Raw genomic sequence first — 106196 nt, 5'->3', positions numbered from 1 at the left:
TGAGAGCACCACCATCCTTCTAGTCATACAAGTTCCAAATTTAGAGTCATCCTCAAAATTTCATTTTCTCTTGTCACTACCCCATTTCTAGTCATTTGCCAAGTTTTCTGATTCTATCTCTAGAACATCACTTAGAGTTGTAAGTCCCCTTTTTTCTACTCACATAGTCATCACCCTAGTTTTGTTCTGATTATGTCTAGCTTAAACTATTATAATGATAGTCTCCTAATTAAATTTCTTACTTCCAGTCTTCCTATTACAATCCATTTGAATCACAATTGCCAAAATAACCTTCCAAAATACATATCTGACCAGGTCACTCCACTGATAGGAATCTTTAATAGATCCCTATTGCCTCTAGGATAAAAATACAAATTCTTCAATTTGAAATTTAGAGTTGGGGGCAGCTAGGTGGCGCAGTAGATAAAGCACTGGTCCTGGATTCAGGAGGACCTGAGTTCAAATCCAGTATCAGACACTTGACACTTACTAGCTGTGTGACCCTGGGCAAGTCACTTAACCCTCATTGCCCCGCCAAAAAAAGAAAAAAAAGAAATTTAGAGTCCTTCACGATCTTACCTACCTTTTACAAGTTTATCACACGTAAATATTTTATATCCTCTATGTTTCTTTTTTAAAATTTCATTTTTATTTTTTCCCCAATTACATGTGAAAACAATTTTTAAAATATTTTTTTAAATTTTGAGTTCCTATGCCCAAAGGGCTACAAAATTATACATACCCTTTGACCAACCAATGTCACTACAAAGAGATTAAAAAAAGGAAAAGGACCTATATGTACAGAAAGATTTATAGTAGTTCTTTTAGTGGTGGCAAAGAATTGGACATTGAGGGGATGTCCATCAATTGGGGAGTGGCTGAATAAGTCATATATGATTGTGATGGAATACTATTGTGATATAAGAAATGATAAGCAGAGTTGTTTCAGAAAAACCTGGAAAAACTTGCATGAACTCATGCAAAGTGAAATGAGCAGAACCTGGAGAACACTGTATATGGTAAAAGCAATATTGTGTGATGATAAACTATGAATGATTTAGCTATTCCCAGGAATACAATGATCCAAGACAATTATGAGGGACTTATGATGAAAAATGTCATCCATGTCCAGAGAAAGAACCGATGGAATCTGAATGCAGATCAAAGTATGCTTTTTCTTTCCTTTTTAATTTTTTTGTCTGTTTTCTTTCACAACATGACTTTACATGGAAATTTTTTGCATGACTGCACATACATAACCTATATCAAATTGCTTGACTTATTGATGATGTGGGGAGGGAAGAGGGAAAGGGAGAGAATTTAGAACTCAGAATTAAAAAAAAAAAGAATGGCAAAATTGTTTTTACATGAAATTGAGGGAAATATAAAATATAAAATTAATTTTAAAAAAATTAAATTTTATTCATGTAAGTCTTTCCAGGCTCTTCAGGGCACATCCTGCTTGTCATTTCTTACAGAACAATCATATTCCATCACAATTACATAACACATTTTGTTCAGCTATTGTTCAGTTGATGGGCATATCCTCAATTTCCAATTCTTTGCCACAACAAAAATAACTGCTGTAAATATTTTTATACATATAGGTCCTTCTCTTTCTCTCTTTTTAAAAAAATCTCTTTGGGATAAAGACCTAGTAGTGGTATGGCTTGGTAAAAGGGTATGCAAGGTCTTATAGCCCTTTGGACATAGTTCCGAATTGCTTTATAGAGTGGTTGAATTAGTTCAGAACTCTACCAACAGTTCATTAATATTCCTATTTTTCTGAATCCCCTCCAACATTTGTCATTTTCATTTTCTATCATATCAGCCAATTAGGTATGAAGTGGTACCTCAGAATTATTTTAATTTGCATTTCTCTACTCAATAGTGATTTAGAGCATTTTTGCATATGGCTATGGATAGCTTTAATTACTTCATCTGTTCATATACTTTGATATCAATTGGAGAATGGCTCTTATTTTTATAATTTTGACTTAGTTCTCTATCCATTGTGAGATAGACTTTTCCTGCTAACCTTTTAAGTTGTTTTGGGCTGGAAAATAATTTCACCCTGTCCTTTTGTGGGTTTGGTTGCATCAGAATTTATTTTGAAGTGTTATGTCAAGATCTTTGAAGGGGAATGTGGGAGAACTCAAACAAGTCCCTGCCTTTTCTCCTCCATCTTGGCTTCACCCCCATGCTTTATGTTTCAGAGAAACTGGCCTACTTGCTATTCACAGAGTTCAGCATTCCTTTTCCTCTTACCCATTTAACCATGCGTAGGTTATGCCAAGGCTGCACTCTCTTGTGCCCTCACTCTTAGAATTAATTCTAAGCTTTTTGTCAAGAATCATGTGCATGTGCCATTTCTTATGGAAAAATGTTTCTATCCTATTTTTTCATGTTGCTCTAACTTATACTTACATGAATAAATCTTGTAACTCTCTAAGAAAATATAAACTTCCTGAGTCCAGTAACTATTTTTCATTTATAAAAAATCTCTAGCACTTACTACTGTGCTTATTTGTTGGATTAGATTGCCTGCCTCAATGCTGTACCACAAAGCTATTGTCATCTTTGCTACAACAGTTAGTTATGATGCTGAGAAAATATAAGAATCCCTTCCAAGAATATTTTTCATTGTCTTCTCTGTAAGGAATTAATTGTGATTTGGGGTTTTCATAACCCTATCTTTGCTTCATTATGGTCAGACTGAAAAAAAAATGTAATCTTGAAAAGCCTAAAAGAAGATGGGTGTGTGCTTTGGGAGATAATTGAACAAACAAGAGGAACTCTGACCACAGGGAACATTTATTGAAACTAAGTAACTAAGCCTTCCTCTAATAGCTTCTCCACGCCCACATGGGTCTGGCCAGATTATAATGGGGACAGCCCATGTGGGTGTGCTGAGTCAATCAGAGACTCAGCATGGCTAAGAACTTCCCCTCCCCTTCCTGTGGGAGAGACAGTTAAATAGTTACAGGCAGTTAGAGGAAGAGGGAGAGGGAAGTTGGTCAGAGGGGAGTTTTTGGGGTTTTTGGAGAGGCAGTTAGAGAGGGTTCTGAGAGAAGGGGAAGGAAGGGACAGTTAGAGGAGCTGTTGGTGTCTGACCTTCAGACAAAAACAGAAGAGACTATACAGCTAATTCTCCTTAGAGCTACAGATTTCAGGTGTTGGTGAGTTTGGTTTTTTGAGACAAAGCTAGTTCTTTGGAGCTGGCTGGGCTGGAGGCAGGTTTGGGGTGACTGGGGCCTTTTTACCCCAGAGATTTATGTATTGTTTCTAGTTCTATTAATCTCACTTGTGTGATTCAGATATTGTTTTAAATTTGTTCCCATTAATAAACCTGTTTTGTTTTTGAAAGAGGCTGTTTCTTTTCTTACCCCAATACTATGGCGAGCTGCCCAATTAACTCTTCCCATACTAAATTTGGCCCTTACATCCCCATTAATGCAAGTGACTCTATTATCCTGTAAAGCAGTGGTGTCAAACTCAAATAAAAACAGGTGTCACTTATGTCATATACATAAGGATTCTTGAAGGCCACATGTTGATTTAGTTTTAAAATGTAATATCTATGTTTTGTAGTATTTTTATTTCTTTTGTTAAATATTTCCCAATTATATTTTAATTTGTTTGGTTCAGGCTCCACTTGAAAGTGTTGTGGGCTGTATGTAACCTGCAAGAAGCATATTGGACATTTATGCTCTAAAGCACCCTAGCCTAAAATATTGAAGTCTTCTTTGACTGCTTCATATCAACTAATAGAGAACATAGAAATTGTTCAATCATAGTAAAAATCAAGATGGTATAAGATATTTGTGTTAGGATAGCAGAGGGCTTGGCTATCTTCTAATAGCAATTGAACTCAATTCTAAATATAAATCTATGGCTTGTAAAAATGATATAATTGATTAGACATAATCATAATTATATATAAATAAAAATAAATATAATTAATTAAATAGTTGGTTATTTCTGCATGTATCAAGTAGAGAACATGGGACAATTATCAGTATTTACTCAAAATATATAGATAGTTGACCAAAAGCATTTTAAAAGATTTAATTATCAAGACATTCCCCTCAATTCCCCCAAACAAATATCTGTGTCTAGAAAAACTCTAAATCTTATGGGAATCCAAATAGAAGAATAAGTTATTTTCATTCATATACTCTGTCTAAAGTTCAAAACTTTTATAAGTACCTGGGATTTGATATGCCACCATCAACTGGTGAGTCTCCAATCAAAATTAAAGCTCCATTTATCTCTTCATGGCAACAATCTTCCCGATTAGTGATAATAACAAACCACACAAGAGACTTTGATCCTAAATCCACCATCCACCAAGGATTAGTCTCTTTTAGTGTCTGAGTGCAAGAGCCTTTATTGAAGTCACTTTTCAAAGACCCATCAACAGCATGATCAGCTGATCCTAATGGACTGATGGTGCTGGATTGGAAGGTTCTTTTTCTCACTGATAATATGTCTGAAATGATAAGAGAGTAAAGATTGAATTGAATTACCACCCAAGGGAGAAAAATAGTCACTCCTTTTTTTTTTGGTAGGGCAATGAGGGTTAAGTGACTTGTCCAGGGTCACACAGCTAGTGTCAAATGTCTGAGGCCAGATTTAAACTCAGGTCCTCCTGAATCCAGGACTGGTGCTTTATCCACTGTGCCACCTAGCTGCCCCATCATTCCTTCTTAAGACAATTGAAGGCGGGGCCAAGATGGTGGAGAAAAGGCAGTGACTTCCTGGAACTCTCCCCACAATCCCTCCAAATCCCTTCAAATAATGCCATAAGACAATTCTTGGAGCAGCAGAACCCACAAAAGGATGGTTAAAAAAGAGCTTAGACATCATCCTCCAAGAAATAGTCAGGGAAAATTGCCCTGATATTCTAGAAGCAGAAGGTAAAATAGAAATTGAAAGAATTCATTGATCACTTCCTGAAAGAGATCCCAAAATGAAAACTTCCAGGAATATTATATCCAAATTCCAGAGCTCCCAGGTCAAGGAGAAAATATTGCAAGCAGCCAGAAAGACAATTGAAGAAGTACTCTTTAATGAAGGAAGAAATGATTACTCATTTTTTAAAAAATGCATCTTATTTTTATTGATGTGAATTAATATCCTCTTCATTTCTGAATGTATTCCTTTTCCCCATCCCCAGGAAGCAATAGCTTATAACAAAGATGTAAAAGGAAAGAGGAAGAAATCACTGGCTAAATCACATTTGAGACAGCTAGGTGGCGCAGTAAATAGAGTGCTGGGCCTGGAATCAAGAGGACCTGAGTTCAAATCTGGCCTCAACATGTAAGGGGCTAAAATTCTAGTTAGTCTGTCTACAATATCTCATGAGTAGTCACCAATAAATTATAAGCTTTAGCAAGAGTTAGACTTTTAAGCATTTATTAAGGAGAACAAGAATTTGGTGAAGAGAGAGAGAAAGACCTAGATTCATCTATCTATTAAAGGAGAGCGCATTTCTCCTGCTCTGCTCTCCACGAGGGTCCTAGCAAAAGAGACTGAGAGTGCCAGCCTCACCCCCTCTTCCTCCCACCTGATGCCAAAGAAAAGCCACATGTCTTGCCCTCAGGGGCCTTGTGTTCATGGTAGAGCTTTCCTACAGTAAGTCTCTAGCAGGTGGTGTCATTTCAATGGTTATAAACACTTACTAGTTGTGTGACTCTGGGCAAGTCACTTAACCCTGTTTGCCTCAACTTCCTCATCTGTAAAATGAGTTGGAAAAGGAAATAGCACACCACTACAGTAGCTCCACCAAGAAAACCCCCAAATGGTATCATAAAGTTGGATGTGACTGAAAAAACCACATTAAGCTAATCACATTAAATCATGTCTGACAGCACATGTTTAACTCTACACCAAAAGCCCCCCATTTCTACAATGGGATGGAAGGAGGAAGGAAACTTTTTCAATTCTCTTCAAACCCAATACCAATAATTATAATTGCAAGGTATAATATGTTCGTTCAGATTTAGAGTTATTTTTCTTAGGACCAATGACTCATAATCTACCTTCCTTCTTAGACTTCATTCTTCCTTCTCATCTTTCTCTCCTGTTTCCATAATGAGTGAAATGTGTTTCTGTAACCAACTGTATGTGTATTTTGCCCTCCACTGACCAGTTCAAATGAGAATGAAGTTCACATCACCCTCTCCCCCTACTCTTTCATCTTTCTTTGTCTAGACTTATACCTGTTCAACTCCTCTCCTTTCTCCCTTTCTATCTCTCTTTCTTCCCTTTTTCATTATTCTTTTAAGAGCATCAAAACACACAAAAAAATTAATACCAGGTCATCTAATACTATATGATCCCTGGTGATGAGAGATTTCTCTCTCTCTTTTTTTTTGGTGAGGCATTTGGGGTTAAGTGACTTGCCCAGGGTCACACAGCTAGTAATTGTTAAGTGTCTGGGGCCAGATTTGAACCCAGGTCCTCCTGGATCCAGGGCCAGTGCTCTATCCAGTGCACCACCTAGCTGCCCCAATGATAGATTTTTGAAGGGACATCTATATCATCTCCCTATGATGAATTGTAAATATTTTATTCCTTTTTTTTACTCCTTTATGATTGCTCACTCATATTTTCTATTTTGTTTTTCTCTTGATTCCTGTGTTTACACTTTGATATTTTTATGCAGCTCTGGTGTTTTCATCAGGAATGCTTAGAAGTATGCTCTTTCATTAAAGATTCATTTTTTTCTTTTTTGTTCTGTGAATTATACTCACTTTTGCTGGGTAAGTTATTATTCATTGTAAACCTGTATCTTTTACCTTCTGGAACACCACATTATAAGCTTGCCTCTTCTGTAAAAGTGGCAGCTTTTAGATCTTGTATGATTTTGACCATGTCTCCTCAGTACTTGAATTTCTTTATTTCTGTCTGCCTATAGCATTTTTTCTCTGACCTAGAAGTTCTAGATTTGGACTATAGTGTTGCTGGGAGTTTTCATTTTGGGTTTGCTTTTAGGAGGTGATAAGACTGCATCTATTTTTTCAATTTTTGAGCTAGATTTCTACCTAAGCTTTTCCCCCTTGGACTTTTGGTCTTTCAGCCTTCTCCTATATTTCCAGTCACATTTCTTATTTACCTCTCCAGTCTTTGGTTTCTCAGTTGACTCAGTCAGTGAACTAACACTTATTAAGTACCTACTATGTGCCAGGTACTGTGCTAAACAATAGGCATATGTTAAGCAGTGTTCCTCCCTTCCCCTGCTACATGTATTCATGAGGTTGGATGTCCTTAGTCTTATAAAGTTGTGGGATAGGTGGACCTGGTCATGGTCTCTGGAGTTTACTTCGGAGGTTGAGTACTAGCCATAGCTAAGTTTCAAATCACCTTTTACCTTGGGCATAAGCTCTTTCCATTCTGTTCTATCACTCAAGAATACAAACTACTTGTCTAAAGGGCTCTATATTCAATGGAAACTGCGAGGAAAAAATACAATATAGTATGGCTGAAATTTGGTTTAGAAACAGCTTACATTATTTATCACAATAAACTTCAAATAAGTATGACCCAAATATAAAAACATCACTTAAAAAAAAAAGGAAAATGGAAGGAGATACATTTAAAAATTATTGTTAGGAGTCTTAAACAGAGGCAGCTAGGTGGCGTAGTGGATAAAGCACCGGCCCTGGATTCAGGAGGACCTAACTTCAAATCCGGCCTCAGACACAACACTTACTAGCTGTGTGAACCTGGGCAAGTCACTTAACCCCCTTTGCCCCTCCCCCCCCAAGAAGTCTTAAACAGAAATGATAGAATCAAGCAAATAAAAAGCATCAAAAGCAGTTAACTGCTCAGGACTTAGAATGAAGGAAACAAGCATTTGTTTATTTATTTATTTTAAAATAAATTTTTATTTTATTTTATTTTATTATTTTATTTTTTGGTGAGGCAATTGGGGTTAAGTGACTTGCTCAGGGTCATACAGCCAGTAAGTTTTAAGTGTCTGAGGCTGGATTTGAACTCAGGTCCTCCTGGTGCTTTATCCACTGCGCCACCTAGCTGCCCCCAAACAAGCATTTATTAAATACCTACTGTGTACCAGAAAGTGTACTAAAGGCTTTACAAGCATCTCAGAAGGCCACCTCCGTAGGCACCCGGGAACAGGGGGTGGCTCCACAGAGAAGATGTTCCTACATGTCACGAAGAGTGATGAAGTCTGCCAGTATAATCATGCAAGACAGTGAAGGTGGACCCTGTCTCCAGAAAATGGTCCGGAATGCACTTTGATGAAGGCTACATTGCAGTCAAAGTCCTGTCTCGAGGTTCAGTGAACCACGAGGGTTTCCTCTCCCCCTCCTATCTCTACAGCCCCATGTGCCAGTGTGACAGGAAGGGGGACAGGAGCAAGTGAAGCTCATTTGGACTAGTACCAACCCCTCATCCTGAAGGAGCTGGGAGACTTTTTGCTATGCTCTGATCTGGTTGCACTTTACCGTTTTTTACAATTAGCTGCTTTAGCTCCTGAGTGGCCATATTACACCATTAGCATGGTGCCATGTAGTGCCCCTGCCTTCAAACTACCTCTGTACCACATAATCTAGGACAATTGGTGGTCATTTCCAAATCCTTTTCAATATGTTCCATACAAATATGATAACATTTACATGGTTGGGCAGGTCATTCATAATTATTTTGTTTTATTATTCATTTCATTTTATCTTAATAATCTTGTGCAAACAAAAATTAAATAATTTAATGATTATTAAAATTTTAATAATTAATATTTTGTGCCTTCTGACAGGAGGGCAATAAAAATGGGAGAAAGGAATTTATCTTTGTTTTTTTTGTTGTTGTTTTTGCAGGGCAATGAGGGTTAAGTGACTTGCCTAGGGTCACACAGCTAGTAAGTGTCAAGTATCTGAGACCAGATTTGAACTCAGGTCCTCCTGAATCCAGGGCTGGTACTTTATCCACCGTGCCACCTATCTGCCCCCAAAAGGAATTTATCTTAAGGAAACCTTCACAGAAAAACCATCAGAGATCCAAAAATGACATAACAAAGAATGACATAACAAAAAAGTTGCTCCAATGAAATGAAGAAATATTATAGGGTAAAAGGACATGAGTTGAAAAATCCAATATTACAAAAACTGTTTGTAAAAATAGCAAAACAAGGGATCCTACCAAATTCTTCCTATGACTCAGATATGGTCTGGATACATAAACCAGGGAGAATCAAAACAGAAAACTGTAGAACAATATCTATAATAAATATATGTGCAAAATTTGAATAAAATATTAAATAATCCCAAACAACACACTATAAAGATTATATGCTTTATATATACTTTTCATGTTGGATTTATACCAAGAATGTAACAATGAATAGCAAGAAAACTATAAACTTAATTTATCATATTAATAAAAATATGCTTATGTCAAGATACAGAAAAAAACTTTTAACAAAATACAATACCTATTTTTGTTAAAAACACTAGAAAACAAAAACCCCCAAACCATTAGAAAATATAAGAATAAATGGGGGGCAGCTAGATGGCGCAGTGGATAGAGCACTGGCCCTGTATTCAGGAGTACCTGAGTTCAAATCCGGCCTCAGACACTTAACACTTACTGGCTGTGTGACCCTGGGCAAGTCACTTAATCCCAATTGCCTTACTAAAAAACAAAAACAAAAAAAGAATAAATGGACTAGTTCCTTAAATGATAAATATTATATATCTAAAACCTAGATCTACCATTATATATAACAGAAATACAGTAAAATCCTTTCCATTAAATTTAGGAGTGAAATAAGGATGGCCGTTGTCATCACTCCTATTTGACATAGTGCTAGAAAAGCTGGCTATCACAATGAGACAAGAAAAATTGAGGCAATAAATATAGATAAAAAGAAAAAAAATTATCAGTTTTTGCAGATGATATGATCTTATACTTAAAGAATCCTAGAGTCAACTAATATTAATTGAAATAATAACTTTAGCAAACTTGCAGTTAATAAAAATAAATTTACACAAGTCATCCAAATTTCGATATAATACAATAAAAGCCAGTAGGAAGCAATAGAAAGAGAAATTGCATTTAAAATAACTACAGAATGCACAAAATACTTGGGAGTCTACTTTCCAAGATGCATACAAGAACCATATAGATAAACTACAAACCACTGTTTGTAGAAATGAAGACACACCTAAATAATTGGGGAAATATTCATTGCTTATGGGTAGGACAAGAAGATAAAACAAAAATGACTATACTACATAAATTAATTTACTGGTTCCATGACATACCAAACCACCAAAAGATTGTTATTGAACTAGAAAATATAATACAACTCATATGGTGACATAAAAGATCAAGAATCTCAATGAAAATAAGGAAGTGGGAGTTAAGGAGAACTACAAGTGCCAGATCTCAAACTACAGGATCTCAAAACAATTTGGTACTGGTTAACATTAGCTACACAACATACAGAAGCAAATGTACTCAATATCATAGTATTTACTAAGCATAAAGATCCCAGCTACTGGAATTAGGACTACTGTTTGACAACTGCTAGAGAAATTGGACAGTAGTCAGGAAGAGATTAGATGTAGACCAATATCTCACACCTTATACAAAGATAAGTTCCAAAAGGATGTGTCACCTAGATATAAAAAAATCACATCATAAACAAATTAGAGGAATGTGGAAACAATTATCTATCAGATCTATGGACAGAAAAATTCATGAATGAACAAGGGATAGAAGAGTATCAGAGAAGACAAAATGGATACTTTTATTTCATAAACCTAAAATGATTTTTCACACTAACAAGTCTAAAACTAAGATTAAAAAAGGAAATAACTGGGAAAAATTCTTTAGACAAGTTTTTCTGATAAAGATACATAGGGAACTAATTTAAAAAAAATTTTTTAAAGGAGCTCTTCTCAAATGAGAAATGATTTAACTTTATGAGTAGACAAAGAAGAAATCAGGCTATCTATAGCCATTAAGAAAAAAAAATCCAAATCACTAATAATTAAAGAAGTATAAGTTAAAGCAATCCTGAGGTTCTTCTATCTCATACCCCTCTGAGTGGCAAAGAAGACAGGAAAGGAAAATGACAAACCCTGTAGGACTTGCTTCTGGAAAAAGGCATGTTTATATTCTGTCAGTCAACCTGTGACTAAGTACAATCATTCTGAAAAGCAATTTGGAATTACACACAATAATTCACTAAAAAATCACCCTAGGGGCAGCTAGGTGGCACAGTGGATAGAGCGCTGGCCCTGGAGTCAGGAGGACCTGAGTTCAAATCTGGCCTCAGACACTTTCTAGCTGTGTGACCCTGGGCAAGTCACTTAACCCCAATTGCCTCACTTTAAAAAAATCACCCTAAAAATCAAAGAAGGGAAAAAGTACTACATGCACAAAAATATTTATAGCATCTATGTATGGCTGTGAGAGTTGGACTCTAAGGAAAGTTGAGGGCTACAGAATCAATGCTTTCTACTTACGGTGCCAGAGAAGACTGTTCCTTGGACAGCAAGGAAATCAATCAATACTTAAAGAAATTAACTCTAGCTTTTCATAGGTAGGACAAATACTGAAGCTGACAAGTACTTCGGCCACATAAATGAGAGGACAGGACTCAATGGAAATGACTCTGATCCTAGGAAACACTAAAGGCAAAAGGAGAAAGGGATAGCAGAGAATGAGACATTAAATAGTGTCATAGTAGCAGTGAACATGGGCTTGGACAGAAATCAGGAGCTAGTAAAAGACAGAAAGGCTGGGCATGGGATCACGAAGAGTAAAATACTACTGAATGGATGAACACATTTATTGCAACTCTGTGTGTGTGTGTGTGTGTGTGTGTGTGTGTGTGTGTGTGTGTGTGTTGGCAAAGAATTAGAACTGAGAGGATGCCCATCAATTGAGAAATTGCTGAATAAATTGTGGTATATGAATGTGATGTAATATGATAACACAATAGTAAGATAGTGCTATAATAAACGAAAAAAACAGATGATTTCCCAGAGACATGGAAAGAGTTATATGAACTGCAGCAGAATAAAGTAAATAAAACCTGAAAAACATTCTTACTATGTATAGTTTAAATATGTATAATAGGTATGTGTATACACACACATATATCTCCATACCTATATATTATATAGATTTTGAGGCAATTTATTTTACTTGAAATATTCAGTAAAAGGAATGTGTTTATCTTTCCCTTTGACTAATTATATAAGAGAGAGAGAAAATAGATTTTTGTTAAGTTTTTAAAAAATAGATGGGGGAGCACTACAGATGTAGAATGTTGCACATGACCTCAATTTCAGATGAGGTTATTGTATTATTAGTTGTTTTGTTTGTTTGTTTTTGCAGGGCAATGAGGGTTCAGTGATTTGCCCAAGCTGATATAGGTAGTAAATATCCGAAGCTAGATTTGAACTCAGGTCCTCCCAAATCCTGGGCCTGTGCTTTATCCACTGTACCACCCAGCTGCCTCCTGTATTATTAGTTTTACTTAATTATTTTCCTTTGTCACAAAAGATCCCCTCACAGAGTAGGAGGTAATCTGTAAATGTAATATAAAAACTAACACATCAATTCAACTTTTAAAACTGTGAATATTGTTGAATATTTAAAGAGTAATTTATCCTTATGTCATATGTATTTTCTCAAAACTAGTAAAAAATGTGTTTTGTCAAGCTCCTTTTATAAAACAATTATGGTTCTGATACCCTAAGCAGAAAAGGATGAAACAGAGAAAGAGAAAAATAAATGTGACTAATAAATATTGATGCAAAAAATAGAAATGAAAAGACTGCAGAAATATAACAATGGATTAATCATTAAGACTAAGTTGTAGTAATATAATGGAGTCACGGATTAGAAAAATAATTAATGAAAAATAGAATTAAAATGCAAGATTATGTTTTTCATAACTGTAGTTAAGCATAAAATTCATAAACAAGTGGAGATTAGAAGATATATGAAATTTTAAAATAGATCATTATTATTAATTAAATTTTTTTTCACATGGGTTTGGACAGAAATTAGAAATCACAAAAAAATCAATAAAACCTTAATACAAAAAAGGAGATACACACTGGGGAGTAGGGAAATCTTTCCATTAAACATCTCAAAAAATTTGACATCCGAAATCTACAATGAATGTACAAAAACATCATATCCAAATAAAGTGGTCAAAAGAGATGAAGCAGCTTCTTCTTTTTTTTTTTTTTTTTAGTGAGGCAATTGGGGTTAAGTGACTTGCCCAGGGTCACACAGCTAGTAAGTGTTAAGTGTCTAAGGCCAGATTTGAACTCAGGTCCTCCTGACTCCAGGGCCGGTGCTCTATCCACTGTGCCATCTAGCTGCCCCAGCAGCTTTTTTAAAAAAGCAAGTATTATAAACTATTAATCACATCATGTCAAACATATTCAAAATCACTAATAATAAGAAAATTGCAAATTAAACCAACTCGCAAGTATCAGATTACACCCATTAAATAGCAAAGATGTTAAAAGATAGAAAGAGTAAGTATTGGAGAGGGGCACTATGAAAAGATAGGGACATCAATAAGCTGCTAGTTAGGCTGTGAATTGTCTTAAGTGTTCTGTAAAATTAATTTGAAATTATCAAGACGAGTTACTAAATTGTTCATATTCTTTGATTCAGAAATTCTCCTACTAGGTTATTCCCTCAGTGAGGTAAAAGCTAGAAAGAAGGGGCAAATATCGCAGAGTATTCATAATAATACTGTATGTACTAGCGACATTTGGAAATATTTGTGACCTGCAAGTAGGGGAAGGATGAAAAAAAATTTGATGGATAGGTAGGTAGATAGATAGAATGGACAGAAGGAAGAAGCAATATGAAAAACTCATAGAACCATAGGAAGATGTGAACTTTTGAAGAACAAAGAAAGGAAACTAAAAGAACAAGATAGATAATTATATAAATGAAGACAACCCCAGAAACCAGAAAAATTCAGGTAAAATATAATTGTAGTGTTAATTCAAAATTACTAAAGTAAAAACACAAATGTTTTCTGTCTTTCAATAATTAGCATGCTCACCTCAATATAGAAAATTATGTGTATTATAGGTACTTTTTCTTAGCTGGTTTTTGTTTTGTTTGTTTTCTGGTGAGAAAGTATCATAGGAAGGAAGGTTGTTGGAAAATGCCTGATGTTCAAGACAAAAAGTATTGGAAAGAAAGAAGAAAGGAAGTAGAGAAAGAGGATGGAAAGAAAAGAGGGAGGGAGGAAGGTAATAATCATGGTGACAGAGTGGAAGAAAACAGAGGGCACAGCATGCTGATAAACAGTTTTTATACTATTAGATCAATCAAGTCATAATCATTCTACTGTTGATTCTTTCTTTCTTTCTTTCTTTGGGAGAGGCAATGAGGGTTAAGTGACTTGCCCAGGGTCACACAGCTAGTAAGTATCAAGTGTCTGAGGCTGGATTTAAACTCAGGTCCTCCTGAATCCTAGGCCAGTCAGTGCTTTATCTACTGTGCCACCTAGCTGCCCCTACTGTTGATACTTTAAATATTAATTTCTTTTCTAGCAAGAAATAGATGGCTATATTATGGAACAAATTAGTTGTATTGATACTGACATTTTCACTATAAATGAAACCAGAAAAGAAAGTTGCTATTAATTGGATGAATGGTTCTCTTAGGAGAGGCAAGTATAGGAACTAGCAGATTTAATTTTGTGTGTGTGCCCAGAGGCAATAAGAAACTTTATTTCATGGAATGTCTGGCTATCTCATATTTGCGTCCCTACAGCTATTGTAAATGCTGAACACAGGAAAACTGAATAACTTGATAACAATCTTACAAATTAAATCAACACAAACTTTATCTCATGGCTCTTTTACAAAGATTATTATAGAAAAGGACAACAAAGTAAGTTGAGAAATATAGTCCAAGAGTTAAGAAATGAAAATCTAAAAGTTCTCAGCCTACTCAGAAGATATGCCTACGGATCATGAGGAAAATAATAGACATAATGAGTATAAAATAACATGACAAAAATGAATTTGGTTACATTTGAACAGGCAGGAAGTAACATTGCTTATCACATCCTTGCCCTAATCTTTTGTTTATTTGCTTTGGTTTTTTTTGTTTGTGGGGCCATGAGGGTTAAGTGACTTGCCCAAGGTCACACAGCTAGTGTCAAGTGTCTGAGGCCGGATCTGAACTCAGGTCCTCCTGAATTCAGGGCCAGTGCTTTATCCACTGCACCACCTAGTTGCCCCTCCTTGCCCTAATCTATATTTCCAGTATTATTATATATTATTCCCCTTCTCACACTATGTGGTTCAGCCTTCCTCTTGTTTCCCACAAATGACATTCCATTTCCCATCTATATGCCTTTGCCCTAATTGTCCCCCATGTCTGGAATGCATGCCACCTCATTTCTACTCACTGATATGTTTTTTTTTCTTAAAAAACTAAGCTCTTGGGGGGCAGTTAGGTGGCGCAGTGGATAAAGCCCTGGCCCTGGATTCAGGAGGACCTGCGTTCAAATCTGGCCTCAGACACTTGACATTTACTATCTGTGTGACCCTGGTCAAGTCACTTCACCCTCATTGCCCTGCAAAATCAAACCAAGCCAAAACAAAAAAAAACAACTAATCTCTTATTACCCTCCATTACCTTGCATTTATTTTACACATATCTCTGTTTCTAACCCTATGTGTATACTTGGTACATGGTACCATTTTTGTATTTGTATCCATGATACCAACAGTGCTTGGCACATAGTATTTACTTTAAAATGTTTGTTGACTGAATGATTGATGTGGGAGTCATTCCTAAATCAACTTTGTTTGTATATAATTAGAAAACTTGTTAGGGCAAAGATCAACATTAATGCAAAGCTATGAGAAAGAATGAAATGAGGAAAAGATTGGATTATAATTCTTGAATGATTTAAAAAGCATCTTTTGGTACCAAAGATTGGGAAATGGATGGAGAAATTTACATTTCCTAAAGAAGTTTAAGCAATATAAATTAATTACCTGAACAGAAAGGTAAAGTAATCCAAGGCAACACTAGTTTAGAACATAAATTCATTTGCAAAATCTTACCAAGGGGGATAGCTGAAATCTATGCTTAGGTAAGAGTGAGAAGCAGGACAGAGAAAAGCAAGTTTAAAGAAAACTTGGCAAGAGAGTTAGCTAAGTATAGTCCTGGGTTGCTGAGATATAGGATCCCAGAGACTTTAGATATTAGTACTCTACTTAGATTTACAGAGATGGTTGGTTACCTTACATTCTGAAAAGAAATAAACTATAAATGGATATTGTGAAAGGAGTTTTCCTTTGTTCAGTAGAACCCACTTTGTTTTCAAGTTCCAGCAGCCTTGAGGAAGGAGCAACCTCTGAAGTTGGGGAGCACCACATGCAGAATGGAGTGCAAGAAAAGATAGGTATGTGGCAGAGTAAAGTTGAGACCTGAACAAAACAGCAGTTGGTGATAGTTATAGTGAAAGTGAAATCTAAGCAACAGATCTTGATCCAGAGGATTCTCTGACTACAGTTCCTACTGCAGTCTTTACTTTGTTTAATTATTTTTTATGTTTCTTTACTGCTTGATTGTGCTCTATACTTTAATGCTTTTGCTAGAAATAAAGATGAAAGGAGCCTGGTGGAAGACAACAGGGAATAGCAGAGATCTCATAGAAGGAAGATCTAGGTTCATTTTCCACCTCTGATATGTTGGCTATCTGACCCTGGGCAAGCTGTTTAACTTCTTGGTACACTGGGCAACTCTCTGACCATAAGTTGCAGAGAAGGTGGCACAGAGGTTTCCTCACAGGAGGTTTTCTATATCAATGAACCATAGATCTAGTCCCTATCCTTTTCCCTATCCCTATGTCCTTGCTGATACTGTTAAGATGCATTAAGAAGTGGCCATTAATGGTGATGTTGTCTAAGCCTATAAACTCAGAATTTGAAATTGAGCCAAGAGAATATGACCCATGGGAAAAGAGATTTCCCAAAGGTTACTTTGTAAAGGCTCCGAGATGATTAGAGGAAGTTTTCTGTAATTTTGATAATTAATGAGATATTCCAGAGCACATACACCAGACTGCCTTTGAGCCTAGTAGAAGAAAATTTATAAGAAGATGAGGTAGTGGCACACAGAAGAGTATTGTGTTTTCTCCTGAGTGTACCTGAGAGATGATTCACATCATAGCATCATATATTCATACCCAACAGTTTTCAACATCCTGTTGGCATTTCAGGATAAAACTGGAAAGAGAACAATAAACAGATAAAAGGGGAAAAGATCTGTAAATATTTCTTATTTTTTTCACCATCAAAGAAGATGGCACTCTCATATTTGTACTCTAACATCAAAATCCTGGTTATGCTAGATGAGGAAGTAGAAATGATCCTGGAAAAAAGCACAATGGCAAGAATATAAAGAGACTAAGGATCCTGAGAAATCTTTGCTGGTGGCAACAAATATTGAGGACATTGAGGGATTAATTTTCAAGGTATCTGACTAGGGCAAAAATACCAAAGTTTTAGAAGCCTTGGTACCAAAAAAAAGCCAACCGAGAGAATAGCAATAACTATTGACTCATATGCCTTTTCCCCAAATCTATAAATTTTGTGAAAGATAATCTCTATCATTGGTGTCAAACTCAAATATAAATGGGGGCCACTAATTCATGCATAGATATCTCTGCAGGCTACATATTGACTTAGTTTTAAGATGTAAAGTTTTGATGGTTTATCATTTTTTAAAAATTTGTTTCCCCAAATATTACCTAATTATATTTGGGGGTGGGCAGAGCAATGAGGGTTAAGTGACTTGCTTAGGGTTCCACAGCTAGTAAGTGTTAAGTGTCTGAGGTCAGATTTAAACTCAGGTCCTCCTGAATCCAGGGCTGGTGCTTTATCCATTGCATCACCTAGCTGCCCCCCAATTGCATTTTAATCTGGTTCTATTTGCACTTGGACACTGTGGATTGTGGGCTATGGGCTGCTTGTTTGACACCTCTGATACACACACACACACACACACACACACACAGAGTAAAGACAGGAATTTCATTAGGTGGGTGGAGAATCTTGCCTCTTTAGCCTATCTTTTTCGGATTCTAATTAATTTGCAGCTAAACCAGAAAAGATCTTTCTGTTTCAACAGATTTTTTTTTTGTCTCAACACTAAACCAGGTAGTTATTTATAATAGACGACTTTGATTCCTTTTCCAGATAAGGAGGATGTAAAGGGAAGAAATAATCTTTGCCTGTGGGCTCTCTGCCTGACTTTCCTTAGCTGGGTGGGATGGTTATGACTTACTGCCTGCCCTTATTAGGGAAAGGTTCTAGCCACTTTACCCCAGCAGTCTGAAGCTGAGCTAGCTTTGAAGAGCCGTGTTTCCACTGAAATTGATCCCATCAGAGCAATGCACCTGGGAAGGAATAAGCCCAGTGACTCCAAAGGAGTGATGTGCCAAACAGAAACACTCTTCCCAGTGGAAAGCAGATCAAGTCAACCCCTCAGAGCAATGCCCCCAGCATTTACAGATGCAACACTTAGCAAGGGGCTGACTAAGTGGGAGCGGTGTGATGATATCACTAGAAGAGATCAGGTGTTTTACAATGTTGGAGGTGTAAGTTTCTCCACCAAATGTATTCCCCAAGTGTGGGCTCCTGTTATATGATCCCTATGAATGTTCACTCTCCCCGCAGTGGTATTCCTTTTCATGGGAGAGTGTGCTCAACTGTTCCTAGGAGATTTCTTTAAATTTCTTTGTTTTGAACTAATTTAGGCCTGTGTTTGACTAGAAAAAAAGTTAGGAAAGAGAGGGCTCACTAGCTATCATTTTGAAGGGATATGAAGCCACAGAGAACCTAGAACCTGAAGTACGTTGATCTGAGCAAAGTATTTGATAAAATATCTCATACTTTTCTTATGGAAATTTCTCCATCAATATAATAAGATGAATTCACAATTGATTGAAAAGGCAAGTTTCAAGATCAACCCTTAATAATTCAAAGTCAGTTCGATAGGAGGGACCCAGTGGAATGTTACTAGGACTTGTGCTGTTTAACTTTTTTATTAATGACTTGAAAAAAATAGCACATTGGCATGCTCATTAGATTTGCAGACAGTAATTAATAACAATAATAGCTAACAATTATATAGCATTTATCATGTGCCAGGTACTATGCTAAGTGCTTTACAATTGTTACCTAAATATATCCTCACAACAACAACATACTATTATTATCCCCATTTTACAGATGAGAAAACCAAGGCAAAGAGAGGTTAAGTGATTTGCTCAGTAAAGTGTCAGAAGCTGGATGGGTCTTGACTCTAGGCCTCATGCTCTAATCACTGTGCCCTGTAGCACAGTAAATCACAGAGTCAAGATCTAAAAATATCTTGAAGGTATTGGACTGAACATAATAAGATAAAATCCAATAGGGATAAATATAAATTCTTATTTTGGGGCAAAAAACCATCAGTTTTGTATGTATAGGATAGGGGAGGTATGGTTAGGCAGCAATTTTTGTTTTGTTTTGTTTAAAAAAAAGATTTGGGGGTTTATGTAGAGTACAAACTCAATATGAGTCAAAAAAATTCATGCTGGGGCAGCTAGGTGGCACAGTGGGTAGAGCACCGGCCCTGGAGTCAGGAGGACCTGAGTTCAAATCCGGCCTCAGACACTTAACACTTACTAGCTGTGTGACCCTGGGCAAGTCACTTAACCCCAATTGCCTCACTAAAAAAAAAAAGTTCATGCAATCTCTTATGTTGAAAGGCATCACTTCTAGGAATAAGCAGGTAATAATCCCATTATACTATGGCCTGTTTGTGTAACATTCAGAGCATTTTTTTTCCAATTCTGAGCATCACAGTTTAAGGACATTAATGAGCTGGAAAGTGTCCAGAGGAGGATAATGAGGATATGAAGGGCATTGAGTCTATGTAATTTGAAAAAGGAACTAGGCTTATTTAGCCCAGAGAAGGAAAAACTTGGGGACCAGATAAATACAGTTAGGTATTCAAAGCGGATATGCACACATATATTATAAATATAACTCTATATAACAGAAATATAAAATAACATATTGATGTAATATAATAAAATATCATAAAAATACATATTTAAATAAATATTTAAAATATGTGTGTCTATATGTCTTTGTGCATGTATACATGTATATATATTTTATATGTGTATATATATATATATATACACACACACACACACACACGTGTGTGTATTGTCGAGCTCAAAGAAAATAATGGATGCAAAGCACACTGTAAACCTTAAAGCACTATATAAATGTCAGTTGTTGTTATTGTGATTATAATCATCACCATCTGCAGTCACCAGTCCTCTAATCTAGTGATGACTTTATTTCCTAAGTCTTCTACGGCACTCCTATTTATAAAGCAATACGGGAGTATGCTAGTGCTATGTTAGTAAATATTTAACAACTGGACTCTTCAGGAAAAAATGTACACACACAGTTTTAAGTTTAATCTGCAACTACTAATACTTTCTCCATCAATTTCTCAGTTCTAGATAATTGACAAAACAATAAATCAAGCCATGATTTCTAGCATGTACTGATTGATGTCTGAGCTATAAATGCTCACACTGAAAATTTAACAATGGATTTTCACCCACCAGCATCCAACCCTCAAATCTTTTGATTCCGTGATCTATCAGAAAAAGTATGATCAGAAAAAAGATAGGCCAGTCACATAGGAAGACTGATGAATAACCGATGGGTAGGACTCATTGGTAGCCAAACAATGTCTAGAGACCTAGAGGAGTATTCCCAGGACAATGGGTGGGCTCCCTTTGTTGGATTTCTAAAAGGATATGATTAAGAGTTTCAGAGGGTAAAGAGGCACTGGGATTAGCATCATATATGTTTATGAATTATTGGAGAGAATACCAATGTCAGTCAAAGCTCTATCCAAATATTAAATAGCAAAAGATAATAAAATTAAGCCAAATCAATAAGTATTTGTTGAGATCCACTGTGAAAAAATAGAAATCTATTTCTAGGATGATAAGTTTCTAGCAGAGATGATAGTCTTTTGCTTTTATTTCTCTCAGGAAAAACAAAACAAAACAAAACAACTTTATGATTTCTTCTATAATTGTTAAGAATGAAGTTTAATAAAGTTCCCAAAGGGGGGCAGCTAGGTGGCGCAATGGATAAGGTACTAGCCTTGGATTCAGGAGGACCTGAGTTCAAACCCAGACACTTACTAGCTGTGTGACCCTGGGCAAGTCACTTAAACCCCATTGCCCTGCCAAAATAAATAAACAAACAAACAAACAAACAAATAAATAAAATAAAGTTCCCAAGGTTTTCTGGTTCCTTGTTTGCTGCTTTTCCCCAGGAATATGATGTGGAAACTTGCAATGGGCCTCCACAATTCCACTAACCTGAGCAGGGAAGCTCTAACCACTTTAGTAAAATCTCTCTTTATGGCAAGGGCATCTCTAAGACCATCCTAGATGCCTGCAATTTCTGTGTCCTCTGAGCCCAAACTAATACCATTGAGGGCCTAAACGTCCCAGCCCCCCCACCACCCTTAAACCAATCCAAAGACAAGGAGAACTACCAGGGGAAGATTGGAAGATAGATTTTATTCACCTACCACATTGCAAATGGTATAGGGTCCTTTTAGTAAGAAGACCCTTACCAAACTCTGCGAGGAAGCAAGGATTGTTTGGATCCTTGCACTCCCCATTGCACTTATCCAAATTAGAATGGCTCCTCGAGACAATGTGGGACTAAGTCCCTTTGAACTCCGTTATGGAAGACCTTTTCTTACCACAGATCCTCTCTTAGACCCAGAAACACATTCCCTTACTCAGTTTTCTAAACAACTCGAACCCATTCACCAAGCCCTCAGAGATTATGCCAATCAAATCCTTCCTAAGCTTTTACAGGGGTTTTGTCAGGAACCTCAACACCCAGCCCAGCCAGGGGACCTAGTGTTTCTGAAAACTTGGAAATTAGAGGGACAGAACCAACTAGTGCCTTGATGGGAGGGTCTCCATTGAATCATCCTATCAACACCCACAGTTGTGATGCTTGAGGGGAGAATAAATGGACTCATGTTTCTCCAATTAAACCCTTTGTCCCCTCAGAATCAAACAGTGGGGGAAAAGGACATATATTCCTGTGAACCAGTGAAGGATCTCAAGTTTCTCTTTTGCTGACAGACACCCTTGAATGAGTATTCCTTCTATCTTCTTTGTATCCTCCTTATTTTCACTTTTGACCCTTCTGCTTCTTGCCCCTGTTCCCACACTGCCTGCTGCTTTAGGGACTGAACCATCCCACCTATGGCCACTCCCCTCTCCATCCTCTTGGCTCTCCCATACCTTTTGAATTCCCTGCTACCAGGAGTGCACTACTTTCTTCTTCCACACCTATAATTTAAATTTGTAATATTGTCACTTCTCTGGTTGCTTCCAGGATTAAAGTTTTCCCTGAAGCCACAGTGATGCCTTTGTGACCCTTGGACCACATCCAAAGCACATTTCGCTCCAACTCTCCTAAATCGACAGGGACATCTTGAAGCCCCATTTTTCAGCCTTGAAGAAGCTACAGAATATGGACCTTTGCTCCCTTCTCCCCAGAAATAAGAGAGGGGGGAATGTTGTGGGATGAGGGGCCCCAAGAAACCCAAAGACCTCATCCTCAAGGAATCCTTAAACTTTCCCAAGGAAAAAGCAGCTCTGTCTCTCACTTCAGTAATACAGTGTGGTCAAGCACGAAGGCCCCGGTTTGTAAGGAACAAAGATATATTGATATGGATGAGAGCCATTCATACCCAGGCATTCCTTCCTGGTTGTTTCCCCTCTGGTTGTTTTGCCCTTCCCAGTTGCTTTGCACACAACTTTTGTTTGTAAACATACAAAAGACCAGCTCTTCTTTTACTCAGTGGGACAGTTTCCATAGTGATTCTGTCTCCCAGTCATATATTCCTCTCTCCTAATAAATCTTTTTATTTTACATGATTCGTGATAAGCTTCCAGTTCTTTGGATGAGCTAGTCCCCCAATCCAGGTCTCAAGTCCCCCCAACATCATGATTATAAGATTTTATTAATCCTCTAGCTACAAAAGTCAGGTGAACATTACTCTTTTCTTGTCAGAAGGTGTGCTGCTCAGAAACTTCTCTATAAGATCAGATTTATGAACTTTTGGACTTAATATTAGACTTAAGAAAAACCTAGAGACTGGTAAGTCCCCCAGGAAATCTCTTTTCACACACTAGACAGCCAGAAAATTCTCCTTTTAGGGTTCTGGAATGCCATTGTCCACGGACACCCCTCAGTTATGTTGGTGAACATATGCAGCTCCCAGGCATCTTTCCAGGGTACTCCATCATTATGCTAGATAAAGTCATCTCTTGGGTTGGAAAGCCTACTCTCTGGTCTCTGACCTGTGATCAGAAAGCTGTGACCAAGGTGAAGAAAGTAGAAAAGCCAGAGGGTCTGAGTGTATATGTCAGCTCACTTTTATGGACTAGCACAAATGAGTGGCTTCTCCCTGGAAAGAATCCAAGCTAACTTGAAGCAGCCTCAGCCACTGAAATTTAATCAGTTTTTGTTAAGAAGGTACTTCTATGCAAGTACATTCCCTATAGGGAGAGGTATGGGCAATCAAAAATTCTAATTAAGTGAGCTTTTCACCTTGATCTCATCCACTTGATCAGAGAACTCTACCCTTCTGTGCAATCTTAATTTCAGGAATAAATATGGGATATCAGTTGTCACATCATAAACATATACATAATTCTTATTGTTTAAAATAAGAAAGCTAGAGAAGCAGTTGGTGACCTACAAAGTGTCTCAGTTGGTGACCTACAAAGGGACCAGAGCTTTTTACCCCCAGATTCTTATCAGAAAACTCTGGGTTCGAGTGAAAAATTTGTCCATAAGGAGAAACTTTCTGTTAGGGATTCTAGCTGTAGATTGATTCTCTCCCTATTAACAGCAGTTAGATCTTCGCTGGGTGAGAATAGATGTTCTGTGTCTGTTTTGAGTGTTTTCTTTGCGTTGCAGCTTCTATTAAACTTTCACTCTCACAGTGGGGGCATCAATAAAACACATTCTAATTGAAAGAGATCTACTGAAGTAGACCAGGGAGATAAACTGTATATACAATTGTTGGCCACCTCAGGATTTGGTGTATTATGGAGTTCTGTCTGTGAGCCACAAGCTGTGTCACGGTATACCCCAAATCTTTGCAGGAGTTGGGATTTCTACAGGTGAAGTCTGGGCCATAGATCTGTGAGAGAATAAACTTTAAAAGTACTTTCACTAAGTCCAAGTCAGATAGCCGGTCTCTGTGTGGAGACATATCAGCAGATTAAGTGCTTCAGCATAGATCCTAAAAGCAAAACAGTTACCAGCTAGGCTTCTGTGTGGAAAAGATGTCCTTGAGTAGAGGAAGTATTTAGGTATTTTTATTTTGAGTGAAAAAAATTGCCTTAAGCAGAGGAATGAATGAGGAAAAGTAATTTTTATTTCTAGTCATATTTATTTCTAGTCACTAAGTTATTTCATGGGTGTGTTCTTGTCTCTGTGTGCCTATAGTTTGACTTGAAGATCAGCCCTTATTTACCTGTAATATGCTTCTGTGTGAGTTCAATTTTGCCAAGCTGGGAGCCAAGAAAAGGGCAGGGTCTTAATCAACTAGACCAGTAATATTTTGCCAAGAGGCACTTCTGCTGCCTCTTTTGTTGTGTTATCTATGATTAAATGGCAAGAGAGAAAAAGAAGACTTTAAAAAAATCTTTCTGTATTTTGATTGTGGCCAAAATTAAAAGATAGAGAAGGGAATCTTTTCCCCAATTTATAGTAATTTTTGACATCATAAACTAATTGGAAATTAGTGGGGATTTCTCTAAATTGTGGGTTATATGCTAATTTTATCATAGTGGGGCTCAAAGTAGCATTCTTTTGAAATTTTTTTAAGGTTAAAAACATATAGGCATATTTGAAAATAGTACCAGTAGGGTGCAGCTAGGTGGTGCAGTGGATAAAGCACTGGCCCTGGATTCAGGAGGACCTGAGTTCAAATCGAACCTCAGACACTTGACACTTACTAGCTATGTGACCCTGGGCAAGTCACTTAACCCTCATTGCCCCGTCCCCCTGCCCTCCCCCCCCAAATAGTACCAGTAAAATGTCAAGGGTTTTTTTTTTTGGCTACAGTTTCATGAGTCAAAACCAAGCCACTTCCCAACAACCTTCCCCCACCCCACCTTTGTGGCAAATGTTGCTGTTATCACACCTTCCCATACCTTGCTCATATACTACATGGAAAATGATCTTGAATACTAAAAGTCTGCAAATTCAGATTTAATTGGATCCCCAAACTAAAATTGGTAGATTATATTCAATTTAAATCTTGGGAATTGTCTTTACCCACCCAATATCTGACATGGGGAAACATTTTTACAACTGCAAAATAAGTTTTTGTTCTTTAAGACACACTTTGATCTACGTTTCTTTATAGTGGATTTAAATGAAATCATTCAGAATTTCAGTAATTTATGTTTAAAATGTATGTCACTATTGTAAAAGCTGTTTACATAAGAAATGTTAGTAAGATTTGAAAAACACAACTCTCTTGACTTATGAATTACAAAGTATTAACTCTCTCCAGATTCTGAAAAGTCAAGAGTAAGTAAGCAAAAAAGAGAAGAGAGTAAGTATTATTTAATTTGGAAAACTGCTTTGAGTCGATCTCTGTAGAAAACTTAACAGATCAGCTGTTAACAGGATTGGAAGAAGGCAGCACCATACTCTTGTACTTCAACGAGCTTCTTACAAGTTTTTAAAATGTATTTTTAAACGTATTTGTCCCACAAACATCTTCTGGGACTTGTAATAGGCAGGACAGGTTCTAACTCCTTTCTGGAAGAATGAGAGAGATTTCGAGCTCTTTGATCTCCTAGAGAACACTTGAATTGTAAACATCAAGCAACAGTATAATCGTGATGAGTAAATTAATGAAGAAAATCATCTGGGTTAAAATTAACTAACAGCTAGAGAAGTAAGGTTATAAGACATTGGATTTAACAACAATATGTGCTAAAATTATGAAGGAAACATTCAGTAGAATGAATACAGTCTGAGATAAGGTTGAAAAGTACAATTTGACCCAAGTAGATTTGTCTAGGTGGAGTAATAGGTTTTGAGATTTGGAAAGAGAAATAAGAGCTTTAGGGAAAATATGGAAGGAAAATATGGGTTTTCAAATCATAGGAGAGATATATAAAAAATGAAAAAAAGGTTTAAGCATGTTGAGAGGGTTTGAGGACGTTTGACTTTGTTCAAGTGGAAAGGCTGAGAGCTGTAGTAGTAGTGAAAAGAAAATTCCAGCTTGCTTTGAAAGCTAGTGGAGAAATTTATAGAGAGATAAAAGAAAGTTGGTAAGCAATGGGTTCCTATGTGTGATAATTGGGGTAGATTGCTGTCACTTTTGAAATCTTTGACAATGGATAAACTGGAAATAGTGAACCCCTATATCAATACAACAATTTACTAACTTACATTGTAAGACAATTATAGATGATCAACTAAAGTTCATTCCCTTTCTGGGACTTGAATCCAGGGTAAAAAGAAATAGATGAACATCAGAGGTTAAATGGTGGTAGAGTCAACACCAATTTAAAATGTGCTTTTTAGGTTTCATAACTACATTGGAAAATATCAAATTTGGAACCAAAAGGATTTATCGTACAAGTCAGATCCTCAAAGATTCTTTTAGATTCTCCCTTCAGCCTGTTGCTGGTAGGTTGAGGTAAGGATGGAAGCAGCAAGAAATATGGGAAATGTAAATCCTCTGGGTTAGAGGTTCCTAATTTGATGTTCTTATTAGAGCTCTAAGGTTGGAGCTAGCTCTCGCTCCCTGATGTGGTTATTGGCAAAGAAAGCTCAAATTGTATTAAGATGTATTTTGCAAGAGGTTTGAGCAGAAAATGGGATTTCTGCAAGTGACCAGAACCAGAGAAGCAAATCTACTAGAAGTTGTCCTGAAACCCCACCCATTCCTGAATGTCTAAGAGGAGAGAGAGCTTCCAAAGTCTAAAGGACTACATCAGGAGATGTTTCAGAAACCAGACCCCTGGGTCAGATGGGATGTCTGAGCCTTAAGGTGGGATGGATAATGGGAATGGATTAATAAGAAATAGATTTTGCCATTAAAGGATGCTGGCTAAAGGGGCCTGCTCCCCATGGCTTCTGTCAATGCATTGGTCACTCTCTCTTCCCCTCATATTATTTCCCATCATAAGCCCCATGGTTAAAATGATGAAGCATTTGTCATACCAGTTAGGGATTCACTGAGGAGACTGTGTCCCTCAAGTGAATCAAAGGGGGAATAAGAGAAATAACTATTAGTTGCGATCCACCTACTTTTCTTCTATTTTCTGTAAAGGCCCAACTCCTGTTAAGATAAGTCAGTCTGTCTCTGAAGGGCATGGCTGATTGATGAGATTACTCCTTCCTCAATTTGGGACCCAACTAGAAGACCTAATTTGGGTTTAGAGTATAAATGTAATCCAGTCTGAGCCAGCTCTTACCTGGAGGGAAGGAACCCCTGTCCTTGATCTCCTCCATTAGAGTTTAGGGTGATCTGACTTGTAAAGGCAAAAACCAGTCAGAGAGGTCTGGATAGAAATACCTTCTCCTGGCTGCTGTTGGAGGCTGCTGAGTCTCATGATCAAGCCACATTCTCCACAGGAAGAGCTGAAGACCCTTAGCCCACCTCCTTATTAAATGTCCACCCATCAAGGTTGAGTTTCACTTGTCAGGGGAATTCCTTTTCAGAAGGGATTTAAGGCATTTCAGGGTCTCCCTTGCTATCTTTGGTTATCAAAACTACAGAAGATGAATTTATTGATTATTGGCTAAAATAATCAAAAAATTTATTATTAATTACTCAGAAACACGGCCTCTTGGTGTTTTCACTCATCTCAGTTGTAAACAATTATTTTATTTTTGGAACACATACAATTAGAAAAATACATTCTCCAATCTTTCAATATCAACTTGAATGCAAAAAAAAAAATGTACTCACTCATCTTTCCATGTTCAAAAATGTTGGGCAAACTAAGTGTCTCTCGATGGTCAGAATTTATGGATTCAATTCCCCTAGGAGGTCCCATTTGAATGAAGTTGGTGTTTTCCTTCATTAATGGTTCTTCATCTAAAAATACATGATGATTAAGATTAGTCTTCAAACCCTTTCTCTGATACAGTCAATGCTACTATAACACTTGTTTCGAAAATACAAACTTCTTCCAATGCAATTGATTTCTTAGGAAACAATTTGAGTATTACCTGAATTTTGGTTTTCTTATGTGAGATTTTGTCAGGGAAAAAAGAAAACTGCATCCAGCTGAACTGAGCACAAAACAGACACACTTCAAACATCTACCAGCGACTTCAGTTCACTTTATGTGTCATCCTGCAAAGCCGGATAACTACACTTCACAATAATTCATCACTTTGCCATAACCATCTCCACAAGCAAACTTCAAGTCATTTTCAAGATAAAGTACCATACTTATTGTGTACCATAATGTGCAATAGGAGTTGGGGTTGGAGAAGGACTGTTCATACCTGTGATCTACTTCTTGTCCCCACTTTTCACTCAGGATCCCACTCTCTGAGTTGATGCTGATCAATTCTGCCCTGTCACCTGCAATCATCAATTCTGTGAGCATGGCCCTATCCAAGTAGCAGCCAGAGGCTGGGGATACTGCCACTAGTTGTTGTGGTTTTTATATATATTTTAAACCATTTACTATATATAAAATCATTTGACTGTTTTTATTAGGTCCCAGTCCTTTTTGTATGTGTCACTAACTATTGTCATTTGACTATTGTACCCCTGACTCCATTTCCCTCATAAAGCCTGTGGCTTTTATTGCATGATTTTTTGCATAGTACAGTGCTTTTAGGGGATGACTGTATTGTGTTTTGGCAGAACTGACTGTATTAGCTATGTGTCTCTCAAAAAGTAATTTAATTCCTCGGGTATTCCGGGCATCTCTCTAAGACTTTAATCTATCGATGTATTGTTGATTTTCATTAGTGGAGGGAGGAAGAGTTTCCATACCAAGAGTAGTTATTCTGATGAATGAAAGATTGAATGAATAAATCATTTATTAAGAGCTTACTAGGTGTCAAGCATTGTGCTTGGGATGCTAATAAAAAAGGTCCTCAAGGAACTCCATTCTAGTAAGAGAGACAACCCATAAATAATATTTCAGCTGCATGTCAAATGGAAAGGTCCCATGATTCTTGGAGTTTAGTGTCAAAGCAGATGATAATGTCTCTTCTTTAAAGTCATTGTCGGTTTCTGACACTGAATGTTCTTTTCTGGATTATAGTATCCATGGAGCAGTTACTAGTTTGCATCTCCATAGATGGAGAAACAATGAAAACATGTCCCAAACAAGAAAAGAGGCAGGTAGGTGGTGTAGTACTGGGGCTGGGACCAGGAAGATCTGAGTTCATATACAGAAACAGACATTTACCAGCTGAGTGACTATGTACAAGTCAACTAACCTCTTTGCCTCTTTGGGATGATAGTAGTATCTACTTCCCAAGGTTGATGTGATACAGACAGATATTGTCTGGACAGTGCTTTGCAAAAGCTATTGTGATTAAGGGAAAAAACCATCGCAGTGCTGTTCTAGGCAATAGAAGTACAAAAATGCAAACACAATTTTCCTTGAAGAGTTTTTTATTCTATTGGGTAGAATTTCTCTATTTCTCTTGTCAGGACTAATGCAACAGCTTCAGAAACCAGACCACTGTGTCAGATGAGACATCTGAGCCCTAAGGTATGATGGACTAATGAAATGGACAGTGGGAATGGGTTACTAAGAAAGAGAGTTTGCCATTAAGGAATGCTCCCAAAGGAGACTGCCCCCAGTGGCTCTTGTCAATGCATTGGTCAGTCTCTCTCTTCTCCTCACATTATTTCCCATCATAAGCCCCATGGTTAAGATGATGAAGTATTTGTTAGTGATTCACTGAGAGGACTGTGTCTCCCAAGTGAATCAAAGGGGGAATAAGAGAAATAAATATTATACTATTAAATGAATAACTATTAGTTGTGATCCACCCACTTTTCTTCTATTTTCTGTAAAGGCCCAACTCCTGTTAAGATTAGTCAGTCAGTCTCTGAAGGGCACGGCTGATTGATGAGATTGCTCCTAGCTCTCAAGGAACCTGTTCCTCAATTTGGGGCAGGACCCCACCCAACTAGAAGACCTAATTTTAATTTAGAATATAAACATAATCCATATACACCTCCTGTCTCTCCCCTCTCCAATGTTCCTCAAGTGATTATTCCCCTCCTTCTTTCCATTAGATTGTAGGTGAGGTCCTTGACTCTTTTTGTATCCCCTGGTACTTAATAAATGTTTACTGATTGATTAATGAACCCTACTGGCTTCCTATTACAAATTCTTTTTGGCATTTGAAGCCCCATACTACCTCAATTTATCCTACCTTTTGAGCTTTATTAAACTTCATTCCCCTTCACACACTCCACAGTGAAACAGAGTGACCTTTATTCATGGTCTTCATACATTTCAGGCCATCTCCCTACTCCCTGTACTGGCTTTTCCCCTCTCAGAATCTCTACTTTCCTTCAAAGTGTACTTCAGGCACCACATTTTATATCAGTTTTTTTCCTGCTTCCTCCACTTGCTCATTCCTGCTCTCCCAAATGACATTATAGGTATGTGTATATATGTATGCATATGTATGATGTGCATATATGTACATCTGTGCACACAAACATATGCAGCTTGGTGGCATAGTGGATAGAGGGCTGGGCCTGGAATCAGGAACTCATCTTCATGAGTTCAAATCTGGCCTCAGACACTTACTAGCTGTATTTCCCTAGGCAAGTCATTTAACTGTTTGCCTCAGTTTTCTCATCTGTAAAATGAGTTGGAGAAGTAAATGGGCAAAACTCCAGCATCTTTGGCAAGAAAACCCCAAATGGGGTCACAGAGAGTCAGATAGGATTAAAACAACTGAACAACAACAACTACATATGTATATGTATATATAGTTGTATACATAGTACTATATATGCTATGGATGTGTTATATATATATATAGTATATATTATATATGCTAGCTATATATTATACATCCATATATGTGTGTATACACACACACATATATATATGAACACACACTTCAAACCTCTCCTAGCTAATGTCTACCAGCGAACCTTTGCCAGTTCACTGAATGTATTGTAAACCCAAGTCATTATCTAAAATCATTATGATTATCCCCATTTTATAAATGAGGAAACTGAGGCAAGCAGAGGTTAGGTGACTTGCCTATGGTCACACAGCTAATTTAAATTCAGGTCTACCAGATTGCTACATATAGATGTATGTATATATATATATATATATAGCAATAATGAAAACACATGCTTGCAATTATCTGTCTGTCTACACACATATACATATATACACATATGCATATATATCATATGCCAGGCACTATACCAAAGCACTTTAGAATTATTATTATCTCATTTAATTCTCACAAGAACCCTGGGAGGTAGGTGTTATTATTATTAGAGGGAAGTGATTTGCCAAGATCATATAACTAGTAAGAGTCTGATGTCACATTTGAACTCCAGTCCCAGCACTCTGTTCACTGTGCTACCTAGCTACCTCCCTCTATGTGCATACATATCAAAATTTTATACACACATGCACACACATACATAAACACACACACATGTCACTTCCACTGATATAAGGTAATCTCTTCATGGGCAGGGACTCTCACTTTTGTCTTTGTAGCCCTGACCTCTTATGAGAGGTTGGTACATAGTTAGTATGTAATCAGTGCTTGTTCAATTAACTGATTGAGTTTTTGTGAAAAGAATGATTTGTCATCTTGTACAATATAATGTACCTTGTCGTTGACTGGTAATTAGCACTTTATTAAAAAAAATGCAACATAGTTGCAGAAATTCATTGACAGGTACTAACTGGTAGTAAGTATGAGCTAGTGAAAAGTGTATTGGCCAGGAGATGTAGGTTCGAGATCTAGCAGTTTCTAGCTATGTGACCTTGGGTCATACACTTAAGTTCCCTTGGTCTCAGTTTCCTCACTTGTTACATAAGAGATTTGGAATAGATGACCCCAATGTCTCTCTCAGGTCTAAGAATCTCAATTCTATTATTATTATTATTATTATTATTATACTATAGAAAGGTTAAGCCATTAGCTGACTTTGATAATCGGTCTTTTTTTTCTTGTGATGAACATTTTTATTTATAGTTTTGAGTTCCAATTTTTATCTCTTTTTCTCTCCCTCACCTCTCCCCTCCCTGAGTCTGTAAGCAATCAGATATGGGTTATACATGTGTCATTATGTAAAGCATTACTATATTAATAATTTTGTACAAGAAAACTTGAATAAAAGAAAAAATGAAAGGAAGTGAAAAATAGCATGCTTCAGTTTGTGTTCAATCAATATCAGTTCTTTCTTTGGAGGTGAATAGTATGTTTCATCAATAGTCCTTTGGGATTGTCTTGGATCATTGCATTGTTGAGAATAGTTGTCATTCATAATTGCTTTGTTTTGTTTTGTTTTTTTGCAGGGCAATTAGGGTTAAGTGACTTGCCTAAGGCCACACAGCTAGTAAGTGCGTCAAATGTCTGAGGACGGATTTGAACTCAGATCCTCTTGAATCCAGGGCTGGTGCTTTATCTACTGTGCCACCTAGCTGCCCCACATTCACAGTTATTAATCAAAAAATATTGCTGTCTCTGTGCACACTGTTTTTGTGGTTCTGCTCACTTCACTATATATCAGTTCATACAAATCTTTCCAGGCCTTTCTGAAATTGTCTTGTTTGTCATTTCTTGTAAGACAGTAATATTCCATCACCATCATTTACCACAGTTTGTTCAGTCATTCCCCAGTTGATGGGCATCCCTTTGATTTCCAATTCTTAGCCACCACAAAGAGCTGCTATAAATATTTTTGTACAAATATTTCTTTTTCTCTTTTTGGGGATGTCTTTGGGATATAAACCTAGCAGTTATATTGCTATATCAAAGGGTATGCACAGTTCTGTAGCCCTTTGGGCAGAGTTCCAAATTGCTCTCCTGCTTGGATCTTTTCACAATTCCACAAACAGTAGATTACCATCCCAGATTTCCCACATCCCCTCTAAATCCAATATTTTCTATTTTTGTTATATTTGCCATTCTGACAGGTGTGAAGTGATACCTCAGAGTTGTTTTAGATAATTGGCCTTCTACCTTAGAAATACACCTAGTTGAGGGAAAATTGGAACATTAATACATATTTGGTGGAGTTGTGAACTGATCCAACCATTCCTGAGAGCAATTTGGAACTATGCCCAAAGGGCTGTAAAACTATGCATACCCTTTAGGTCTGTATCCCAAAGAGATCATAAAAAAGGGAAAAGGACCCACATGTACAAAAATGTTTCTAGCAGCTCTCTTTGTGGTGTCAAAGAATTAGAAATTGAGGGGATGGCCATCAATTAGTAAATGGCTGAACAAGTTTTGGTATATAAATGTAATGGAATACTATTATACTGTAAGAAATGATGAGCAGGCAGATTTCAGAAAAACCTGGAAAGACTTAAGTGGACTGATGCTGAGTGAAGTGGGTAGAACCAGGAGAACATTGTACACAGTAACAGCAACATTGTGTGATGTTCAGCTATGAAAGACTTAGCTCTTCTCAGCAATACAATGATCCAAGGCAATTCCAAAAGACTTATGATGGAAAATGCTCTCCACATCCAGAAAAAGGACTATGAACTCTGAATGCAGATCAAAGTATACTATTTTCACTTTATTTGTTGTTGGCTTTTTTTCTTTCTTGTGTTTTTTCCCTTTTATTCTGATTCCTCTTTTACTAATATGAAAATATGTATAACATGATTGTGTGTATGTATGTGAGTGTGTGTGTGTGAAAACCAGTACCTGATTGGTTGTTGTTTTGGGGGAGGGAGGGAAGGGAAGGAGGGATAAAAATTTGGAACTCAAAATCTTACAAAAATGAATGTTGAAAATAATCTTTACATGTAATTGGAAAATAAAATAAATACCACCAAGTGTAATGATTGGAATGACGCCACCTGCTGGAGACTTACTATAGGAAAGCTCCAACATGAGGAGAGGGCCTCTGAGGGCAGGACCATGTGTCTTTTCTTTGGTGTCAGGAAGTGACATTTGCTTGTGGGAGGAAGAAGGGAGAGGCTGGCACGCTGGCTCACTCTTTCTCTGGTGTGGACTCTGTCGGAGAGAGGAGCTGGGAATGCTCTCTCCCTTTAATAGATAGATGAATCAGGCCTTTCTCTCTCTCTTTACCAAATTCTTATTCTCCTTAATAAATGCTTAAAAGTCTAACTCTTGCTAAAGCTTATAATTTATTGGTGACCACTCATTAGATATTTTAGACAGTATAGCTAGAATTTTAGCCCTTACACAAGAAAAAATAGAAAAAATAAAGTATTAAAATATAGAGAGGGGGCAGCCAGGTGGCGCAGTGGATAAAGCACCGGCCCTGAATTCAGGAGTTCCTGAGTTAAAATCTGGCCTCAGACACTTGACACTTACTAGCTGTGTGACCCTGGGCAAGTCACTTAACCCCCATTGCCCCGCAAAAAAAAAAAAAAAAAGTATAGAGAAATACACTTAGTTTGCATACCATAAGTATCCTGTAGCAAAACTCCCCAGTCCACCATTATTCTCTTCCCATGACACTATATGGTTGCAATTCATAGATCACCATGTTCACAAAAGAATAAAAATTTTAGGGAACCTAAAGGATAATGCTGGAAAAGGCTAAGATTGGTGTAAGTACGCTATAGCAAAGCTATTAAACACCAACAAGCAGCAATGTAATGGATAAATATTTAACAAAAGATATAATATATATATATTTATATAATACAATGGAACCTACATAACATTAATATGTGGTTCTCTTAGTCAATATGCAACTTCAGGGATCCTTATGCATGGTTTAGTTGCCCCCATTTCTATTTGAGAGATATAGCACACTCCTATTGATGACTTGTACACAGGAGGTTGCATAACAATTTTCATCAAAGATATATATGTATTGGGAATGGGTTGGTCATGTAGTTAGTCATGACAGTCCAATATTGTGTCTTTTAGCACATGAATAGATCCTGAATGAAAAATTGATTACATGGACAAAAAACATAATTGGGTTATGATCTACAGTGATGGAGAGAGCTGCCATGGTGAACTCTTGGGTTCACCAAAGTATCAAAGGAAAGATGGGGGAGGGGCTTCCTAGGGGGCAGCCTGGACATTTGTATTTTCTGAGTCAAGTAATGTAGAAAAATGATACCTGGGAGTGGTATTGAGAAGAGCTAAGGAAAGACCCAAAAGGGATCAAGAAAGGATAGAAAAATAATGTTGAAACTGACAGTAATGACTAAATGAAAGAAGATCAAGATTCAGAAAATTCAGGGTACGTTAATCTAGGGTTTAGGCTCTGGTAAAAAAAATCTGCAAGAAGGACCCAGAAGCAAATGAGTAAGAAAGGAGACAGGGAGAACCATGGATTCCTGGAGGACAGTGCCAAGGAAATTTACGGCGAGTTGGTGAAGAAGATGAAAAAATTCTTTCAAAACCAAAAGCCCTCTTTTTTTTTTTTTTTTGCAAGGCAATGGGGGTTAAGTGACTTACCCAGGGTCACACAGCTAGTAAGTGTCAAGTGTCTGAGGCCGGATTTGTACTCAGGTACTCCTGAATCCAGGGCTGGTGCTTTATCCACTGCGCCACCTAGCTGCCCCTAGTGCCTTACCATGTATTTGGATTTGAGAATGGGGTGAGTGTGAAAGATGCATGAAGGGAAGAGAGAATGGACACTCACCCCATTCTCAAATCCAAATACATGGTTCTTGATGGTGTGCCAACCTTAAAGAAGGTAAGGCAAATTTTGATGCATAAAATTGCATAAAACCAGATGCAAAGTAAAATGGAAACATATGGCTTGAGAGATTCTTTTTCTTATACCTGAGTTCAAAGAATCAACTTCACAACTCTAGGATGGAGTAGGTTATGGCTAAGTATAAGAATAATATTACCTAACACTTACTTAGTGCCTGCTACTGCTTTACTCCGTGGATTAGGGGAAAACATTCATTTATCTAAATGTTCTATTTAACAATTTAAGAAGAATCTGGTCTGGTCAACATATTATTACTTTTTTAAATTCACAAAATTATCTAAGCTGAAGTTCAGGTTACCAAATAAAGTCTCCATTACATCGTACTTACCAGCCTCTGTGGGCTGCCAGCACAGGGTGACCAGAAGCAGGAGAAAGAAGTCACAGTGCATAGTTGGCTCGTTGTCTGATGACACCAAAGACCTTCCTCTCTGTTTGCTATGTTGAACTAAAGGTTTTTAAATACAACTGAAGTGAACACCGGGGATTTTGAGGAGCACTTTAGCCAGTCGTGGAATAAGAACTTCCAATCAGAATTATTGGAAGAACAATGTCTGACCATTTGATCTTATCACTATTTTTTGAATGCTTTTTTTCCCCCATCTACAAACTATTTTACTAGAACATGTACTTCTGCCAAAAATTCCTGGGTAGAATTAATGAGGGGAAGGGTTCTGTTTTGGATGAGACTTTACTGAGGAGTATCACAAATAACTTACTGCCAGAAATAGAAGATAGATCGTTAATATGGGTAGGGTAAAACAGTGGTGTCAAACTCAAATAGAAATGTACATAAGGGTCCTGGTTATTGACTTAAAATACATACTAAAGTTATATTCTATTGTATTTTTACATTGTAATCGGGTTCAGGTTACGCTGCACCGTGGGAGAGGTATTTGAGACTCTTGTGTAAGACACTAAATGTTTACAGACTATCAGAGTACCCAGACCTACAGTTTGGGAAACACAGCTATACAACATATTGTTTATACCTCTTGGGCATTTTTTTTTGGCAGGGCAATGAGGGTTAAGTGACTTGCCCAGGGTCACACAGCTAGTAAGTGTGATGTGTCTGAGGCTGGATTTGAACTCAGATACTCCTGAATCCAGGGCCGGCACTTTATCCACTGCGCCACCTAGCTGCCCCCACCTCTTGGGCATTTTAAGTTAGCAAGTTGAACTTTATACAACTTGGGCCACCTATTTTCTATATTGATCAGTGGAAATAGTATTGCTGTAACATTCACTTATAGGTAAAACTACCTTACCATGATGTCTTTTTGGTGCTAAGTAAATAAAAGGGTCTGATAAGGACAGATCACAAACTAAATTGATCTCTTTGAGCACATGTAATGGGGATCTGATTTATACCGGGATTAAGAATGCAGCCTGGTATTATGCACTAATTTTCCGTTTCCTCCTTTTAAGAAGAAAAGATAGTTCTCTTTTAATGATTTGGAGTACCTTAAAACATTTTTTTCTCAGCAAAAGAAGGGAAAGAAGACAATCCCACAGAGTGGCTTTGGACTATTTTTCATCTTACTCTGGGGGCAGATTTTCAAGATGATATCTTAATGATTCTTGAAAATCAGATATTGATATGATCAAGTTGCCAAGGGACCTCCTTATTTATTTTTATACAAATTGTAAAGTTAACAATTCTGGATTTTCTGCCAAATGGTGTGAATACATATGAACCAAAGTGAATAAGATGAATTGGTTTTTAGAATCCTGTCTGATTCATTTGTATTCATGTACATAAACCATGTCTCTTCAATGGAACATCATTATCATTGTAAATGAAATATGCTGATATAGTTATGGCCTTTTCTACATAAAAAATAGAATTCACATCAAATTACATTATGAACCAATTAATTTTCATGAGCATCAGTTGTTCTCGGTGTTCTGGGTGTTCTACACGTAAAAACCATTCTGTTCTCAGATGTACTTTGAGGAGAGACCGATTAAGAAACATGATTGTATCAACATTATTTGAAGCAACTTACCCCAGTTAAACATTGATAATTCTGACATTCCAGCAACCTCAAAGGTCACACAATGTCATTGAAAAGATTAATTTTTCTTCTCCTTATAAGTCTAGTTTCTTTTTGTGAGTAACAAATACCACTCTTCAAAAGTTTTCATATAAGATTTCTTTAGAATAGAGTAAGTACAAAGAAAATTAAACCCAGGACAATTCTGATAGACCAAACATCTCCAAACCTTCCCAAGACTCTTCAAGTCCTAAGGATATAATCATGCACTTTGCAGGGATGTAAAGGGGAGAAATCCCTCCATTTCCTTCTGTGCCCTATATTGCTATTTTGAAAACTACTGAAAAAACTAACTTGGTTTATTATAGTTATGTAAGGGAAAAGAGAACTTTATACCCCTGTGCCCGTACTTATGGTGGCTGTTAGCCTATGGGTCCCAACCTGGGTTCAACCCAAGATCCTAACATATGCCCCACAGTGGAATCCTTATCAGTTTTAGCCTGACACAACTCCAGCCACACAACATCATCATTTACTGCTCTCACACTATAAATGAAAATTTAAAAATAATTAATCTTTTGAATGGTTTGGGACTGAAGGCCATTCCATAAACATAGATTTTTCTAATAAATATAAATTGGCAAACCATACTAAGAATTTTAGTCAATAATAGATGCCCTTTAAATTGATTAATAGTTTTGTGTGTGAAAACATACTAATTTCTATATTTTACAATTAATAATCAGTTAGCAGGTAGAAAACATTCATTTAAAATCATGTAGATGATGAATAAGCATTATTCAAACCTTTGTCAACCAGTTTGATCAAATTAGTATTTCTGTTAAAATTGTATATTAAATTTCTTAAAGCAATATTTTACTGTAGCATTTATGGATTGACACCTTCACTTCCAGTTGTAAGGTTAACTTTAATCCTAGCCTTCTCCACAATGCATCTTCCTTATTCTTTGATATTCTGTGTATTGTTATTTCTTTTGAAATTTTGACTTCTGAATAGTCTTCGCTCTAATGCATACTCTTGCTGACCCTCATGGTCCTCTATGGAATGCTGGTGATGATCACCAGAATTATTGTTCAGATAAGGCTAACATTTCAAAGAAAGTTGTTAAGTGGTTGAACTTCAAGGAAATCCTATTAAAATACCCAGTAATTTTCCATGGAATTCAAGTTTATCCTCATCATGATATAAAGCCTATACATAAAGAGGGGTTTTTAAGCCAGGGTCCACGAATTTTTAAACAAATATCTTGATAACTATTTCAATATTATTGATTTCATTTTTAATCCTTTGCATTTTATTTCATGATTTAAAAATAATATTCTAAGAAGAGGTGTATGGGTTTCACTAGTTTACCAAAGGAGTACTTGATTTGGTTTTCTTGGAATAGTTTGCCACTTCCTTCTCCAGCTCATTTTTTACAGATGAGGGTTAAGCGTCTTACACAGGGTCACATACTTAGTGTGTGGTGCCAGATTTGAATTCGGAAAGATGGGTCTTTCTGACATCAGGCCTGGCACTCTATCTACCATGCTACTTAGCTTCCCCATGTATTTATATACATGTACATATATTTTATCTATAGGTGCATATGTATGGGTATATATGTATGCAAGTATGTATGTGTGTGTAAATATACACATATATACATATATATAAGTATATATGTGTATATATGAGAGAGAGAGATTCCTTAAATCAAAACAGGTAGGTGGCTATCTTTTCTGTCTATGTCCAAATTCAGTTTTGAAAGCAAGTATGGAATAACAAAACAAAAGTAATCACATTCTCTAATCCTTCCAGTTTCTGAGGAACATACAGAAAACCTTTATTTTTAATTTGGTCTAATTGGGAAAAAGTATATTCTACAATTTCAGATGAAGCCAAGTATAATATAATCAGGTAATGCATGTGTTCTACTGTAGATCTTTATCTGTACATGAAATACTCTTTGTCCTTTCCATCTATACTGATTTTCTATCAAAGACTGGTAAGCATGCTAAGTTACAGAACATACTAATTCAGATTTGTAGACATCAGTTGTTCATACTGTTCTAGAAGTAGAAGATGTTTTCAGAGCAATTTCACATACTTGGCAAACATAATTCACCATAGATGATAGGAAATTTATGTATTTGCAAATGACAGCCTTTTCATGATATCACATAGAAGTTCCCTAAAGATGGAATTTAAATAGCATGAAGCATTTTTAAAAGTGGTCTTTTTAGGGGTCCTATTCTGATTTTTGAATATGCAACAGATTTAAGCTCATAACTGAAGAGAGTATACACCAGAGAAACAAAAGTTGGGAGAACAGCAACTTTTATGCAAAACAAATATGTCCATCAAGTATAGCAACTGCAAAACCACATAGTTCCAAATGTTAACATATGCTGTGGGCACAATGTGGTCAAGTTGTGAGCATAGTTACCTTCCAACTAGTTGATGAGCCAGATGACACATAGATGTTGGGTTGGGTTGTGGTCTAGGGGATGGAAAGGATGGAGTTCATTTAGAGAAAACAATATAAACTAAGCCTGGTGAATTAAAAAAAATGGACAATAATTTAAGCTTTGAAGGAGCTAATTATCTGGTTGGAGCTATAAGACAAACAAAACAATCTGAGAATAATGCCAATTTCTTTTATTTTGCTTTTTGAACAAGTTTTTTCTTGTTTTTTTTTTTTTTTTGAATCCTGGTCATATCACCTAAGTTGGTTCTGTGCTCATTTCACCTTCAAGGTTCTGTAATTTCATCAGGGTGGATATAGTCCCATCACTCTTTAGTAAGAGAGTCTTCACTAGTTTCTAATCCATTCATTTTATACACACACACACGTATGTATGAATGCATGTATATGTGTATAATGTGTATACATACACACACATATATACATACGCACATATGTATATTCATTCAGGCCAATTTTCTCCTGAACTGTTTTCTCCAAGCTTAGCTCCAGAGGTAGCCTGTTGTCTGCTGATGGCTTATGGAGGGACCTGAGAGAACAAAGCAGATATAAGGATGCAAACCCAAAAATTCCAGGAAAAATGAATGATAGCGTGGATCATGCTCCACTCTGGTCCCAATTCCATGTCATATCATGGCCCTGAGTCTTCTAAATAAACTCCACTATCCCAGCCAACTGATATACGGGGTCCCAAGCATCCAGAGAGATGCCCTCATTTCTGCTTTCACACAGCAAGACATTAGTAGAGTGTATTTCTTACTTTTTTTTTTATGAGGCAATTGGGGTTAAGTGACTTGCCCAGGGTCACACAGCTAGTAAGTGTTAAGTGTCTGAGGCCAGATTTGAACTCAGGTACTCCTGACTCCAGGGCCGGTGCTCTATCCACTACGCCACCTAGCTGCCCCTGAGTGTATTTCTTATTGACATGGAAATGGGGATGGAAGGAGAGAGGACCCAGGTTTAGACACAAGTGATACACACAAAAAGCTCAACGTACAACAATCAAGGGAGGACAAAGGTTGGGAATATAACTAGAAGGGGCTTTGGAGTGTGACTACTTAATTGTCATATCATAAAGGAGAAGGGGATCTAGGAGTTAAATGGCATAAAAGTTCTCTGGCCAACCCTTAACTGTCCTTTGTCACAACTTTACCTTTATCTCAGCCAGTTCAAGAACTCCAGGCACTTGTATTGATGGTTCAGACCAGGGAAATCCAAGAGAGTGGGAAGATTGGTCATGCATGTGGGTTATTACTTCTACTCTTTCCCTCCCTGGGAAGGATTTGAGGCTCTTTACAAATGTAACACATTTAGGAATGGACTATGATAAAATTTTCAAGGACTATTATTACACACTTCCTCTAATCTCCAGCATGTCTAGGAAAACTTGAGGAGTCTCCTGTACATATTGGAGCACATAGGACAAAGTAATCACACGAATCCTGGCTCTAATCTGTGGGCCCCATAGGCAACCAGCCCCACTCACTCCATTTCAACAGCTCTAGCCCCTGATAACATCTTAAGAATGGATATAAATCCTTATGGAGACTCCCTGGTCAGAGGGGATGGTGTCATCCTTATGATAAGGGTTAAAAGGGAAGGTCCCTATAACTTCCTCTTTTAGAAATGAAAACTGCTATATAAGACCTATGGAAAGTTAAAATACCATGGGACCTTCCCCTTTTATTCCCCAGCCTGGCTTGAAAAGAAGACTAATGGGTCTTGAAGATTGATAATATATTGTAAATGTTGAAATGGAGTTGTAACTATAGCTGTCCCTAATGTTCCTCATGTAATAACTATCAGAACCATGAATAAACCATGAAAAATGAACCATGCACCCGGTGAGTGTTTGTTGTTTAGATTTAGATTTAGATCTTGCTAATGCTGCTTCCCCCATATCGGGGCATCCTGGCCATTAGATTAATTTTGTCTTTACTTGTCATGGCTGTCAAAATACTTTTTTCATCCTGCTTCAAAGATATGTGATTTCTATGGCTCTTTGACATACCCCGATTCACTAGGACCTGGAGAGTTACCTCATCATTCTTTGTATCATTGCCACATTATATTACATTCTGTTAATTGGGCCCAACAAAGACACAATAACTGAGGTCTTAACTGAGCTCATTAGCCACCTTTGGGAGAGGGGATAGAAAATGAAACCTTCAAAGGGGTAAGGCCCAAGTCTATCTATTGTCTCAGTGGTTTTTTTGTTGTTGTTGTTGCTGTTTTTGTTTTTGTTTTTTTTTAGTGAGGCAATTGGGGTTAAGTGACTTGCCCAGGATCACACAGCTAGTAAGTGTTAAGTGTTTGAGGCCGGATTTGAACCCAGGTACCCCTGACTCCAGGGCCAGTGCTCTATCTACTGTGCCACCTAGCTGCCCCTATTGTCTCAGTCTTTTTACTTTGTTTTAAATATTTTTTTGTTTCATGGAGTCAATAACTTCTGTTTTGTTCATTCTAATTTTCAAAGAATCTGTTGCTTGGGTAAGGTTTTGTCCTTTTAAACTTTGACGTGTAAAATTTAATGTATGATCACCTTATTTCTGTCCCAAGTTTGGGAAAAATTAGCTGGGGTTTCTAATATATTTGTTACTTATAAATTAGAAGCTTTAGCACCAGTTTTGGACATTAAGAATTTATTAAAGCATACCGAGTATTAGTAAAAAGAGAACACCTCACTCAGAAAGTTAAGAAAAGGCCTATCTAGCCTAGAGTTCCAGCCTGCTTCTTCCTCCAAGTCCTCCACCACAAGCCTATCTGAGAGACAAAATCCAAGTTGAAGCTCCCTCTGAGTCAGGAGGAGAAGCAGTCCTTACACCCTGCTTCAAGCTAATTGGCTAACATCGCCCAAATCCATTGGTTCACTGGACTTGAGAGCAGTCCATGAGCAGAATGTGGTGAGGTCAGAGAACCCACCCCCTGAGAGCCAGGTTCTTAGGTAGATGTGGTTTCAACCAAGTCAACTTCAAGTGAGTCAATCAGCAAAGTCAATCCAATCAGGCCCATGGGTGTCCCTAAACCCATTATTTTCTCACAGTATCAAGCTATTAATTTTCTTTCTTTCTTCCATAGCTCTCATTTTATTAATTTTTTTTACCCTAACACTCTAGTTCCTTTTCCAATAGTTTCCTCTAGCACTCTCATTTCATTTGTAAAAAATCATTTTTAGCTCTTTAAAAAAAAAAAATTCTTGCTTCATCTCTTCCAGGAATTCTAATTAAACTTGTAACCAAACCATTTTTTCTTTGAGGTTTTGCTTGTAGATATTTTGGGATCATCTTCTTTGAGGTTTGTCCTTAAATGTACTGGTCACTGTAATAATTTTTAATAATAGGGATTTTTCTTTTTTCATTCTTTCAGCCTTACTTTTCATCTTCAGACATTATATTAGGGCCAACTTCTGTGCACTTCTGAAGGGAGTGTCTGGGTTGAGCGTGTGTCCTCATGGGTACTTCAGCTGCTCTATGGGGTATTGAGTGTTATGTTATTCCAGGATCTAAGGGACAGCTCATGCTGGGGACTTGCAAGCTTTTCAATGCTCCTAATATGGTCGAATCTAGAAAAAAGTCTGAGAGTACCTTCTCCATCTGAGGTTCCTCACAAACTCTGCAAATTTCTCACCTGGGTCTGGATCTGAGCAATATGACTGTAAGCTTTCCCCTGGCTGAAGTTCTAGTAGACTCAGCCACTACTAGCTTAATAGAAAGCTCTGCTGGATCAATGTGACAGAACTATAGGTTCCTCTTTGGTCTGAACTTCCTCCTCTGGTTATGCCATTGCAGGCTTCAGACTGGGCTCCCTAGTCTGTGACCCAGATTCTCCTTTGATTCTTGTTGATGCTTGCTTCTGTATCTGCCCCTTGCTTAGTATACAGCCCAAGGACCCTGGTTCACTCCTTGTCTGGATCACCAAATCTAGGTTCAAGTTCCTTCCTTAGTCTGCACTGGATCTGTGACTCATCAATGGGTAGTGGCACTTGTGATACTCACTGCACAAGATCAGGCCCCTCTGTGCTATGTCTGGGACCTCTTCTTGTCCTGGTCCTCAGCCACATTCAGGACGCCTTTTAGTCCCTGCACTAGAAGTCTCCACGCATGGTCCTGGATACACTCTTGTACCCAGTGTCTATAGACCTCTTTCTTTCTATCCCTTTGTCAGTTTCCCTGTGTTAACTTGCTCTGGAACAATGATTCATTGTGATTTTTTCCCCCTTAAATTACTGACCAAGACTCCATCTGGTGAGTTTTCTAGTTTTTTGTGAAATGGTTGTGAAGGAGAGCTTGATAGTATCACTTCCTTTTGGCTGGTCTTCTCAATGATCTCTTAAGTACTGAATCCAGTGACCTTTTCTTAGTCCTGATTATACTTGATGCCTCTGCAACTGTTGATACTGTCTACCCTCTTGTTCAGGACACTCTTTGCTTTTCTGACTTTGTGATACTACTGTCCCTAAATTCTCCTTGTACCTGTCTGACCACTCCTCAGTCTCCTGTTATTCATTTCCTTTCCTTTAAGTGTGGGCATCCTTCACATAAGACTCTGTCTTAGCTCCTCTTTTTTCTTTCTAATAATTTCTATCCTCATGATCTCTTCAACACTGATGGATTTATTTTTTAGTTTTTATTCAAATAACTCCCAAATTTATGTAACCAGGCTGTATCTTTCTTCAGAACTACAGTCCTGAACTGCCAACTGACTACTGGTCAGCTCTAACTCAACTATCTAAACTCAGCTGTCCAAAACAGAATTCATTATATTTCCATCATTATCCTTCCTTCCTCCAAACTTCTTTTTCTTAAGGGAACCATCATTTTTAGTAACCTATGTCAGAAAATTCAGTCATTTCTGACTCTTCTTCTTCATCCTTTCTCTTAACCAGTTATTTGTCAAGTACTATCAAATTTATTTCTATGACTTCTTTTTTATTCATCCTCTTCACTTTATTCATGTGGCTCATATTTCGCCCCTCATCAGATGTCTCCTGGACTATTGAAATAGCCACCTATTTGCCATCTCTACTTCTAGTCTTTTCTTCCCTTGATCCATCCTCAACACAACTACTAAATTATTATTCTTAAGATTCTGGTCTCACAATGCCCCTGTCTTTGTAAAAAGTATTCACCATCTTCTTAGGCATAAGACACAAAGACAAAAGGACAAAAGAAAATTCTTCATCCTGATATTTAAAAGCCAAGTCTCCCCCTATACCCTCATTTCCCAAATAAGGAACTGAAGTCCTCAAGAAGCAAAGTGACTTGTTCCAAGTCACACAGGTACTAAGTAGGAGAGCCAGTATTCAAAACCAAGGTCTTTAACTCTATAGCCAGTTTTTTTTCTTGGTACTATGCTGTGGTCACTTTTCCTGACAACTCACTACTGTAGAAGCTACAGAGGACAGTAATACACTGAAAGTCATGTTGTATTTTTATAAATTTTGCGTGTTGTTATGGGCAATGATTTATAGTTCTCATACCACAGTTGCCTGGACTGTACATTTGAAGCCTTTCTGGCTTTATGGAACATGCCAAAGATTGTGATCCACTGGTACGGCCTCTTCAGAACTTAATATAAGCAGAGACATGGTTTTGTGTTTTAAACTCTGTCCTGTTTGACATTTTTTATCAATGGTTTAAGTAAAGATAAAAATAGAATGCATTACAAATATGTGGATGATACAAAACTGTTAGGAGTATTTAATGCATTATTAAAATGGGGATCCCAAAAGATTTCAATGGGATAAAATAAGGAACATAATCCATCAAGAAGAAATTTAATAGAAATAAATTTAAGTTCTTGTACTGGGGTAAAAAAAAATCAAATTACAAGTGCAATCCTAGGAAGGCATTACACATGAATAATAATTAGGGGCTTTAGTTGATTCAGGTTCAATATGAATCAACAGAAAGTGCCTAATAGGAACTTAAGCATCATTTATACATGTATAGTATTCAGAATAAGGGAGGTCCCATTGTACTCTGTGTTGCTCACTCCACATTTGGAATTTCATGTTTAATTCTCTGTAATTTAAAATTCTAAATATGAGTTCTAATCTGTCCCCCCAGTTTTTTTTTTTGGAAACTGACTAAAATCACTGATAAATTAGTTCAGGTTTTTTAAGGGTTTATTGAAAGATAGTAAAAGAAAAAGAAAGATTGAGAACAGATTTCCTATAACCTGGCGATCCTAAACTTCCCTAGCTTCCACTTCTGAAGTCCTCTGCCACCACGCTGATCTCTCACAGCCAAAGAGGCCAAGCTCTCTCAACAGCGTCCACTTCCGCCTTCCTGTTCCCCTCCCAGAAATGGGAGATTCTTCAAGCTGATTGGTTCACTGGGCCTGAAGGTGGTCAAAGTTCAGAGTTGTTAGCTTCTGAGAACAATTGCTTTCTTAAGTACCCTTAAGTACCAGCCAGATGTGCTTACAATCTAGTAAGTGGTCAACAGTCAGTCCCTTATCTAATTCAATCAGTTTAAATCTCTAGGTAGGTCCCTGAGTATCTGCTAAATCCATTATCTTAACACATTCCCCCCTTTGTTTCTTCAAGGCACAGGGTGTTCCTTGATGAAACACACCCTATGCTAACAAACAATATATATAAATAACAATATAGAAAAGGGAGAGAGAAAAGTTTTGTCCAGAGGGACAGTCCCTTATGAACGTGACACTTTGACATTGGTCTTGCAAAGGGAGGGCCTCTGCAGAGAGTACATGTTACAGATGGTGTATATAATAACAGAAGGAGAAAAAAACCCAACAAAACAAAACTGTTCATATAAAGTCTCTGAGCTCTTGTCTTCTTGGAGTGGTAAGATGTCACCAGGAGAAAACCGGACACTGGTCTAGAAAGCTGGATTCACTTCTTTAGCTGTTGAACTGATGGATTTTTACTAAACCTTAGCATAGCATTGTCAATGATCAAATTAATACATTCCATTACATTCCCCCTGGTGCTCTATCCACTACTCCACCTAGCTGCCCCCACAATTATATTTTAAACATCACAATTCTAGGCATCAGTTAGGAGGGACATTGACATGGTAAAGTGTATTCAGATAAAGGCAACAAAATTTAGGACCTTTCATAAGTGTCAATATATTCTAGCCCTTTTGGAGCCCATTGATATGTCAGTGCTGACCTTTGATGTCAAAGGTTAATGACTTGAAAAAATCCAATTATTTACTGGCTTTGCAGTGGCTCTTCAGCCATTTACAGTATCCTAGAAACAAAGCATATAGTGTAATCGGTATCATATCAAGCTGACCTAGAACATTGTTGATCATGAAGAACTAATTAAATACTTTCCTTTACATAAAACAAAAGGGATAGGTTTGTTGGGGAGTCATACAACAAAAGTGAAAAACAAAACAGGGCCCTGGGAAAATTGGAACCCACCTTTCCTATAATGGTTTTTTAAAAAGCACTGAAAGAGACCTAAGGATACCCTTTTATTCATCTTTTTACCTACAGTTAACCTTAGAGCAAAACCAAGATGAGTAATTTTTATCCTACTCTTATGAAAGAGGAAATAGTTACTTTAATATTTCAATTGGCAAAGCATTTGCCCTGCATCTAGTAGAAGGTACTTCCCTCCCTCAAAGCTATCACTGTCACAAGCCACCACTTCTATCATCTCACAGTAGTTAAAGGAAAGTAACTCATGATGATCTTTGGAGAATGTAGGACACCTGGAGAAATCACAAAAAAATCAGGACCATAGATTGTGTTGGGAAAGAATAATTGCTTTTCATTTATTCAACTGTAAGTAAAGCAGCTAAGAATGATGAATGGGAAAAAGGGCATGTGAATGACAGTCTTTCCCCCACCTCCCCCAACCTGATCTATTAGTGTCTAGGCCTAGGATTTGTTTTACCAGAATGTAGATCATGGGATCATAAACTCTGGAGCAGAAAATACCTCAGAGATCACCTAGTGATATACTACCTTCCTCAATATCATTTCGTCAGTTAATACAAATTAGCTTTTACAAAGGGATATTTACTAAGAAAACCTCTGAAACTTTAAGTGGGTTAGTAGTTACTCATTCACACCCAATTCAAACACTACTAAGTCAATCAAATCGGACCCCTGGACGTCTACCAAATTCCATTATCTTAACACAGAAGCTTTGGATGTAGGGGCCCTATGGTTGATTTCCTCATCTAAGGTTGCACCTTGATCTTCCTTGTCGCTGAAAAAGCTTTCTATAATTCTGAACTTTCTTTGCTTGCTCATCTTTTACTTGATTTTAAACTCTTCACTGGAGGGTGGGGTGGGTGGGGTCTGCTTCTCAGCTTCACTCCTGTTCCCAGCTTCAGAGGGTCCCAGGTGTTTTGGTTTGAGGGAGGGCAGGTTTTACTCTCGCCTGGCCTATTCTCTGGTCTGGAGATAACCTCAAGTCTACTTACTAAACAACCAACCAGCAAAGCTTTCTGTGGTGTGGTTCTTAGCTTCGCACTCCTCCCCCACCTGGGCCTCCCCACCACTCAGGATTTCTTCCTGGTTCCCTGCTGGGGTTTCCTGCTTGGGGGGAATTTCTCCCCCATCCTGCTGGTACCCCTGCACTCCCCCCCCCACCTGCCCTACCAGCCAATCAGCCCTCTCACCTGATCACACATGCAGTTCTAGACGCTGGTGCTGTAGCTGATTTAGAGGCTCTGGGGTAAATTCCTCTGGCAGTGTGTCTGGTGTGTCTGTCAGCATGATCTCATGGTTAGACTTTACTCATGGTCTAGCACAGACCCCTGAAATCTATCTATAGCTGGAGAATAATCTCAGCCTGTATTTTTATGTGTTTTTCTGCTCCAGGGGTTCTTTTATTGCTGTTTTGGGGGTGATTGTATCAGGATGTGATGTTTAAAATCTAAATTGTGGTCACCTTAAATCATAAGATTTAGCACCAGTCCTTGGGCATTAAACATTTATTAAAGCATACAGATATTCCCATGGAGTTCAGAAAGTTAAGAAAAAAAGCCTATTTAGCCAAGAGTTCCAGCCTGATTGGGTTCTTCCTCAAGTCCTCCTCCACGAGCCTGCTTTAATCAGGAACTCTCCAGCAAGCTGATTGTGGAAGCTTTTTATAGGTCTGAAACAGAGGCGGTCCTTACACACTGCTTCAAGCTGATTGGTTGTTGTCATCCAAATCCATTGGTTCTGAAGGTGTTCTCAAGGTGTGATTACAATCCAGCTAACTTGAAGTAGGCTAATCAGCAGTTAATCACTCTCACTTGATTCAATCAGTCTAGATTAATCTCCAGGTGGGTGTTTGAGTATCTGCTAAATCTCATTATTTCATCACAAGGAGCTCTGTGCATTTAATGTCTTTCCTCCACCATCTTGGCTCCACCCTCCTTTCTCCTCACTTGAAAGCCACCAAGGATACCAAGCTTTTATCTCTTGATGTCTTTGTATACACATTCACTTCCAGCTCACCAAATGATTAAAGTGTTTGTCATCATTACAGCAAGCTGGCAAGAAATAGAGGATATCTTCACATGCTCTGAGTGTGTAGGTAAAGGGCTGCTCTTCTATCATGCACTTTCAGAAGTAGGCTCTCAATGCCTCCCCATGGGTTGATACCAGGTAGATATCAGTCAGTCAGTCAACAACTGTGTACAAGCAAAATACACAATGTAAATGGGAAGTAATCTCAGACTGGGAATCTTTGGGAAAGTCCCTTCCTCTTTTATATTAGTTTCCTCTCTTCACACTCCTTAGGACTTTAGCTATTGGGGAAATATTCGAGGGAAATATCCCTCTTGCACAAGAGACCATGGAGAAGGGTAGTTTCACCCAAAGGAACCAATCATTAGCTCTATATTTTCAAAATATCCTCTCGCCTATTTTATTTAAAAGTTATTTCAAAACAAAATTCTCATTTAAATGTACACACAAATGGAATTAGAAAATAAAATTTTTTGGGCATTTTTTTGGCAATAGTAACTGATGATCTTATCAAAAACATAAGTGGAGTTTTGAAATTCCAGGGTGGCACAGTGGAATGAGTACTGACTTTCCAGCCAGGGGACCTGGGTTTAAATCCCACCTCTAATATTTTCACCTGTGTGATCTTGGGCAAGTTAGTCTTCCTTGGCCTCAGTCCTTCCTCTATATGTCATGATCTCTAAAATCTGACTTTATGATGCTTTGGAAGGTATAAAGTACTCTAGAAATAATGAAATATACTGGAAAGAACACTAGATTGGGAGTTTGGAAACCAAGGATCTAATCCAATTTGTATTACAAGCTGTACAATACTGTTCCATACTGTATAATACTGAGTAAGTACATGTACAATACTATACAATACTGAATAAGTCATGGACTTTCTCTGAACCTCAAGTTTCCTTATCTGTAAAGTGAACAGCTTGGATTAGTTGATTTCCAAAGGCTCTTCCAACTCTAAAATTGTTTGCTTATAAAGCTCTAGGGTTGTCAGCCTGATATAGAATTTGGGATCAAATTATAACTCTACCATTTACTAGCTGGGTGATTCTGAGCAACATCCTTCATCTGTTTGAGTCTTGGTTTTGAAATCTATAAAATGGAAGTGCTATTATTTTCATTACCTACCTAATAGTTTTGCTGTGAGGCAATTACTTTGTAAACTAGAAAGTACAATCAAAATGAACTTCCTACTACAAATGTAAGGTATAATGGTGGTGATACTGGTGGTAATGATAATAGCTAAGTTTATGCAGAGAGAAATAAAAGGGACCAAAGATGATGTTATTGAGGGCAACACACATTTTTAAAGAAATGTAATTTTCATAGAGAAAACAATTTTTAAAAATTTGTTTTGATATTGGTAATTTAATTATTTTTCTGGGTAGTGATTCTTGGTGAAGTAAGTGACAAAGTTATAACTACTACTGGACAGCTAGATGGTGCAGTGGAAAGCATTCAGGATTTGTAGTCAGGACAGGCCTGAGTTGAAATTTTACCTCAGACACTAGCTGTGTGCCTTGTCCAGGATTATCCTTTCTGTACCTCAGTTTCCTCATCTGCAAAATGGGGACAATAATGACATCTTTCTCATAGGGTTGTTTTGAGGGTGAAATGAGTTAATATATGTAAAATGCTTGCCAAACCTTAAAGCATTATATAAATGTTAACATTATTACTAAATCACATTTGGTACAGTTTTTTTAATCTTATCTAAAAATTTGATTAAAAAAATACCTGAGCTTATCAAAAAAATGTTTTTCCCTTCTAAGCTCTCTCAAAAAATCTCTGATTTGATATCTTTTGGAACTAAAAACTAATTAAGTCACCGTCAGAGTCATACTTGAAACCATGTGGGGACCCTCCCCACATAGCAAATATAAAGGACAAAATAAGGTTATTTTCTATAACAAGCTTGACTCCTAGAAATTCAACAGATTCATCAGTTTCTCCAAATCACTTGAAAGACTGCAGTTAAATGTTTTGTTTTAATAAGGAAATGGCCAAGTTTTAAAGAGGTCTCACCAATACTATTCTTTAAGCAATGTCTTCTGGAGGACAGTTTCTGATCATTTGTTCTTATCTGTCCAAGCAAGGGTAGAATACTATTACATGTTGGTAATATAATGTTCTCTGTAAACCAGTGACAACATTTGTTGAAAAGAAAACAAATTGTTTCTTGATGGCATAAGATTGATAAGCGTTACCATCTTGGTCATTTCTGATTCATACCATGCAAAACAAAAGGGGAAATGCAAAACTTTAAGCCTTTATTTAAATAGGACAGATGGTTCTTATTTTAAGTCAGCATTCCATTTCCTGCCCCATGTCTAGGATGTAAGATCTCCTTTCTTCTGATGTGGGGGAGAAACCGATAGGAGAAAGCATGTGGGTCCTTAGGATTCCTCTGTAAAGAATTACACTCTCACACAAGACCTAATTAGGAATAAAAGAACAGGTTTACTGGGGTACAAGAGAAACCGGCCCGGAGGAAGGTTTTGCCTGAACAAAATGCTTTCCTCCCTGACTAGCTTGTGGAGTGCCATTTTATAGGGTTTAGATGGGGTGGGTAAGAGTCTCTTATTGGGTGAGGGGCTGGTGGTCTTCCCTCCTTGCGCTGGGGTAGGAGGAATCCCTCTTGAGCGATCTGGTGGTGGGTGTCAACTTTGTCCTGATGGGTCTAAGCAGTCTGCTGGTGGGCGGTTCCAGGTGGTCTTCTCCTGGATTACCTCATCCAGGTGCTCAGGACTGGAATATAGGGTGATGGTCCTGGAGCATGCTCAGTTCGATCTGGTGCCGCTTATCTCCGTTGGGTGTGTGTGTGTGTGTGTGTGTGTGTGTCCTTGATTGAGTTCAAGGAGAGGCCTACTTGATTTCAAGGGAAAACCCCTGAGGTTTCAAGGAAAAAGTTCTTTGAACCCCCCAGAGAACTGTTGGGGTAACCGGGGCCCATAATCCTCCCATGACGTTCCCCCCTTCTTATATCTAGGGAAAAAGGGCGGCGGTCTCATCTTCTGTAACTGCTTCCTGCTGGTTATGGATGTAGAGATGTCCCTGAATCATTGGGGGTACAGCAGAAGTCATTATGGGCCTGGTCCAGGGAGTGAAGAGGCATGTAGGCTGGGGTAGTGGCTACCATAAGGTTGAAAGCCTTGAGTCTGCTTGAGACAAATTTAACAAAAAGGTTAAAGAGACAAGGGCCAAAGATTAAAAGAACGGCTAATATCACTATCAGAATGAAGGGAGTGAACCAAGAAAGGAACCAAGAACTCCAGGAACCTGAGTGAGGAGAGAAAAGCTGCTCACGTGTGTCCCTCATCCAGTGAGAGATGTCATGGAGATGTTGTACTCGGGTCTCAACTTTCCTTGAATTGTTAATATACACACAACAAGATGTATTCTGAACCATACACACACCACCTTCAGCTAGGAGATAGTCTAGGGGCCCATAATCCTCCCATTACACTTCTATCTCAGAAGATCCTTAGCGTCAGTCACAGAATCAGAATCATACAATCTGAGACTGAAAGAGCTATAAACTTAAACTGATACCTGAAGGAACCCCAACTATGGCATTTGTAATAAGGGGATATCCCCCACCTCTAATTATTAGGAATTTTGTCCACCCACTGCTCCTGGTTCTGCCCTCTAGGCCTAACAACAATAATACCTTGCCCATGGTATGTTTGTGGAGTTGGTTTTTTGTACTTAAGTTTAAAGCTTTATGCTTATCCCTATTGAATTCAGCCCAGTGCTCCAGAGCATCAAGGTCCTTTTGGATCTGATTCTGTCATCTATGGTGTTAGCTATTCCTTCCACTTTGTGTCACCTGCAAGTTGGTTAAGTGTGGTAGGCATAGCTACAACACCAGTACATCTTAAGTTCGGGTTTAATTTGGGGAAGAAATGAGACACTTGTGAGTCATTGAACATTTAAGAGAGGAGGAAGTTTAACTTTGCCAGAAAAAGTTAAGATATCAATGTCATGAGGGATAGTTACAGGAAAGGTGATGAGAGTTTCTTGACAATTATTTTAGCAGCTATTATGACAGAATCACAGAATTTCATAATTGAAAAGGACCTGATCAATCAGAGGTGTCAAACTCACAGCCTTCGAGCCACTCTCCAATTTTAGAAGCAGGTTAAAGTGTAATTAGGAAGTGTTTAGCAAAATAAATAAAAATAGATGATGTTAATTTGTGATTTTCTAAGTCAATATGCATCTGGCAGGGATCTGTTGCTATTTGAGTTTGATGCCCACTGATCTAGACCTAACCGGAGCTTAAAAAAACAATCAACAACAAAAAAAAAAACCTTTCACAATGATGGTCATTCATGTTCCGCTTGAAGACCTCCATTGAGGGGAAACCCACTGCTCTTTGAAAGCATCCCATCACAGTGTTATACAGCTCTGATAGTAAGGTTTTGCTGACAAGCTTAAACTTGCCTCTTTCCAACTTCTATCCATTGAGGTAAAAGAGAACAAAACAAGTTCTTCTATATCACAGTCTTTTAAATATTAATTGACAGCTATCAGGTTCCCATGACTTTTCTCTAGGTAAAACATACGTGGTACTTTAAAATGCTCTTCAAATGTCAAGGACTTGAGTCTCTTCACCAATCTGGTTGTCTTCTTATGGATATTCTCCAGAGTATCAAAATCCAAAATGATGGCACTCAGGTCTGAGTACAATACTCCAGATGAAGTTTGATGGGGACAAAGCACAGTGGATACACACACACACACACACACACACACACACACACACAAACACACACCTTGTCTCCTTGTCTTGGAAGCCACACTTTTGTTAAAGGTGCCTAAGATCATTTTTGAGGTTAAGATGGTGGAGTGAAGGACAAAAAACTTCCCAGCTATGTCATGTAGTCCAGCAAAGACATAAAGATAGCACTAAAGTAAATAAGCACCAAGAAATTGAAAGAAATTGAAAAACGACCTCAAAATAAATACCAGAATGAAGGCATGCAAGCAAAGCAGAAGCTTGATAGTGTGTATGGGAGGTGTGCTTAAGGTATGCTTCATGGAAAACAGTGGCATTCTGTAAACTGATAGTTTCCCTTCAAGACCTGAGACTGAAATGTGAATGAATAAAAAAAATTAATAGTGATTATCAAAAAATTTTATAGTTCCAGAGAAGCTTAAGTACAACCCAGAAGACAATAAATACATACCAATTCTAAACATATCCTCAAAGGGTGAAAAGTAGCTTGGTCAAAAGGACTATAAGAGTAGTTGAAAGAAGGGGAAGCAAGAGATACAAAATATAATTATATTTTAAATTACAACTCAGGAAGAAGAAATTGAAAGGAGACAGCTTATAACAAAAAGTGATGAACAAAAAATTAGAACAAACCAAACAGAAATAAATGATTAAAAAAACCCCAATAGGAAATATTAGAACAGAATCAAAAGACTGAAAAAACCAAATCAAAACAGGAAAATATCAGGTATCTACTATCAGAAACAAATGACCTTGAAAACAGGTAAAATCATCTAAGAATCTTTATACACTCTGAAAACCATGAGCAAACAAGGCAAGATGTCATATATTAGGAAATCATAAATGAAAACTTCCCAAAACTATGAGAATCAGAGTGCAAAGTAAAAATAGAATCAAACCATCACCTCTTGAAAGAAACCCTAAATTGAAAGTTCCCAGGATCACTAGAGCCAAAAATCCAGAGCATCCAGTTTAAAAAAAAAATATTTCAAACAGACAGAAATAAAGAGTTTGAGTTCCAAGGAAACATACTTATGGTCATATAGGACTAAGAAGTTAAGGGAATAAAGGAGGGGAATAATAGAATAAGATATTCCAGAAGCAAAATGATGTTATCCTGCAAATCTGAATACAATCCTATATGGATCTGGACTTTCAAACATTTCTAATAAAGCTGACCAAATTTGTCAAAATGCAGTCACAGGAATCAAGTGAAACCTGGAAGGAAATAACATGATGATGAAGTGCTCACATTCCAATAAAAGGAAGGCTGTTTCTACATTTGTTGAGATGAGCATGTAGTTTTGGATTTTTTTTTAATCTATCTTGTTTGTTTTCCTAATATTGAAACATTCTTACATTACTGGTATAAATTGCACTATCATAATGATTTCTCAGATAAATAGTTGTAGTCTGACAGGATTTTGTTTAATTTTTTTGAGTGAATCCTCATTAATGATCTTGGCCTATAGTTTTCCTTCTGTGTTTAATCTTTCCCTGGGTTAGGTATTGGAAAGGATTCATGTAAGGTGCTTTCTTTCTCAGTTTTTGAGAATAATTTGTCAAGTATGAGTACTAATTTCTTTTAATTTGGCAAAATTGTCTTATAAATCCATCAGAACCAGAAGTTTTATCTTTGGTAATTCTTTTTCAGCTGGATCTATTTCCTTTTCTGAGATTGGGTTTAGAGCTTTATCTAGTCTTCTGATAGTTTGGGTATTTTTTATTTTTGAAGATATTCCTTTCTTTTGTTTTGTTAGCCTATAACTATGCATAATATGTTCTGATTATACTTTTTATTTCTTTTGGTTTTGTTGTGATTTTATCTTGCTCATTTGCTATTTTATTGATTCAAATTTCTGCTCTTTTCTTAATCAAGATTAGTTTAAGGCTTTATCAGTTTTTATTAATCTTTTCAAAGAATTAGCTTTTAGTTTTATTTATCATTTGAATGGGTTTTTTCCATTTCATCCATTTCCCCTCTAATTTTTAATATGCCTTTTTTTGTTTTCATTTTAAGATTTATCTGTTGGCTTCCTAATTTTTAAATGGGGAAATATGTGGCATAGTGGATAGAGTGCCAGGAGTTAGGAAGACTCATCTTTCTGAGTTTAAATCTGTCCCCAGACACTTAATAGCTGTGTGACCATGGGCAAATCATTCCACCCTGTTTTCCTCAGTTTCCTCATTAGCAAAATAAACTAGAGAAGGAAATGGCAAACCACTCGAGTATCTTTGCCAAGAAAACCCCTAAGAAGGGTCATAAAGAGTCAGTCACAACTGAAAAACAAACAAAAATTCTAAAAATGCGAATCCAGTTTATTAACCTTAAAATTTTTTTTTTTGTTAATGTATGTTTTCAGGGATATGTTTTTCCCCCTTGAGAACTGTTTTAACTGTGCCACAGTTATGGTCTGTTATTTCATCATTATAATTTTCTTTTATATATTTGTTTGTTGTTTCTATGTTTTTTTCTTTGACTCATTGTTTAGAATTTCATTGTTAAGTGTTCATTTGGGTTTGTATCTTTCATTTATGGACCCTGAACCAATTGTGTTATGGTCTATAAAGAATATACTATTTGTCTTTTAAAATATTTTTTGCAATATTTGTGTCTTAATACATGACTAATTTTTATAAAAGTTCCATATGCATGTATATGTACATATGAATATGTATATTTTTTTGTAGTCACATTTAAAAGATGTGATAAGTATTATAACTCTTGTATATTCAACAATTTGTATAGTTCTGTATTTTCCCTTTCATTTATCTTTTTGTTAGATTTATCTAAAACAGAGATATTGAGGTCTACTTCCAGTATTGTGTTACTATGTCTTCTTTTTTTTTGGCGGGGCAATGGGGCTTAAGTGACTTGCCCAGGGTTACACAGCCAGTAAGTGTCAAGTGTCTGTGGCTGGATTTGAACTCAGGAACTCCTGAATCCAGGGCCGGTGCTTTATCCACTGCGCCACCTAGCTGCCCCCGTTACTATGTCTTCTTATAGCAGTTAATGTTCCTTTATGAATTTGGATGCTATGGTATTTTGAGCATATAGTTAATACTGATATTAGTTTGTTGTTTACATTTTCTTTCAGCACACTATAATTTTCTTTATTCCTTTTAGTCTTTTGAATGTTTGTTTTTGCTTTGTTAGATAACTCTGACTGCAACATCTGCTTTTTAAAATTCACTTATGAATAGTAAAAATTTTTCCTTCTTCTCTATTTTATTATGTAAGCAACAGATTGTAGAATTTTGTTTTCTTATCTAATCTGTCACTTTTTCCTTTTATTGTTTAACTCCTTCACATGTAAGGATATGAGATAGGTTTCTATTTTCCTCTATTTGTTTCTAATATTGTTTCCTCCCTGTTACTTTTTCCCCCCTTACTAACCAAAGCAAGGTCTCCCCTCCCCCCTTTTCAATCCTTTCTTCCTCCTGCACACTCACTCTTCTGCAGGTTATTTTCTGAGACCATAGGGATTACAACCTTTCCCTCACGGCTAGAAATAGAATACTATGTTCTTTAAGTTACTTTAGCTTATTCTTTTTTAAGGTGGCCCTATTCCCACTGGCTATCCCTTCTCCCTATCCCCCTCCTAAGCTCCACCAACTATTTGTTACCTCTTTACCTTTGGAATTTTGTTTTACTAATTCCTTTTTCTTTCCTGCTGTGAAGTATGCATTTTTTTTGGTTTGGTTTGGTTTTTGGGCAGGGCAATGGGGGTTAAGTGACTTGCCCAGGATCACACAGATAGTAAGTGTCAAATGTCTGAGGCCAAATTTGAACTCAAGTACTCCTGAATCCAGGGCCGGGGCTTTATCCACTGCGCCACCTAGCTGCCCCCAGTATACATTTTGATACATTTTGAATTTTCATTTTTCTCTTAAACCACTCAGGCACAGTATACTCATTTCATCTGTCCTGTCTCATCAAGTGTCTCCTTTCCTTTCCTTTCCTTTCCTTTCCTTTCCTTTCCTTTCCTTTCCTTTCCTTTCCTTTCCTTTCCTTTCCTTTCCTTTCCTTTCCTTTCCTTTCCTTTCCTTTCCTTTCCTTTCCTTTCCTTTCCTTTCCTCTCCTCTCCTCTCCTCTCCTCTCCTCTCCTCTCCTCTCCTCTCCTCTCCTCTCCTCTCCTCTCCTCTCCTCTCCTCTCCTCTCCTCTCCTCTCCTCTCCTTTCCTTCTCTCCTTTCCTTTCCTCTCCTTTCCTTTCCTTCTCTCCTTTCCTTTCCTTCTCTCCTTTCCTTTCCTTTCCTTTCCTTTCCTTTCCTTTCCTTTCCTTTCCTTTCCTTTCCTTTCCTTTCCTTTCCTTTCCTTTCCTTTCCTTTCCTTTCCTTTCCTTTCCTTTCCTTTCCTTTCCTTTCCTTTCCTTTCCTTTCCCCTTCTTTCTTTCTTCCTTTCTTTCTTTCTTCCTTCCTTTCTTTCTTTCTTTCTGCAGTATTTAGAGATGCCTATTTATTTGATCTGGAGGCCGTAATTCCTTCTGCTGTGTTTTCCCTGTTGATTTATCTGCTTATGTTCAAGGTCTTTGAGTTTTCTTCTTCCCAAGACCATAGGTAAATTCAGTCTCACCCCCCTCACCTCACCCCCTTCTTTTTCCTTATTCCTCTATTTCTGACTCATTCCCCTCTGATGTTAGTTACCCTGGGAGCTGGATCTCAAAAGCATCTCAGCCTCCTTGTAGGCTGGGCAATTCATGGTTCATCAGCTCAGTTCTTTGTCTGCAAGGGACTTTTGGCGGGGACAAGTGCCCCAGCTGAATGCTGTTTTTTTCCCTCCACACAAACCACTGCGCTTGGTAGGCTGTCCTGTTCCTTGTTCCTCAGTTTTCTGGTGAGGCAATTCAGATACTGCAGCCAGGAAGGAGTGACTTGTCAATTGGGAGTTTAGGTCTCTGAGATTCTGGGAGTAGGGGGCTCGAGGGAATGTGGTTAAGGTCTATTTCAAACCCAGACATGTTTCCTGCCTCTTTCCTTCCAGGTGTTCATGGAGACAGATTAAGTTGCTTATCTTTAGCACAGCATTTTTGTTTTGGAGATGTCTGAGAGGTCATGGGAATCAAGAGAAAATGTCTAGGCCTTATCTTGTTTGTCACATGGCCCAGAGGTTCATAGCCAAGGATTTAACAATTTCCTGGTAAGGATGTTTCACATATATCGTACAATGAATATAATCATTATTGGTGTAACTGAAAGGTATATGAATTCAGAATGTCCTCAAGGTTCTAGAGGGTGGTTATATGCCAGGCTAAAAGGCTATTAACCACAGAAAACAAACAGTAAACTACAGAGCTATTATAAAATCTTGTGAGAACTTCTCTCTCATATTTAATAACCAATTATTGAATGAGGACCAATGTTCTTCCTCTCTTTTATTTCCTTATCCAGAAACCAACTAGTATGGGAAATCTCTTTTAAAGACTGGATGGACCAAACAAAGCTCTAAAAAGACAGTAAAAGAAATTCTAAGTTTGGGCTAATGGGTGTATTCTTCCTTCTCTTTGTGCTTGTTCAGACAGGTCTGGGAAAATGTGGATTCTCCCTTTTGTCAGACAGGTGATAGGGAAATAAATTAATGTCAACATTTTGGTGACACAGGTCACATACTCCAAGACCCTCATTTTAACATAGCCCACCTTCCATTATAATATTCTTTTTGATGAGAGTTGATTTTTCACTCTCAGGTGCACTCCTTTTTTCAAAAGACTTGAGGGGACAATAAACCTGTTTTTGTTAACTATTTTCTACATGTAGTCAATAAAATTGATTTAAATTTACCCAGAAACTTGGTCTCTTTCAACTTTTTAATCATCATTGTTCTAAGGCCAGTGTGAAATTTCTAAAGTACAGGACTTTTTTTCATTTTCTTACATTTAAATTTTTCCCTCTAATAATGTCTAATTGATTCTTCTTAAAACATTTAGCTACATTCCCTATTTCTCCCATTCTTAATCAGATTTGGCCCCTACAACCTGAGTTCTAAACTCTTTGTTCTTTTCTCTGCTTACATTAACTAGTTGATTGTATTTATACATTAATTGAAGAATAAAGACAAGGTTTATTTTTGTAGAACATTTATTTCTTTCATGAGAGACATTCGAAAATTTTTTGTCACTGAGAAGTCATCTCAATTAATACATATGTATAGTTTCCTGCCCCAGACATCCTGCTTCATAGTAGGGAAATGAAGCTGTGATCCATTTCACTACAAGTAAAATGTTACAACATGTTTACAAGGAAAGCTAAAAACCAAACAAAACCAGAAGGAAAAACACTGGATGAAGTGCATTGGTTTTGACAAATATCTATTCCAGTGGCTTACCCAATCCACTTGAAAGGATTTCAAAAATAAGAGTACAGGCCTTAAAATTCCGGCTATCTCATGCCTCCAAAGGAAAAAAGGAAATGGTGGGGAGGGTATACTAGAGATGGGAAGGGATATTGCTAGAGAAGCTTATCAGTCTACTCTGACTGAATGAAACCTCTTTTTCTTCTGTGCAGTGAATCCTGACCCAAACTAAATAACATTAAGACAATCCTTTCACTCTGTCAGAGCATTTCCTAACTTCAGTGCAAGTTAACTCCTCTGTACTCGAGTCCAATATATTAAGGACTCCTTCCTTTATGAACCATGTTCTCTAATACGAATTTGTGGTTTTAAAACTTCCCTTGGCATCAAAGGCTGTCACAGTAGCCCCTCCATCTCTTTCATGAAGGCTTCATATACATGGTCCTTGGTTTGTACTGAAAGAGAAGCAGAGGGGCCAGATTTAGGAACTGCTTTGGCAAGGGGTAAAGTAGAATCCTTTTCCGACTCTCTTTGGGGAGCAACAGTAGCTCCTTTGTTTTCTCGTCGAACCCTCAGCACAGTGGGCACAAATCTGGTAACTTCTGCCTTAAGATGGTTGATTTGCGGCTTGGCACTGATGGTTGCCGTGGCTTTCTTCTCAATAGTGGCTGCACTGGTATCATCCACTTTGGGTCTCTGTCTCAAGTTAGGTGGGACACTTAAAACCCCTGGATGCAGCAAGGGAGCTGGTGGAAAAAGTCCAGGTGGAGCACCTCCAAGGGGAGGCACCGAAGGTGGGCGCATCATACCAGGACGAGGTGGAGGGATGCCTGTTAAAAAACCCAACCAAACAAACAAACAAAAACCATGGAAAATGAGAACAGCAGAAATTACCTATATAAGCTTAAAAAAAAAAAAAGACACTGAACTGATGGGGCAGCTATCAGGAAAAGGTGCCTGAATCTAAAGAAAGTCTTTACCCTGACATCCTCGGCCCTATTTTGTGTTCTTATCTCCACAAAAAGCCTTCTATTATTTCACAACTGGGATCATTACAAGCTTGCTACCTCATCTAAATTTGACCCTCACAATAGTGCATAGCAGGGGCAGCCAGGTGGTGCAGTGGGGAGAGTGCTGGCCCTGAAGCCAGGAAGACTCACCTCCTTGTGTTCAAATCTAGCCACAGAAACTTACTAGCTGTGTGACCCTGGGCAAGTCACAACCTCATTTGCCTCAGTTTCCTCATCTGTAAAATAAACTAGAGAAGAAAATGGCAAACTACTCCAGTATCTTTGCCAAAATCCCCCAGAAAGAGTTGGACATGATTTAAAACAACTAAACAATAACAATAAATACTGCATAGCAATCTTTTTTATCATATCCTCACTGACTATCACATAATCCCCACAAAGACTATTCCAAACCTTCTACACTTTCTCAAGCCTAAAACACTAACTCCACACTCAGGCAACTCTCAGTATTATCCTCTATTCCTTTAGGCCAGTGAGGGGGGAAAAAACAAATCAAAGCTAAGAATCAGAAGTTCTTCTCTCCTAAACAACTTTGAAATGCTTTTATATCATCCTCTTTTTCTCATCTGATTCAGTCTGAGGAAAAGATGATCCTGATTTGTGCAGAGAAACAATCACTATATTAGGAATCAGAAGACTTGGTTTGAATTAGGGAACTGTCACTAAATTAATAGTGTGACCTTAGGTAAATCATTTAAGCTGTCTGGGTTCATTTTCCTCATTTGAAAAATAGAGATAATACAATGTTTCTCTTTGTGAAGAGCAAATGAGATAACTTAGGCAAAAAGGCTTTGTAAACTTTAAACAGAATATAATTCTCAATTATAAGTTTCTTTAAAACGAGACACTGGATTAGAGATTCCATTCCAGCTCTAAATCGATTATCTTTGCAAAGGTCACCCCTTCGGTTTGTGCCCTTAATCCTATCCCCTACCATTACCTTGGGAAGCCTGCAAATATGCCCTCTCTTTCCCCTCTAATCTTTCCCTATTTATTGATCCACTGCCTACAGACCAGGCCTCCCAAATCTTAACATCAAGAAAAAACTTCATTTAACCTGCAATATGGTAGGCCTTTAATATGTTTATTGATGATCTCCTCAGGCTGTCTTTTATATCTTATTTTTTCACTCATAAACTAGGTAAAAGGAGTTCTGACACCATTCACTACTTCCTTTTCTCACTGATACTTTCTTCTTTGGCTTCTGAGAGACAGTCTTCTAGTTTTCTGCCTATTCCACCACTCCAATCTCTTTAACATCATCAATTTCAGGCCTCTTAAGCATGATTGTTCTCCAAAAGATCTGTCTTTTTTATTCTCTTCTTCCCTTTCTCTGCATTTTCTCCACTGGTAATTTCATCTGCTTTCATGGGTTTGTTCAACCATTACCTCTTTCTTTGCAAGTAACTTCCCAAATCTATATATGTCATTTAGGGTCTCCCTGATTCTTCCTCTCCAACCTATAGTACACACAACTGACAAAATAACTTTCCTCAGGCACAGGTCTGATTTTGACATTCCTCTGCCCTACATACATTCCCACTATCTTTCTGAATAAGATACAAACTTCTTACTTTGGGATTTCAAGTTCTCCACTATCTGGCTCTAATTTATACTTTCCTGGATTTACCTCCTATTACTCCACTTCATGTACTGCTTCTAGCCAAACTGCCTTAATAGCTTTTGGTCAAACAGGATGAACCATATAATTTCCCTCTGTAATTTTACAGACTATCTCTTATGCCATGAACGTACTCTCCTTTCCTCTATTTCTCAATTTCCAGCTCAGATGTTAATTCCTAGATGTCCAACTACTTTTTTAATCATCTTCTTACCCTGGCAAATCTCCTCTAGTTTCTCCAATTAACATAAACTTACCTATTTCTGTATACATTATATCTGTCTAGTAATTTAAACTGGTAGGTAGCTGGGTGATTTTTTTTTTTTTTTGGTCTCTGTCTAATCCCTGCTAGGGGACTGATAGTCATAGATTCTCTTGTTAGCCTGAATGAATCGGTTCCGTTGTTTAGAGTCAATATTGTTGGGACCAAGTTTAAAAGCTTTGTTCCCATATCCAAGAGACATAATCTCATTCAAAAGGTTTAATTTACCTTCCATATTGCCTGGAATGCATACAGCATAAGGACAAAGAGTATGATTTAACAGAATCTGACATCATTATTAGAGAAATAGCATATGTCCTATTAACAGGACACCAGTCTTTCCCCCATATACCAAGGACAGCAGAATTATATCTGAATATGAAGTAGTCATATTTAAAAAATTTCCAAATACTTCATTAATAAGGCTCTCAGTTTCTTAATTTAGATATGTATCATGGTTTGTGTAGTAAACAAGGAATTTGACATTTATATAACTATCACAAAAATATTGGAATATCTATTTTCTGATTAGCAAGCACTTGGATTCAGAGCACAAGAGTTTTGAGAAAAGAAAGGAAAAACAGAGGCAGCAAGAGTGACAGTCAAAACCTGTAACTCTAGCAAGGTTCTAAATAGCCAAATGCTTGAGCTGCTTTAAATCTTGAAAGGTTCCAATGTGCTACTTTAATTTGACAAATGACTTGTTCACATTGAGGAGCTCTGGAAAAGGTATCATGCAAATGAGGTAGAATAATTCTTAGATCCAAATTCTATAAATTCAACATTCTTTATGGTCAACATAAAATGTATATGCCCTATAATGTCCTTCTTTACCCATGCAACATTGAGGAAAAATGGTCCCCTAACTGTTATACCCCAATCTAATCCTTTACCTGGAGGTGCTGGGGGAGGTAGCCTCGGCGGTGGACCTCGTGGAGGAGGACCAGGAGGAAGACCAGGAGGGGGGCCTGGTGGTGGTCCAGGAGGCCTGCCTGGTGGAGGACCAGGAGGTAAAAGCCGAGGTAAAGGTCCTCGAAGTCCTGGCATTCCAGGTGGTCTTAAGAATGGAGGTGCACCTGTAAAAGAAAAAAATATTAAATCAGCAAATTTACTTGGAAATGAAATGCCAGTAAAAGATAAACTATCACTTTAACTTAAAAGTTATTCTGGAAAATTAATGAAATTTTCACACCAATAGTCATTGGACAAACTTATCACTCTTATTTCTATAACTCTAAGATTCACCATTGAAATAATGCTTGCTGATGTCTTTGTGGTAATAACTAAAGTAGATAATCAGTGCAAACAGAACAAATCTTTAAGGTCACAATAAAGCATATCAAGCTTGATATGGGACACAGCTGTGGACCACTAGGAACCAGAGCAAAATAAGCTTTTCTGCCAATCATAAATGCTTTGGGTTAATAATTTAAGAAAAAGAATCACAAATAACAGATTCTATAAATTATCAGCTGGAGTAGTAAATAACTTTATATATTTGTTCATAAGACATTGTTCATTATCTGTCATGGTTTCTATTTAAGAACAGAATGGTCTACACTAAGATTGTTATTTCAACCACAAATCTACTAAATGTATGAAAACCCAAATTTCCATAATCAAGGGTTTAAATGCTCCCAAAAATGCTTCCCATAAAAGCAATACTTGCAGCCCTGATGCACCTGTGAGTTGGGCATAAAACTGATTCTGACAAATACGTGAGGCTCTCATTGATATGATTAGAGGAAATGAAGCAATTGATCAGAGGAAAGTTCTGGAGAAAAATGGACAACTGTGAAAGTATTTCATGTTAGAAACGGGGGGCAGCTAGGTGGCGCAGTGGATAAAGCACTGGCCCTGGATTCAGGAGGACCTGAGTTCAAATCTGGCCTCAGACACTTGACACTTCCTAGCTGTGTGACCCTGGACAAGTCACAATGAGGGTGACCTCACTGCCCTGCCAAAAAAAAAAAATCTAATGCCATCATGGGCTGTTATAGAAATGAATGCTTCAAGGCTGAACTCCAGGATACATAGATGGCTCTTCTTTATCCTGTAACCAATTCCAGGGGTAAAAGACTTGGGTATCAAATGTTTACCTGGAGGTGGACCAGGAGGAAGGCCAGTGGGTGGCCCAGGTGGTCGTAATGGTGGAGCAGGTGGTGGTCCAAGAGGGGGTGGTCCTGGCATGGGAGGTGCCTGTATTTGAGCCGGAGGAACGGACTGTGGCGGTGGCTGCTGTTGTTGGGAAGCAGGAGATGACGATGCCCCATCAGGAAGAGATTCTTCTTTGTGTTGCTGCTGTGCTGTGTCCTCTGACTCAGAGTCATCAGAATCATCATCATCCTCCTCCTCTGAAAATTCCTCCACTTCTCGGCCCTCTTCAGGAATTTCCTGACCTGAGAAAAGTGTACAAACAGAAAGACAGTGGTGGTGGTGGATAGCTGGGAAAAGAGCTAACCTACTCTTTCTCTCAGTGTAGCAGCATCTCATTGCAATAGATACTGCAATAAATATCAGAAGCAATGAGGGAAAGTTGGAAGAATATGGGTCTTGGAGTCCGGAGGGACCTCCTATTTATGAGCTGGATGACCACCGGCAATTAGACAAATACCTCTGAACCTTGGGTTCTTCAACTATAAACAGGGATAATACCTATGGTTCTGACCTTACAGGGTTTTTAATGAGGATCAAATGAAATGTGTAGTTTGTAACCATAAGACGTTATATAAATGTCAATTATTATTATTACTATAAAAATGTTTGCTGACAATTGAAACTGATAAAAACAGGAAACATGATTAAATAATCATCATTAATGAAAGATCTGGGGTCTACTGATCATTACCTGCCATTCTAAGCATCATTGCTTGAAGAGGTGTTAATTCCTTCATGTTTTTCTTTTTCTTTCGTGATTTTCCAGGAATATCAGCAAATCGTACACTGAGACCTTAAAAAAAAAAAAAAAAAAAAGAGAAGCACTAAAGTTTAACCTGCACATCATATTTCACGATTGGTTCTTCTTCATTTTGTACTTCAAATGAAACTCAGATTTTGCTTCAATGCCACCCCCTAACCTCCCCTTTGAAATTTGAGTGCATTTTTCTACTTTAAGTGTGATTCTGTTACTCCCTGCTGCTTTTTTGAGGGTAGGTACATCCCATTCACAATTCTATTACTGTATATTTTTCTCCATCCTGTTCTTTTATGCCTCTGATTCTGTTTTTCTCCTCCCTCCCACTGTTTTTTTGGTGAATCAAATATATTTCTGTACCCAACAGTGTACATGTACATTCAATCCTTTAACCAATTCAGATGAATAAAGTTCAAATGCTGCTTACTTTTCATTCCCTCCTTGTTTGTATAGACTTCTACTTGTGCACTGTGATGAAATAATGGGATTTAGCAGATACTCAAAGACCCACCTGGAGATTAATCTATACTGATCAAATCAAGTGAGAGTGATTGACTGCTGATTAAGCCTACTTCAAGTTAATTGGATTGTAATCACACCTGGCTATCCCTTAAGAAGGTAATGTTCTCAGAAGCTAGACTCTGAACTCAACTTGAGAACACATTCAAAAGCAATGGATTTGGACGATGCCAACCAATCAGCTTGAAGCAGTGTGTAAGGCCCGCCTCTGTTCCAGACCTATAAAAAGCTTCCACAAACAGTTTGCTAGAGAGTTCCTGATTAAAGCAGGCTCGTGGAGGAGGACTTCCGGAAGAACCCAACCAGGCTGGAACTCTAGGCTAGGTAGGACTTCTTCTTCTTAACTTTCTGAACTCTTTGTAAATATCTGTATGCTTTAATAAATGTTTAATGCCCAAGGACTGGTGCTAAAGCTTCTAATTTAAGGCTACCACAATTTAGATTTCAAACATCACAGCACCCAATTATGAGATTTTATTAATCTTTCCTCTACTTTTCCTTCTACCACCTAAGTATAGTCCTCTATTCTTTTCCATTCTCCTTTTAAGGTTATCAAAACATAATAGAATCACTCCAAGGCCCTCTGTTATAATGAAGACCCCTCCTATGACCCTTGATGATGATAGAGTTCTGAGAGTCTATTTATATCACCTCTCTATATTAAAATATAAAGTTTATCCTTGTTTAAAGATAATTGCTTAAGCTTTTCTACTTTTCAATGCTTTCTTTATCTGTGTTTGCATTTCAGATTTTCTACTCAGCTCTGGTCTTTTTATCAGTAATCCTTGGAAAGTCTTTATTTCACTAAAGATCCATCTTTGTTCTGTAAGACTATACTCAGTTTTAGTGGGTAAATTATTCTTGTTTATTAGCTTAGATCTTTTGTGTCTTTTGGAATATGATATCCCAAGCTCTCTGCTCAATTTAGTGGTGGCTGCTAAATCTCAAGTGATTCTGTCTGTGGTTCCCTCGTATTTCAATTCTTTCTGTCTGGCTGTTTTTAGTATACATTTTTGATTTGGAAGCTCTGGATTTTTTTTTTTTTTTGGTGAGGCAATTGGGGTTAAGTGACTTGCCCAGGGTCACACGGCTAGTAAATGTTAAGTGTCTGAGGTTGGATTTGAATTCAGGTACTCTTGAATCCAGGGCTGATGCTCTATCCACTGCGCCATCTAGCTGCCCGGAAGCTTGGGATTTTTATTTTATTTTCCTGGAAGTTTTCTTTTGGGAGTTTCTTAGAGGGGGATACTGGTGGATTCTATTTCTATATTACAGTTTGGTTCTAAGAGATATGGACAGTTTACTTTCATGATTTCTTGAAACAATGTTTGGACTATTTTTATTGTTCATGGATTTCAGGCAGTCTAATGGTTCTCCTCAATCTGTTTTCCAGGTCAACTGTTTTTGTTTTGAGGTACCTTAATTTTTTTTTTTAATTTGAGCCTTTTGATTTTTTTTTTTAAATTTTAGCTTCTATTTGATTCATTATTTTCAGGGAATTTGCTGCTTAGGTAAAGATTTACACCTAGCTGTAAATGTTTTAAAGTCTTTCCTCCATAGCTCCCATTTCTTTTCCCAATTTTTCATCTAGTACTGCCATTTGGTTTCAAAAATCACTTTTTAGCTTTTTGTTAACTCTTCTACTTCTCTTCCAGGAATTCTGGTTGGATTTTACTTAAACTGAGGTTTTGCCTATAGATGTTTTGGCATTTTCTTCTTCTGGGTTTGTGTTTTGGGTATTCTGGTCAACATACTAGATCTCTATGAGATTATTTTTTTGTTTGCTTATTCTTCCAATCCAGTTCTTGCCTTTGGACTTTGTTAGGGATGTACTTTTTTGGGGAGCAGGGAGGAAGGAGAGCTGGGCTGAGCTTTTGTCTTCTTAGGGTACAGTGTGTTGTGTTATTCCAGGATCTCAGGGAGAGTTCAGGCTGGAGTCCTGCAAGTTCCTGACTCAACTCTGGATATGAGTAAAACTACCAAAAGCCTGTCCCTTGGTGGACATTTCAATAGACTGTTAGTGGACTCACAACCTATCAGCCAAATGGGAAGCTCTGAAGATTCGGAGCAGGAGAACTATAGGCTCTCATCTGACAAGGGATTGCTACCCGAGTTATTTCATTGCAGGATTCAGACTAGGATAGATGCTGGAGTTGAGATCCTACTTTGTTCATGGGGTCAGAGATACATAGCTACTATTTGCTTCTGAACTTTTCCCTCAATACAAAACCTAGGGCCAGCAACCATTCTTTATCCCAGAATGCTACTTCTAGGCACAGAAGAGAACCAGCTAAGCATGCACATACATGTTTAATATACTCCCCTCCCCATAGGTTTCTAGCTCTTTGGGGTCACCATAAACCTCGTCAGGATACAGAAGTCCATGGATCTTCAAATCTGGACACGTGACTGCATTTTTTCATCAATGTGAAGCTTGGAGTGCTAAAATTCTTCATGCGGTTATTTTTCTTTTGCACCTAATTTTAACGAGGGCACTCGTTAATAGCATTTCCCTATGCTATTCAATGTCACCAAATACAAAGCAAACTATATGCAAGCTTTCTTAACTTACAGACTTTTTTTCAAAGTACCTTTAGTTTATAAAATGTGCTATACCTAAGTATAAACGGAATCGTACTTTTGTGAATAAATGCTCAACTGATTGAATATGTACACACCTGACTTTTTGTCCTCGTTGTTCTCTCTCTCTTCCTCATCACGATGCATGAACTCCTCTCCTTCACTGTCAGCATCTGACCTGTCAGTGTCACTGTCATCACTGCTGTCATCATGCTTATCTTGATCCATGTCTTCAGGATAACCTTCGTCTTCACTGGTGCTGGAAGCATCATCATCATGACCTCGATGAGCTGAAAAAGGAGGGAAACATAAAACAAGTATTAACAGTTTTCCTTACATTACTAAACAAAAAATATAGAGAAATACACCATTATTTAGGATATAATAAAACCTATGTAAATAAATTGTTAAAATACTTCTATCAAGTGGTTTATTTCTCATTCATAACAGGCATCATGACAATCTCATTCTCGACTGGTTTTAAATGAAACTTTGAAAATTTTTAGGATTTAAATAGCAGCAAGTCTAGTGAAAATATGGCACTAGATTCAGAACAATGATTAGTAATAAATCACTCAAAGAACATCTTTTCCAACTAAGGAGAACAGCTTATAGGACCTGTCTCCACATCTTGTCCCCCACTTGCCACTCTTGCATCCCCACCCCATTTGTTGTTGTCGTTTGTCCTCCGTTCTTCTCTCTTTTTTTTAAAGTTTGGGTTTTGTCCTTCGTTCTTGACAAGGACCATGACATTGGGGTGATGTCATGACTTGCACTGAACTGGATTTAAGTTAGGGAGGGCTGTGCAAGTCACCAACCTCGCTCTTCTCCAGAGCCATCTGAGTCCAGTGTCAAGATATACATCAGAACAACTGGAGATGGCCCTGGATGTTTTAAGGCAATTGGGTTAAGTGTCTGAGGTGAGATTTTGAATTCAAGTTCTTGACTCCAGGGCCAGTACTCTATCCACTGTGGAGCTACCTCGCTGCCCCTACACATTTGACACATTACTAACCCTCTCACATGTCCCATGTTTTGCCTGGCCCTTCCATTGTGTTCTCTGCAACACTTCATCATTAACAAAGTGCTTTTCGTTTTAAACTACTTTCTCTCTTGCTCCTTCCATCTTCTGGCATTCATGGAGACCTGGATCCTTCCAGAAAGTGCTGCATCCCTGGTCACCCTTTTCCAGTACTTGCTACATGTTTTTCCCTTCCCCCAACCTGATTCACTGTTTCTAGGAGTTGATACTTGAACCACATTTCCACTTACAAACTCTCTGCTGCCTTCACTCAGCAACCCCCTCCATCTAACTATATCTCCAAACGTGATAATGGTGGCAGGTATCTACAGGCCCCCAGGTTATTCTCCCTTGTTTATCAAGAAATTCTGTTCCTGGCTTACAGTGTTTCTTTTTTGTCCTAAACCGTTCTTTTATTTCAGGAGACTTCAACATATATTGAAACACTGGCCTCTCAGTTCTTCAATCCCAACTCCTGTAACCTGCTCCTTTTCTGCATCACAGTCATAGAGATGATCCCATCCTTGATCTTTTTTGTCATCCACAAGTATTCCACACCTGTGATCAAGAATGCCGAAATTTTTTAACATGACTGACTGACTATTCTGTATTGTCAACTTCACATCCAGTACACTGCATCTCTTAGTACTTTCCCAGGCCATTAGGCCGCATCTGGATTCACCCATCCCAATCTTGTTACTCTGCTTAACCAGTTCATTATAACGATATTCTCTACTCTCAACTTCCTTTCCCTCTTGTCTTATTGCTACTAATGCTTTGCCAAAACAAACACAAATTACTCCCATCATCTACCTTATTGGCTCCTACTTAACTGCTGGAGGAAGTCATTAAATCATGCTGAATAGATGAACTACAAATTTGGGTTATCTAGCCTCAATTGTATTCTCACTAGAATAAGGCAATAATTTACTTTTCCTTGATTCCCTACCACAGCACCCACAGTTGCTATTTTAAATCTTTTCAAAATCTAAGCCCCATTATATTTTTATCTTATTACCTTCTTAGTACATCTCACTTTACTGAAAAAAATAAGAGGGCATTCATATTAGCTTCCTCTTTTCCTTTTTACTACATCTCAAAACCCCTCGACACTATCCTCCCAATCAAGCATTTCAAAACAGCTAAATTATCAGGAACAAGACCTTCAGAGAGACTTAGCAACTGGAAGAATTGCTCTACAGTGTGGTGTAGACCTTTTAAAATTGGGAGGAAAAAGAAATAAAACTAACAGTTTTTTGAAAGCAGCTATGTGTTGTTATGACAAAGCACCTGCCATGCATGAGTCAGACTGGAGTACTGAAAACAGGTAAAATGTCATTTTTACTGAAATTCACTTTTCCATTCCATGCTCTATCTATCATCTATAATTTCCACCAAGTTACATGTATAAAGACATTTTCACATCAATTTTTAAAACTTTGTGTTCCAAATTATTTTCCTCCCTCCCTCCCCTTAAGAACTCAAGCAATTCAATATAAGTTATACAAGTGCAGTCATGCAAAACATTTCCACATTAGTCAGGCTGTGAAAGAAAACAGACAAAAAAACTTTAGAAAGAGTATCAAAAAAAAATTAATACTTCAATCTGTATCCAGATACCATCAGTTCTTTCTCTGTAGGTGAATTATTTTTCCTAAATCCTTAAGAGAGCATCCTGCTCATCATTTCTTATTAGCAAAATAGTGTTTAATCCTAATCTCATCCCACAATTTGTTCAGCTTTTCCCCAAGTGATAGGCATCACCCCACTGTTAGAAGTTCCGGTGAGCCTGCAGATCTTTGTACCTTTATCAAAGATTAGGCAGTTAAATGGCACTGTGGATAGAATGCTGGGCTCATAGTGAAGAAGACCTGAGTTCAAATCCTGACTTGTGATGATTATAAAGTGTGACCCTGGATAAGTCACTTAACCTCTTTTAGTCTCCATTTCCTCATCTGTAAAATTAATGTTGGCTGCAAAGTCATCTAAGATTCCTTCTACCTTAGTTCAGGTCCTCTAACCTACACTGCTGTCACAGCCCCCTGATTGATCTTCCTGCCTCAAAGTGCTCTCCACTCCAATACATACACACTCCACACAGCTGCAAAATTATTTTCCCAAAGCAAAAGTCTAACCGAGTTACTTTCCTGCTCAATAAACTCCAGTAGTTAGTATTACTCTTAGGAATAAACAAAAACTCCTGTTTGATGTTTAAAGCTCCTCTTCACAATCTGGATCCAATCTATCATTTTAGGATTACACATTATTCCTTTTCATCCACATTATGATCCAGTCAAAATTATTTTCTTGCTATTCTTTACACATGGCACTCCAACTCCAGTCTTTACAAAGGCTGTCTCTCATGCTTTTACTATACTCCCTTCTTAGTTCTGCCACTTAGAATCTCTAACTTTCTTTAAAACTCAGTTCAAGGGGCAGGTAGGTGGTGCAGTGGATAGAGCACTGGCCTTGGATTCAGGAGGACCTGAGTTCAAATCCGGCCTTAGACACTTGATACTTACTAGCTGTGTGACCCTGGGCAAGTCACTTAACCCCAACTGCCTCACCAAAAACAAACACACTTGTATATGTAATACTACCTAGGATAAAATAGAAAGTATGCATGTATTTGATGACGGGTATATTTCTGTGTGTATATGTGTGTGTGTGTATGTATGTATGTATACATATATATATATTTTTGTGACTGAATCTCCCTAACTTGGCCTAGAGACAATTATGGGCCCAATCCCACTACTGATGAATGGGGAAGCTTTAACCTGCTCATTTTTCTGACCTGGGCCAGTTCACCCTTTTTTAGGTAGCTTGGTGACTCTGCCCCTGGCATTATAATGGTGCCAGACTTGGTACAGACACCCAATCAGCTTTAGTCCTACTGTAGTTCAGAGCTCACAAACTCAAGTGATCCACCAGCCTCAGCCTCCCCAGAAGCAGGGATTGCAAGTATGTGCCACCACAACCAGCTGGCAGAACACCTGGGTTCAAGTCTTGTGGTTGACACATGACACATTCGAGGAATGTGTGTGATCCTGAGCAAACCATTTAACCTCTAAGTTTCCAAGGGAACTCTCTAAAACTAGAAATTCCAGAGTAGGTGTCAATCAGTATTACAGTTCTTCTGTGCTAATCACAGTTTTGGTCTCTCCCCACAAGACAGATAGATATAGATATATTTAAGTGGCATTTGATCTTAAATTTTAAGGACAGATCCATTTTTGTCTTTGTATCCCCAATGCTTTACATCCAAATAGGTACCTAACAAGTATATGGTTCGGCAGAGTGATAGATGTGGAGGCAGGGGATGTGGCTCAATCTCAGCTCTGGTATTTCCTAGCTGTGTGTCATTGGGAAAGTCACTTAAGCTACCAGGCTTCACTCATTTATAAAATCAAACAGGTGGAGTAGCTGACATCCCAGTTTCCATCTAGCTCTAAATCTATAAAACTGTGATTCTGTAACCTTTTTCACTGAACTGAACCAAAATGAATCTTCAATAAACTCCCATTTCTGGGAACTATTCAAAAAATTTTGATGACAATGAAAAACAACAGATGCAAAAGAAGCAGCTGACATCTTACCAAGTTCTGGACTATATAAAATATCCTCTTCTCGACGACGAGGGGCAAGTTCTAGGGCAAAGCCCACTTTACGGCCATACATCTGCAGAACTTGGGGAGGAGGTGGACCAGGGGGTGGGCCAGGAGGCTTTCTGCCAGGAGGCAAACGAGGAACACCATGTCCAAGAAGAGGAAGTATAGAAATTGCCCTGGTGGGAGGCCTGGAAAGAGAACATATTTACTGATTTTTATGTTCTGAATACAGCAAGGGATTCCATATTTCAAATGTAATCAAGGGATTCCTTCCTGAGAAGCAGTGTCCTATAGAAGGGGCAATCCACCCAGGATTTTATTTTAGGTCTGTCACTAACTAGTTCTGTGATCATGACAAGTTACTTATCTCTTCTGGGCTCTAGTTTACTCATTTGTAAAATCACAAGGTAAGATTACATCATCTCTTAGCTCCCTTTTAGTTCTAGAACTTTAAGCAACTTCAGGCTCACATCCACACAAGCTTTAAGAATACTTCAGGGGCAGCTAGGTGGCACAGTGGATAGAGCACCTGCCCTGGAGTCAGGAGGACCTGAGTTCAAATCTGGCCTCAGACACTTGACACTTACTAGCTGTGTGACCCTGGGCAAGTCACTTAACCCCAATTGCCTCACTTAAAAAAAAAAATACTTCGACGGATCTATAAATGTATTGATATAGGTAATAAAAATAACAATAGGCATGTATATAGTTTTGCAAAAACAATTTACATATATTTATCTCATTTAAGCCTCATGAACACCTATTATCTCCATTTTATAGATCAGGAAACTAAGGCTCAGAGAGATTAAGTGACTTGACGTGGTGATAAAACTTATCAGGGTGGTGAGGTATTTAGAGCACAAGACCCTGGATTCAGGAGTACCCGAGTTCAAATCCGGCCTCAGACACTTAACACTTACTAGCTGTGTCACGTGACCCTGGGCAAGTCACTTAACCCCAACTGCCTCACTAAAAAAACCAAAACCAAAAACAAAAACCTGTTATCAGGGACAGGGTTAGTTAGACTCCAGGTAGAGGGCTCTTTTCACTTTGCTGGATGGCCTCTCTATCCCACCCTTTCTTTACTACAGACTGGAACTCATTCATGTCTACTTATCACACAGGATTCTTGTCAATTGTTTTACTAAATTCTCCAAAGGAGGCCCACATGCCATAGGACTTTCGCTAGGTCTTACTATGTCATGTATACTAGTACACTGCTAAGGATGTTATCTCTCGTCCATCCACAGATGTACATATTTTTAATTCCCTCTCTACCCATTGCATATTAAGAGTATGTTTAGTGCTTAATAACTGCTATTTAATGATGCTCTTTTACCCATAAGCAGATGTTTTTTTGAGAATAGAGGGTGGCTGTGCACCAGGCAACGGGATGTCCTGGATCAAGATGTTAGAAGGAGCATGAGGCATATCTGGCAAGGGGATGCTTTCCACTTCGACATGTTGAGCATTCTGGGGAAAAAAAAGTAGTAGATGGTAAATCAATATAAAAAAAGGGGGACACTGTCAATATAGGAATATCAATTCAGTTATTTTACAAACTGGATTAATTTCTACTCAAATGTAAATTTGAAAATAATAGCAACAATCTGTAAAATGCAGTCTTAAATTAATAAAAGACATCTCTCTCTTCAACCAAAAAGCCTAAACAGTCCATTTTTTTCCTTTTAATTCTACCCTTTTTTGGTTGTGATTTGTTTGAAATAAAGTAGAAATGATGATGAAAGACCTTGTATTTGAGTGTGTATGATTTAACATTCTGGGTAAATGGGAAAAGGATATTATAAAATTTTATAATAGCATAAAACTAAGGGATGAAATAACTTTAAAACCAGGCTTAATTTAGTTATCATAAAGAACAATCTGTGATCATGTTCTATATTATCACCAAGTGTAGAATAAACCTTTTTTTATTAGACCTGGTGGTCTTGGGAGTACCATGACAGTTTTTCATGAAGGGAGGCTGTAAGCTTATAGAAAACATTCTTGGGAAAATATTGAGGACAATATTTTTCAAAGGACAGTATGGTTATGTCCCTGAAGTGATATTTTGTCAACAAGCAGTTTATTTTTCTCCTAGGAGTCTCCCTTATGTAAGAGGGCTGTCACAAAACACCTTTATTAACTGATAAGAAATTCTTTCCTCTATAGTACAAGTAAGTTAAACCGACCAACATTCTCTCCTCATTACAAACTTGTCACCTTTCCTGAAATTTTTTGTTCCAGTTTATATGCAACATCTAATCTAGCATGTAACTAGGGGGCAATCTGTTGTTTGTTTTAAATAGTTGTTATAAAATATCTGTTTAGAGAAAATTCATAGTTAGGTTTTAGTCCTCCCTACCACCACCCAAGCTCTCTATCAAATATAGCCAAATATTATTCATGCCAATGGGAGACTGAGTACACAAATGAAATTCATATAGCACAAAATGTTTTATTAAAAATTTGAACTGAAAGTCCTACCAATTTTTTTTTAAATTACAAGTAAAACTAATTGATTTTTGAAGTTCTTCATAAAAAACAAAACAAAACCAAAAAAACTCAATTACCTTTACAGCATCAAAGTACTGGCTGAGCTGAGCCCTCTTCTGCTCATATTCCACCTCTAACTTTCTAAGTTCTTTGTAGATATCTGGATTTTCCTTTTCATAGAGTCGGAGAATGCGCTCGAAAGTTTCACGAAGTTTTTTCCTCTTATCTTTTAGCACCTTTTCATTTAGCTGCGGCTGCTGTACTGGATTGAACTCTGATCAAAGAGAAGCAGATGATTATTTTTTTAAAGAAAGGGTTACTTTCTTGGGTTATATATGGTTCATAGAGAGATTTCAGAAATCACAAATTTGGAGCTGGGCATCACTTGCAACTCCTTCATTTTGTAGATGAAGCTGAGGCCCAGATGTGTTAAGCCATATAGGCTATAAGTAGAAGAGCCATTATTTTGAATCCAAGTCTTCCCATTAAAATCCAACACTTTCTATGGCATCACAAATCAAGGGCTGCAACCTTGATGATTACGCAATTTTCACCACCCCCTTCCCAAATACTTAGAAATGGTCTCAAACACCAAATATATGTCATTCCGTCTCCAGAGAAATAGCACTAGCTTTCAAGTATAAATATGAATAATTATTTCCCTAAGAATGACTACTTTCAACTCTGTAAAGTCCTAGAACTTTCAACAAATTATCCTATGACTCAATAAACCAAAGTATGCACATAGAAAATTGGGTTGTTGTCTTCAAAAATCTGGCCCTTCTGCATCCTCTTACCCATCTCATCCAATTTCTCCATGTCCCGAATAATCTGTTTGGGATCCTTCATCTTTAGTACTGCAGCTCGTACCATCATTCGTTGTTTCTTATTCTAAGAACATCAAAGGATGGCACACATTCAAAAGGCTGAACTTAAAATAATCTTTGATTTCAACTTAACTGAAACTAAATCATAGTCTTCATCTATTTTAACATGCTAAAGTTTGGTTAAAAACAGAATCACATGTTGTTTTTAAAAAGGAAAAAGTTTTAAAATCCCTATTAGGTCTTTAGTAGATTTCTATAATGCTATTTTAATATACAACCCTTAAGTGCAGTGGCACCCTTCAGTAGAGTTTGCAGATAAATTCTAAGATAATTTAAACCATTTACCAATCATTTCTGGTAAAAAAAGTTTCTTTAATTGATTTAATTCTCATTAAATGGTTTACAATATGAAAATATAGTATGGAATCATTTGTTTATTCCTCTAATATCTATCAATGTCTACTGTATAAATTAATAAAATGAACATTGTTTGTCTTATATCACAAACCTAACAGTAACAAATTTCAAAATGAGATTCAAAAATAAGGAAACAATGGAAAATTTAATTTTCCTGAACCAAAAAACCGATTACAAATTATAGCAAAGGCATTTAGCTGTGCTAAATACCAAGTGATTTTCTTTCAATGTTTTTCTTGCTGCTGAGACTCAAAGCTTTTTGCACACTTGTTCATAATATAAACAGCCAAATGTTAATTTTGTGCTACTTATGTTTTTCTTTGGATGAGTGGGATGGTTTTTTACAAAAAGGGTTGGAACAGATTTTACATGTATTTGAAAAGCAAAATAAATGTAATTCCTTTTTTTTTGGTTTGTTTATTTAGTTTATTTCCCCCCAATTACATGTAAAATCAATTTTAACATCCATTTAAAAAAACTTTGTGTTCCAAATTCTCTTCTCTACTGCCTCCCTGACCCCCCCCTTTTAAGAAGGCAAGCAATTCAGCATAAGTTATACATGTGTAGTCATGCAAAACATTTCCATATTAGTTAGGTTGTGAAAGAAAACAGACCAAAAAAACCCCTAAAGAAAAATAAGGTAAAAAAATGCTTCAATCTGTATTCAGATATCATCAGTTCTTTCTCTAGGGATGGATAGCCTGTTTCATCCAAAGTCCTTTAGAGTTGTCTTGGATCACTTATTGTTGAGAGCAGCCACATCATTCACAGCTGTTACTTTGTACAAAGTATATTTCACTTTGCATCAGCTCATGTAAGTCCAGGTTTTTCTGAGAGCATCCTGCTCATCATTTCTTATAAAACAATAGTATTCTACCATAATCACAGACAATTTGTTCAGCCATTTCCCAACTGATAGGTATCTCCTCAATTTCAAATTCTTTGCCACCAGAAAAGAGCAAACATAAATATTTTTTGTACATATAGGTCCTTTTCTTTTTGTTTTTTATCTCTTTGAATACGACCTAGTAGTAGTATTGCTAAGTTAAAGAGTATGCATAGTTTTACAGCCCTTTGGGCACAGTTCCAAATTGTTCTACAGAATGGTTGAATCCTTTTACAACTCCACCAACAGTATATTAATGTCTCATTTCCCCCTTATCCACTACAATATTTATCCTTTCCCTTTGTTGTCCTATTATCCAATCCAATAGGTATGCGGTAGTACCCCAGAATTGTGTTGACTTACATCTTTATCAACAGTGAGTTAGAGCATTTTTCCCCACAGGCAACAGATAACTTTTATTATTTTATCTGAAAACTGTTCATATCTTTTGATCTTTTATCAATTGGGAAATGGAACATAATTCCTAAAAAATATTTTTACTTTGAAAAAAAAAAAAAAGCAAACCAATGTGAGATGGGCAATTTCTTAAAAAGGTAAATTTGGATTTGGAAACAGTTGATCCCTAAACTTCAATTTTTTTTTTTTTAAAACAACACTGCTCAGTTCAATAGTATGAGTAGCTATTTCCAGGGGGGGAAATATACCTTTTTTAATTCCCTCTTCCGAGCTTCTTTTCCTATAAAGGAAAGAAAGAAAAGAACACATAATATAAAATCCTAAATATCAGCATTTCCTTCTTTGTGCCAATTTTTACTAGTCCACATCTTCAATGCCTGAAAGCATGTTCCCCAAAAGACTGTATTTCAAGTTTTTTTTTTTTCATAATAAAAATAAGATATTAAAAGGCCACAAAATAACTTAAGAACTTCTTAATACTTTGTCTTTTAAGGCTATGATTAAAATTCTAAGTTTTTATTAGAAATATCACTATGGGTAAAGTATATCTGATGCACCAATTGAAACAAACTAAAAAATACATGCTATGTACCCTAGTATTATCAAAAGAAAGGCTTACTGAATACAAAGAGGCCTTCAAAATTCCCCAGATCCAGAGAACATATATAGATAGATAGATAGATCTGCCTTTTACACAGTATAATTAAAGGAAAAAAGTCTTTTGGGTAATAAATTTTTCCCCTACTTTCAAGTCAAAAAGTTTAAATTTGGGAAACTAACTTGACAAATTAAATAACTAAACCATCCTAGTTGGCTGTTCTACTAATAAAATTAAGCACAACAAACTCCTTAATAACTGTAATTCATATTTGTTAATCTGTGCTTTACAATCCCGTTCAGTGCATACTTACGAGCCTGGTCAGTGGGGTTCATGAACTTCCCACTCTTGGTGGATGATGTAGATCTCCTCCCCATTTTCACAGATTATATGGTTTAGTTAAAGGGGGTGAAAAAACCTAAAAAAAAAAAAAAAGTGATCTTCTTAAAGTATCTTCACTTCTCGAATCCTTATTTTTCAGTAACTTTTCTTAAAAGCACACTATAAGACATATTAATATCTCTGTAATGGTTGGTAATTCTTTTCAGGTAAATGGATTTATTCAAGATTTCGAATTTAGGTAACTCAAGTTTCAAGTCACTTTCTCATTTTAAAGCTAACAGAAATAACACTCATAATAAACTGTTGCAATTAATAGAGGGTGGGGAAAATGTGGCTAAACAAATGAAAAAGTCCTGGAGTTTTTAGCGGACTGCAAACTCAAAGCCTCAATAATAGAAATCAAAATAGCTAGTGAAATCTTAGGCTACTGAATGAAACATATTATCTAGAATAAGGAAAGCAATAATCTACTTTACCCTGATTAGATAACATCAAGGGTAATAGATTCAGTTCTGGGTACCATGTTTTTTAGGAAGCACACTGACAGGCTGGAGTGAAACTGGAGGGAAAACAGAGGGAATTTAACATACTATATAGTGGTCAGCTGAAGAAATTGGGAAAATTTAGTCTATAAAAGAAAAAAACTAAGGGACATACAATAATGTTATTTATGGGAAGATTTGCTACCATGGAAAAGTAAACAAGACTTATTTTGAATAAATACAGCTGGGAACAGGGAATAGTTTGCAGACAGGCAGATTATGCTGTCAAATGCAGAAAGAAAAATATCCTAACAGCACTGTTTCAAAAAGAATGAGCTGCCTTGGGAAGTTGTGAGTTTATCACCACTGGAGGTTTTGTCAATTATTATGTAGGGAGATTCCACTTCAACTATGTTTTTTTTTTTTTACTAAACTGTGGAGATCTTTTCTAACTCTGAAATTTTACGATATGAAGTATTTTTGATATTAGCCAAAACTGAGATCATCACATTATGTGACAAATTATATTTTTATTGAGTGCAATTTTATTATGCTATATAATGTGCTACTTATTCGTGCATATTTGAACATGAAATAATAGAAAGAGATAGAACTAGATTTCTTTAAAAACATTCTACAATTCAACTTCTCCAGTAATTTGCAACTTTCTATACCACTTCTGCCCCCACAGAAAAAGTTTTAGTTTTCTTAACTTTCAATCTTCAAATAACATGTATGTTTAACATATGTACTCACATAAAGGAGAGATAAATTGCTCAGAAACATAAAGAAACAATTTCCTCTCTAGCAGTTCTAAAGGTCTGGTCAGGACAGTTTGTAACAAATCATCATAATCTGTTAACCTCTCTCAAAGAACAGTGTCATTCATATACCTTAACTGTTCTTTAGGGCTTGTGGAAGATCCAGGTTGCTTGTTTGTGCTCCCCATGAGTTACTTTGTAATTTATTAAGGAAGTGTTTTGCATGTGTTTTTATGTATTATTCATTATGTAACTGTGTACATGCTATTTTCTCCAAAATAGAGTATTTCTTTGAAAGTATTCCCAGAGCCTAAGCACATGCTAGGAGTTAAATAAATTACTGATTGATTCAATTGAAAAATAGCCTGCTTGAAGATTAATATTTCCTTCTCAAGGTCTGGGTGAAGAACACAAAAGCTTCTCTGATGATCCACAGATTGTTTTTTCTTCAAAATTATCACTAGATCCCTAGAGATGAAGGATATAAAATGGAAAGCTGGGGTCTGGAGACTTTAGTTCATACCCCAGTTCCTAAACCTACATTCAAGTGTGGAATTAGACAAGTTACTGTGTGTAGACTACTTTTATCATTTGCAAGAGGTACACAATATTTGCTTTACCTATGGTTGTACTTTAATAACGAGCCACTACTTCGGCAAGAGTACTCCAGTGCGTCTTGAAGACAGAGAAGCTAGGTTCAAATTCCACCTATGCCCACTTACTCTATGTGCAGTGACCTTGGGCAGGTCACACAACCTCCCTGGACGTCAGTTTCCTCATTCGTAAAATGAGAGGCCTCTGAAACCCCCTTTTCCAGCTCTTAGCCCTATTGTGAAAAAATTATACAAATAAGAGCTACCATTTGTTCTCCAATCCTTTCCAAACCTTTCGCTTCTCACAATTCTCCCTCTCCCCCTTTCCAATAATAGTCATTTGACTACAATAGAGTCAGAAACTGGAACAGATATCTGGAACCACAAATATCTGGAAAGCTAAGTTCTTGCCCACAGACAAATGCCAGTTGCTGGAAGAAAGCCCTAATACCCTCCAGATCCTCTGAAAATTTAGAGGGGGAACAGGGGAGTGGGGAGGAGAGACGAGAACTCCCAGCTCGGCTCCAAGACTCAGGCTCAGTCCCCCCATACCGGGGGCCTGGCCGACTCACACTCACCTAGAACGGGCAGCAACAGCAGGGGCAGCCACAAAAGGCATCCAGGCCTTGGGGAGGACCCACGGTGACGAGTGACCCCCCGACTTCGGGCCCACAAGGGAGGACAACAAGCCTTCCCCAAACCCAGTGCAACAGGAGAGCCACAAACCAGCCCAAGCGAGTCAGCAACCCGACCCCGTGCCGGCCTCCTTTCGTCGGCGAGGCCCGAATCAGCTGTATCCCGCCGCCACCTGAGGCCAGGGGGAGGATCTCTCCCCGGATGCTTCAAAAGGACCGCGCAGGCGTCCGGAAGTGGAGGACCAGGGATGAGGAAGCGGGGAAGAAGAGCCTCGAAATATCCTCGAATTCACCTTTCGGCTGCTCGCTGGAGTCAGCGAGGGCCGCAGGGCCGCGCGCCCCGGCGGCTCGCGCGCTCTCCTCGCTCTCCTTGGGCCGGGGGCGGGAGGCCTTCACCTTCGCCTCTCGCTCGGGGCCTACGCCACCGCCATCTTGAAACCGAGCGCCGCACCGCCTCCTCACGTCACTTCTGTTTTCTAGGTGCGTTGCTAACGTCGTAGAGCATTTCCGGTTCCTGCAACCATAGAGAAAGCTAGGGGCTAGAAAAACTTCCGCTTCAAAATTAGAATTCGTTCGTCCCGCCACGCGCTTCCCCAGTGCAGACTGGGAAGGAGGTGGGCTTGGTGCCTGACGTCGCTACGTTGCTCTTAGACCCACCCTTCCCCGCCCTCTCCCCGCCCCTTTCCCCACCCCTCTCCCCGCCCCTCTCCCCACCGCTCCCTGTTCCCTCCCCATCCCCGTCCCCTCCTCCCCGCCCCCCTCTCCCCCTCCCCGCCACCAAGCTCTCGACTGCAAACTCAGCCTCCCGAAACTATTGTCGAAGGCGCAGACGGACGGAAGAAGAGGCACAGAAGCGAGGCAGGAATCTGATTGGCTGGGGGGAGGCTTTGTCCCACCCTCGAGCGCCGCAGCGGGCCGGTCGAGTAACCCGCTTGTCTTGGGTTGCTCTCCCCGACGGCCCGAGCTTTAGGGGCTTCTTTCGCTATTCCCAGCTCTCTACCCTCCTCATCTTCACCCTCACTGGGTTTCTAAATGAGTCGCCGTCGTTTTTCTCTAGCCTCTGGGTGCCCCATCCTTCCCCCACCCACCCCTACATAGGGGAATACTTAAAGGAGCCGGAATTTTGTGGGAAGGGGTCCTGCCTCTAGGCCACCTTCTTAGGATCGAGCCAAAAGGGCCTTCTAGGCCTAATAGGCGAATATCTAGATTTTACAAATGAAGAAAGAGGCCCAAGGGTACACAGCCAATCAGTAAGAAATCAGTAAGAATTCAGTAAGCTTCTACTATGTGCCAGGCACTGCTACAGAAAAACAGTTCCTCCTCTCTGCCTACGGGAGAGACGACACGCAAAAAATAAGTACAAAATAGGCTCTACGTAGGAGAAATGGGAGCTGACAGAGGGAAGGCACTAAGATTTAGGAGAACTGGGAAAAGTTTCCTGTAGAAGGGAGGGTTTGAATTGGAATTTGAAAGAAACAAGGGAAGCCTGGAGGTGGAGATGAGGAAGGAGAGAATCCAGCACTTAGGGGTGGGTGGGGGCATCTAATGCATTAAAATATCTGGAGTTGGGAGATGGTGTCTCTTTTGAGGAACTGAGCCCAGTGTTAATGGATTGTAGAAAAGGGGTGGGAGGTCATGCGAAGTGAGATAGAGAAGATGGGTTTGAAAAGGAGTGGGCCGGATTGTGAAGAGCTTTGAATAAAACACGGACACAACGGTAGAAACCCTTTCAGCTTAGTCAAAAAGAAGGCCTTCTGGCTTTCCCTCTGTGGCTGTGCTGATGGAGTCTGAGAGGGCAGTTGTAGTGTTAGATTTTAGTGGAGGACTGCATTCCCATCTCATATATGTATGTTCTGTTACTGTACAAGGCACTATATGTATCTGACCAACTAAGGCAAGAGCCAGATTAATTCCATTGCAGTTTCTAACTAGCTTTTGTGGTTTTGGCCAAGTCACAGGACCACTTTGCTTCAATTGCAAAATTTGTCAAGCCTACTTTGTGTTAGTATGCTGGGCATCAGAGACACGAATACACACACACACACACACACACACACACACACACACACACACACGACACCCTATTTTTAAGCACCAGATCTAATATACTGTAGTGCAAAATGTTCACAAAGAAGTAATTACAAGATAAATGCAAAATAAATACAAAGTGAATGGGAGAGGGTAACACTAAGGGGGAAGAGAAAAATCAATACAGGCCTCTTGTACAAAGGAGGTTGCACTTCAGCCAGGGGGTTTTAAGAGGCAAAGGTGAAGAGAAGGAATTGGATTCTAGGTGGAGAGCATAGCTGGTGAAAATGCACAGACCAGAAGTTGAATGTGTACGGGGAATAACATTGGAAACAAGTTTGTTTAGAAGATAGAATGTATGGAGGAGGATGGGATATAATTTGTAATCCTGGAAAGCCTGGAAAGATAGACTGGAGGCAGATCATGAAGGGCTTTCAGTTCCAAAAGAAGAGTTTGTATTTTGTATTTTGACCCAAAGTAATGGGGAGCTATCAACTCTTCTTAATAACACCTGAAAAGCTAGCATTTATATAGTGATTATGATTTTTCAAGTATTTTATACATGTTTTTCTCATATAATCTTCACAACTCTGAAACTAGGTGCTGATTTCTGTCCTCATTTTACAGATGAGTAAACTGCGACAAAGAGATCTTGTGCAGGGTAACACACTAGAAAACCTCTGAGACAGTAATTGAATTCAACTCTTCCTGATTCCATTATCCACTACTCCAATTTAGCTGACTTCATGGGCATGAAACTGACAGGTCATATGCTTTAGGAATAACAATTTGGCACCTCTGGAGGACAGATTTGGGAGTAGGGAGAAAACAATTAGGAAGCAATTTTTATTAAAAGTCCAGGTGAGAGGTGTTGAGGACCTGGACCATTGCTATTATAGTGTGAATAGAGAGAAGAAATTGAAGAGAAGTTGAGCATGTATATTATTGACAAAACTTGGCAACTGATTGCATATGTGAGTAATGGTAAAAGTCAAAGATGACTCCCAGCTTTGAACCTGAGAGAATGAAAGAGTTATGGTGCCCTTGACAGAAACAGGGAGATTAGAATTGGTGGGGGAAAGGAGGGGAATTGTAAGGAGAAAGAGAATAACTTCAGTTTTGGATACAATGGGGTTGAGATGCCTATGGGACATATAAGCAGAAGTGTCGCCATCAGTTTGAGATGCTAGGACTGGAATTTAAGGACAGAGATAAGGGCTGAATATGTAGATTTGGGAGTTAAATGTGTAGGCCAGGATCAATTTTCCAATGTTTTCCAATCAATGTTTTATTGGCATGGGGTTGCTTTGAAGATTGATTAAGAGAAAATGCTGAAATACTTGGGAATAGCATAAAGTACAAAACAAATGTAAAGTGGTGACTTTCTTAGTCTGTTGCTTAGTTGGGTACTTCAAGGCCTCTATGAGGTCACTGTTTCATCTCTGCTATTCAGAGATATTCATTTTTCTATGTAGTCTCTCTACTTCACTTGAAGCACTCTGGCTTCTTCCCTTCCCTTTCTCTCTTTTCACTCTCTCTAAAATTTCTCTTTTTCTCTTTCCTTCCCCAAATAACTATGAAAAGATACAGGTAAGGATAGTTAGAATATATAATCATAAACTGTAAATTCTGGACACTTCCAGCATACTTAAGTGCATTTCCAGTTTATAGGTAATCAGTTCAATTATGAACCAAGCCATCTTCTCAATTATGAATAAACATTTCTAAGTACTGGTGAGAAACTATTAATGTTGAACTGGATTTTTAGATATACAGATTATTACATAATAATTACCTTTGTCTTTGTGAATTTTTCTATTTGATTTGGTTTTAGCCTGAGTTTTGAGTACCCTAGAAGAGTAATAACCAGTTAATGTGAATTAAAGCTTCTAAATCCAGGTAAGTAACTTTACTAGGCTTTTTTTTTTAATTTTTGGAGACAAAATTGGATTTAGTCAATAACAGAAACATATAGAGAGAAAATGATGAAGGAATGAATTTTTAAGTTAGAGGTTTTTTTCCCCCCTGAACATTTTATTTTGTGATGTTTTGTCTTCATGTGAACCAAGCACTCAAATTTACATTCTCACATCAATGGCAAATCTACTTTTTAAGTGTAAGAAATTGAAATAAAGACAGTTTTGTTAGGTACTTGTAGCAGGCTTAGTAGGAAATGATTGAGATATGCAGGGAAACTGGATTTTTAACCATATGCCTCCATCACTCCATCTACATTGTCCTGTTCCCAGGAAACTGGAAAAGTGGCTCCCAAGGGCCATTCACATCAATGACAATGGCTTATTCTTTTTCAGGCACCACAACTATAATGATTAAAAAAAAAAACTTTTCTATGATCTTATATACTAATACAGTTAGGGTTTCATTTAAATGATATACTTTTCAAGCAAGGGATGATTCCTCTTATATCATTCAGGTTATACTGATATTATGTATTCTATGAATCTCAAAGTATTACCTGTGTATATATTCTTTTTGCTCCAGGGAGCTTGTGGCAGTCTTTTCATCATGACACAGCAAAGAAATGAAGATTCCCCAGAATTGAAAATAGAACTTGGTTATCCCTAACTATAGTTCACTATTCTACCCAGACTATAGTATCTGTGACATTTTTATTGAGAATTCTGGTGCTCGCTTTGGCAGCACATATACTAAAATTGGAACGATACAGAGAATTCTGTAAATAGTAGAATTTGCTGAACACCACTACTTAATTTCACCTCCATTCCTAGCTAGCATTCAAACCTTTTCATTCACTTCCAACTTTCAGAGTATAGTACTTAAGCTGATTATTTATATTTTGCATATATGGCCCAGGACTTAGTGAAATGTAGTATTATATATCTAAATGATCCCTGAAACCACTGGCATATTTCTTTAGTGTATTTAGCCAAATGAATGGGTGGAAGAGACAAAAGAGAGGGCATTCCTATGCCTAGCGTTTTATAAAAGACTGATCTAATTGGACAGTTTGGAAGAGTGGTTTAGGGAACTCTGAGGTATACTCTGTATTTCAGATTTGAGATCCCCTTTCCGTAAGAGCAGCCTGAGCTCATGAAGGGAGTGTTGAACTAGTAAATATAGTTTTAGAAGCATGTTTTGGAGTTGGGCATTTTGTCCTAGCACCTCAGGATTGCATTCCCTTTTCCCATCTACAGCCGCTATAGCCACTGCTAACTGCTACAGCTTGAAGTGGAAACTATGTGGGAAATCAACCCAATCTAAGAACTGAGGTTGAAATGGAAATAATAGAAACTGCAGTTTCAAGTCAAATACAGACTGCTCATCTCAACCTGCATTTCAGAGTCTTGGTGACCTCCTTTATGGCACGATGGTATTTTTCTGAGGCAGATTTAAATTCTACCAGGTGTTCCTCATAACTTTTAATTGCTGCTTGAAGCTGGTTTCTCTCTACTGCCCCCAGTATGGCATGGAGGATCATATCTAGTCCAAGTCTGAGAACAGCAACCCCAATCCCACCAAGCAGAGATGCACCTATTTGGGCTAATACGGTGACCAATTTGTTAATGACGACAGTTGTAACATTTGAGCAGATGAGTTTTACAGCTACTGTACTGGCAGTGGAAGTGGCTTCTCCCAGGATGACTGAAATAACCCTCTGCACAATTGCAATTTTTTCTGTTTCCCTTTCTCTGACGTCCTGAAGTTTTCTATACAATGTTGGTTCCAATTTTTCTTTTAGCCCATCATCAACCCTTTGTACTTCTTCTTGGATCTTCTTCATGGCTTTTACGATGATGTCACAGTTTTCCTTTATGGTGCCATTTCTTTTCATTTCTATGGATTCCAGCCTGCAGGCCAAGTGTGTATTCAGAACCCCACTCAGTTCATTGGTGACATCAAAGCTGTCTGATAAGCAATCAAGCAGTTGCTGGTGTAGATTGTTTAGTTCCTGTCTCCTCTTTGAGTTCTCTGGGTAGAAAAAATCACTCTGAGCCATCTTTCAAACAGATCTCTGAAAAAGAAAAGTTTAATGTTTTCTAACAGCCTTAGGAAAGTATTGATATTTCAGTGTACTGAACTAGGAAGTATTTCATGTCATGCATAGCAAAGCAACATTCTGCTTTGAAAGATTGGCACAGGGACATATATGGAAAAGTAAGTGGGATGTATAACAAGTTAGCATTGTAAGGGGCTAAAATTCTAGCTAGTCTGTCTAAAATATCTGAGTGGTCGCCAATAAATTATAAGCTTTAGCAAGAGTTAGACTTTTAAGCATTTATTAAGGAGAATAAGAATTTGGTGAAGAGAGAAAGAGGCCTAGATTCAGCTATCTCAGGAAACCCGCATTTCTGCTCCACTCTCCATGAGAGTCCTGACAAAAGAGAGCGAGAGAGAGCCAGCCTCACCCCTTCTTCCTTCCACAAACCTCCTGTAGAACCAGGAACATCGCATCCACATGCTCACACACACACACACACAGCTCCAAGCTAATTGACTGGTAGCTTTGATAGACAGTACCCACGAGCAAACATCACTCCCTGATGCCAAGGAAAAGCCACATGGCTTGCCCTCAGATGCCTTCTCCTCATGATGGAGCTTTCCTACAGTAACTCTCCAGCAGGTGGTGTCACTCCAATCGTTACAGCATATTATATAAAATTCATGCATTAACCCTTGCTGAGGGCAGGGGACTACTAAGGAGGAAAAATAATTTCAAAAACATCAAATTCAGGAGAAGAAATACAAAGGAGATTAAAGAGATGTTCAACTGATCTCTAGGCCTCTTGTGTTTGTTCATTCAAGCAGCCAGAACTGAACACTTAACATGTGGTCTGACCAAGGTAGATACAGTACAGAGAGATTATTACCAGCTTTGTCATGAACATTAAGCCTCTTTTGATGTAGCCAAAAATCTCATTAGCTTACTTGACTTCTATGTTGCAGTATTGATTCATTTTGAGTTTGCAGTCTAGATTTTTTTTTCTTACTAAACATTGGCCATACCTCCCCTATCTTGAACTTGTGAAGTTGATTTTTTTGAAACCAAGTCGGAGATTTTCCACTTCTGAATAATAATAATTTGGTGTCTTCCAAATTATGATGATGATGATGTATAGATATATAAAAAGTTAATATCAGTCTGAGAAGCCTGGCTGGAGGTCCTGCCATGTGCTTTTCTTGGTGTTTGGTGTTTGACACAGGGAGCATCCTGGGGCCCCTGAGCTTCTGACCATTTTAATTTATAATTGAACACTTTACCTGTAAATGTGGTGAGATTGGAACAGTAGGGTAGCTTCCTTACATGTGTTTTCTCTCTATCAACCCTATCCCAAAAGACTGGGTACCTTCTCTGACTTCCTGGGGCTTTTCTTTCTTCCTGCTCTCCTCCACTGCTATTGATCAGATGACATATCTATAGGCCAGGAGGGTAAGAATAGAGAAATAAGGCTGGGGATATCGCTGGGTAAACCCTTACCCTACCCTAGAACTTTTTTCTTGCTGGAAGGAAGAGATTGAGACAGCAGAAAATCAGGGGTTAGGAGAGGGGCCAGGACAAATCCCTGGGGGTTTGAGGGGAGAGGGAGCTGTACAGGCTTGGACATTATGGGCCATACTGTTACCATCCTCCCGTACCCCACCTCATTTTAGAAACTTCTTAAAGGAATAGCTATGGGTCCTGGTGAGTAGGGGTGGCAGCAAAGGGTTTGGGCAGTTAAAAAAAATTTTATCCATCAATTAAGGAAGGAATGATAATACTATGTCATGGATAAAGTTAAAACAACATTAGTCCAATTAACAGTGTAATAAGGAAGGGATGAGTTTTCACACACTTGGCTGTACTTATTCACTGAACACCTAGAGAAAGGGAATGTTTACTTGGCTGAAAATTCTGAGGACTTTGCTACCCAAATTGGTTTAATCTTATGTCTTTGAAACTGAAAGAAAAGAAAGGAGTGATCTGTTTGGGACTTGGATGGCTGTCTGAATAATAGATATTTTGTACAAAAAATGAATTTCAGAGAATCCATCAAAACTGTAGTCATTGTCCTCAATGTTCAGGGGATGCTTGAAAATATGACATTGATTCAATGTTGCATTTTAGAATGACGATTGGGGGCAGCTAGGTGGCGTAGTGGATAGAGCACCGGTCCTGGATTCAGGAGTACCTGAGTTCAAATCCGGCCTCAGACACTTAACACACTTACTAGCTGTGTGACCCTGGGCAAGTCACTTAACCCCAATTGCCTCACTAAAAAAAAAATAAAAAAAAAAAAAAAGAATGACGATTGGACAAAGGAAGTATTGCAGAAATAGGTTTTCCTCACAGGAAAGTACAGATAAAAGTAGCTTAGATTTCCCCATTAAACTCCTATCTATCCCCACCTCGATTTTTTCATGCGTTATGAAGTTTTTTGAATGAGGAAAAGTGTAAACTTTTACTAGTTTTGAAATAGAAAATCTTTATCTTCTGATAAAGGTATTCAGTTAAGGCAATCTAAAGGTAGTGGTGGAATTTTAAATGTGTGAACTCTGTGGTCCTTCATAAGGGGGGCGGGTCCATTTGATTGGTTTAATGTGATTGGCTAACAAACAAGGTGAATACTACTTGGGGGTGTTAAACAGCCCCCAGAGGAAATTTCAGCAGTTAGTTGAGCAGCAAAGCAGAAAAATTTTAGAATTTTCTAGTCTCAGGAGTGTCTTGAAGAATTAGAGTTTTGCACCTGTACCAGAGGACAGTAAAGAGCAGACACTGAGAACAGAGCCTAGACAGTATGATAAATACTTCCCCTAATCCCCACCTCAGGGCCATGCTATTGGAGAAATTGAACCAGTAGGAGTTACTGTACCAAATTGGGAGCAGAGACATTGCCTCCCTGAGGACAAAGAGTTATACACCCGAGGAGAAGGAAACAGGTTCAATGTATGTAGCCCCTTGAACCAGGAAACAAAATGAGCGATAGCCTTAAGAAAGGACTTCCCCAAACCAGGAGTTGTGGGTTTACCCTTTGGTCATACACATTTTTTTTTTTTGAGACAACTGGGGTTAAGTGACTTGCCCAGGGTCACACAGCTAGTAAGTGTCAAGCATCTGAGTCTGGATTTGAACTCGGGTCCTCCTGAATCCAAGGCCGGTGCTCTATCCACTGCTCCACCTAGCTGCCCTGGTCACACATATTTTCTACACATGTGTTCACTACCATCATCCTCTGTTGAAGGCCACTCTCCCCTGGGCTCTGTTTGTACTTATAAGACAGTGTGCCCCAGGATTTTGGTATGAAATGTTTTTTACAAGGTATTATTACATATCCTACCATAGTAAATGCCTTTACTAAAAGTTAATTGAGAACATTGGGATACACACCCATGGGACCTTTTGAGCCATGCACAGCACTAGAAACCCTAGCCTCAGGGTTATCCATAGGGTCATGAGGAAAATATATTGCAGCCACTTTCCTGGGACCCAGCCTATCAGTGGGAGTGGGAGTTGAGAAAGTGGCCCAAAGGGGTGTTACACCATGTAATATTGTCTCTAGCTATTTGTATTTTATTAAGTGCCTACTGTGTCAGGCAGTGTGCTAATTGCTATACAAATATATCCCTCTGTCCTTACAACAATCCTGGGTATTATTATACCCATTCTACAGTTGAGGAAACTGAGGCAGGCAGTGATTAAATGACTAACCCTGGGTTATACAGCCAGAAAGTATGTTTGAGAAAATCATGGGATTTGGCAGATAAAAAGAAAGAAAGAAAGGAAGAAACAAGGGGCAGCTAGGTGGCGCAGTGGATAAAGCACTAGCCCTGGATTCAGGAGTACCTGAGTTCAAATCCGGCCTCAGACACTTGACACTTACTAGCTGTGTGACCCTGGGCAAGTCACTTAACTCTCATTGCCCCAGAAAAAAAGAGAAAAAAAAGAATTTGATAGATACTCAAAGCCCCTACCTGAGATTAATTTAGAACTGATTGAATTAAGTGAGACTGATTGAGAGTGATTGACTGTTGATTAACCTACTTAAAGTTAATTCAATTAAAGCCACACCTGGCTGACTCCCAAGAGAGAATGTTCTCAGAGGCTGTGGACTATGACATCAACACAAGACCACCCTCAAGTCCAGTGAACCAGTGGTTTTGGATGACAATAACCATTCAGCTTGAAGCAGTGTTTAAGGACTGCCTCTCCTCCAGACCTATAAAAAGTTTCCACACTCAGTTTGCTGGGACAGTTTATGGTTGAAGCAGGCTCCTGGTGGAGGACTTGAGGAAGAACCAGACCAGGCTAGAACTCTAGGCTAGATAGGCCTTTTCTTAACTTTCTGAACTCCAAGTGTTATCCTTTTACTAATACTGAGTATGCTTTAATAAATGCTTAATGCCCAAAGACTGGTGCTAAAGCTTCTAATTTAAGGTGACCACACGTTTAGATTTTAAAAGCCACATTGTGAGACCAGATTTGAATCTAGGTCTTCTTGGATGTAGGTTCAGAACACTTCATTGTGCCACCTAGCTCTCTCCAGTACCATATACCCTCTATAAGGGTCGAAACTGTTTTATCTAAACTGTTTCTTCCCCCATGCTTATATCATAGTGCTATACATACAGAAGGCATTTATTTTTGGTATTTTTGTTACAAAATGCTGATGAATAACATGATTAAGGCGCAGTCACTGTTTGTAAGGAGCTAACAACTCTTAGTAGTTAGTAGCTACAGTGTGAGGAGAACTCCTGTCCCAATGGCAGAATCTCAATGGTTTGCACTCTGACTCATTACAAATCCATTTGGACGCTAAAATCTTGCTTATTTGGCTTTGACAATGTATAAGGAGAAGTACTAGGTCACTTCAGCATTTGTACAATAAGTCGAATAATGGTCACAAATTGCAAGGAGAATTCCACATTTCCCTGCCCCTGGGACAAGTTTATGAGGGTGCCCAGGGGGTTCTTATGTGCATTTATACTAGTCTTAGACTATAAAGAATCAAGGTCATTACGTTTTATTATCCACATACATCAGTTTGGAGCTATAGGAAAATGCCTTTAACAATCACCAATTTGATAATGGTCTCATGACTGATTTTTTAGAATCTATGCTGCTTTGAAGAATCTTCATGTTCCAGATAACAAAGCTTGTATCTTGGTCATCACCAACATCTACAGAATATCTATTATAAATATTTATGAAATGGGGGTGATAATTTTTACATTACCTATCTCATGGGGTTGTAAAGAAAGCATTCTTCATAAGCCTTAGAGTACTATGTAAATGCGAACTATTACTATTATTATTATTAGACAACAAAGGGATATATAAAAGTGACAGATACCCTTATCCATCTCAAGTTTACGATCAATCAATTTAAAAATATGCAACCTGATTAAGCACATTTATACACAGCATACAGGTGAATTAAGAGAACCTAATATACCAACAAAGGAATATTTGGTGGTCCTAGTGATTAGGAAATACATCAAATAGAAACATTATCATTTAACTAATATGCACATTCATACAATAGTTACTTAATCCTTTAAACCTTCTAAGTTGTACACATTTGCTTCTTAAACTCTAATTCTGCTACTCTCCTAGGATTGTTACCTTTACATTCTTGCTACCCCAGAAATTTCTCTGGAGTCTGGAGAAACCAAGCACCACAAGGCCCATACTTAAGTAATTAAATTTTCCTTGGATGAAGTTCAAGATTGATATGCCTTGCCAAATTCCACCCTATAATGGATAATATTACAGTGAGATTTCAGTAGCGTTAGGATTGCCTACCTGTCTGGACGTCTGAGTTCTGTAGTCCCAGGGAATGTTTAGGAGAATTATGGGGAATGTTTATTCATCTGGTTGTTTCTGGAATGTGATGACCCAGGTTTATTCTGTTTGTTGGGTCTGCTAGGTCCCGCTGCCTGCCTTGTTATGTTATTTCTGCATTTCTTAGTGTTTAAAAAACCTTCTTTCTTATTAATATTAGTCTAGGTTTTTTTAGTATAATAAAAATCATAAGACAAATAAGTTAGCTTTTCTTTGTTTGCTTTTCTGAATTATATTTTTTTTACTTTGTGTTGTTAAAATGTGTTGTAGCTACAGTACAAAAAAACAAAATCCACAGATTAGGCTCACTGGCAAGATACACTGAAATTTGGGGAATGTTTTATTTATAGTGTTTGGCTAAAACTAGAGTGTGCTTCCATATCTCAGGGCTGGTCTCAAAAGACCATTTTAATTGTTAACTTTGTATCTCCAGTGCAAATACTTCACTTCTTTACCACCTTTTTTCCTTGTTATACTTCTGTATCTATTTTATAGAGATTATATTATATGGGGAAGTAGCAATAAATAAAGATATTAAGCCCCTACTATGTGCTATACACTGGAAGGATACAGAGACAAGATTAAAAACAATCCTCATATTCTTTTTTTTTTTTTTTTTTTTGGTGGGGCAATGAGGGTTAAGTGACTTGCCCAGGGTCACACAGCTAGTAAGTGTCAAGTGTTTGAGGTTGGATTTCAACTCAGGTCCTCCTGAATCCAGGGCCAGTGCTTTATCCACTGTGCCACCTAGGTGCCCTCACTTCTCCTATATTCTAATGGTAGAGACAACACTTACATATATAAGCACTGCAGAATATATACAAAATGAATTGAAGGTAGCTTGGAGAACAAGGAAGGCATAAGCAGAAAAACCTTCATGTGGATGATTGTACTTGAGCTGAATCTTGGAGAAAACATTGGAATATCAGAGGTAGAGGTGAAGAAGGGGGATAGCATTGAGACATGAGGGACAGCATATGCAAAGGCAGGGATATGGGAGTTGGAGTGTTCTGAGAAGAATAAGAAGGCTGGTATGACCCTGGACCACAGAAGTATATGGACAGGAATAATATTAGTGTAAGTAAACTAGAAAGGTAGAAAGGTGCTGGCTTTGAAGAAATAAGTTCCCCGTAACACTTCAAGTTCTTAGATCTTATGGTCCTTATAGCCGCACTTTTTTTTTATTAGGTCCCATTTGCCTTACCAAAACGGTGCCCCATTTTATCCAGGTGTCACAATCCAAATGACAAAGTCTTAGGTAAGAATAGATTAGAAGAGGTGAAGGAAGAGAGTATTTTTTTTTGTCTTGTATCTTCAGTCCCTAGTATACTGGCTTGTCCATAGCAGGCAATTAATAAAATAGAATTAAGAATTACCTCTAACCCTTTTCATTCTGTACTCCCTGATCTTGGGCTTCTCCACTTACTCTGCTGATATTTCCTTTTGTTGAGGCAGTTTTCTTTTTTTTTTTTCTCATTGACCAAGATCAGTGGGATTGGCTGCCTCTAGACTGAATGCATTTCCTTTTGGGAAAGGTCTTCAGGACCATTTACTGATACTGTAGGGGAAGATGATCTCATTTAGGTTGGAGTAAATGGTCTCTGAAGTTCATTCCTATTTTGAGAGTCTGTGCTGCTGTGACAATTTGTACAATCACCTTACATTGTTTCCTTGCACAAATTTGGAAACCATTTTGGGGGTTGAAAGCTCTTAAATGAAGACCCTAATCCAAAGCACCTTCCCCTTCTCTTCCAAAAGGGTTATTAGCCTTTTAGGGTAGGATCAGTATTTAATATAGCATTTCTTTATATCACCTAACAAGTGACCCCTAATTACAGTGATTACACAGTGGGTTGGTTAATGTTGTTACCATTTCCTTATATATGGCTATTTCCTCTTCATAGTGGAATTTTAATTTCCAAAATAGAATAACAAGATTATAGGAGATATATACTAAAACTCTTTCATTTTATAGATGAAGAAACTGAAGCCTCTTATAGATGCTGCATAGTGTAGTGTAGGGGAAGAAATGCTTGATTTGAATTCAGATCAAATCTGGTACTTAGGTTAGTTACTTATCACCCCAGGTCCTCACTTCCTTTACTTGTAGAAGTGGAATAAATAATCTCTAAGGCTCCTTCTAGCTCTAAAACTATAAACTAATCTCTGGTAATGTGATCTTACTTACTCAATGCTAAATAATAAGTATTGACAAGAGACAGAATTAGAACTCACATAAATCATACCAGACATCTTCCAACTAAAGGAAGTATATAAGACTATTTGAGCTTTATCTTGTAGGAGTTAACGATGTAATGTGGAATTACAGTAAGTCTATATAGAGTTGACATAGCTATACCTTATAGTGCCTTAGAGACTATTGTTGTTTTTTCTTCTCATACTTTATTTTTGTTCACTTTGGTTTCCTGATTTGTTTTGCAGTGCTGCCACTTGTTTCTTGGAAGAATGTCATTGATGTCAGACAAGGATAACGACAGATGTATGCAGACTGGTAACACTTTCTACAATTGCTTACTAAAACTTAATTCTTCCATAAATACCTTTATTCAATTACTCACCAATTGTCTGGGAAGCCAAATACCTTCTATCATTGTGAATGAAAGTGGAACTGTTAAGGATTATTTTGAAGAAGTAGTATGTTCTTTGAAGAAGGTCCAGGGTGATATTGAATCAAAGGACAAAACCAAGGCTGAATGTTCTCAATTTTCCAAGTTAACAGCAACCATGAGCTCTATATTAGAGAAAGACCCCTGTCTAAAAAATGCTAAAAAGCTATGTGAGTCAGCTAAAGAAATTTCTGAGTGTGCCCCGATGCCACTTGTTCTTATGCTGAAAAACGTCAACTTCTTTGAGAGTATGGAATCTGCTCTTTCCCAACTGATGAAGTCCTCAATCATGAACGTCCGACTGACTGACCTCTGCAAGAAAGATCCCTGTGAACAACCAGGTCCTGCCCAAGCTTCACCGAGTTGCTGCATAACTTCTACAATAAATTCACCTACAGACCTCCTAGAGAAGTTGAGCAAGCTGGTAGATTGCCAAGCCTCCATTAACCCCACGATGCCACCTACAGATAATCTCCAAGAAATTGTCAAGACTATGGAGCCTGTTGCAGACAAACTACAACAAGTCGCTAAGGCTATAGAAGCCAATTTGGACTTATTAAAATTAACTAAGTAGCTCTACAATTAGTAAGTAGTGGGACTGCAGAGGAGATGTTTTACTTAGTAGAAGAGCAGTTCTCATCCAGTGATTTCTCACCATAAAAAGCTAGGCAGCTCCTTTACTATTGGACGAGAGGCACTGAGGTGCTATGATTTCAGGAAACCTAGACCTGTTATTTAATTAGAAGTATGAAGCTAGGCAGCTGTCAAACAGCAGTTCATTTACTTCTCTTCTTGCTTGTTTAAAACTCAAATAAATCCCCTTTGGAGTGGCATCTGCTTAACAAAATATAAAAATTTCCAAAGACCAACATTATTACTATATATGACAACTTTCCTGAGCACTAAGTGGTTCTCTTAATGCAAAACTAAAATTTTTGGTATTCCAACTTTCAGATAGTTTATATTATAAATCCATTTCCTGCAAAACCTGACAAATCCAAGACTGTATAAGTTTTATCATTGAACAATGGATATTGGCTGATACTAGCAAGCAACCCTTAGAGATGATGAGGCTTAGAGCAGTAAAAAAATCCAACAAAAAAACCCTATTTAGCTTTGTTGTCTACTGGATCACACATGCCAGTTCTTACAGTGCCTAAAAAGTGTCTTGCAAATAGTAAGTGCACAATAAATGTTTGTTGATTTGTTTTTCCAGAAAGAAGTGGCCCAAGTGAGTATGTAGTGGTGGTTTTTGGGAATTGGGCCAGTGTAGCTGTCTGTGAATTTCATCTCAAAATATATAATGGACCACCTCATGAAGTCATAAATGACTCCTTGCCTAGAGGTTTTTAGACAAAATTTGGGTGACTACTTGGTAATGTAGTAGTAGAAGCAATGTTCAGTTATAAGTTGGACTAGATAGCTCTTTGAGATCCCTTCTGATGATCAGATTCTATGATTTTATGATTTTTTTTGCCTTTTTCCTCACCCCCAAACTTTCGAGTTTAAGAACACTTGTCCCAACTTGTGGGCAGTATATTTTGTTACTTCTTAAAAATATATGTATTTTTATCAATGTGGGTGTTCTCTTCATTTGTGTAGCTCAGAAATCCTACATATCTTGTTATGTGGCCAAAAAATAATCATCACTTGTTGGCCAACTTTTTGATGATGAACGTCTCTGAACTTTGGTCAGCTGGCTCTCAAACACTAGGATTGTACTACAAATCTTGTTAGAACCTGCCTGAGCTGGCATACCCTTTGAGAGAACAGGTCACTGCCATATCACGATGAAGCATTTGCAGTAAGCTTTAGTAAAGTTCTCCTTTCGATATATTAAAGTTAAGTAAGAAATTTAAGGAGTGAGCATCAGATTGGAAAAGGCCAAGGAAAATATTAAGTTTGGTAGTATGACATTGCTTTTGAGAAAGAAGTGACTCATTCCTTTTAATGGCTACACTATTTAACACAGGCCCTTATAAAAGTCTATATGCATTTTATACATAAAATAATTTTCCATCCTCAAGTAGATGGGAAAATTACATTCATATCACACATACATACAAAGTAACTAAGCAATGATGAGACTGCAATGTTTTAAATGAGTCAATTGAGATTACACTTGGTTTGACTTATACAATTAGTGAAATCATAGAGATAATTCAGTGTAGTAAGAATTATTTAGGTACAATGTCCCTACCATAAGAGGTTTTGCCACCTAGGGGATTCAAACCTCTTCCCTACCCAAACCCATAAAGATATTTCACTTCAAAATAGTATTAACCTGGTAATACTCATCATGTAGCTCTTTATTACTCTTTCAGAAACCCTGCATTTTAGTTTTTGGGAGATTTATTCTCAGATATAAAACAACACTGGAATATTGGTGTTGCAAAATGGGCTTTTAATTCAGAGAAGTTTGGGTTCGTTTAAAAAAAAAGTTTTATAGTTTCTAAAAGGCAATCCATTCTGTTTCATCTCTTCACTTTGGGGCCATAGTCCATTTGCACTGTCTGTCTTGTGTATATATCCACATACAAATAGATGAGCTCTATGTATTGTTCATCTAACTGCATTGCATATCACGGTCTGGACTGTAGGCATTCTTCGTCCACTTGGTTCTTTCTCTGTGGAGGTGGATAGTTTGGCTAAAATTTTTAGGGTGATTATGGATGTCATTTAGGAAGCTCTGTAGTGTTCTAGGCCTTACTGCAATCAGCATGATGAAAGAACACTGGCTGTGGAGCCAAAGAACTGGGTTCACATCCTGCCACTGATGAACTAGCTGTGTGACTTTAGGTAAATCCCTGTTTCTCAGTTTCTTCTTCTATAAAAGGAGGGGATTGGACTAGATGGCTACACTATCCCTTTTAGCCAGTTGTGTTGTTTTAAAGATTTAAATTACTATGGACCATTCCTTATACATTCTAATATCATTACATTCAAATATCATTATTTAGCAATTCTCCAACTGCTGGATATAAAGGTCATTTCCTGTTGTTTTACATTATAAAAAAAGAAGCAATGAATATTTTCCTACAAATTGTTCCCTTTTGTGATATTTTTGAGATCAGGTCCCAACAGTGGAATTGCCATGTCAGAAGGTATGATGAGCTCTGTGACTTATTGAATATTATTATGTTGTCTCAAAAATTTATGTACTAGGGTGTTATCCAACCAATTACATTTTAGAGTAGTGGTCCTTAATCTCAAAGATTTGGGTCAATTTCTTATAGATTTTGGATGTAAGACTTTTATCTGGGATGTTTAATACAATGATTCTCTTCCCCTCGCACCAATCCAAATCTTTTTTTCTAAATACTGCTGCATTGAGTTAATGTGACTAAATTTCAATTTTGTTTGTATATGATTGGACATACTAATTTCTTTTAAACTTCTTGTCCATTAGTTGGGAAATTATCCTTCTCATTTTTATTTTGGTAATTTGGTTTTCCTCACTTAAAAAAATCAAAGTAGTAAATATTTTATCAATTTTGTTGATTTAAAAAATACTCTTCTTTATACCTCAGTGAAAAATAAACCCAAGAAAACATTTGAGAACTATGTACAAAAGATACAAAGGAGTTTTAGAAAAAAACCAGATTAATTCCTCATCTTGTACTATATAACAGAATAGGTATCAAATGAATACTTGACTAAAAGTAAAAGATCACATCATAAAACAAAATTGGATGAAGATAGATGGTAGTATAATTATGGCTAGAGTGATCATTATTAACAAAAAATTACACAATGTAAAATAGACATTTTCTATTACATTAAATTAAGGTGCTTTTTCATAAGTAAGATAAAAATATAGCTAAGATAAAAGGGAAACTCTTGATTGGGAGAAAAATGCTGTGATAAAGAAGTAATCAGTGAATCTTTGCTTGCTATGGTGAACACATTTGTTGTTCTTCATCTTAACTTGAAGCAATAGGTGATTCACAAATCCCTGTAAATGTGTATCCTATCCATATATATATATATATATATATATATTCTATTTTTTTAGATTTATCTATATCACTATCTTGTAATTAGGTATTCAGTATTGTCACAAGTGAAATTCAACAAAGGTAGACTGAGGCATGTTTTCTTTAAGCAAGATAACATTTTATTAACAGAGATGCTACCAGCCAATAGAATGGGTCAGTGGGTACCTTGGTTTATGTGAAAGACCCCAAGCAGAAGGACAGCTCCCTTTTTATAGGTTTTGGGGAGTACAGAACAAAGAACAGAACAAGTTGGTGAGGGAATAATACCGTTGGTTATAGGGTTGGCAACATCATGGGGGGGATGAAGACAACATGATTGGTCACATATCTGAAGTGTAAGGGACAATATGATTGGAAATTAGGAATGAAGGACTAGCAACAACCCCCTCTTTCCCTCCTGTGACAAATAAATGTTCATTGTTTGAGTCTACTTGCAAGATTAAAGATACTGGACCAGATATCCTTGAAGGTCAGTTTGTTTGGTGTACAGATACTGGACCAAGATCACTGGGATCCATTTACATCCCCCAAGGATAAGAGATTTCCTTAATGCAAGAATAAACAGTGATTAGCAGGAGAGCTGGATTTCTAAACTTAATTCATTACAGGCTGTCTGAATTTCTGCACTAAATTCAGAGACAAAGAACCATGACTTGGGCAGTAATGGGATAAAAACCAATGAACTATAAATAGGATCATTTAAAAATTTTATATAGAATCAATTTTAATCTATTCAGTATGTAGTCAGTTCCAATATTACATTGTTTCTTTATACATAACGTGATATACCATCTTTTATGTTTGTCCCCTGGCACCATTCTTTTGGGCTAGGGATTACTGCATGTGCTAGACAGGTTTAATATGGAATAACCAAAAGGACGTACCATTTAGGGTTAGAATCCCTTTGGGGGCTGACTGACCAGTGACCACCTCAACAAGTATTGTCTACTAACTAATGCTACCATTTGGGGTATTTCTTCCTTCACTGTGGCTATAGGAGAATTGGGTAACCAAAGGAAGTGGGTATTCTATGTGTTGCTACACATACTTTATATCAATGTGGCTCACAGTATACTTCAGGGTTTAAGAAGCTGAACCTGGGGGCAGCTGGGTGGTGCAATGGATAAAGCACTGGCCTTGGATTCAGGAGGACCTGAGTTCAAATCTCACCTTCAGACATTTGACACTAGCTGTGTGACCCTGGGCAAGTCACTTAACCCCAATTGCCTCACCAAAAAAAGAAAAAAAAAGAAAATTAAAAGAAGCTGAACCTGGAAGTCAACTAGACTGAATTGAAGCTGCCATGTTAGAGCAGTGATTCTAGACTGCATGGCGGATGACTTCCTATATAATCTTCCTTTAATAAATATTTTTAGCATTGTAATGGGAAGTCTTATTTCTAGCATCTTGTAATTCTTGCTTCTGTTGCTTAATAACTGTTGCAAGTCACTTCAGCTCTCTGGGCCTCAATTTCCTCATTCTTTAAAGGGGGATATTGGACTAAATGACTTTTTATCTCTAAATACTTGGGTACGACAAGATATATAGGGGAATTAATTATTTTGTTCTGTCACATCCGATTTTTTGTGGCCCCATTTTTGGTTTTCTTGGCAAAGATACTGGAATGGTTTGCCGTTTACTTCTCTAGTTCATTTTACATATGAACTGAACCAAACAGGTTAAATGACTTGCCCAGGGTAACAGTTAATTAAGTGTCTGAGACCAGGTTTGAACTCAGGAAGATGAGTCTGACTCTAGGCCTGGCACTCTATCCATTGTGCCACCTAGCTATCCCTGGGAATTAATATATCTGCCTAAGACCAAGAGATATTCTAATTGTAGATAAAATAAACAGTTTTTGCAAACAACTAATATGCATCCGAAAGATTGTCCCAAATCACTTAATAATGAGAGAAACATGTCACCTCATACCATCCATACTAGCAAAGATGACAGACTATGGAAATTGATATTGCAGGAATTGGACTGGATGCAGTGTTGGCGGAGCTTTAAATTTGTCCAGACATTCTAGAAAGCAATTTGGAATTATGCAAAGAAAAGTGACTATAATATCCATCCCTTTTGCATCAACAAGGCCACTGCTGTACATAGAGTTTGAGGAGGTAGAAATGGAAAAAAAGAATATCATCTATGACAAAACATTAATTGCAGCCCTTTTTTTGTGGTAGCAAAGCACAAAGTGAGTGCTACTTGATTAGGAATGGCACTGCAAATTGTGGCATGTAAATAGAAAGGAATATTGTTATGCTATCAGAAATGGTGAATATGAGGAATTAAGAGAAGCTTGGGGAAGACATGATGCCAAATAAAGTGACATAAGTGTAGACAAAAACAAAATCATGATTGGGTCCAGAGAAGACATGAGGAAATGTACCCCCTTCTTTTCATTAAAAGGAGGTAAGGAACTATGGATATGGAATCTTGGGGATGCAGGCATTATGCAGTTGATAAACAGGTTGGTTTTGTTAAAATTAACTTTTGTTACAAGGGAAATTCACTGGGTATAGCAGGGATATAGTTGGAAATTAATGTGATGTTGAAATGAGAGGCATCAATAAATATTAAAAATTAGTTGAGTACTTCTCTCAAAGAAAAAAATAGCTTTTTAAAATTAGTTGCATAATGTAACCCCATGGACAAGATTCTAATACACATACTTCTGTTTTCAAACCTCTGCTTTAGTCTTTTATATCACAGAAATTCTTTATTGAATTGCCATTTTAAAAGTCACTACTCATTGTCATGTTCAGATAAGGCAGGGCATGAATTACTGAGGTTTTGGTCAGATGAACGGGGAAGGAAGAATTGAGTCAGCCCTTCCTCATGCTTGAGTCTGGGGAGGAAGAGCCAGAAGGAACTTAAACACTGCTCTGGTAGGACACCAGGTAATTCCTAAGAGCTTCTATTGGGACTGATACGTGGGTTTTACCATGTAGTGGGTCCCAGCTCAAGTTAGGCTTAGGAGTTGGGAATGAAGATTCCATGTACTCTAGTGATGGTAGACTCCTTTCTAGCTGTCTGAGCTTACCCATGGTAAGTGTGTACAGAATTGACAGGTCCAGACCAGGGCACAGGGTAGAGAAAGACCTAAAAACCTCTATATTCTCTCCAACCCCAAAATGCAGGGAGTTGTTAAATTGTCCCTGCTTTGGATTGGGTGGGGCGTGTTCTGATTGAGGGTATCATTATAATTTAAGGTAAGCATAGGTTCCAAAGACTCCAGGACTTTGGGTCAGCATGGTTCCCCAGGAAGCAGTAGTGGTCACCATTTAGTCCTTTTCAATGCTGGTTTTAAAAATTATTTTTCTATTTTATCTTTGTCTTCATCGTCATTGGGCTATATTTCTGAAACAGTGAAGGGACAGAGTGAAGTGAAGGACAGAGCTGAGTCATCCGCTGGCTTCTTATAGCTCCTCAATTTTATGAGAAGTCACCAGTATCTTAGAGTGCTGATTCCAGGGTGTCATCTTGTTCAGACTGATTGTGTCCCAAAGGCTGGCATCTCTGGCTTGCTTCCAGACCCTTTCTATAAGTGGAGACCAATTTGGATGTTAATCCTGTTCACTGGTCATTGAACAGTCTGTAGCCTAGTGGGTTGTGCCCAATTGACTCCCTGACATTACCTCACAATACAGCTTTTGTTTACACTGTTCCACTATGTCAGCTTGTGTATGTGTGCTTTTTCACTAGGAGTTAGAGACAAGATCCAATGACAGATACAAATGCTGGCAGCAAAACTGGAAAAGGCAAAAACCCCCTAAACATTAATTAGGTACAGATTTCAGCTGACCATGGGATAGGGAAAAGTAAACTAAAATATCATTCTCTAAAGAAATATAAAACAGTTCTGAATGAAGCAAAGTTATTTAACCAATCCTCACATATGACAGATGTTGGAAAGGAAAGAAAGTGGGATTCAATTGAACGGTTGCTTCAGGATCTCTAGTCATTTCATTAAAAAAAGTTAACCAGGGAAATAGCAAATAATTTTCCTTTTGATTCATTCATAATGAATGAGTGTCTGGCCTTTCTAGAAATGGTATTGGGAATTTTGGATATCAGAAGAATCATTTTCAAATGCCATAATTTTCATTAGTAAAGAGCAGACAAGATAACAGCAGACTGATGAATAGATACTCCCAAATTTGTATCAAGAATGCATTATGGGGCAGCTAGATGGCGCAGTGGATAGAGCACTGGCCCTGGAGTCAGGAGGACCTGAGTTCAAATCCGGCCTCAGACACTTAACACTTACTAGCTGTGTGACCCTGGGCAAGTCACTTAACCCCAATTGCCTCACTAAAAAAAAAAAAAAAAAAAGAATGCATTATGATTGATTCTCACTGAGTTCCAGACCACTTTAATACCACTTTTATCCACTCACCTTCTGGGACTGTTCCGTAAACCTTTTTTGGACAGTTGATCATTTCATTTGCTTATACCTTATTAGAACCTTGCCAGACCAGAATAATGAGAGAAGTGATATTGATTTTGATGAGTTAATATTAAGCAATCAAAAATCATTTATTAAGCACTTAATAGAACTATGTGCTGGGGGTATAGAGGTAAAGACAGTCCCTACACTCAGGGAGTTAATCAAATGGGAGAACATACAAGATCTATACAGAGACAGGAAAGACCTCTTGCAGAAGGTGGAATTTGAACTGACACTAGAAGGAAGCTAGGAAAAATTACG

The 106196-nt window shown here is 37.8% G+C and overlaps 3 protein-coding genes across 5 annotated transcripts; 1 reads left to right on the top strand and 2 right to left on the bottom strand.

The window, feature by feature from the left end:
- Positions 1-61388: 61388 nt before the first annotated feature.
- WBP11 (WW domain binding protein 11) lies at positions 61389-83556 on the bottom strand. Of its 2 annotated transcripts, none has more exons than XM_043969041.1 (12): positions 82971-83556; positions 80528-80632; positions 79865-79896; positions 77867-77960; positions 77147-77343; positions 75913-76046; positions 74562-74761; positions 70040-70231; positions 66777-66878; positions 66028-66327; positions 64822-65004; positions 61389-61844 (listed from the first exon to the last, which is right to left on the bottom strand). In XM_043969041.1, exons 2-12 carry the CDS (start codon positions 80589-80591, stop codon positions 61411-61413), a joined length of 1932 nt encoding a protein of 643 aa, XP_043824976.1. In that variant the 5' UTR covers positions 80592-80632; positions 82971-83556; the 3' UTR covers positions 61389-61410. The 2 variants fall into 2 exon arrangements, with proteins under 2 accessions (XP_043824976.1, XP_043824977.1); XM_043969042.1 differs by lacking the exon at positions 82971-83556 and adding an exon at positions 82522-82547.
- Positions 83557-83792: 236 nt separating this feature from the next.
- On the top strand, positions 83793-99134 carry LOC122729262 (uncharacterized protein C12orf60 homolog). Of its 2 annotated transcripts, none has more exons than XM_043968018.1 (2): positions 83793-83885; positions 97297-99134. In XM_043968018.1, exon 2 carries the CDS (start codon positions 97321-97323, stop codon positions 98053-98055), a length of 735 nt encoding a protein of 244 aa, XP_043823953.1. In that variant the 5' UTR covers positions 83793-83885; positions 97297-97320; the 3' UTR covers positions 98056-99134. The 2 variants fall into 2 exon arrangements, with proteins under 2 accessions (XP_043823953.1, XP_043823954.1); XM_043968019.1 differs by lacking the exon at positions 83793-83885 and adding an exon at positions 86890-86954.
- SMCO3 (single-pass membrane protein with coiled-coil domains 3) lies at positions 88357-89034 on the bottom strand. Its single transcript, XM_043968020.1, has one exon. The coding sequence runs from the start codon at positions 89032-89034 to the stop codon at positions 88357-88359; it is 678 nt and encodes a 225-aa protein (XP_043823955.1).
- Positions 99135-106196: the final 7062 nt, after the last annotated feature.

Source organism: Dromiciops gliroides, chromosome 5 (genome assembly GCF_019393635.1).
Source record: "Dromiciops gliroides isolate mDroGli1 chromosome 5, mDroGli1.pri, whole genome shotgun sequence".
Lineage (NCBI taxonomy): Eukaryota > Metazoa > Chordata > Mammalia > Microbiotheria > Microbiotheriidae > Dromiciops > Dromiciops gliroides.
Note: the sequence above shows the minus strand (reverse complement) of the source record. Positions and strands in the feature narration are given on the sequence as shown.

What these genes read in the sequence shown, in the direction of transcription:
- WBP11 (XM_043969041.1), bottom strand. Translation starts at nt 80,591, where the DNA reads ATGGGGAGGAGATCTACATCATCCACCAAGAGTGGGAAGTTCATGAAC. An exon ending in GGAGAAATTGGATGAGATGG is followed by an intron (nt 77,344 to 77,866) that starts GTAAGAGGATGC and finishes CTCTTTGATCAG; the next exon opens with AGTTCAATCCAGTACAGCAG. An exon ending in AATGATGCTTAGAATGGCAG is followed by an intron (nt 66,328 to 66,776) that starts GTAATGATCAGT and finishes CACTTTTCTCAG; the next exon opens with GTCAGGAAATTCCTGAAGAG.
- SMCO3 (XM_043968020.1), bottom strand. Translation starts at nt 89,034, where the DNA reads ATGGCTCAGAGTGATTTTTTCTACCCAGAGAACTCAAAGAGGAGACAG.
- LOC122729262 (XM_043968018.1), top strand. Translation starts at nt 97,321, where the DNA reads ATGTCATTGATGTCAGACAAGGATAACGACAGATGTATGCAGACTGGT.